The sequence below is a fragment of the Papaver somniferum genome, chromosome 5, assembly GCF_003573695.1.
Source record: "Papaver somniferum cultivar HN1 chromosome 5, ASM357369v1, whole genome shotgun sequence".
NCBI classification, from domain to species: Eukaryota; Viridiplantae; Streptophyta; class Magnoliopsida; order Ranunculales; family Papaveraceae; genus Papaver; species Papaver somniferum.
In genome coordinates, this window is record NC_039362.1 from 108,226,669 (window position 1) to 108,370,847 (window position 144,179).

The following is a 144,179-nucleotide window of genomic DNA, read 5'->3' on the forward strand; positions in this document are numbered from 1 at the left end:
AGCTCACCTGAATCAGCTGGTTAACTCGCCTGAACCGGAATCTAACTGAGTTATGCCTGTTTTTGTGTAGTTTCCCAGCCAATTCTGGCCATTCTTTCACTCATTCCCCATGCACATTCTTTTCCTAACATTCATCTACTCCTGCTCCACCATTTATGTAGCTCCAGTTTCTTCATGTTCTTCAGTTGTGCCTCAAATTCTCCCCTGCAGCATCAATATTACTTCCTCCAAGCCATCTCCTTATTCCCTGTCCCTGTTGTAATCATCTCAACCCATTCGAGGTTTAACTCTGCCAACAACACTGCAATCTCCTCATCCAATGCTTCACCTGCAGGTTCCTGCTCCATATCCAGCAGCACCGCCTACAACATACACTCACCATCTTCAGTTGTATTGGAATCGCCACTTGCAGCTCAGCCGCAATACCGAACACATGCAACTGCTCAGCACAATTCCATTGCACCAATACCAATGACACTCATCAAACCCATTTACACATTCCATCAGTTCACTTCAGTCACAATTCTGCATTTCCCGTTCTCAACTGCATACAGCTCAACTCAAATAACAGCTGCAACATCACTGCCTGCTTCAAATCTCATTGCATCTTCACCTTTTATTCCTGCAATTCCCTACAGCTCACAGCTCCATATCCACTGTCACTGCACAACAACACCACCAACACTTCATTGCAGATGCTGCAATTCTGCACTTCATTGCAATTCCATCTCCATACTCTTAACTAAACTTCCCAGCAGCAGCCAAACCAACTTCTCTGTAATTCCAGCATACACAGTACCACCTGAGACTGCAACCATTCTTGCAGTTCAACCCCTGCAGATCTCGACAGCAACAACTCATACCCTGTGTACTTCCAGTTTCTTCATGTTCTTCAGTTGTGCCTCAAATTCTCCCCTGCAGCATCAATATGACTTCCTCCAAGCCATCTCCTTATTCCCTGTCTCTGTTGTAATCATCTCAACCCATTAGAGGTTTAACTCTGCCAACAACACTGCAATCTCCTCAGCCAATTCTTCACCTGCAGGTTCCTGCTCCATATCCAGCAGCACCAGCTCTGTCGTCATACCAGCATCTCTGCAAACATTGTCATACATTGACCACTGCTACAACTAGCCTCCAGTTGACATTTGCACACCCGAGTCTCCACCATTTAAACAGCATCAACACCAAATGTCAGGCCTTCAAGAGGACTTCAATTCTTGACAAACCTTCTATCACAACTTCCCAGCAGAATCATCTGTTCATTCTCCATTTTTTACAGCACCAACATCAACTCAGTTCATAACTCTCTTAGTCTAGCCTCGCAATTAACAGTAACGAGGCACCACTGATCCACTTCATTGCATATGCAATCTGAGCTCAAGCCATAAACTGGCACCCATTCTGAAGTCATGCACCATTATCAAATACCACCTGCCATGACACTAACAACTACCCTTTACAGTTCCCTGAAGCAGCACCGCCTACAACATACACTCACCATCTTCAGTTGTATTGGAATCGCCACTTGCATCTCAGCCACAATACCGAACACAAGCAACTGCTCAGCTCAATTCCATTGCACCACTACCCATGAAAATCATCAAACCCATTTACACATTCCATCAGTTCACTTCAGCCGCAATTCTACATTTCCCGTTCTCAACTGCATACAACTCAACTCAAATAACAGTTGCAGCATCACTGCCTGCTTCAAATCTCATTGCAGCTTCACCTTTTATTCCAGCAATTCCCTACATCTCACATCTCCATATCCACTGTCACTGCACAACAACACCACCAGCACTTCATTGCAGATGCTGCAATTCTGCATTTCATTGCAATTCCATCTCCATACTCTTGACTAAACTTCCCAGCAGCAGCCAAACCAACTTCCCTGTAATTCAACCATACACAGCACCACCTGAGGCTGTAACCATTCTTGCAGTTCAACCCCTACAGATCTCGACAGCAACAACTCATACCCTGTGTAGCTCCAATTTCTTCATGTTCTTCAGTTGTGCCTCAAATTCTCCCCTGCAGCATCAATATTACTTCCTCCAAGCCATATCCTTATTCCCTGTCTCTGTTGTAATCATCTCAACCCATTAGAGGTTTAACTCTGCCAACATCACTGCAATCTCCTCAGCCAATGCTTCACCTACATGTTCCTACTCCATATCCAGCAGCACCAGCTTTGTCATCATACCAGCATCTCTGCAAACATTGTCATACATTCACCACTGCCACAACTAGCCGCCAGTTAACATCTGCGCACCCGAGTCTCCACCATTTAAACAGCATCAACACCAGATGTCAGGCCTTCAAGAGGACTTCAGTTCTTGACAAACCTTCTATCACAACTTCCCAGCAGAATCATCTGTTCATTCTCCATTTTTTACAGCGCCAAAATCAACTCAGTTCATAACTCTCTTAGTCTAGCCTCGCAATAAACAGCAACACGGCACCACCGATCCACTTCATTGCAGATGCAATCTGAGCTCAAGCCATAAACTGGGACCCATTCTGAAGCCATGCACCATTATCAAATACCACCTGCCATGACACTAACAACTACCCTTTATATTTCCCTGAAGCAGCACCGCCTACGACATACACTCACCATCTTCAGTTGTATTGGAATCGCCACTTGCAGCTCAGCTTCCATACCAAACACCTGCAACTGCTCAGCTCAATTCCGTTGCACCAATACCCTTGACAATCATCAAACCCATTTACACATTCCATCAGTTCACTTAAGCCGCAATTCTGCATTTCTCGTTCTCAACTGCATACAACTCAACTCAAATAACAGCTGCAGCATCACTGCCTGCTTCAAATCTCATTGCAGCTTCACCTTTTATTCCTGCAATTCCCTACATCTCACAGCTCCATATCCACTGTCACTGCACAACAGCACCACCATCACTTCAATGCAGATGCTGCAATTCTGCACTTCATTGCAATTCCATCACCATACTCTTGACTAAACTTCCGAGCAGCAGCCAAACCAACTTCCCTGTAATTCCAGCATACACAGCACCACCTGAGACTACAACCATTCTTGCAGTTCAACCCCTGCAGATCTCGACAGCAGCAACTCATACCCTGTGTAGCTCCAGTTTCTTCATGTTCTTCAGTTGTGCCTCAAATTCTCCCCTGCAGCATCAATATTACTTCCTCCAAGCCATCTCCTTATTCCATGTCTATGTTGTATTCATCTCAACCCATTAGAGATTTAACTCTGCCAACAGCACTGCAATCTTCTCAGCCAATGCTTCACCTGCAAGTTCCTGCTCCATATCCAGCAGGACCAGCTCTGTCGTCATACCAGCATCTCTGCATAAATTACCATACATTCACCATTGCCACAACTATCCTCCAGTTAACATCTGCGCACATGAGTCTCCACCATTTAAACAGCATCAACACCAGATGTCAGGCCTTCAAGAGGACTTCAGTTATTGACAAACCTTCTATCACAACTTCCCAGCAGAATCATCTCTTCATTCTCCATTTTTGACAACACCAACATCAACTCAGTTCATAACTCTCTTAGTCTAGCCTCGCAATCAACAGCAACGCGGCACCGAACACCTGCAACTGCTCAGCTCAATTCCATTTGCACCAATACCCATGACAATCATTAAACCCATTTACACATTCCATCAGTTCACTTCAGCCGCAATTCTGCATTTCCAGTTCTCAACTTCATACAGCTCAACTCAAATAACAACTGCAACATCATTGCCTGCTTCAAATCTCATTGCAACTTCAGCTTTTATTCCTGCAATTCCCTACAGCTCACAACTCCATATCTACTGTCACTGCACAATAGCACCACCAGCACTTCATTGCAGATGCTGCAATTCTGTACTTCATTGCAATTCCATCTCCATACTCTTGACTAAACTTCCCAGCAGCAGCCAAACCAACTTCCCTGTAATTCCAGCATACACATCACCACCTGAGACTGCAACCATTCTTGCAGTTCAACCCCTGCAGATCTCGACAGCAGCAACTCATACCCTGTATTGTTCTTTCTCAAATGCATCTTCTAAACTCTGCATCCAAGACACATAAGCATCACCATTGCAGCAACACAAACTTGTATTGTGCTTCCCTGTAACCAGTCTTCAACTCAGCTGCAACGACAGCTTCTTCTTGACTCTCAGCCTAGCAACAAAAGCTACCAGACCTAACACCACCAATGCCTTACTGCTACTGCTAGTCTCAACCCATCATCCTCTGCAGTCATACATTTTTCAGCATCAACAGATAACAGTAGCGGCTCAGACCAAACCCTTTTCTCTAATATCATTACAACCCTTAACTGCATCTATCTTCATCCCTGCAAATTCGAGCTCACACTGCAAAACCCATCTTCTAATTTCACAAACCCTCAAACATTTCTTCCATGGATCTGTTCTTCACCATCTGTTTCACTAACCCCAAGCACAACCCTAGATGTCAGTAAAAACACCCATCTCTAGCTTGTTCTTCTCGATTGATTCTTTAGCTAACATCAAACAGCATCTCGATCATCATATGGAAGATGACCATACTTACCCCTAGAAGGATAAGGATTATCCGTGAAAATATTTTTACCAAGCGAGTTAAAGCGGCCAACACAATTAAGAGAAGAATTTGAAGAAGAAATTAAAACTGAGTTAGACAAACCAGAATAAGAACGGGAAGAACTGGGCCGAGGAGAAATTTAAAGAGATTTCTTCCTAAGCTGAACAAGAGTCCAAGGACCAAGACCAGTAGCAGAGACCACACTTGAAAAAGAGTCCAAGGGCCGAGAAGAATTTCTTCTTCAAATTCTTCTCTTAATCTTTTACATGAGAGAGAGTTTTTTTCCAAACTGGCTGGCTGCTATCTTTGGGATGTCAAAAGATATCCTTTAGGAAAAATCTTGGTGCAGTTATTCATGAGCTGGAGATGTTGCGGAAATATATCTTTCTATGGAAACCATTTGATACTATGACGAGAATTGGCGTTGGTTTTGGATCATTTTCAAAGTGACGAAAAAGGAATGTGTGGCAATATAAAAAGTGGATTTTGGGAAACGTACGGGGTGGGGGTGGGGGGAGATCTTTGGAGGCCAGTACACCGGAGCCAAGAGCATTATTTCATTCAGAGTTAAGTATTTTCAATTATATTTTCTACTATTTCTAATTATTATTATTTTAGAAAAAGGATTGTACGGTTTATTGTGGGAACTCCAATGGTGATTAATAAAATAAAATTATTTGATCATATTATCGTCTTTGGTATTATCATGAGGAGCTAAACCCCATCTCTGGGACGACGGAGGAAACCAAATATCATGAATGCGGTAATTATATTAATTTTATTATGACTATTTGCACCGTTATTTAATTGATTTATGATTTTCGTTGAATGGTTGTCATTTCAAATGATGGGTTATGCTTGCGTAAATATTTTGATATCCCATGCTTTAGATTTACATCCATTATTTTCGAAATCTACTTTAGGCAATGAATTAGAGTCAATGAATTTTTATCACATGAGCTATAACTGTTTAGAATTGATATTTGAACCGCATAAAATTGTTGTTTGGTGAAATTCTGAGTCCCAGTGTCCCTCCATCTTGTTACTCATATTTTGTATATTTTTGCTAGTTTTATTATTTTCTTTAATTCAGCCTTAAAAATCAATCTCATCAAGTCCGAGTGAACGACAACTCTATTTACCACTGTATAAAATTCGATCATTAAGTCAAAAGGGTTCATCGAAATTCATTCTAGGTTAAGAGATAAATTCGAAACTCTATAGCTGACCAAAAATTCGTTTTTTGTTTTTCACTCCACAATTAACATCCGTGATTATTACAAATTTTAGTGTCTCAAGATTGTTGGGTGCAATAATCAAAAACAAGGAAAAAATAAAATAATCAAAAGTTATTGATACTTATCTCCTTTATAATGGAAGTGATCGATTTGATGAAACAGACAAGCTCCTCAGATCTCCGCAACAGCAACAAGGAAAAACTTTGGAAAAACAGAGAGAGTCACGTGTTCAACACGCTGTCCTTAAGACATTAGCGCCCGAATACACTCAAGAGTGATGCTATAGCCCTCACAGGACGGATATCTCCAGGGTAAAACACCCTACTGCACCTACTACTAGCATATGCTCAACTTGAGCTTGGAAACTCTGAGAAAACCCCTAAGGAAAATCGCGAACACTTAAGAAAACAATATAAAATATTTTCCCTTGGGGGTCTCTCTAAAATATAGAGAAACCCTTTTCCCATTGATTTTTACAAAAGTAGAAAAATTGTTGGAATAATACAATTTAAAAAGAGGAACTCCCCGATGTGGGGCTAAAAAGTTTCATTCACAAAAGAAAACAATAAGTTATTATTTTTCTTAAAAACTTTAAAAAATCAATTTTCTATTAATTATTTTCCAACATTATGTATATTAGTCGGATGAGCACTAGATTGTAATATTTTTCATTCCTATCATCAGGTAAGTAATTTTAGATTATTGTTTTTGGTAATTTTAGCTTTGTTCATATGATTTTTAGTTAAAACTACAAGCTATTAAGTTAATTCTAATTCTAGCTCTTTGGAGTTATGTAGTTTACCTTTAAAGAAGTCTTAGTCTAAGATGAAAACTAGGTAGATGTGATTTCATGAGTACAAGAATCTATGATGAATAACAGAAAAATCATGAACTAGAGGAATGTTCCAAGTAGAGTCCAAGTATAGATGCACCAAGTATAATGTTGGATCAGTCTTGGTGGAGTCTATGTACATCTATACTTGGAACTACATTGCTTATAAGCTTCAACATATGTACACCACTAACAACATCTTGAGGAACCTCGATCACAAGAACTAATGGATGAAACACTTCTTCCTTGGCAGTGCATTTCACGAACTAAGAATGCACATTGATTCTTAAGCACGATACAAACACCTCTTAAGAACTTTCTGTAACAATACAGTTTATGGGTATTTGAGGAAGTTGAAGTGGCACTGATATTAAAAAAACTCTTGCGAAATTACTTATATATAGTAGAAGACATGGATATGTGTTCTGATGTTCTTCTATAAATAATATGTTTATTATTCACTGTCCAGGGTATTCTTCACTGGCCAGAATCTTTCTGCATTAGTAACTATTATAATTTAAATAATATGTTTATTGTGGAAGTGATAATAGAGTGAAATTGATATCGCTGATTTTTATATTTTTAACTCACAAGAGAGTGACTGCCTTAGGATTGTAGCTTTAATGATTGATTGACTACAGTTGATGTTGTCTCCGAAAAAATATGTGCAGTGTCAGGCAAAAGACGTTTACAATTTGGAGCGATGTCTACAGCAGGTTTGAAGTTGTAGCCATGGAACAAACCCAAATTAGATGAAAAGTTGTCATTGGAATTTTCTATATTCACATAATTATATGAAATAAATCCATCTGAATGATTAGTCTCCCAGACTCCCATCAGGTTGTTGTTTCTGCTTACATTTTTGTATCATTGATTTTCTTAGAAGTGGGTCACGTATACCAGTGCACGACAATGAAGTCTTATGATAGAAGCTACCAAGCGGTTGTGTTGTACTTCACCGTATATCAATGCACGAAAATAGAGTTTTATGATGGTACTTGGTATGCACCATATTTTGGTGGATGACTTACTCCAATCATTGCATGGGCATGGTTAAAAGGTTAATTAAGCTCCCAAGTGTGTTATGTTGTAGTTCACCTTTGCAGATGACTGTATGATTTTCTTCAAAGCTAATATGGAAGAATGCATCAACCTAATCAAGATTTTTCAAGATCTTGGTCAATCCTCTGGAAATTTGATCAATTTTGCTAAATCAGGAATTTTCTTCAGCAAGAACACTGCTCCAGACATTGCTGACAACATAAGTGATGTCATGCATGTTCAAAGGATCAACATTACAAATAAATACTTGGGCTCCCCTCTCTTCACCAATAGAAGCAAAGTCCAAGCCTTCATGCCTTGTGTAGATAAATTAAAACACAGACTTGCTGGTTGGAAAACTAATCTATCTACAGCTGGAAAAGTTACTATGATCCAAACTGTCACCTCAACATCCAGCATATAACAAATGAACTGCTTCAAGATCTCAAAGGGCACCTATAAAGAGATAAACGCTATTCAAAGGGACTTCTTCTGGAACAAAAAACAAGATAAATCTAAAGGATTATTCTACATTTCTTGGGATGATGTCAACAAACCAAAGGATCTAGGGGGATTGGGTTTCAAAAAAATGGAATACTTCAGTCTAGCTATGATTTCAAAAATTGCTTGGAGATTAATTGAAGAACCAAACTCTCTATGGAGCAGCACTATGAAGGAATCTCATTTTCCAAACCAGGAAGTCATCAGAATGGACACCAAGCTAAAGAACACTGACTCTTGGATATGCAAAGGAATTCTGGAAGGCATCTCATGCATTCAAAAATATTACATCCGGAAGATAGGGGATGACACTAACATTCATATTTGGGAGGATAAACGGATTGGTAACCTACCTGACATAATTCAAAAAAAACCTCAATGCCCTTCAAGCCTCAAACGGTCAATCAACTTTTCAATACCCAAGCAGAGTGGGAAACAGATATCCTAGCTCTCTGGTTTACTCAGGATATTCAAAACCTTATTATCCAGACACATCATAATCCTAATTCTGAAGACACTATAAGGTGGAGCTTAACTCATACATGGAAATTCACTGTCAAATCCATGTATGACAAACAAATAAGGGATAAATGTCCTAATGATACTCTCATATCTCCTTGGAGGGAAATCTGGAGACTAGACACTACCCCAGCTATTCAACTTTTCATATGGAAATGTGCTCATGGCATTATCCCAACCAATGCCAAGTAAGCTAACATCTTGCACTACATTGATCCCCATATGCACCTTCTGCAAGAATGCTCCTGAAGACATCACTCATGTGCTATTGGCATGCCCAACTGCCTCTGATGTTTGGGCAAAACTCTTTGGGGAGAATCATCAACTTTTTACTGCCTACAGATCCTTCCATGGTTGGTTCAACAACTGGTTTCATTCTAACAATCCCATTGCTAGCTGGAATGCTACATTTGCTACTATTGTTGGTTCATCTGGAAATCTAGATATTAATTGGTTTTCATAAATACAAGATATTTTGCCGCTGCTACTGCTCTGAAAATCACTCAACATCTATGCACCTTTAGTAGAGTAAATCACAACCCAGGGCACATATTAAATAATCTCTACTACCAGGAGAATACCAATGATCAGAATCTAAGAATTAGTAGTCTGACCAGAAACAATAAAAAAAAAATGGAATCACTATTAGCATACACATCTTGGAAGTAAACAATAATATGGATAATAGTGATTTACCATCATATACTAACTTTGCTTTTGTGGCAATGTCTTTCTTAGGTCAATGTATGGGAGCAAGGAACATCAAAGACTCAACAACTGGACTCAGCAGAGCAGGCAGAGCAAGCAGAGCAAGCAAAGGATCTCAATTAGCACTGACTTGGAGCAAGGAAATGCAAAAGATCAACATTAATTTTGCAGCTGAAGAAGAAGAAATATTACGATACATTCAAACATGATACCCACTAAAAGTTCAGGAAAGATTTCAGGGAGATTATATCCAAAGTGATGACAGGACTTTTGAAGCAATTGACTTTGTCTTCGGCAGGCTTATCAAGCTAGCTCCACAACAAAACTCCATTGCCGCCAACTTAACTAGTCTATCTAGTCATTCTCCTTTACTTCAAAACTTTAACTAGAAAGGTCCAAACCTCCATTTACTTTTGAAAACTTTACAGTCTATTCCAAACTCTGTTACTCATGATAACTATAATAACTCTAATCTTATTTTGAGAGGTCATCTTGGTGCTAGACATAGCCCAGATGATCACTTTGTTGTACCTTTGAGTAGGTAGCTCTGTTGAGCTTCTCTTTTCTTTTTCTATATAAAAAAAAACTTTTTTGGTCTTGGTGCATAGCTCTTATGGCACACTGATTATATGATAAATACGCAACGATTATTATTTACTTTTACAGATGTATCATCCCTAATGCTTCCGGGATGTCGTACATCATGCTTTCCCCAAATAAAAGTCTTTTAAACAATGCATACAATAAGGTCGATTATAAGATCAAATTTTCCAATATCCATTAAAAATATTTATTTTGAGGATGTTCTAATGCATCTGGAAAACGGACGCGGGGCGAAGCCCGCCACACCAAATCGACAATTCCTACCAGACCCGGTGCATAGTACGGGTTACATACTAGTTGAGGTAGAGAACCTAACTAATTTCTTCAAAAATCACTCATGGGGTATAATTTACAAACCAATGGGAACTGCTCGCATTGATATGACTGCACAATTTTATGCTAACATTCATGATCCAGACCCAGGCAATTGCATGTTCAAGACTATTGTAGGAGATAAAATTTTCCCTGTGGATCATCATGTTATTGCATACCTATTGAATGTGACTCATATTGGTAGTGACCGATTTCCTCCTCCTGAGAAAGAAAGGTTGACTCCAGAAGTGATGTCAAATCGTCTTCTTAATAGAGATGTCTCTCGGAGAGATGAAAAGATTGATGTTCATGGTGCTGAGTTGTTTCTCAAGGTTGCTGGAAAACTGATTGTGGCCAACATGATGCCGAGCACTATTGACAAAATGCTATGGACCAGGTCTCTTGCTGAATTGGTCTGTTGATTTCTGTGGACTTATTGTTAATCAGATGATAAGTGTGAAACAGACTTCGAGGAAAACTCCAGGCTTTCCTTGTCTCGTTTCAAGGATTTGCAGTCATTTTGGAATCACTCCTTTTGGCTCCGATCTTGGAGGTCCAAAAGTTCTGACCATGTCAAGCATCGAAAAGATGAAGCAACCTTCAACTAGAGCCTCAACAAGTACTTATGCAACTTCAAACTCTGAACTTGTCCGTCTTCAACATGAAGTTGGGTGCATGAGATAGCAGTTGGAGTATGCTGAAGCGGAATATCCTGATCTGATTGAAAAATTTGATGAAATTGCTATCGCTTATTATGAGATGATTGATTAATCTCTGTATTTGCAATTTCTGTTGCTTGATTTGTCTGTTAAACTTCTTATGTTGAACCTTATTTGACTGTTATCGTTTAATAATTGTAATAACTTTAATGGTACTTTAGCCTTGAATGATTTTATCTTTCAATTAAATTGCTAAATGTGTTAAATCCATAAGAAGTACAGATGAAAATGTCAAAAGTTAAGTCTTTCATATGTCAATATTGATAAAAGATTGAATGAACTTTTGACAAACAAAAGTTAAGCCTATTATGTCATTATACAAATATTGATGGAAGATAAGATGAACTTTTGTTTACAAAGATTAAGTCTATTATATGTATCTATGCAAATATTGATGAAAAATAGAATGAATCTTTGAATATTCCGCAGTATTGGTCTTTCCCCGATCCACATCTTTGTGCAAATACTGTGTGACTCCGTAAGTTCTCTTATATGAGCATTTCCGATTAAATTAATCGTGGGTTCTCTTGTGGTTAATTTAATTGAGTATTTTGGGTACAAATTCATGTTTCATGTAATTTGTTAATGTCCAAAGAAATCCTTATTTTCTTGAGAAAGTAGGGTCACTCTTGTTGTTCTTTCGGGAATGATATTTTATGGGGGAGAGTTCTTATTTGAACTTGTGCTTAATTGCCAAATCTTTGTGGGAAGTGCGGCTGTGGAATATTATAGGAGTTATCTTGTATCTTTATAAACTCCTTGATAAATGCATTTAGTTTCGGCTATATGATTGCATCTAAACAAAGTTAATGTATTGTTCTCTTTTGGTCATGAAGTATCTCTATGGAAATTCCATTAGGATCCCACTAGTTTTCATACCTTTGCCAATTTTATTGACAAAAAGGGGGAGAATTAAGTGTAGTTCACACTACAAGAAATACATATGGTTTACGGATCATTATGTAAGGGGGAGTGGTTTTCATGTGAGGTGAAGTATTGACTACGGGGGGGGGGGGGGGGGGGGGGGGGGGGTGATACATATCACCATAGTATTGTTGTCAAAGTTGTGATACAATTAGACTTTGATGCTGTGTAATAATACTATGACACTGTATAACAATGATTGGGAGCAACTGTTTTCTCATTGTTATAACAACGGATCTTCAACAACTATGATGCTGAGTTGAACACCTTTAGAATCATGGAGTACTTGGAAGTGACTAAGATTTCGAGTAATGTTGAAGAACCAAGAAGATCAAGCATTTGGATGAGAAGCTACAAAGTCTATTTGTTTGTAATCTATATGTATTGATAGTTTTGTCACTAAAATTGACAAAGGGGGAGATTGTTAGAGCACTGCTCGGTCGAACTCTAAAGCGTTGCTATCTCAAGCTTGTTTGTCGAGTTTAGTGATCAAAACTATAAGTCTTGATTTCTAGTCTACTTATAGTAATGTCTCGGACTAGGATCGATTGTGTAATTGAGATTTAGCCTTCACGGCGTTCATCGATTGAAGACGGGGAACTACTAAGGAGATCTTGTAGAAATTCATCAACAAAAGGCATGTGGAGACTAAAACTCATCTATCACTCACAAAGTCTATTTCTACTATATCTCCCTTCTTGAGACAAATACACATTTGATATTTCGAGTTGAGTTTAACTCGCTTACATATTTCTCGAAATATGTGTTGGTAAGCTTTCGCTTTAACCAAGTTCATCTTATATTCTTGACGAAAGTCAAAATATGATCATATGAAAATCGCCTGGTAACATCTTACATGATTTGTGTGATACAGTCATTTGATGTAGACTCAGAATGTTTCGTATTGATTATTTCAATAACTTGAAAATCGCTTTGATGCTAATAGTTAGTGAAAAAAACTATTGTCATCCTCTAAGAAGAACACTTAACCATAATTGGATTTAGACATAATATGCGTACTTGCATATATGTTGATCCAAGACCGATATAGTATGCATACCTGTATGCGTACTAGGAAGGTCAGGTAAAGTTCGGGAGCCTTGGTATGCGTACCCATACGCGTACTGGTGAACTCAGTTGAAGTCTGGGAACTTTTGTATGCGTACCCTTATGCTGATCAATTCAACTGTTGTTTTGGATGTGTGATAGTATGCGCACCCGTTCGCATACTATCGGACACAGTCCAAGTCCGGCTACTTAAATATGCGTACCCGTTTGCATACTTCAGTGGGTTAAGTTCTAGAATCGGTTTGTTCATGAACTAATACATTTATATAATAAAGAATGCAATCTTTTGCAAATCGTGGCTATAATGTTCATGACTTGATTCGAGTGAATCAAAATCGATTTTGCTTCAATTGTGTCTTGTATACTTCTATGAGAATATAAACAATTGAACAACTCTATAACTAGTTTCATTTGAGTCATTTGAACTAGTTGTGGTTAAGATGAATAAGGTTGATATGAAAGTTTTCATACGACTAACTTCGATTAACTATTGTTGAGCCAACAAGGTGCACACGTTTAGGTACGGTTACTCATATCTAAATGAAATCACTTTTCATTTGTGTGTAACAAGCTAAGTTCGATCTAACGGTTGAAAGATATTAGCTTAAGTCTAATTAGGTTTTCATCTAACAGTGAATATTGAATGTTTTGTTACCAAGGTAACATTGATTGCAAACCCTGATTTTGAAGACTATATAAAGGAGAACTCTAGCAACTGGGAAACCTAATCCCCACACCTCCTGTGTGATACTAGTTGCGACTTGAGTCGATTCTCCTTTAACTTAGGTTTTTCACAAAACCCTGTAGGTTAATGACTTGAAGACTTCATTGGGATTGTGAAGCCATACCCAACTATTTTCTCTGTAGTACTATCTTCTCTAAGATTTTCTCGGGATTGATTTTCCGATAGGCAAGATAAAAAGTAGTCACAAACATCTTCATCTCATCGTTTGTGATTCCACAATATCTTGTTTCGCTGCCATACGATTAATATTATTGTGAGGTAATTGATATTTCTAGGTTGTTTTTCGAGAATATAAGTCTGGTATATCAATTGGTTCCTGTTCACCTTGATCTATCAAAAGACGGAACAAAACTCATAGGTTTATCTGTGGGAGATAGATTTATCTGTTCTATAGATTTTTCTGTGTGAGACAGATTGGTCTATCAAGTCTTCGACTTTAGGTCGTAGCAACTCTTAGTTGTGGGTGGGATCAGCTAAGGGAATCAAGTGCGCAGAATCTGGCGTGGTTCTAGAGGCGTAAGGAACGCGACTGTTCCTTGATCAGTGTGAGATTGATTAGGGCTCAACTACATTCCAGTCTGAAGTTAACTTGGAGTAGGCTAGTGTATGTAGAGGCTTAATACAGTGGTGTTCAGATGTGGACTATGTCCCGGGTTTTTTCTGCATTTGCGGTTTCCTCGTTAACAAATTTTTTGGTGTCTGTGTTATTTCTTTTCCACATTATATTTTATTATATAATAGAAATACCACATGTTGTGCGTTAAGTTCAATCAGTTCTTGAATCCGGCCTTTGGGTTGTTGATTGAATTGATTGACATTTGGATATTGGTTTGTAATACCGTCCAAGTTATTTCTCTTATTCAATCGGGTTCGCAAATTCCTATTTGTTTGATTGCGTATTGAATTGAGAAATCGAGATACAAACTCTTGGATATATTTCCATTGATTGAGTCTGACTGTCTAGTTGATTCTCTTGAAATTATATTGGAGTTTTCCATACAGATTGCTAAGTGAAATATTGGGTGTGGTTGTTAGACCCCCGCTTTTTCACTATCAATACTCCATCAAGAATTTTTCTTCCTTTAATAAAACTAGATTGAGAAGATGAGATAAGATTAGGAAGGTGTACCTTTAAACGCTCCGCCAAAACCTTTGAGATGATTTTTTACACACTCCCAATAAGGCTAATAGGCCGAAAATCTTTTACTTCCTCTACACCCATCTTTTTAAGGATAAGCGCGATAAAATTATTTTTCAATGACGAATGAAGAACATATTGTTGTCATTAAATTCTTCGAAAACCTTCATCAAATCTTCTTTTAGGAAATCCCAACAAACAATAAAGATCTTCATAGGAAATCTACTGACCCGTAGCACGATCAATTCCCAAATGTTTAATTGCAATCTTAACTTCCTATTTCACTAAAAGATCTCTCCAACCAAATACTTGCATTCATCAATACACTTTAGACATATACTCTTGATTCTTGGACGGTTTTTTGAAATTTTATTTAAAAGCTAATTCAAAATGATTTGCAATACCCGTCTTGATTTCTTCCTTGTTTCCGGTCCAACGTCCATTGATACAAAGGTTATTGATGCTGTTAAACGCTCTATGACCTTTCACTACTCGATGAAAATCTTTGGTGTTACGATCACCATCTCTAATGTATCTGATTCTTGATTTTTGTCTCAACATTAGGTTTTGACGACGATGAGCCACCTCAAAATCCACTTTAGCCTTCACAAGCATGTCTCTTCAACTTCAGTAAGACCCCTATCGTCATCTAAATCGTCCAATTCTTTCAACTTGGTTAGAGCCGTGTTAATAACCCGATCAATGCTCCCAAAGACTTCTCTATTCCACACTTTCAATTTAACCTTTAAAAGATTTAGTTTCTTTGCAAAACGTTCGCCCGTCGTACCTATAAAAGAAAAAGACTCCCACCATTTTTTCACTAAAGGGATTATTTTAGTACCTTCAAGCCAAACTAATTGAAATCGAAAAGCGCAAGCACCCCAATCGGAATCCAATAAGCATAACTCAATAGGAAAGTGATCCGAAAAAGGCCGCTTGAAGATAATATTTGGAAAATGATCTTCCTAATCCGGCGAGAAAAGAAAACAATCATCTTACTCTTCTTGTTATGATTCCAACTACAGACTAACAAGTAAGCACTTTTCCATTTTCCTATATTGTTTGGAGTTTCAATCTTACTCATTAATATAAATACAAAATAGCTAACTTTCCACTGCTATTCGTATATATGTTATCCGAGTAAGATTGAAACTCCAAACTAGGAAAATGGAAAATTCTTTCTTGTTAGTTTGTAGTTGGAATCATACGTACAGAATCAAGTTCATGTTCTGACACACAGTGATAGAACCAATGGAAATGGTCTTGCCACAGAGGCCGGCTGTCGGCTAGATATTATCATATAAACAATCATTGTACCGGATTAACATTATCACGTACTCATCGTTTTCAATTTATGTGCCAATTAATCAATCAAAATGGTGTCACGACAAAAAAAAATAATGGAAAAATTAGACCCAAAACCGAATAAACAGTTAAGTATTCTGTTTTATAATAGTACAATTGTAAAATCTCTTCGGTTTTAACTTATGGTTGTGTCTAGGCAGCAGCATTCAAGAGTTGAGAGGTCAGCTCGAGTTTTAGTTGCCTTCTGTTTATACTGCTCGTCGAAAAGATTAATGGCTCTTAAGGAAAAAAACTTATCGATCTTGCGACTGTTTAGATATGAAGACGGAGTCGACAAATTGTTGATTCAGTTGGGAACTATTGGTAGCATAGGAGATGGAATGATGACGCCTCTCACCATGGTAGTTCTCAGTAGTATAATTAACGAATATGGACCTTCTGATAATGCTTTCTCCAATAGTATCGTGGACAAGGTAATTTATTCGTTTAACGACTAAGATGAGTACTGTGAAAAGATAGATAGTTGGATGCAATATTCTAATCCCAACCAGTTACAGAATTGAATAGTATGTGACATCAATTTGAATTTCTGTTTCAAATTTTGCAGTACTCGATCAGGCTACTATATGTTGCTGTCGGGGTTGGAGGTGCAGCTTTCATGGGTACATTAAGTTGCCTATTTTCTGTATCGCTAGAATGTTAAAGCCGTCATAGTTAGACAGGTTTTAGGTTATAATAGGTTTCTCAACTTGAGAAAACCAAAGATAAAACTTTGTTTATATAGGTTATGTTACATGACTTGCCGTACGGGAAAACAATTCGCCTTAGCTTGGCGTACAATACATAACACAAATAACTAACGCTATAGAGCGTAGAAAAGCGGGTGGTCAGAAACAGTAAGCTTAGAACGTAGAAAAGAGAATCGATCTCTCGAGAGACGTTTAGTGAAGACATCATCAACTTGATCCTTAGAACAAACAAAACGAACATGTAATTGACCACATTGAACTCTTTCTCGAACAAAATGATAATCGATCTCAATATGTTTAGTACGATCATGGAAAAGTGGATTCATAGTAAGACAGGTAGCACCGAGATTATCACACCATAAGACAGCAGGAGTGCAAACTGGAACTTGAAGTTCTTTAAGGAGAGACTCAATTCACATGAGTTCAGCAGTAGCAATGGCAAGTCCCCGGTATTCAGCTTCCGTACTCGACTTAGAGACAGTTTATGCTTTCTAGCACTCCATGAAATGATTTTGGATCCCAAGTAAACACAATAACCACTAGTAGAACGTCTATTAGTTGGATCACCAGGCCAGTCAGCATCTGTATATGCTTGAAAACTCAGTCGCAAACTAGAAGAAGGTTTGAGAGTAATGCCATAAGAGGAAGTACCTTTTAGATAACGCAAGATTCTCTTGACAAGAAGAAGATGCTTGTCGGTAGGATGTTGCATAAATTGACAAACTTTATTGACTGAGAAAGCAAGCTCTGGCCGTGTGATCAACAAATATTGAAGACCACCAACAAGACTCCGATATTCAGTAGGATTTTTCAAAGGAACCCCACCTTGCGGATTTAGTTCAGTAGAAGTAGTAAAAGGAGTATTCACAGGCTTCGCTCTTTGCATATTGGCACGCTCCAATAAATCCTCTATATAACGACCCTGAGAAAGGAATAAACCATCAGTTGTTCTTGTAACTTCAACACCGAGAAAAAGAGACAACTCGCCAAGATCCTTTAGTGCAAATTCCTTGTGTAAAGTGTCAATAAGATGTTGCAAATAAGAAGAAGAGGATCCTGTCAAGATAATGTCGTCAACATATACAAGGAGATAAGTAACATCAGTAGTTGAACGACGAATAAACAAGGAAGAATCTGCTCGGGAAACGACAAAGCCAAGTTGTTGTAAAAACACACTAAGACGAGTGTACCACGCCCTTGGTGCCTGTTTCAGGCCGTATAAGGATTCATGCAATCAACAAACATGATCAGGATAGTTCGGATCAGTATATACAGGAGGTTGCTTCATATATACCTCCTCCGTAAGAACCATTGAGGAATGCATTTTGAATGTCAAGTTGTCGAACATGCCAAGCAGATGTAAGAGCCAAAGTGAGAATAACACGAATCGTACAAGGCTTTATAACTGGACTAAAGGTTTCTCCATAGTCTTTTCCTTCACGTTGATGAAAACCTTGAGCCACTAGACGATATTTACGTCGTTCAATAATTTCATCAGCAAGTCGTTTGACACGAAATACTTATTTACACCCCACTACATTCATATCCGGAGTACGTTTAACATATGACCAAGTGCCATTTTGGACAAGAGCATTATATTGATCATCCATAGACTTACGCCATTTAGGATCTTCCTTTGCTTGCAAATAACAAGTTGGCTCAAAGAAAACATCAGTAATTGTGTCATACTTCGAAGCTAAAAGAGCTTTCGGTTCGAAAATACCATCTTTTCCCCTTGTCACCATAGAATGAGCATTCCTAGTTGGTGATCGAGTAGCGGAGTCAGATTTTTCAGTTAAGGAAGTAGTTTCCGGTGATACAGTAGAAACAATAGTAGGAGGATTCGGCTGGTCTTGGTCTTCATCAAGAATACTGGGTTGGGCAGTAACCGAGACTGGCTGTTGAGCTTCAGAAGGAGCAGAAATAAGTAACAGAGGCTTTCTGCTGTATGTACGACCAAAACGGTGAACAATAGGTGCAAAGGACTCTTCAACTTCCGTATTAATACTAACAACAGGTTGAAAAGACTCTTGAACTTCCGTAGTAATACTAGCAGGTGGGTCAGTAGGTGCTGACAATGAAGACTTCTGAGATTCCGTATTAATACCAACAGGTAGGTTAACATGTGGTGACAATGAAGACCGCCCACAATCCAAAGTGGGAGATATTTCCAACTCCTGACCAGCTGCATGTCGACATTGTGGCAGACCAGCAGCTGTTGTGTGGTTGGTAAATTCAGTCAGCTGAGTATCAATAGGACGTTGTAGTGGTGATAATGACTCTGGCAGGCCAACGGTAGGAGGAATCTTCAATGCATTAGTAGAACTGCAAACAGGAAAAATAGGAGTAGAAAAATTGGCAGGAGGGCTGGATAGAGTAGCGGAAACAGGAAGGGAGGAAAGGGCTGCAGAAACCGGAAAGAAAGGGAAATAAGTAGTTACCTGTGAAGGATCCGGGGAAGACAGTAGTGCCGAGGAGGTGGAATCTGCAAAGGGAAAAGATGACTCGTCGAAAACAACATGACGCGACCAATAAACTCGATTAGAAGGAATGTGCAAATACTTGTAACCCTTGCGAGTTGCGCAATAACCAAGAAAAACACAAGGAGATGACCGAGATTCAAGTTTATTAGATCGATAAGCTCTTAGATGGGGAAAACATAAGCAACCAAAAGTCCGAAGAGATAGTAAATTTGGGACTTTATTAAATAACAATTCATATGGAGATTTAACACCTGTAGGAACGGAGGGAACACGATTCATAAGATAAGTGGAAGTGGAAAAAGCATCATACCAAAAGCGAGGCGGGACGGAAGCCATGGAAAGAAGTGTTAGGCCTATTTCAACTATATGACGATGTTGTCTTTCTGCAGGACCATTCTGAGCAGATGTATGGGGGCAAGTAAAGCGATGTTGAGTACCATTTTGTTGCAAAATTTTAGTGAGCTTCTTATATTCAGTATCGTTATCAGTTTGGAAAACTTTGATTTTTCGACCAAAGAGAGTTTGTACTTGGCGATAAAAAACATCAAAGATACCAATGACATCAGATTTTGTATACATAGGATAAATCCAAGTGAAACGGCTAAAAGCATCAACAAAAATAATATAGTACCTAAAACCTTCATTAGATAAAAGTGGAGCAAGACCCCAAACATCTGAAACAATAAGATCCAAAGGATTGGTACTAGCATTAAAACTAAGTTTGTGACTTTTATTTGCTAAACAAGACTGACACATAGAGAACGTAAAAGCAGAAACAGGTAAGCTGTGCTTAAAGACAATGGCTTTGACAGTTTTGAGCATTGGATGCCCTAACGAGAGTGCCAAGTTTGTAAGGAGGCACGTTCACCAACAAGAGCAGAAACATGTGAAACAGGAAGAAGAGTATAAAGACCCTCCTTATTAAGCATTCCTCGAAGTACCACCTCCCCAGTTTGGCGATCCTTCACAAGGCAAAAGGAGTCATAGAATTCAAAAAAGACATTATTATCAAGGCAGAATTTAGAGACAGACAAGAGATTTTTAGAGAGATGTGGAACATGAAGAACATTAGGGATAAGAAACTTACTAGTAGGAGTGGAAAGAATGCCATCGCCAGTATTAGAAATTGGCAAGGATGAACCACCAGCAATTCGAATATGATCAGGTCCGTTGTACTCATAATGGGTGTGTAAGTTGCTGAGATCATTAGTCATATGATTCGTTGCACCACTATCAGGAAGCCAGTCATAGGCGTAAGCAGAATGTTGAGTAGCATAAGCAGCTGGAGCATTGGATGAGGGCCTTCTTCCTCTAGTAGAATTACTTTTATACGGTGGACGTTTCTCACGAGGAGGATATGTCACAGTATCCAACCTTTTGCGACAATCCCTAGCATTGTGAAAAGGTTTAATGCACATCTGACAAACAACAGCTGGTTTGCGTCTCTTGTAAAAGGAACATCTGCAGGGGTATTCACAAAGGCAATATTTGCAAGTGGTTGAGAGAGAGCAACCTGATTCTGCGCAGTGACACGATGATCATAAAACAGCAACATGGATTCAAAATCATCAGCAGTAATAACACCCATAGTAGTGATTAAAGAGCTAACAATTGATTCATATGATGAATCAAGACCCTTTATAACATAATGACGAAACTCTTTATCAGAAACTTCAACACCACTAGCAGCAAGAGAATCCACAGTATTTTTGACTGATTTGAATGTAATCAGACATAGTGAAGTTTCCCTTCTTGATTGATGAAAGAGACTTTTTAAGGTGGATGAGATGTGCATTAGTTTTAGATGCAAAAAGAGCTTCAAGTTTGGTCCAGATTGCGGAAGAAGAAGGGTGTTTGACAGAAACTATATTTGATTTCGATAATTGAGTGAAATTTATCTCCTGTTGGAAAGGTTGACCAAAAATATATGTATTTTAGTATTTGGACTTTTCAACCCTTTTCTTTTTATTTTATGACGTATTTTATCCCATCCGTACACGACATTTCTATTTTTTATTATTATTATTTTTTACCGTTACCGGTCAGTTACCGGTTATTATTTAACCGTGTCACACGTGGATATTGGGATAGCACCTGTAGACACCGTATAAATGTTGGGGTCATAGGCTTAAAAGTTTTTTTTTGGTTTGTAGACATCGATTTTGTGATGTCCCGACTTTGCATATTTATTTTTGATTATACGATGATTATTAAAAAATTATACGGTGATTAGTGAAACATTTATTACTAATCCTCCTCGATGTCTACTGGATGATTTTTGTTTTTAATCAAACAGAAAATTTCATCTTACTCTTCAATCTTCATCACTGACTTCTTCTGTTCCTCTTCTTTTTCTCATTCTTCTTATCTCTCTTAATTGTTTCCTTCATCTTCTATTCTCGTCATTCAAGGCAACCAGGGAGCTTTATTTTCTGGAAGAGAGCAGGTTTTGCATTTCTTTTCTCTCTCAATTGTTGTGTTAGGGGGGAAAGAAGCATTGAAATCATCGTAGATCCAGGTTATTCAATTCTGTTGATGAATAGGTTTTTATTTCTCTGTCTTATTATCTAGGGTTTTGATTCTCTTACCCTATGGAATAGAATCTATCTATTTCCTTAAAATCTCTTCTTCTTTATGCTTGAGGTAACCAGATTTTGTGGAATTTATACAATAAATAGTGATTAATTTGGATATTTAGGGATTGAAAACGAAAATTGAACTTAGGGGTTGATCTTAATTGAGGATTTTTTGCTGAAAATTTGCGTTTTTTGTTTCTGCATATACGGAGGTTGGTTTTAAATCTGAACGAGAGATGTGTAATTGCTAATAGCTGATCTTGGAAGGAAAATCAAAACCTGGGTTTTGGATTTTGATGTTCAAATGTAGTTCCTTTTTGAGTTATTGGTTGCAGGATTGATGATTTTTGTCACAAGTGATTGTTAGAGAGTTGGGGTTGTTGATTTAAGAAATTATTATCTAATGAAGTGAGAGTAGAGTAGAATAATGTACTCTTTGGAGCAGATTCTGTGTCGGAATCATCGATTGGAGCTGCTACAGATGTAATTTAATTCCAGCAGGTTTCGTTTGGATTAGTGGCTCTTTTACAAGGTGAATTGTCTTAAACTCACATGTTCCAATTTTTAGGATGTTATGGGTGTTCCATTTTTGAATATTTTCGGTGTTACATTGGAACGATGTTCAGGCTAGAAGAGTTCCTGCGACAAAGGTCACCAAGGTGACTCCTGTCCCTGGTGTTTCCTTGAAAATGCAGCAAAGTACAAAGACTGATGCAAGAGGGTGTTTAGCTGATTTATATCTTGAAGAACAGATAACTTGAGACCCGTCACAACAACATCCTACTCCTTGCATGAAAGGTATGTTAAATTGATACCACTAATTAATTTGTAATGGGAAGTAGTTGTTAGTTATATATAATCGGAATCTTAATTTGCTTTGTACGTCTTATTAGATGTGGATATATTAGTGTCTGACTGAATAATCCTAATGAAGACAAGACTGAGGTTGCTGAGAACTACAGCATGGTCCAGTGATTACAGATATTGATTCTGATCAGGAGGATCCTCTGATGTGCAGCCTCTACGCACCAGATATCTACATCAAATCACGTGTCTCAGAGGTTTTGAAGTTCCCAATGCAAATTGGTTTTTCAGCTTATCTGAAGACCTTGTTTCAATTATATGGAAACTTTACAAAACGACATAAGTCAAACCATGCGGGGCATTTTAATCAATTGGCCGGTGGAGGTTAGTTCATAAATTCTTATTCGGGCTTTGGTGACTACTGCTGGATATTGAAGTCTGTTTTCTTATTTCAGGTGTCTGAGGAATATAAGTTAGCTTCAAATACATCTACCTAACTGTATACTTTGTCCATCGGTTTGTATCTCAAAATTTCATTGAAAGGCAAAAACTTCTACTGGCTAGGGTCACTTGCATGCTCATGGCTTCGTAAGGCTCTTATTCTTTACATATAACTTTGTAGTTTTGATTCAGGTCATCTGTTGTTTACATGATTTATGGAATTTCTATTATTTGTTACTGGTTCACAGGAAGTACGAAGAGATTCGTGTCGAAGAGTTCTGCTTCATCACAGATAATACATACTCAGGCGACGAGGTGTGTGCCAATTGCCACCTGAATCTTCAATGCAGTTTTTATTTTCCTGTTCGAATGTTGACTATACTCATGGCTGGTACTGAAAATGGAGGGCGAAGTACTAAACTATCTGTGCTTTCAGTTATCAGCACCTACAGTTAAAACGTTTCTTTAGGTACGTTCATAACATATTCTTCAGTTTCGCTGTTGATGCTGACCTTGGTCAGCTATCTAAAAGTTCGAGCGTTAAGTTAAAATCAGTTAATATAATCTCTTTGTCTGATTCGTCTGAGAAGGCTTGTTGCAATCATGGAGGCTGCAGTGATTCACATGTAGAGAAAACTAATGGCTCCAATTTAGAGGAAGATGCGTGCACTGACTCACAGTTGGCTGACAGTGAACAGGCCACTTATGCTTCTGCCAACAATGACCTAAAGGGTACTAAAGCATATCAGGAAGCTCATGTTCCCGGACTTTATAATCTTGCCATGGCCATAATTGATAACAGGGGTCACAGAGTAGTGGCACAGGTGCAAATTTGCCTGATTTGTTAATTTTTCCGTGACTTGGCTCTTCTGATTGAGTTAATTTTTGGTATTTAATTTTGGTCTTTTTTTTTTTTCAATCCTTAATTCTGGGTTATTGAAACAAATCTTGATTGAGTTAATTGAGTTGACTCAGTCTTCTGAATCTTTTTGATATGATTTATATGAATGTCTTGGATTAGAATTTGTGGAGTGTGGCTAATATCACTATGTAAATTTACTGTTTCAGTGAATAATTCAACATTAGAAATTTGTAGAGTATTGGATATGATATTGATGATTCACCAGTGTTGCTACTTTTGATGTTGTAGGTGCAAATATAGCTATCAATTGATAGATGTTGAGCATATGTGGCCTTTATATGTTAGAAAAATGATATTTACCTCCCTTATGAAACTATTCTTCATTTGCTTATGGATTGATGATACTTAAATTGAATTTTGGTACTGTGTAAAGGTGAAAAGAGTAAACTGCTAGCTACATCTTAGTTAAGATTTTGGATATTTTTTGTTCTGTATCCTTGCCAAGAGCTCCACTGTTGTCTTTCAAAAAGCTTCTACCAGAACTTTAGTAGTTGGCTTGTTTCTTGTCAGTTTGTAAAATTTTCGAACTCCTTTTCTTGCAAATTTTGTCACTTTGTCAGCAGCATGTCTTCAACTTTCTATTATATGATGGCAAAAATGAGAATTTATGTACCTAAAGAAACTAGAATGTCCATAAATCTATGTGTACTGTATGTATAAACCACCAAAGAGTTAATTAGATCAAAATATAGCTACTGACCGCTGGTTTCACATGCCCAGAAGTTTTGTTGTTCATGAAAGGATATAATGTTTCATTGTCGTCATCAAGATCTTGCAATTATGGAGATATTCTTGCTATTAAAACCTAGTTACTAGATTTTCTATTTGTTTCCATCTATACGAGATTTGATGTTTTGTACATATCTTTTAGATGAAATGGTGGATTATTGTAGGTGATATGAATGGTTATGGATATGAAGTGCTGGTGGCGATTGAAGCAACCTGGTGGTAGTGGTTGAAGGCTGTAGAGATGTTGTCGTTGTTTAATGAAGACAGAAGAGATGTTATCGGATGGCTGCCAATGTAAAGCTAAACCTGTAAATGTTGAACATTTGAATGTAAAGCTGTTAACAGAGCTACGTAGCCTACATTTTTCAGACAAAGTCGGGGCTATAGCTCAGTTTGCTTGAAGAAGGTCAGATTCACTCCATTTCCTCTCCAAGAGGTACTATTGCTCTTTCCCACATTTTCATGTGCTGATGTCATTATGATATTTTGTAGAGGTACTAAAAAAGATGTTAGTAGCCTAATGAATTTATCGAACTACAGAAATGGAGCTAGCGATCTCAAATATTCACAATGCAGTGGATGAAAGCTGGGATATCCCAGATTGTATGCCAGAGTTGGACAAACTGTTGCAACAATATATCCAGGAGGTTCAGTTCGCTGTGCATATGGAGTTAATTTGGACTTAAAGCAATACAGGTGAAGGTACTACAAAGACAGCTTATGAATACTGCAGACCTGAAAAGCCAGCTGACACTAACTTGTCGAAATTGTAGGATCCCAGAACGCCTCAGAGAAGAGCCTGGACTGGGTAGAAGTTGTTACATAATCCAGTGCCATTTAGGGCTTTTTTTATACTCTAGTTGAATGTTCGAAAGGATATAGAGGTCTGGGGGCTGATTTAGATTTGTTAGTTTGTGTGTTGTCAGTTTTGCATTGTGATATTGAATTTCTTAATGAAGAGTAGAATGAGTTTGTTAGGTCTGTGATATCCTTAGAATTTTTTGAAAGAGTTGGTAGATTGGTAAAACTTCTCCTTAGAATCTTTTAAAAGAGTTGATAGATTGGTTACTGTTTTTTTTTCTTGATTGTGAAATTCCTAGAAAAGTTAAGTTGAAAAGGTTTTTGAGATTCTGTCAAATTCATTCTGGTATAATATTTAGGGAAACTTAGGTTGCATTCCACCGATAACCTTTTGAAAGTTAAGACATTGTTGAAAAGTACTTGTAAGGTTGCCATAGTAGTTAAGACATTGTTGAAAAGTACTTGTAAGGTTGCCATAGTGGGTGTTGCTGGAGTCATGGAGACATTTGAGTAGTTGAAATGGAACACACAGCTGAAGGTTCTGTACCGAACAACCAACAACCGAGTCTGCAGGGGACAGATTCTGCTACCCTTGTTCAAAGTAACTCAAGCAGTTTTTGGTACATTTGTTCCACCATATTTTGCTTCACTCCCATGTATAGTTAAGGCAGTTTTTGAACCACCAGTGGGATTATTATAGAGAGCATCATATTAAATTTATATACTTTTGGAATTTGAAAACTACTGTCTGTTCTTTTATATTGTTGACATTTGAATGAATGCTGGTATATTTTGAATGCCTTTACCAATATCATTTTTTTTTCCACAAATGAAAAATAACCACAAGCGCTATGAAAAGTTGTAAGTAGATTGTGATACAACAGTAAAAAAGGTTGCAATGGATATTTCTACTAAAGGTAGACCTTAAAGACCTTAGAGATAAGATACAATATGTCCCAAACTGCTCCTAAATTCTTTTATTCTAAAAGAGACAAACTGCTCCTAAATTCTTTTATTCTAAAAGAGACACATACAAATATGTACATAAAATATACTTTGTAAACAGAAGTTGTTCACATGAACAAAACTGACTGCATTTTGTTGTGCAACCTAAGTTGGCTTTTTGCACAACACTTGTTCAGAGACAAATTTTCATCACATTACTCAACAAATAGATCAATGCATTTAATAGTCTGCTCCGACTTAAGTTCCCGTAAGCACTAAGTTCACTTTTCATCCACTATGTTGGTCAAGAAGACCATATGCTTACAGGGGCATAAAAGCTTACATAATCAGTAAATTGGTTGTCTATTATTAAAGGATGTCTTATGGGGACCATGTCTTATCAATATTAGCATCTAAATCTTGTATTTGGATGATTAAAAAAACAACGCATGATTCCCTTATATGAACAGAAAAACAAAGGAATAAAAACTGACATGTTAAGGACACCTCCTCAAAGAAAAAGAAAATTTTTTCCCTGGCAGCGGATTAAGGAGAATCAGAAACATGTATGCAAATCCTCTCTAATACCCTTGTCAACCAAATTAACTGCACCATCGCTGATGGCATTCTAGATTTTAATGCTTTCCCCAGCGACCTGTTTGAAAAGAAAAAAAATTCAACAAGATGTAACAACGTTATTCTTGGGGGGTAGAAGAACAACTAATATTGCACATTTCACATACCATTGAAAGTGCTAACTGGATCACGAAGTTGTAAACTGCTGCTACTTGTGGCTATGATAAGTTCTTCAAATGTCAACAATGAAGGATCAAATGTATAAATATTCAGTCTGGTAGGAAGCACAAACTAAGCATATGCTCACAACAGAAAACAAGATAGAAGAAGGTTTACCTGGCAACCAAGAACTCGGAAAAGGAGCTGTTGTAAAGCTGGCAAGTGCTCAAGCAAATCGATTGTATTCATATCCCTAGTTCTCCGCAGACAACAACCAAAAGTTACATATACTTTTGGTGTCCACAGAGACGCAGTCGGCATTTGCTCAAACTAAAATATTTATTTACAAGCCCATTCTTAACTAATCAGTACCGGAATCCCTCCAGGGAAATCAAACAGAAGGCGAACTAATTTAGGCTATTGCTGAGCAGTTATAAGGTGTTCCAACTCTCATTATTAGCAATAATTTAATTTCTACAACTTAAAACAGAAAAGGTATAATGGCAACAGAGAAGTATTGAACTAGAGACTATTGTATTGATAACTTACCGGAGGATCAGTTTCAACGTCATACTTCACACACGGAAACATTCAAGCCTCTCTTCCAAGTACAACGCCTAGGCGCATACCCAAGCAAAATAATCCCAGGATAAAAACGAGATTAAAGTGTCGAGGTAAGTTTCATGGCTCTTCAAAATCGGAGAAATTCCAGAAGCTTTGGCTGTGTGCTATTAAAAATAGAATAAAACTATGGAGATGCTTAGATTTCTCAAAGCAGTCATACGCTCCCGGGGTTTTTGCCTTGATTTTTCCACAAGTGAAGATCTTTGGAGAGTGGACAGTGCCTTTGTGTATCGTTGTTAAGATACCAACTCACAGAGCTACAGAGAACAACAACCACAAGCTATAGTATGTACCATAAGCATTTTTTCATTATGTACAAAACATTAAAACAACACAACATACAACAGGTATCATCTTTTTACCCCAATTGGGATGTATGTCGGCCTTTTCGGTTTACCCACTTTGATGCATGGGTAATTAGCAGAGTCATGTAACTTGATATTACTAAACTTCGTAACATCATAGTCATACACTGTGACTTCTACAGGTTGCGCATCCGCATCATCCCATTTTCAGTTGATAGCAAAACTGCAATGTAGAAAGGCATAGAGGGCAAGAAATAAAAGTCCCGGATTGTAAGAGTGTGGAGTGTCAAACTAACTTCAGCATTCTACTATCTTCTAAAAAAAAGGAAATTTAAATACAATAAGAATAATTAAAGCTTACGTTTGTTTACGACAAGCCAACTCATTCAGTCCAGTGACCCAACCTTGATCCTTAAATTTTAAGCGTTCGCTTAGCCTGTCAGCAATCAAATCTTTCAATGAGATTACTTATACAACAAAAAACATGTCAACATTTGAAGCAAAATTACTCTTATTTAGTTAGCAACTAAATAGTCAAGTACAGACCCTGGATGTATTGTAATTATAGTAGACACATCTGCAGTATAATCAAAGTGATTAAAATTTGAATCTAAACAAAACAACAAATTTGCAGCACCAAGGGAATATGAAAAGCTTAATTACCAATATTCAGAGATAATCCCCCAGAGTGGTCCTAAAACTAGAATGAAACCCTTTACACCCTAGGACTCCACCGCCCAATTCGACAAAGTTCCATGGCTCATTGTGGAAGAATGACTGAGGAACAAGAAGACAACCCCTACAATTCAACCAAAGCATGTCAGATGAAAGGCATTTATAGCAGGAGCAAAACCTTGTTGCACCAAAAGCAATACGTTCATTTTTCACACGGCAGAATATTTAAAGAGCAATTGTTTTCTAGTTATCAAAATGGGTAAACCACAGGACTGAGTTTACCTCTCCATTCTGCACAAAGTAATAATTGCTTATGACGTACAGTTTTCTCTCAACTAAAACATACTGACCACCAACCCATGGAGTTCTAGATTATACAAAACCCATTCCAACCCATTTGATACTTATAAGCTTAATTATATGAGGTAAGGGGAAAAAGAACAAACGCATTTCAGCGCAAACAGTCTCCTCTCATCACAATTTTGAATCACAGAGATTTCAAATGAAGATCCAATCAGCATATTATGAAGAAATGCAATAAAAAGATGCTTGGGAACTCGTTGCAACCACGTTTTAGTTAACTAAAGCTCCGTAACTTGATCCAAAAAGATGAGTACAAACACAAATATACTAACCGGGACAGCTATATATCTCAACTATCCACAGATCTTACAACTAATTATCCGAAGGTTACTATAGTTAACCTCGTTCGACAATCCCACATTTCTTAGTCACTGTATCAGACAAGGTGAGTGAAAACAGAGATAGCAAAATTAAATGGACAATCTAATAATAAGATGATAATATCACATTTGACTTGAAAGTTTGAGGCAAATAGGGGCTAGCACTAAACCCAACTTACATAGTATATTAATCTAACTAGAGAAGATTTTCAATTATTTTTCCAAGATTGAAGCTTAACAGAATTTTCACATAAATCCGTATTAAAAACAAATGATAGCAGCAACCTCTAGTCATCTTCTTTTACTCTTCTTTGTTAGCCATACCATGTAGAAGAAAAAGAAACTCAGTATATGTTAGTACTAGTCTTATCAGACCCATAACTTAAAAAATGATAACTTCATCATTTCATTAGTTAGCAAAAGACGAATGAACCAAAAACACCAAACCTAAACTACTGACTATTACTAAGTCTATACTTGTTTTAACTTATTGCGGCACTAGTCCCTCAAGGACTAACCAATTAGTGATTGAATGGTTAACATGGCTAATTAACAAGACCATAATTTATCAATTTAACCTTGCATAAGAGATAGTGCAAACGGACCATACACACTACTGTGCACTAGCCCGCGTAAGAACGATGTGAGCTCACATACATATCTGTTAACTTTCACTTAAGAAAATAATACAAAGATACACTCACATACAGAAATCACTCACTGTTTCGCTGCATGCTGTCGTAAAACTATATCCAGAACTCTGAGAGCTTCTTGTGAGTTCTCATTTTCTTGACCACGTAATGCATTTGCCATGACCTGCATTGGGATCTTGGCAGCAAAACTTATATCTACCCTGAAAGTATTTCTATTGCATGGACGCTTCATCCTCTTTCTATCTGTTTCATTACAGTTTGCTATCAAAAGAGAAACATTGTATGGGCACTAGCTTTTTGTTGCATTTACCTGATAAGCAAGCTTGGCTAGAGCTAATTCTGATGGGTAAGTAAACACAACGGCAGTTCCACCAGCTGCAGAGCCCACTAAAAGATCAACAACAGGACCTGTACCCATTGCTCATATATCATGCTGAATATGGAACTAGCATCGTTTCCTCCCAATTAGACCAAAAACAAGGAATCCTTTGAATGAAAAGCTTCATTTTTTCTTTCCGGCAAAAACCAATGTCACAAAAGAACTCATACAGCAAGTAGCATATTATGACTTAATCATAGAATCCAAAGACATCCTCATGCTTCAACAACTTCTCCATAGATTGATACACATCAATTGAATGAAACCCTTCTTTTCTCGTCTATAAATTAAAATCCCCAAAAATTAATAAGAAGATCACAATTTTTTCAAATCAACAATTACACAAAAATTTAATTGACCTGATAACCTGCAAGAGAATCTTAATGCGTTCCATTGGGGCAATAGTGGTTTTAGCAAAGGCACCAGCAACACCAACAACAATCGATTCTTTAAAATAAACAGACAATGAATGAATCAGTGAAATATCTGTTTATACATTCCTCTTCGATGTAGATGAAGAACCCATCTAAAATCAAAATTTTAATCAAAAACCCATCTCGAAAATTGATATGAGATAAAAAAAGTATACCTTGATTTGTTTTCCAGACCAAAATCTCAGATCTCTTCTTCATACATATCGGCGTTAGGTTATGTTATTGCTGATTTTGGGGTTAGGTCATGGCTAGGTTATCTGTTCTTCAGAAGAAGTCTTGAGACAGAGAAATGGTGGATAAATCGTATTTCTATGTATTGCTGAAATTGATGGCTCCGCATCCTCTACACCCAGAATCCTCTACAATTGACTGTGCGCCTACCAATAATAAGAGAACGCCATGTGTTTGCGTTTAAACATACCAAAATCATACATTTTCACGGATATCCTCCTTCAATGATGTTGATGGAGGTTACACTATGGACGAAGTTCAGAAGAATAGAAAAGGCTATTTCACTGCACATTAGGATTGTCGCCATACCAAACGCCTGTGATGCTGATGGTTGCGACGTACACAAGAAATCCGGACCTGCTGCTTAAGCATGGACATAAACTATTCCATTTTCTATCATTAAAATGAAGTATTCTTTTGTGATTCATTGTAAACAGTAAGCCTTTAGCATGCAATATGAACACCTCTCTTTTGTCACGGCATGAACTTTGGATGCTTTATAATGGATATTATGTCAATGACTTTGCATACTGATAAGTAAAATGTTTGATGGCTATTTATATTTTGGTTTTTCAGTCCATAGTATTGGAAAAATGACTTTTAGCAAATATTCGTTCGCAGTATCAGTACAGATGTTCATAGTTACGACTGAAATTGAAAAACGAATACTATGGCATTTATGTAAATCAGAGGTATCAATAACAGACGGAATTTCACATAGGGAAGGAATCAACATAAAATGCAAGAGGAGCAACCCATTCTTACGGAAGTAGGAGGTTTGAAAACATGTTTTAAGATGAACAACAATTGTGACATCAGAGATTCTTGGCCCGTGCACAAAAAAAAAAGATTAACCACCAAATACAAAAATTAGTTAGCTTAAGGACCACGGGATAAGTGAAAAGAGATAATTGAAGGAGGATAAATATTTTCCTTTTTAATCTCCGTGAAAATCTTTCAATTTCAACAACTTTAATATACTAAAAACGTATGATTTTGGTATGTTTAAATGCAAACACATGGCGCTCCCTTATTGGTAGGCGCAGGATTTTGGGTGTAGAGGATCCGGAGCCGAAATTGATTTTAATACATGTATTGAATTTTAAAATTTTAATTACTCATTAATGGCTTTACTAATCAAACCCATGTCTCGACACCCACCGTATAAAGGGCATCTTAGCCATTATTCACACACACATATAGTTTTGGGCAAGTATTTGTATTCGTTATAGAATGGGTCACATATATGGGAATCAATCATATTTTTGGTCATTTCCATGAAGAGAAGAAGCACACGCCTTAACCTTGGCTAATACTGGAGCATTGAGGGGACATAATCCAACCGAGAAGTTTATCAGTGCGCCTCCAAGATAAAAATAACGGATTAGGTATTCCATTAACAAAGGGCTGGTGGACTTTCAAGAGAACCATCGACATATTTTTCCAAATCATAGCCTTGTAAATAAGGCGTGAACTGAGCTTTCCATAGCAAATAGTTATGACCCGTCAGTTTTTCTGAAATCGCACCATGGAGACGTTCAAAAGGTGCTGATCAACAGAGACAGAAGATGTAGCAGAGAAGGTCATTGAGGAAGACATAGACGAAGTAGTTGAAGAAGATTGAGAGGAAGATGAAGTATCCATGTCGAAAGAAGATGAAAAATAAGAAGATTGAGAAGGTTGTAAAAAGAAAACCCTAAACAGGTAGTATAGAATCGACCAGCTGTCTGATACCAAGACAGGTTTTAGGTTATAATAGGTTTCTCAACTTGAGAAAACCAAAGATAAAACTTTGTTTATATAGGTTCTGTTACATGACTTGTCGTACAGGAAAACAATTCGCCTTAGCTTGGCGTACAATACATAACACAAATAACTAACGCTATAAACAGAAAAGCTGTATATCAACAGGAAACAAAATTAAGTTTCCTAATCTGTAACATAGTTCCTTCCCCTCATTTCTGTTCTGTGTTTTTGCAGAAGGAGTTTGTTGGGCAACAACTGCAGAAAGACAGACAACACTTATGAGAAAAGACTATCTCAAATCGGTTCTAAGGCAAGACGTCGGTTATTTTGATACCCAAACAGGGACTTCTGCGACGTACCAAGTTGTCTCCACCATATCGTCAGATGTCAATTCTATCCAAGATGTTCTTAGTGAGAAGGTTTTTCAGCGTCACCAACTTTGTTGTTTTTGATGTCAATTCAATTCAAGGGGTTCCGCCTGAAGGTTTTCCAACTACGATATTTACAAAATTGCAGGTTTGAATTCAAATACTAAGTAGTTTCTCTCTTCATGCAGATACCGAACTTCCTTGCCCACTTGACAAGCTTCGCTGCCTGCCTGATTCTTGCGTTTGTACTGTCATGGAGGCTGGCACTGGCTTCCTTACCATTCACACTCATGTTTATTATCCCTGGTATTGTATTTGGTTCACTCTTGATGAAGCGTGGAGCAAAGATGAAGAGCGCTTATGGAGTTGCAGGTGGAATTGCAGAGCAAGCGGTCTCATCAATTCGAACCGTGTTTTCATACGTTGCAGAGCTTGAAACATTAGAAAGGTTCAGCCATGAACTACAGGAAAGTATGGAAATTGGAATAAAGCAAGGCTTTACCAAGGGATTAATGATCGGCAGTATGGGTATGATATTCGCAACTTGGGCTTTCCTCTCCTGGGTGGGAAGCGTTCTGGTAATCAGAAGGGGCGATAATGGCGGCCCTATTTTTATCGCCGGAATATGCATTATTCTTCGATTTTCCAGGCTTTTGCTTCAAACACTTTTTCCTTAAACTCACTAATTTAACTTTTCAGGTCTATTATGTTTGCGTTGCCAAATATTACATTCTTCGCAACCGCAATGGCTGCTGCTTCTCGAATATTTGAGATGATTAATCATCTTCCTAATATAGACTCCGAAGAAGAAAGTGGCAAGAAATTAGCAACTGTCAGAGGAGAATTAATATTCAAGGACGTAACTTTCAGCTACCCTTCGAGGCCTGGCACGCTTATATTACAAGGATTCAATCTTAACGTTCCGGCTGGTAGGTCAGTAGGACTCCTTGGAAGCAGCGGTTCCGGAAAATCAACAATTATCTCATTGCTTCAAAGATTCTACGACCCACTCAGAGGAGACATTCTCTTGGATGGGAACAGAATTAAGAAACTCCATCTGAAATGGCTGAGATCCCAGATGGGTCTGGTAAATCAAGAGCCAGTTCTCTTCGCGACTTCGATAAGAGAGAATATTTTATTTGGAAAAGGAGCTCCAATGCAGCTTGTCATTGATGCTGCAAAGGATGCTAATGCACATGACTTCATTTGTAACTTACCAGATGGATACGATACTCAAGTAGGCTGATACTCTCTCTTTTAACTATGGTGTCACTATCTAGCTACTGTTGATTCTTCTGATTTAAGTTCGACTGCCCAGGTTGGCCAATTCGGAGTTCAGTTATCTGGTGGTCAGAAACAAAGGATTGCCATTGCCAGAGCTTTGATCAGAGATCCAAAAATATTGTTGTTGGATGAGGCTACTAGTGCACTAGATGCCGAATCAGAAAGAACCGTACAAGACGCACTGGATAAAGCTTCAACAGGGAGAACAACAATCGTAATTGCTCATCGACTCTCAACAATGCGTGGATCCGACTTGATACTGGTTCTTCAGTCTGGGAAAGTAATTGAATCAGGCAGTCATGATGAACTAACTCAAATGAACAACAGGCAAGGTGGAGGAACATACTCAAAGATGGTGGAGTTGCAGCACAAGGCACTGCAAAATGATTCTTTGAATCCCAATATACAAACAGAAAGGAAGCACCAAACGAAGCTAACAAGTTTCCCGAGCCCAATAAGTATGAGATCGAGCGGTCAAAACAGCCCATCTCCGTATTTCACACATGCATTCTCTCCCAGTCCAGCCTATTCGTTCATCCAAAGTACTTGCAATGATGATCTATATGAGAGATGGAAACCTGGTCTCTTCTTATCCTCCAACACCTTCTCAGTGGCGTTTGTTGATGATGAATGCACCCGAGTGGAAGAGAGCCGTGCTTGGGTGTTTGGGGGATATTGGCTTCGGAGCAGTTCAGACAACGCATGCCTTCTCTTTGGGGTCAGTTGTATCAGTTTACTACTTGACAGACGACAATCTTATACGATCAAAGACCAACCTCTACTGCTTCATCTTCTTAGGCTTAACAGTTCTCAGCTTCGTCACAAATCTTCTGCAACATTACAACTTTGCTGTCATGGGAGAGAGATTAACCAAACGGGTACGTGAGAAAATGCTTGAGAAGGTGCTGACTTTTGAGATTGGATGGTTTGATCAAGATGAGAATACTAGTGCAGCAATCTGTGCAAGGTTAGCAACAGAAGAAAACATGGTTCGGTCCCTTGTAGGAGATCGGGTAGCATTGCTACTTCAGGTCTTTACTGGAGCTTCGCTTGCTTCTGTGTTAGCTTTGGTTGTCGCGTGGAGGTTAGCCGCTGTGATGATAGCTATGCAACCTTTTCTCATTTGCTGTTTCTATTCAAGGAGCGTGTTGATGAAGCGAATGCCAGAAAAAGCCCGAATAGCACAGAATGAAGGGAGTCAATTAGCGAGTGAAGCGGTTGTAAATCACACAACTATTACTGCCTTTTCATCTCAAAATAGGATATTGAGTCTCTTTGAAACTACCCAGAGAAGTCCTCACAAGGAGAGTGTCAAACAGTCATGGTTTGCAGGAATAGGATTATTCAGCTCTCAGTTTCTTACAACAGCCTCTATAGCTTTAAGTTTCTGGTACGGAGGGAGACTAATACATCAAAATGTAATAACATCACAGCACATGTTTCAAGCGTTCTTTGTCCTAATGAGCACAGGTAAGAACATAGCTGATGCAGGTAGCATGACTTCTGATTTAGCAAAGGGTGCGGATGCAGTAAGATCAGTGTTTGCCATCCTAGATAGGAAACCTGAGATTGACCCTGATGTTCCTCAAGGAATCAAACCTGAAAAGGAACTCGAGGGGAATATTGTGCTGAAAAATGTTTTCTTTGCATACCCAGCAAGGCCTGACCAGATGGTCTTCAAGGGTTTGAGTCTCAAAATAGAAGCTGGAACGACCGTGGCACTGGTTGGGGAAAGTGGGTCTGGCAAATCCACTATTATTTCGCTGATTGAGAGGTTCTACGATCCGCTGAACGGATCAGTAGAGATAGACAAGAAAGACATCAAGCTCTACAACTTGAGAGCCTTAAGATCACATATCGCCTTGGTTAGTCAGGAACCTACTCTATTTGCAGGAACCATCCGTGAGAACATAGTTTATGGGAAACTCAATGTTGCCGAAGCTGAACTAAGACAGGCAGCACTTCATGCCAATGCTCATGATTTCATAAGGTATGGGAAAATAAACATTAGGCCTGTCAAAAGATAAAAACATCTTCTGTTTGCTTTAATCAAGTATTATCTATTGCAGTTCCATGGAAAACGGGTATAACACTTGCTGCGGAGAGAAAGGGGTTCAGCTGTCGGGAGGTCAAAAGCAAAGAATAGCACTGGCTCGTGCAATTTTGAAGAATCCAGCCATTCTATTGTTGGATGAGGCAACTAGGCACTCGATAGTGTATCAGAAAACTTGGTTCAACAAGCACTGGAGAAAATGATGATTGGTAGAACCTGTGTAGTTGTGGCACACAGATTATCCACGATACAGAAAGCAGACACCATAGCAGTTATAAAAAATGGGAAAGTTGCTGAACAAGGATCACATTCCAGATTACTTGAAATCGGACATGGGGGATCATACTACTCTCTAATAAAATTACAAGGTAGTAACTCACCTTACGGGTAAAGCCTATGCAAGTAACAGAGAAGAAATGGAGGATAAATGTAAGCTGGAAGGAAACTGGAACTGATATGAAATGTAGATCACTATTATTATGAGATTTTGTTTCCCCTTTTTTGACATTTAGAACTACAGTTCTACCTAGATGGCAAAGTATTACATGCTTTAAAGCAAGCATTTTCTTTTTGAATAAATAAAAAATAACACTATAGGATAGCAAACCCTTTTTCATTCCGTGCAACAGAGTTATTAACGGAACTTCCACAACCAAACTCCACAGACCAGAACCATAAATTAAAATGCTAAAATAACTTTTTATTTCATTTTTCACAAACCGAAAATTTGAATCATTATACATTAAGTGAGAAGAATTTTACCCGGCCCATACTCTATCCAATCGGTCGACGCTCTTCCGCGCTCTCTCAACCTGGTGGTCTATACTTTTTCGAGATTTTTCAAGACAATCTACACTTCTTCTAGACCTCTCCATTTGATCAAAAGGCATTCTCAGCTTTTCTAATTGGTATATATTAGGCTTGAAGTCGAGACCTTTCAGTTTCTCAGGCTTGTCAGTGCTCTCTCTTATGTTACTCTCTCTTCGATCAGTGCTCTTCCTTGATGCCTCAAAACAGTCAGTGCTCCGCCTAGTATGTTCTAATCGGTCAACACTCCGTCTACAAGTGCTTCTACGGGAAGCTGGTTTCTCGACACTCTGAACAAACTTCTTGAGGTGCGCAATGTACTCAGGATAGAGCTCCAAATTACAGTGATTTCCTCCTTTAAGCCATAGAGGTTCATACTTCTCTTTACACAACTCCCAAAGTTGCTTCCCATGTGAACAGTCAACAACTTCATCAGCTGTTCCCTGCATAGGGACATGGAAGAGATGCATGTTATGATAGTCTGAGCCACATGATATAAATCCACTTCCACAAATTGTATTGAAGAACTAGGTAATTTGAAAGGTATGAATGGAAAGACTCACATGAATGATCAGCACAGGACAGCTAACTAATGGGATTTTGTCAATGTTCTGCACATAAACAAGTGAAGGTAAAAAGCTCAGACATACAACGGGAATAATTACGCAAGTCACTAGAAAGAAAGAACAATTAAATAGTTTTGAATATATAAATGCAACCTTGTAGATGTCAAACCAGTATGTCCGCTTTACAGGATACATGACTCTTAAGCCTGATAGTATAGGACTGTGGAGAACAGCGGCTCTTAATCGAGGCAAACGAGCTGCTAGATCCAGCGTGGGACCACTTCCAACCGATTGACCGTAAAGAATGATATTTTCCTGTTTTGCGCCATAGCTTTCTTCTAAGCACTTATATACAGCTTCTACATCTGCGTACGTGTTATGCTCACTTGGCTACAAGACAGGACATGGTGAAACTACAAGTTTTCAGATTACTGTCGCTCTGTAATTCACAATGTTTAGGATAGGAAAATTCTGATGGAGACAAACCTTCCCAGATGACTGTCCATATCCTGCATAATCGTACCTGCATGAAATTGGGAATCTCATGGTAAGTAATAAATACATTAGTGATTACATTACTTTGATAATACACTCTACACCAAGCACATTTTCGTTTCAAAATAGAAAACAAACAGAAACATTCATGGAAATTATGAGTTGGCTGGAGATGCATCCAAACACTAATATCCATGATCAGCAAGAAAAATGATAAATCTATCAGGAATCAGGTATAACTCTAGCAGTAAACTGGTAACTAAAAGACCAGACAGACAGACAGACAGACAGACAAAAGATTCAGTTGCAAACATTAAACAAACATATTATGCATCTAAACTTATTCACTGGAGATGAAATTCAAACTGAGCTAAACAATATTTTTGTACAAAAAGAGACAGTTAGACTAGTTAAGTTCAGATCCAAATATAGCCGATGGCAATGAAACATAAATGGTAGATCTGTTCAGTTTCCCAAATTGGAGAGCTCAAGTGACGCACATAGAAAAAATGCACTGTCTGTACCAAATAATTTTCATCAAACCTATTTCATTACTTCCTCAATAAATGAAACACAAATTCTAGCAAAACTCAGATTTTGAACCAACACATAGAGTACCATTAAAAGGATAAAAGCAGTCAAAATCAATTCTATCCAACAAATTATCGAACACTACGTGCGCACCTACGCATTTCACATAAAAACACAAAATTGTGTACTGAATTCAGATGAATATACCTCAAATTATCACCACATATCACTACCCCCAAAGACCCATGACTTTACATAATGAAAAACACCAAGCCGACTCACAAAAATCAAAGGAAAGACAAGTAGAAAGAGATAGAGAGGTGCAGAAGAGTACCCCATGAGATTAACCTTTAAGTGGATACTCAATTCAATGAAAAGCTCATACATCTGACCAAGATCCGCAGCATTTCCATGAGAATATAGAAGAGTAGAAGTAGCCATGGGATGTCTAATATACATAGCAACAATTTCATTTCCTTTACGTGTTGGTAATTTAAGTATCTCAACATTTTCTCTATGTGGATATGTGTTTAGTGTTATGATACCAGTTATTTCATCTGTTACTAGCTTATATGATGCTGGGTTTGGTGGAAAGAATGCTAACTTTGCTGCCATTGATGATGTTACTCCTCCCATGATATCTTCTTCTCTCTAGTAGTTGAGAATCAAAACTAACAAAAACCCAGTATTCAGAACTTGGTTATCCTCATCTCTTTAGAAGAGTAAAGGTAGTGTTATCATCTTATTGCATAGATTATTACACAGAGAAAGTGAAGAAGAAGAAGAAGAAGAAGAAGAAGAAGAAAGGAGAAGGAAAAAACTTTACTTTATTTTTCTTCTCTATCTTTAATGTCGTTTTCATTTCTTTAATTATTATTCTATTTTTCGTTTTGCATTTTAAATTTTTAATGGAGATTTTTGCTAACATACGCTACGTGCGTAGGTTACGTTGATTCAAACTTTATCGACAGCGAAGTTCACACTACTGCTACCAATTTCGCCACTGTTTGAAACCTAAACGGAAGTGAAGAGCTGAAAATGTTCGATTTGGCGCATGCAAATTTATTTTTTTTCCGGGCTCATTGTTCACAGCTGAAAATGTTTGATTTGGCGCATACAAAATTTTATACGGGTTTTGAACTGAGGTTATTGGTCATCACCCAATAATTATACTATTGCACTGTAGTTACACCCGCCACTAGACGTTTTCGTTGATAATTTGTTCATTACTTTGTGCATTTTGTTGATAGCTTGCGTCAACTGGCTATATGTTCTCTATAAACGGGTGTGTAACCTTCCACATGACACTGCGGGTAAGCTAGTTGGTAAGTGTAGCGGCCGGCTCGGGTGTGCTTGTAAACAAAATTTGGTACAGATTAGATTAGCTAGTTATGTTTTCCTTTGGCATCGAGATTCTGCGGTTGGTAAAGATAGAAAAGAAATGGTTCAAGTTCCAAAACAAGGAGATCTTGGAATGCCACATGTTTTTCATTATGTTATTTTATTTGTAATTCACGGCGAATTACTATGTTCTTCGTGTTTGGTTCTTTGTCTTCTTACAGAAGGATTTATTTACTCCTCTCTGATAAATTTTAATTAATAACATTTCAAAGATCTAACAAACCAGGACTTCCATATAACAATTTCAATGTTTTTGAGAAAACAAAAATCTTTATGAGATCGGCAAATCCTGGTCAATAAAAAAAGTGAAGTTCATGGAAGATCTGATTTAAGTTCGAAGAACGATGAATGCAAAAGAGGGGAAAAGCAAGTGGAAGAAAATTAGTGGAGAAAGGATTAAGATTTGAATCTCACTAACAAAGACAAAGGGGTTATAATTGAGAAAACCTCTAAAACTGAAACAGAGGGGGTAATTTTTCGATTCCATAACTCAAATCAACACCCACGAATTTCTGCTCATAAAATGAAGTCCCTAAAATCTACCATTAAAATCGAGGATAACTTTATTCTGGAGTTACAAAATCAGGAGCAAAAGTACGATTGGTAATCCGTCGATTGTTACTTTCAATTTAGGATCAGGAGCAAAAGAACAATTGAAACTATAATTGCCTGGTTTGGGCTTTTATGTTAAATTGATCGGAAGTTTATCATTTTTTACAGGACCGTAATGAGAGGAACTAGATGAACAAAAAATTCAGTAACCGTATCATGACTGATGAGAAAGACGAAGACAACCGTGTAGTTTATCATATTAGACGCCGTTACCTATTAATTATACATTTTTCAGAGTAAAACAGGTGGCGTGTTGTCATTGGTAGGGACAGAAAGAGACAGGAAAAAAGGGGACAGGCGATCCAAATAAGAAAATTTGTTGAGCTCTTGAACGGAGCAAACTTGTTTAGGTAAAGGGGTTCTAAAAGAAACGATTCGCTCACGGAAGAAAAAGAGAAAGGAGTATTAGTAGTAAAAATTTCACTTTTGAAGCAATTGAAATGGAAACAAGGATTTAAAATTGTCGACAAAGTAGAAGCTCTTCGTTCAAGAATGATCGACCAAAAAAAAAAGGGAGATCTCCATCAAAGACATCAAGAAAGAAGACATTATATCTGGAGTCGTCAAAACTCAAACGGTTATTTATATCGTCGTATTATCTTTTCTTAGAGACCTTTTTCGTGTCACCTAAAAGCTTGATTAATTACATGTTAATTGATGACATTAGGTAGCTTTCGTTTTATCTCTTAGTTGTGACTTGTTGTTTTTCTTTTATGGTAACAAGTAACCACAATATCTCACTCACATCACATGCTTGGATGCAAAGAGAGAAGAAAAAGAAATTTGATACCTTACAGGAGTCTCTGCTTTATTGCTAGACTTTTCTTTCATGTAGTAGGAAGACATCTGATGTTGCAGACGAAGATCATATTCATATATGCTCAAGATTTTGGTGAGTATCTAAACAACAACCATTAAGTATGATTTGTGCCATTTCCTCCACGAAATCCAATCGGCAATGAATTTTGTGACTACTAATTTTCCTGATAGTCTACACAATACAATCTTCTCAGGTGATCTTAGGCTACAAAATAAAGATACCTCAGGAGAGACCATATGTAAGTAATAAAAGGTAAGTTCGGTGAACACATAATTAGAATAATAAAGATTGACTAGCTATCATAATAGTAGTAAAGTAAATGGAGCTAAGTTAACAATCAACACGTGAGATTACGTGGTTTGGTTTTCACCTAAGTCTACGGGGTAATGAGTAGTGATTTTTATTAAGGTTTGAGTGTGTTTACAAGCTCTTAAGTGCCAGGTATAAGCTCTTTTTAGTTCTCTCTCTTAGTAATTGTGTGTCCTTTCTTTGGAGATGAGACTGAATATTTATAGCGCCTTCTCAATCAGGGACGTCTTTGATGTAACTCCATCGAGATGTGATGGTCTTTGGTCAATCTTATACCTTAGTTGGCCGCTGACCTCGTCCATTCAAAGGATGCCACGTCATTGACTCCATGTGAGAGAAGAACACATGTCAGTCCTCTTTACCGTTGCATTTAATGCTGAGTCGACCTCTCAGCCGCCTCTGACGTGCAGACTGGTAGACGCATTTAAGTGTCTATTTTGATCTCGATTTTCTATATTGTCAGTACCCATTTTTTTACTTATTTTGGTATTTTATGTGTGTGTAGGTATTTTTGGAGATTTTGCAGAGAAATTGGCTCGAAAAGTGGTATTTGAACCTCTGGAGGAATTACTAAAGGCATCCCCGGAAATATGTTGGAGGTACCCCGAAAAAATGTTATTGGCACCCGGACAAAGTGCTAAACGCACCCAGGAAAAGTATTGAAAACACCCCAGAGAAATTACTAAAGGAACCCCCATTTTAGATAAGGGGCACTTCAGCGATAAGAGGTAACCACCTACTATTCACATCCCAATTGATAACAACACACACATACTGGATAGGGGGCGCCCATCTCCTTCCTCTTTTGAAGAACGAAAATGGAGGGAAACTTTCACTCTCTACTGCCAGATTTTCTGAAACAATTCTGGCTTAGATTTTTGAGGATTTTATTACCAGATTTGATTCGGATTAGCTAATTAGGGAAAAACATGGCTGGTAGTATGTTTTATTACGTAAAGAAAGTAAGATCCCGGTGCATCTCGATAAATCATGGGTGAGTTACTCTCGGGACATTTTTCCTAGTATATATGGAAGTTACGTGAAAATTTGGAGATACTGTTGGATTTTTGGTTGGTTTAATTTGAAGATTAAGACGGTTTTGATCATGAAAGTGGGAAACTATAGTTTCTACTCACTCTCTTTTTCTTTTTGATTAATCTCTCTTCATAATCATTTCTCTCTCTACACATGGTCAATATAAGACCATAGAGATAAGAGGACATGTGGAAATCTATTGTCCGCACAATTCTAATACTACTAATTAACTAATTAATCTAATCACATTACTCAACATTCTCCTCCTTAATGTGATGATCTACAACTCCTAGTAATTATCTAAAATTTTGAAACTTGTCTTTGGGAAGTACCTTGGTGAATATGTCCGCCAATTGGTCTTCCGTCTTGCAACACTTGAGTTCTATTTCACCATCTTCAACCGCTTCTCGAATGAAGTGATACTTGAGTTTGATGTGCCTTGCTCTACAATGCTCAACCGAATTTTTAGACATAGCAATTGCTGATTTATTGTCACAAAAAATTTCGGTGCACCCTTCTTGTTTCTCTTGGATGTCTTCCATGATTCTTCTTAGCCATACAACATGAGATGTAGCTATTGATGCTGAAATGTACTCCGCTTCCGTTGTGGATAGAACTACGCTTGGTTGCTTCTTCGATGCCCAAGAAAATATACCCGAATCAAGAGAAAAAGCATACCCCGATGTACTCTTCATGTCATCAATACATCCTCCCAAGTCGCTATCACAATAGCCAACTAATTTGACATCCAAATTTCTTGAATACATGATTCCAAAATTCATTGTTCCTTGTACGTACCTGAACAACCTCTTTGTCGCGCCAAGATGTAGATGACTAGGTGAACTCATGAACCTAGAAAAAATACTTGAAGCAAACATGATACCGGGTCTTGTATGTGTAAGATACAACAAGTTTCCAATAATACTTCTATAGTAAGTCTCATTAACTTTTCTTCCTCCATCATCTTTATTGAGTTTCCCATTCACTACAAGTGGTGTTGATGTGGGGTTACAACCAAGCATACCAAATTTCTTCAACATCTTTTCGGCATACATGCTTTGAGAAATGAACACTGCATCTTCACTTTGATGAACTTCAATACCAAGAAAGTACTTGAGCAAACCCATGTCACTCATCTCGTATTTCATCATCGTTTCTCTCTTGAATTGTTCAATCATATGAACATCATTACCCGTAAAGATAAGATCATCAACATACAATGCAACAATGAGAATAGACGTACCTTTTTTCTTCACATACAGTGTAGGCTCACTCTTGCTTTTGTTGAAGTTTTGCCTTTTGAAGTATCCATCTATCTCACTATACCAATTTCTTGGTGCTTGCTTGAGGCCATAGAAAGCTTTCTTCAACTTGTATACTTTGTCATCTTCTCATTCAATCACAAAACCTTGTGGTTGTTCTACATAGACCTCTTCATAGAGTTCTCCATTCAAAAATGCCGATTTGACATCAAGTTAATAAAGTAACCAACCTCTTTGGGAAGCCATAGCAATTACGGCTCCAATGGTGTCAAGACGAGCAACCGGTGCAAAAGTCTCATTGTAGTCGATGCCTGGTTGTTGTGAGTATCCCTTTGCCACCAACATTTATTTGTGCCTTTGAACTGATCCATACGCATTATACTTCACCTTGTAGATCCACTTCACACCAATAAATTATTTTTCACTTGGCCTTGCTACTTTCTCTCATGTATCGTTATCATTTATGACAACAACTTCTTCTTCCATAGCTTTTATCCAAACCGGTTCTTTTGATGCTTCTTCAAAATTTTCCGGTTCAACCGTACAATAGTTACATATTTCATACACTTCACTCAACTTTTTCATCTTCTTTGGTGCCGTTGGTGGTGATGTTGATGCACTAGTACTTGGAGACATACTTGGAGATGCTCTAAACCTTGCATTTGGGGGTGTTTGAGATAGTTCTTCACCTTCTTCTTCATCTTCTCCAACTTCATTTGTTGCTGAATTTTCTTGTTCATCATAAACAATAATGGTACTCTTCTCAATTTTACCTTCTTCCCAATTCCATGAAGCGCCTTCATCGAACAAGACATCACGGCTGTGATCATTTTGTTGTTTTTCAAGATAAACAACCTATAACCTTTTGATTGGAGGGTATATCCAAGAAATATACATTTCTCACTTGATTCATCAATCTTTGTTCTCTTCACCTTTGGAATTTGAGAATAACACACACTACCAAAAACTTTGAGATACCTCACCGATGGTCTTCTCCCACTCCATGCTTCAAAAGGAGTTTTGTCCCATACGACTTTTGTTGGATAACTATTCATCAAGTAGATGGCGGTGTTAACGGCTTCGGCCCAAAACTCTTTAGGCATACCCTTCTCATGAAGCATGGACCTCGCCATCTCCATCACGGTTTGGTTCTCTCTCTCGGAAATACAATTTTGTTGAGGAGTATAACTCGCGGTTAATTTCCTATCCAAGCCTTTATCTTCACAAAATTTATCAAACTCTTTGTTGTTGTACTCTTTGCCTCTATCATTTCTCAAAACTTTGATGTAGTGACTACTTTGCTTTTCAACTAGGCTTTTGAACTTCTTGAATATGCCAAAAACTTCGGACTTTTGTTTCATGAATTACACCCAAGTCATTCGAGTAAAGTCATCAATGAATAAAATGAAGTATTTATTACCTCCATAAGTTGGTGTCTTCATTGGTCCACACACATCGGTATGTACTAAACCAAGAAGTTCGTTTGCTCTCCATGCTACACCTTTTGGGAATGGTTGGCGATGTTGTTTCCCAAGTGCACAACCTTCACACACTCCATCCTTGTGGTTGATATGTTGTGGAAGTCCTTGAACCATGCTCTTGTTTAAAAGCACCTTGAGACTATTGAAATTCAAATGCCCAAGTCTTTTATGCCATAACCAAGTTTCATCAATGGTTTCCATCCTCAATATGCAACATTCTTCTCTTTATCAAACACAATTGGAAAGCTTCTATTCTTCTCCATCTTGATACTCTTCATTACATGTCTCTTGTCCTTGTGTTTCTTGCCATAAATGGTGCAATATCCATCTTCAAAATGGACCGGCGTACCCAAGCTCCATAAGTTTCCCAACACTAAATTTTTTTTTTTCCAAGTACGGAACATATAACACATCTCTAATGTATTTTGCTCCTGAAAAAGTGGGGGTCTAACAACCTCACCCAATAATTCGCTTAGCAATCTGTGTGGACTGATTCCAATATACTTTTAAGAGAATCAACTAGACAGCCAGACTCAATCTTAATAAAAAGTATATCAAGGAGTTATATCTCAATTTCTCGATTCAATACTTACTCAAGCAAGTAGAAATCTGCGAGTCTAATTGAATACAAGAGAAATTAACTTGAACGGTACCAAAGACCAATGTTCAAGTATCAATCAATTTCAATCAACAACCAAAGGTTGGATTTACCAATTGATCGATTCAACGGACAACCTGTGATATTTCAATTATATAACAAAATATAATGCGGAAAAGAAATAACACAGAGACCAGAATTTTTGTTAACGAGGAAACCGCAAATGCAGAAAAACCTCGGGACCTAGTCCAGATTGAACACACACTGTATTAAGCCGCTACAGACACTAGCCTACTACAAACTAACTTCAGTCTGGACTGTAGTTGAACCCCAATCAATCTCACATTGATCCAAGGTACAATTGTGCTCCTTACGTCTCTGATCCCAGCAGGATACTACGCACTTGATTCCCTTAGCTGATCTCACCCACAACTAGGAGTTGCTACGACCCAAAGTCGACGACTTTAATAAAAAAATTTGTATCACACAGAAAAGTCTACAGGAATAGATAAATCTATATCCACAGAAATACCTATGAGTTTTTGTTCCGTCTTTTGATAAATCAAGGTGAACAGGAACCAATCGATAACTCGGACTTATATTCCCGAAGAACATCCTAGAATTATCAATCACCTCACAATAATCTTAATCGACTAGCGAAACAAGATATTGCGGAATCACAAACGATGAGACGAAGATTTTTGTGACTACTTTTCTATCTTTCCTATCATAGAAATTAATCTCGAGCCAATTTTACAATTGTACTCAATACGATAGAAACAGTAAGATCAGATCACACAAATATAAAGAAAATAGTTGGGTCTGGCTTCACAATCCCAATGAAGTCTTCAAGTCGTTAACCTTCATGGTCTCTATAGAAACCTAAGGTTAAAGGAGAATCGACTCTAGCTTATACAACTAGTATCACACAGGAGGTGTGGGGATTAGGTTTCCAAGTTGCTAGAGTTCTCCTTTATATAGTCTTCAAATCAGGGTTTGCAATCAATGCTACCTTGGTAACAAAGCATTCAATATTCACCGTCAGATGAAAACCTGATTAGATTCAAGCTAATATCTTTCAACCGTTAGATCGAATCTTAGCTTGTTATACACAAATGAAATGCACGTTCGTTTAGGTTTGTGTAACTGTACCTAAACGTGTACACCTAGTTGGTTCAACAGTAGTTAACCAAATGGTTAGCCATATGAGCACTTTCATATCAACCATATTCATATTCACCATAACTAGTTCAAATGACTTAAAAGAACTAGTTCGATAGTTTTTCAATTGCTTAGATCTTATAGAAGTATACAAGACACAATCGAAGCAAAATCGGTTTTGATTCACTCGAAGCGATTCATGAACATTATAACCTCGGTTTGCAAATTGCATTCCTTATTATATAAATGTTTTAGTTCATGGACAAAAAAATTTTAGAAAGTAACACACTTAAGTATGCGTACGGGTATGCGTACTTAAGTAACCGGATTTGAGTTTGTTTTGGTTTTCAAACTCAGCAGAAATTCACGGACGTGAACTTTCCACTAGTATGCGTACGGGTACGCATACTTAGGTAACCAGATTGAGTTAGTTTTGATTTCCAAACTTAGCAGAAATTCACGGTCATGAACTTCCGCCAGGTCTCCATCAACCATTTAGTACACACACAAGTATGCATACATTTGGTTCCCGGTTTTTGACTTATACACTAATGTGCGAACACACTATATGCTTATATCCAAAGATGGTTACATATTCTAAACTCTCATTTCAATCATTGAAACACTCTTAGAGCATGTTATATAGAGATTATTCACACTCCATTTTTCATCGAAGCGATTTTCAAGAGATTGAAATAATCAACACGACTTTCGTCACTTGTAAAGATGAACTTGGCCAAAGAGAAAGCTTACCAACACATATTTCAAGAAATAGATAAGCGAGATAAACTCAGCTGGAAATAGAAAATGTGTATAATCGAAGTTCATATAGCAATACGAATTTTGTCTCAAGATAGGAGATAGAGTAGATAGACTTTTGAGTGATAGATAAGTTCAAGTCTCCACGTACCTTTTAGTCGATGAAGTTCCACCAGTTCCTTGAGTAGTTCTTCGTCTTTGTATGATGAACGCCGTGGAGTCTAGAGCTCAACTACACTTTCTATCCTAGTCTGAAACTTAGCTATAAGTAGACTAGAAATCAAGACTTATAGTTTTGGAAAATAAAGTTGACAAACAAGCTTGATATAGCAACGCTTGCGAGTTCGACCGAGCAGTGCTCTAACAGCTCCATTAATAGGTTGTACACGAATTGTACCTCTTCCAGTAGCTTGAACCATGTTTCCATCACCCATCTTCACGAGAGAATTGATGGATGTATCCATATCAACAAACAAGCTTTTTTCACCAGACATATGAGTTGTGCAACCACTATCTACAAACCAAGCACTTTGACAAGCATAAAACAAAATTTGTTTGTCTTCTTTTTCTTCAGTTCTACCGTCTTGGTCTTCATCTTCTTTGTATCTACAATCTTTCACCGAATGTTCATATTTCTTGCAATTGTGACATTGGGGATTCCCTTTGTTCCAACAATTCTTCTCTAAATGACCATTCTTCTTGCAAAAGTTGCATCTTGGTACTTGAGACGAATCACTCTTTGTGTATTTGTTGGAGTTAGCTCCTCCTTTCTTCCAGATTCCCTTTCCTTTGAAGTTAGATGAAACATCACCCTTGTACTCATTTTTCTTCATTGCTGAATTTTTTGATTCCAAGTTGAGTTTTGATTGAAGTGCACTCTCAATTGATTTTTCGGAGTGTATTAACAACATTTGCTCATACACCTTCAAGGAAGCCCATAATTCTTGTGACTTTAATGTAGAGGAATCTTTAGTCTCTTCCAAAACCGCCAGAATGGGTTCAAATTTTTCTGGCAAGCATATCAAAATCTTTTCACAAATTCTTCTTTCTTCCATCTTCTCACCACACATCATCATATTATTAACAACTTCAACAACTCTAGATGAAAACTCATTTAAACATTCATTCTCATTCATTCTAAGATTCACAAAATCTCTTCTATATGTATGTAATTTTCACTTTCTTACCTTCTTATTGCCTCCATACTCTTGTTGCAGAAGATCCCAAGCTTCTTTAACTTTATAAGAATGGATTACTCTTGGTAGAATGGTGTCTCCAACTCCTTGTTGGATGTACATGGATGCTTTTGCATTCTTCCTCCTACTCTCCTTAAGTAAATCCCTATGGGGTGGCTCTAGATTTGATGTGTCTTCAATTTCATCATACCCATCTTGAACAATCTCCCGCATTTCTTGAGACATGAACAAGATTTTCATTTTGATTGCCCAAAAATCATAATTTTCTCCATGATAAAGTGGTATTAGAAGGTTGTTGAATGTATTGATTTGAGTAGCTACTACTTGCCATTGATTTGATTGAAGATTGATTGAAGAAATTGGGTTTTTATTTTCTAGATCAGATTTTAAAAACTTTGGATGTTGCTGATTTTTGAGATTTAATGGGTATTGATTGATTTTTTTTCACTCACCAAGATCAAATCTAATAGATCTAAGCTCTTGATACCAATTGTTGGATTTTTGGTTGGTTTAGTTTGAAGATTAAGATTATTTTGATCATGAAGAAGTGGGAAACTTCTACTCACTCTCTTTTTCTTTTTGATTAATCTCTCTCCATAATCATTTCTCTCTCTACACATGGTCAATATAAGACCATAGAGATAAGATGACATGTGGACATCTATTGCCCATACAATTCTAATACTACTAATATTACTAATTAATTAATTAATCTAATCACATTACTCAACCAGTACATTGTATTAGGATGTTGTTTTATCGAGTTGGAGGGTTTGGAATACCAAAGACACATAAACAGAAGAAAACAGGGAAAGAAGTTTTGGCTAGAAAAATAAGAACAAAGCTGCGTGATTTTCAGGTTATGATTTGACCGAGATTTTACCAGAGATTTCCATGGGTTTGGGTTAGTAGTATCCCGTTACGGTGAAACATGCAAGATACATGTCTTGCAATCGAAGAAAAATGAATATTTCCTAAAACAAAATATAAAGAAATTATGAAAATTCTCGCATATTTATTTCTATGAAACACAAGGAGAGGTTTGGTCGGAATTTGACACGGGAATAAAGTCATATCAACCTTTTTCGATAAGACAAGGAAGAGTACGTGTTTGAGAACTTAAAAAAAGGAACCAAATCTTCTTATATTCGACAATTATCCAAAAAGAGGGAAGAATATGTTATTTACGGAAACAGGGAAGTAAACACGACCTTATTTGACTCAATATGGAAGTTATACGAAGTATTAACCCAGGATTTGTTTGTAAAGGAATAATAGGTGAGCTTGGATGAATCCGAAAACGAGTAGGAGAAAAGAAAGGGAAATATTGTTGTGGCTTGAGGAAGAGGAAAAAGAGAGTTATTGAAAAAGAGGGGGTCTAACAACACCACCCAATAATTCGATTAGCAATCTATATGAACTAACTCCAAAATACTTTGCTAGAGAATCAACTAGACAGTCAGACTCAATCTAGATAAAAGTATCTCAAGGAGTTAATATCTCTCTCTTGATTTGATTTTTACTTCAAGCTAAAAACAATAGTGAGTCTTTATCAAATACAAGGAATAACTCGGACGGTACCAAAGACCAATGTCCAAGGATCAATCAATATCAATCAACAACCAAAGGTTGGATTTCCAATTGATGATCACGAACGCACAACCTGTATTATTTCAATTATATAAAATATAATGCGGAAAAGAAATAATACAGACACCAGAAATTTTGTTAACGAGGAAACCGCAAATGCAGAAAAACCCCGGGACCTAGTTCAGATTGAATACACACTGTATTAAGCCGCTACAGACACTATCCAACTCCAAGCTAACTTCGGACTGGACTATAGTTGAACCCCAATCAGTCTCCCACCGATCCAAGGTACAATTGTACTCCTACGCCTCTGATCCCAGCAGGATACTACACACTTTATTCCCTTAGCTGATCTCACCCACAACCAAGAGTTGCTGCAACCCAAAATCACAGACTTGATAATAAACAGATCTGTCTCATACAAAAAAGTCTATCAAAGGATAAATCTGTCTCCCGCAGATAAACCCTAGGTTTTGTTCCGTCTTAAGATATAAAATCAAGGTGCACAGGAACTAATTGATAATCCGGTCTTATATTCCTGAAGAACAGACTAGATTAAACAATCACCTCTCTACAATCCTTCATGACTACACAGGCGGTTTGTCGAGGAATCACAAATAGTGAGACGAAGATGTTTGTGACTTCTTTATCTTGCCTATCGGAGAACTCTCACGATCTCAAGCCAATCAATCGATTGTACTCGTACGATAGAATATGCAAGATCAGATCACACAACTAAGATAAAAGTATTATCGGTCTGGCTTCACAATCCTAATGAAGTCTTTAAGTCGTTAACTTGATTTTAGAGATGAAAATCAAAAGGTAATGGAGATCGACTATGGCGGGCGCACTAGTAGCACACAGACGTGTGGGGATTAGTTTTGCACAATGCTAGATGTCTCCTTTATATAGCCTTCAAATCGGGGTTTTGCCTTAGGTAAAAAGCAATCCATATTCACCGTTAGATGAAAACCTGATTTAGATTCAAGCTAATATTTCTCAACCGTTAGATCGAAAACTTAGCTTGTCACACACACTTGGGTAGACGTTTACTGGGTTCGTGAATACCATGCCCAAACGTGTACGTGTATGTTGGTTCAACATAGTAACCCAAAAGGTTAACCATATGAGCATTTCATATTAACCTTGTTCTTCTTCACCATAACTAGTTCAATTGACTCAAATGAACTAGTTGAAGAGTTGTTCAATTGCTATGAGATCTTACGTAACTACACAAGACACAATTGAAACAAAGATGATTCGATTCGATTGAATCGGCTCATGAACATTATATCCACGGTTTGCATAAAGCATTCCTTAGTAATTCAATTATTCATGTTCAGAGCACATCTTTAGATCATAACCTCTTAAGTTCACAAACAAGTTCGCGGACTTAAGTTAATCGGTTGAGTTTTCCAAACTCAGCAGAAATTCTCGAAAAGAGAACTTCCGCCAGTTCGCGGACTTAGCACACAAACGAGTTTTGGAAAATCCGGCAGAAATTCTCGGTCGAAAACTTCCGACAGTTCGCGGACTTGGCAAGCCAATTCCACAATCCTCCTGATTTCTCTTGATCAACAAAGTTCGAAAACTTCGATTCAAGGAATACATGGTTATGTAATCTAAACTCTCATTTCAATAATTGAGACATTCTCAGAGAACGCTATGTAGCCGTTATTCACAGACCGATTCACGTCAGAGCAATTCTCAAAGTGATTGAAACTTTTCATGACTTTCGTCACTAGGTGAAGATAAACTTGATCAAATCGAAACGCTTTACCAACACATGATTTCGAGATAAAAGATAAGCAATGAATGCTCAGCTCAAAATGTCAAAAGTGTATGATCTAGTCTATATAGCATACGACTTTTGTCTCATAAGAAGTAGGAGATAAAAGAGATAGACTTTTGAGTGATAGATAAGTTCAAGTATCCACATACCTTTTTGTTGATGAAGTTCCACGGTTCCTTGTATAGATCTTCGTCGTTGTATGATGAATCTCCATGAAGTCCTTGAGCTCAACTACACTTTTCTATCATAGTCCGAGACTTATCTATGTAGGCTAGAAATCAAGACTCATAGTTTTGATCAATAACATTGACAAACATGCTTGAGATAACAACGCATGCGAGGTCGAGCGAGCTATGCTCTAACAATCTCCCCCTTTGTCAATTTTAGTGACAAAACTATTAATACATATGGAATACAAAAAAGATAAACTTTAGTGGCTCCTATTCCATAGTCTAATCTTCAACGTTCCCTGAAATCATCGTCCTTCCAAGTACTCCTATGATCCCAAAGGTTGTAAGTTTAGCATCACCGTTGTTGAAGATCCGTAGCTATAACAATGAGAGAAATCGAGATTCTCAATCATTATTATACAGTGTCATAGTATTATTATGTAATATCAAAGTCCAATTGTATCACGACTTTAACAATAATACTACGGTGATATGTATCACTCCCCCTTAGTCAATACTCCATTTCGATCATGGAACCACTCCCGCTTACACAATGATCCGAAAACCATATGTATTTGTAGTGATCACGGTGAACTACATTATTTATCCCCCCTTTTTGTCAATAAAATTGGCAAAGGTACAAGAACGGGATCATAATGAAATTTCCACAAGAGACATTTCATAAACTAAAAGAAAAATACATACCAACTTAATTTAGATGCAATCATAAAGCCGAAGCTAAATGCATTCATCAAGGAGTTTTAAGATACAAGATAACCCCTATAAAATTTCACAGCCGCATACCCCGCAAGATATTACCATTAAGCACAAGTTCAAAAGAACTCTCCCCCATTTGATGTCATTCCCGAAAGAACAACAAGAGCGACCTTAATTTCGAAAGAAAAGAAGGATTTTTTTATTAGACACCAAAAACCATAGGAATGATTTTCTATATCCAAAGCTCAACCAAATCAATCACAAGTAAACCCATGATTAATTCAATTGAAAATGCAACTAAATCAAACCACAAAAGTGATCAATTTAATTGAAAGTGCTCAACATAAGTAAACTTACGGATCTACGACTAAGGTAATCATACGGAGATGACTAACTTAATCATTCACATACTCAACATAAGGAAAACCTTACGGAATATACGACTACATTAACCAATAGAACATGATTAGTATAGCCGTTCATATACTCAACACAAGAATTTGTGGAATATATGAAAACTCAACTAGATTAATTACAAGAGAACTTATAATTAATCTAATTGGAATACAAACAACCAAACTAATCACCGAAGTAATCAATTTAATTATTTTGGGCTCAACATAAGAGAACTTATGGAACCCCGACTAAGTTCATCATAGAATATGACAACCTTAACCGTACATGTACTCGACATAAGAAAAAAAACTTATGGAGTACAAACTAAATAACCAAACTGGTTGATTAATTTAGTTCCTACATATAGCATCTTATGGAGCAACCAACAAGCCAATAAGAATAATCGACTTAGTTGTATCGTGCTCAAAATAAGACGCTCAATGGAGCCTTCACGGTAAAACATAACAAGATGGATCAATGAATATCAATACCGTGGATAACATACAAGGATCTATTCTATTTTCCATCATAACGATATAATAGACTTTATCCTTGTCAAACAAAAGAATCATCCTATTTCCCATCAAATACATGATTGCATAGGCATAACTTTTGTAATTGTCAAAAGTCCATTCGTCCTTTCATCAATACTAATTCATGAACGACTTTACTTTTGACCGCAATATGGGACCTTCAAGTTCACGGACGCAAAAAATACATATCCCATAAACAAATTGCAATATCACAAAATCATAAAGATCAATACTGCAATAACATCATCCTCCAAATATTTTTAGAATTTAATACCAATAAACATAAAAAATAACACAAGAAGATAAAAACAAAAATATCTATGTGTAGTCACAATCATCGCTATTCAACACACTAGTTATTCTTCCAACTAATCCAAAAAGAAGACATCCTAGGCGACAATGCCTTTGAGAAATTCAACATCATTCCCGAACTCCTTGTTGTCAACAGCCATTGGAACATACGGTTCGCGAAGATAGGAGTTTATATCAACGAACTGTCTTGGCTGATTGTGTCGTACCGGGGCTCTCTGAATTTCTAAGGACTTTGACACAAAAGCCTTTATTTCACGAATCTCCTTTCTTACTTCCTTCAACTCATCAAGAACATCATAAAACTTCTGAGAGTTAGAAGGCACAACCCTGGGATTTCTTGTATTCCTTTTTTTTCTTTTCAGGGACTTAAAAAGAGGAGATTTTTCTTTTTCCTTTATTGAAGATTTAATAATCATGTTTATATCCTTTCCATCTGACATGGTGCTTTGAGAACAGTTATAAACAACTGGATTTGTGTAATTGAATCACTTAACTCAACAAGCAATCTTATATGGGATGTCAAAAAGGAAAAAGGAATGTAGGGTTCGAAACCTATTGACAGGTTCGTATACGCCCAACTCTAAAACCCTATAAAGAGTAGAATTGTCGATAATAACCCTTTATTTTATTTGATAGACAGAAAATAACAAATCTAATAAAAGAAGGAAAAACTTTACTGAAGCTTGAATCAACACTCAATCTTGTCTATTTTTGATCAGGCACATGAGACAAGATTTTCCCAACAACACAATCAAGTTGTGTTGCGATGAACAACGATTTGTCCATCTTTTTCCTCAAGGGAGGAATCTTCAGACTTCTGTCTATCAAAACGATTCGACCATACTTTCTTTTCAAATGGTCTTACTCTATCCCTGGAAACCAACTTCTTAGACGAAGATAAGATCCTACATACCTCGGCGGTCTTCTGAGCAAGTTTCAGCTTCCTTGCTAATCGATCTGCTCTTCGTTGAAGTTTGCTGGCGTGTCTTATCTGGTGCTTGTACTTGTAACACCTTGATAGTTCGTGTCCTTTCATCGAACAAAACAAGCACATCAAACTTAGATAGTATTCAGGCATCTGAGATGTGCAAGCAGCTAGACATACAATAGATCCTGAAACATTACTGACAGGGTTTCCGGTTAGAGAATCTTCCAGCTTGATTGGGTTTCCTTCTTCTCCGAACCCATTGAGGTTGATATATGTATTGCTACAAGTATCAAAATAGATGTTTTTACCAAGGAGCCCTACACTTGATTTCCTATCTTCATCGGAATCATAGGTTTCAGACATTTCATCGAGTATTACAGCTAGACCTTTGTTCCCAGTGTATTTTCTACGATTTGGGCATTCGTTAGCAAAATGACAAAAACCCTTACACTTAAAGCACTGAGGCATGTCCTCGTCATCAGCCTCGTCAGCATCCCTGTTTTTAGGAGGTATGCGACCGTGAGGTTTGTCTGATGACCTAGGTTTGTCTCTTGAAAACAGTTTACTTCTCGTCAACAGAAGATCCCTAAACTGTCTTGTGATCAAGGAGACCGACTTGTCAAGGTCTTCATCTGAAAAATCATTCTCAGACTGATCATCCTCAGAGACATGAACACTTTTACCTTTGGCAAGTAATTTAGTGCTCTTCTGTGCTTTAAAGGCAACATCCTTACCGACTTTGGATGTATGCTCATGGTCAAAGGTCTTTAGCTTCCCAACCAAGGTGTTTCTGGAAACATTATTGAGGTTATTCCCCTCAACGATGGCATGCTTCTTAGACTCGTATCTAGATGGAAGCGATCTGAGAATTTTCATCACAATGTCCTTTTCAGGAATAGTCTTACCAAATGCAAAAGATGCATTAACAATTTCAGACACTTTGTGATTAAACTCATCAAATGTTTCTTCATCTTCCATACAAAGGTTCTCCCAATCGGAATTAAGGTTTTGAAGCCTAGCTTCCTTTTCACTGGAGTTTCCTTCAAATACGGTTTCTAAGATATCCCAAGCATCTTTAGACCTAGTGCAATTAGACACATGGTGTTGAAGACTTGGGGAAATGACATGTATGATAGTATTTAACCCTTCAGAATTCTGCTTTGCAGCAAGAATCTCGACAGCATTATATTCACCAATATTCTTGGGAACAGTTCTGTCTCCAGCTGCAACAACCGGCGCATCATAACCATTCACCACATATACCCATGATTGAAAATCACGCGATTGAAGAAAAGCTCGCTTAGCAATTTTCCACCATAAGTAATTGGAGTCATCGAAGACTGGTGGTACGTTAATAGAGATAACACCTCTGTCCATAGAGTCAGATCGCTACAAACACGGACTTGTTAGGTCTTAAACGTGTTTGCCTGCTCTGATACCAATTTAAAAAGTGGGGGTCTAACAACACCACCCAATAATTCGATTAGCAATCTGTATGGACTAACTCTGAAATACGTTGCTAGAGAATCAACTAGACAGTCAGACTCAATCTAGATAAAAGTATCTCAAGGAGTTAATATCTCTCTCTTGATTTGATTTTTACTTCAAGCTAAAAACAATAGCGAGTCTTTATCAAATACAAGGAATAACTTGGACGGTACCAAAGACCAATGTCCAAGGATCAATCAATATCAATCAACAACCAAAGGTTGGATTTCCAATTGATCGATTCAACGCACGACCTGTGATATTTCAATTATATAACAAAATATAATGTGGAAAAAAAATAACACAGACACTAGAATTTTTGTTAACGAGGAAACCGCAAATGCAGAAAAACCTCGGGACCTAGTCCAGATTGAACACACACTGTATTAAGCCGCTACACACTAGCCAACTACAAACTAACTTCAGTCTGGACTGTAGTGAACCCCAATCAATCTCACACTGATCCAAGGTATATTTGTGCTCCTTACGTCTCTGATCCCAACAAGATACTACACACTTGATTCCCTTAGCTGATCTCACCCACAACCAAGAGTTGCTGCAACCCAAAATCACAGGCTTGATAATAAAAAGATCTGACTCACATAGAAAAGTCTATCAAAGGATAAATCTGTCTCCCACAGATAAACCCTAGGTTTTGTTTTGTCTTAAGATATAAAATCAAGGTGAACATGAACCAATTGATAATTCGGTCTTATATTCCCGAAGAACAGCCTAGATTAATTAATCACCTCTCTAAATCCTTCCTGACTACACATGCGGTTTGTCGAGGAACCACAAACAGTGAGACAAAGATGTTCGTGACTTCTTTATCTTGCCTATCGTAGAAATCTCACTATCTCAAGACAATCAATCGATTGTACTCGTACGATAGAATATGCAAGATCAGATCACACAACTACGATAAAAATAGTATCGGTCTAGCTTCACAATCCCAATGAAGTCTTTAAGTCGTTAACCTGATTTTAGAGAATAAAATCAAAGGTTAATGAAGATCGACTCTAGCGAGCGCACTAGTAGCACACAGACGTGTGGGGATTAGTTTTTGCACAATGCTAGATGTCTCCTTTATATAGCCTTCAAATCAGGATTTTTCCTTAGGTACAAAGCAATCCATATTCACCATTAGATGAAAACCTGATTTAGATTCAAGCTAATATTTCTCAACCGTTAGATCGAAAACTTAGCTTGTCACACACACTTGGGTAGACGTTTACTGGGTTCGTGAAAACCATGCCTAAACGTGTACGCGTATGTTGGTTCGACATAGTACCCCAAAAGGTTAACCATATGAGCATTTCATATTAACCTTGTTCTTCTTCACCATAACTAGTTTAATTGACTCAAATGAACTAGTTAAAGAGTTGTTCAATTGCTATGAGATCTTACGTAACTACACAAGACACAATTGAAACAAAGATGATTCGATTCGATTGAATCGGCTCATGAACATTATATCCACGGTTTGCATAAAGCATTCCTTAGTAATTTAATTATTCATGTTCAGAGCACATCTTTAGATCATAACCTCTTAAGTTCACAAACAAGTTCACGGACTTAAGTTAATCGGTTGAGTTTTCCAAACTCAGCAGAAATTCTCGCAAAGAGAACTTCCGCCAGTTCGCGGACTTAGCACACAAACGAGTTTTGGAAAATCCGGCAGAAATTCTCGGTCGAAAACTTCCGACAGTTCGCGGACTTGGCAAGCCAATTCCACAATCCTCCTGATTTCTCTTGATCAACAAAGTTCGAAAACTTCGGTTCAAGGAATACATGGTTATGTAATCTAAACTCTCATTTCAATAATTGAGACATTCTCAGAGAACGCTATGTATCCGTTATTCACAGACCGATTCACGTCAGAGCAATTCTCAAAGTGATTGAAACTTTTCATGACTTTCGTCACTAGGTGAAGATAAACTTGATCAAAGCGAAACGCTTTACCAACGCATGATTTCGAGATAAAAGATAAGCAATGAATACTCAGATCGAAATGTCAAATGTGTATGATGTAGTCTATATAGCATACGACTTTTGTCTCATAAGAAGTAGGAGATAAAATAGATAGACTTTTGAGTGATAGATAAGTTCAAGTCTCTACATACCTTTTTGTTGATGAAGATCCACGGTTCCTTGTATAGATCTTCGTCGTTGTATGATGAATCGCCATGAAGTCCCTGAGCTCAACTACACTTTTCTATCCTAGTCCGAGACTTAGCTATATCGGCTAGAAATCAAGACTCGTAGTTTTGATCACTAACATTGACAAACATGCTTGAGATAGCAACGCATGCGAGGTCGACCGAGCTATGCTCTAACAGTTATACTTAGGATTTCTTGGCTCTGTGGAGTATATAAGAGGTGGTAGGAGTCATAAGAAGGGATAACGAGAGTTGGGGAGAAGGATAGGAAGTTGGAGAGGCAAGAAGAAAGGTTGCAGGCAAGTTCAGGGAGGGAAAAGAAGAAGAAGAATACCAGAAAACTGCACCAGCCAAATGTCGCAGGAACTGTTTTCTCGGCTTCATTTGCAATAGGCTTTTAGCAACTAAGTTCATCTTTCAGCAACTGTTTCTTTATAACAGTGGATCTGCAACACTTATATCCGTTGCGAAGCCGTTGTAATATTGTTATTCTTCAATAAAGACATCTTTTTGAGCCATGAATCAATCTTTTGAGTGTGTTTTGAGCATGATGAGCTAAAACCCAACAATGGGACAACCGAGGAAATCATGTTTCACAAACTTTTGGTAATTATAATGGATTCTTTATGAATTTTTGATTTGATTAATTTGATTTATGATTTTCATTGATCATTTGTGATTTTGTTTGATAGTGTATGCTTAGTATAAGAACTCTTGATGTGCTATGATTATGATTTAAATATAATGCTTTATAAAATCTACCTTGGCAAAGAATAAGAGTCTACAAAAGAGCTAAAATTGTTATGAGTCATTATTTAAACCAATTGATTGTGATTAATGGTGGAATCCTGAGTCTCAGTAATCTCTCGATATTGTGACAATCTTTTGTAAATATTTTATTTATTTTTAGTGTTTTCTATTATTAGGTCTGAAATTAAATCTCATCAAGTCCGAGTTGAACAAATATTTGCTACCACTTTCAAAATTACATCAATTTTTGGCGCCGCCGACGCGGACTTATATTTAGGTTTTAGGTTTTAGATTTTTTTTTCTTCTTTTTGTTCTCTTTTACGCCTTTGGTATTTTCTGTTTTTTTTTTCCAGATTTCGAGCGAAGCTACAAGGAAAGAAAATGTGCTATAAAAGGAAAACATCGCCAACGAAGGAAAGAAAAGAGGAGTCCAAAAGGAGTGAAGAAGATTTTATTTTATTTTATTAGATTTTTATTTATTGTATTAGGGTTTGTTGTATTTATTAATTATATTTTTTCTTTATATTTTTGAACTCTCTTTGTACTTTTTGGGACTTTGGACATTATCATTATTATTTTTAAACCCTAAGGAATGGTTAATTTAAATAAAACTGCTGCAGGGAAGGACGACAGTTACGATACTGTCTCAGCCCCTCGGGTTCGTACACTGACATAGGAGTCGGTGGCCTGAATCGACTACAACTGATTTGTCGCCCGTCTGGTACTGGAGGTAAGACTCCATCCACCAATGAATCCCCTGTCAATGGGTTTATTTTTCTTTGAGACTCTGACACGTTCACACACCAATTACATCGTCGGACTACCGAGTTCAGGAAAACTCGTGGAATAGTAAGTTGAACCCGTGTCGTGGGCCTAATGGGAATTATCAGCTGAAATTTCACAAACCTCAACCTTGTACCTTTGACCAATCTTTGACTGTAGGTATATTTTGCTGTGGTAACCTGAGCTTAACCATTTTAGTCAACCTTGCATTTGCTTGTGCACAAAATATGTCGAACTAGTATTACAACAACCAATACAATGAATATCCGACTGAGTTTCAAAATGGGCGTTACAACTTTGACCATAGTGTGAATAGTGGTTGGGAAGATCAACCTTTTGAAGGTTATGGCCTATACCATGGTGAGCCCAATTACTATCCGCACGCGCACCGGTCATTCGAGCAAGAAAATAAGGAATATTATAGTACCGGTTCCTCGTATTTGGACAATTTAATTAAACAGTTGAAAACCAATCCTTATTATGATCCTTCTGTTCCTATTCTTCCCCTAGAAGAGTCTCTCAAGAAATTGACTGAGATGACAATAAGTTTGTGTAACATTTTTTAGAGGAATCTGTCACGCTAGCTGAGACAAACGAAAGAATTGCTAATCTTAATTTCCAACATAATTAAGATGACGTGGTTAGAATTGGTAACACTGCTTGTTTAGATGAGGTTCAAGCATTTTCATTTTATTATAATGATGATTATGATGAGGATAGTGTTGATGAAGAATCTGACATATGTAGGCATATTGATCAGGAATTTGTTATTCCAATAGAACTTTATAATGATAATGTCATTTTTGGTTCAAATCCTGATAATTTTAATGATTATTCACCTATTCAAAAGGACGGGGATTTGACTAGAGATAACATTTCTTTAGATGATGTAGTATTCCCTTTTGATTACGAAGCCAATGATGGTTTATATGAATGGGTTTATCCTGAGAATACTCTTATCGAGTCCAAGGATTTAGAAACAATAATCTTAGACTAAGAAGATGAACTCATAGAGCTTTTAAATATGAGTGAGGATGCGTCGCATGAGTATAACCTAAAAGAAGCAATTGAGCATTTTCAAGATTCTGATGATCTGGAAATTAGGGAAATTGTAGCTAGTCTATCTAGAGACACCAAAACTCTAAGTTTGGGGGACGATTATCATTCTCCATGTGCCTTACCTTTAGCTCTTACAAAGACCCATCACTCGGAATTTGACATATGTGCCTCAACCATTTTACAAGATCATCTTCAGACACGTTTTCCGGAACCTAATGATGTCCACGAGGAAGTCTAGTCGTTAGAAACGCATCCTCTAGTTGACTTGGTTTACCCAAGCAATAATACCCAAATTGAGTTCCCACGGCCCAGTCCAATAAACAACCACTGGTATCCAATTAGAGAACCATCTCCACTTTCTAAATCCATCGGTTGAAAATTATTGTAGCACCAGCTTCCTGACCTTGTACATATAATTCAGGCCAAGCATGGTCCAACACCGACTATAACCATCTCAGTCAAGTATTATCCCTGAGCATCTAAACACCTAGCTACCACCACCGAATTCAACTCATTACTTCAGCACCATATTCCACCGTAATCGAACACTACTAGTATTCTCCGTCCGTAACCTGCGGCCAACTTTGTTGCATTACCAGCTTCTAAACACACCCCTGAGTCCTTGTTTGACTGAAATCAGCCATACCCAAGCTAGCAAACTTGCAGTTGAGTCATTTCTTGATCGCAACATCATCTATTTCCTGACCTTATCACTTCAATCAAAAATCACCATACAAAATCCTTGAAATCCATATCAGTGAGATTACCAACACCATTCGAACAAGTTGAGCCAACCCATTTCAGAACGAAGCAATTCACCAGCAAATCTGAATCCATCTCCATTAGCTAATACCCATCTTCCTTCGTTACCTGAATTATCAATTTACCCACTCTCGGCAGCGGCGAATCCAGGATTTCAAGATAGGGGGAGAAAATAAAATAATACACAATAAAAGTATTTACACAATTTTTTTTCCATTACAATGCCTAATAACCTTTTATACACCAAAAAAACAGCTTATATGTAGTATAATTACCCCAAAAACTAAAAAAAAAAAAACATCTCTTACTTATTCAGCAATGCTCACGACATGTTTTCGTACCTTGAAATTGTTCTCCCGTCAACGTATGTTATCAGTAAACAATTATTAAAGCCACTCATTACCTAAACATCATTCATGGAGATAGCTAGGTATGTGCCTCTTGTGGTAGAAATTGTAGACTTGTATGTATGTTTTACGGTTGGCAATAGTGCTGGATATGATTTACAGATCAAACGAAGATGGGTGTAAGTTGATGGAGACAATTTGCTATAGACTCCGCCATGGACATGCTTTCTCAAGGTCTCATACATGCTCTCCATCCTTACGGTTATGAGCTACATCCATTTTGCATTCATCTTTACCCACGATATCTTCCTCTCTCTTTTCTTTTTCATCTGTTAGGCATCATGATGAAATCCTGATCCTGCCATGACTTGGGAAGATTTAAACATAGAACAAAAACTGAATTAGCAGTACTTTCTATGTGAAATTTGTACAAACTCTGAACGTATGTAAGGAAGAGAAGATTTTTGAGTTTCTATGTGGTTTTCACGGTATGGAACCGAAAGAGAGAAAGGAATTCATGTTTCTTTAGAAAGTTTAGTCGGCTAGGTTGGAGCGCAAATATTTCTATGGGCTTGGATAACTTAGAGGCTTATTGGAGATTTGTGAAAGCAAGGGGTCGCAACTGCACACCCTTACTTCACGGTGGATCCTCCACTGACTCCCGGTCATAGCTTTTGCTGCAGCAATGTGGCAAGTGATCTGTAATGAATCAATACTCTCGGTCATAGGTTTTGTAAAACAACTAGATTTATATCAATTGTTTATGCTTTCTTTGCGAGTTACTTGTAAATTATGTGGCTTATGTTTGTTTTTGAGTGTTTAGGTATTCTGAAATTATTTGGAGAAAAAGAAGAAGTCTAAAAGGCCAAAATCATCATGAGAAGTTGTTATTGGGAGCGAAGCCGAGCCAAACACAATCATTGCATCTTAGTCTAGAGAAGCAGATGGCGAACATTCTTGGTGGCCAATGGGTGTCTTGAGACATACTTGGTTGGCCCTTATACAGTTCATTTGGGTGGCTGTATCATTTTCCTACACAACACCTGAAAATCAGAGAGAAATCAATTCTCTATCATAGCTTTCTTTTTCTCTTTTTTTACATGAAACTGAGATGGCGGCACCATTACTCAGAAAAATCGAGAGAGGCAGAGATGGAGGCGCTGTTAATGATTTGAATTCAGAGAGCAAAGAGAAGAAACATCTCAGTTGCTGAATCAATCCGAGAATGAAATGGAGTTATGGTTTGAAAAATCAAGGATTATGAAGTTAGGGTTTGGTTTCTGCTGCTCATGGAGAGATCTGAGATGAGTGGAGAAGAAGATGGTGATTCAGAAGGATGTTGAGCTCGAGTATGAGATCACACATGGATGAGAAGAATAACTAAGGGTTTGCTCTGAATCTCAGATTAAGAAGAACAAGGTACTGTGTTGGTGATTTTGGTGATGAATCCGAGCTATGAAGAGAAAAAATGGTGCTATGGCTAAGCAGAAGATGGGGTATTGATTCAACTGTTGATTGCGCTTAGATGGAAATGAATTTTGGGTTTTGTGGTGGAAGGAATCAGGGATCATCTTGTCAAGAAATTTGGGTTTATTCTCAAGTTCGAGATACAGAATGGAGAGGATCTGAAGCAGGATTGAAATGGAAATTGGGGTTTGCTATGATGTCAGTATTAACAAGAAGTTGCAGGAAGAGCAAGTGTTGGTGACTGCAAGCATAACAGCTGAGTTTACAAGGGATTGTGACTGATGGTGAATGTACAGAGTGCCTAGATGTATGTTAGGGTCAAGAAGCTACAGATAGTTTTATTGAGAAGCAGCTGAAGTTGGTGTTACTGCAAGCCAAGTGAACTTGAATTATAGGGAAGCTAGTGATGCAGTTGAGATGGTTAAACAGAGAAGAAGACCTAGATGAATGTTAGGTTTACAATTTACAGGTTATGGGACTGTTGGCTGTGTGCAAAGTGCAGTTGGATGTCACTGCAATGTATGCTTCAGTTCGGCGGTGGAGACAACTGGTGTTGTGGATGTGTTTACATGGGTTGAATCTGCAGAGTTGCAGCTGAGGTTGCGAGTTGTTGTACAGTGAGATCATGGTATCGCAGTTGTTGCAGGAGTCAAGGAAGGAGTCGAGAACAGCTGCAATTGGTAACAATTGCAGGTTGCTGCTATTGGAAATGACAGGCTCTGGTGATGAAGGTGGAGTTTATGAATCTCAAGTTGTTGTTATAACTGCAGATGGATAATGGCTTGTGATGGTGAATTGCAGGTGATAAATTATTGAAGCTGCAGTTCAAGGTGCTGCTGCTCAGCTGATGTTGTGCAGCTGTGATATTAGCTAAGTTTGTAGGAGTTCCAGTATTCGATTGTGTATGAGAATTGCAGATTCGGAGTGGAGGAAATATGTGGTGATGCAACTTAACTGATACTGCAGTTAGTGTTGTTGTGCAGCTGCTCAACTGCAATGGATGTACACAGGTGGTATAACTGAGATGGAAATGAAGATGAATTGCAGGTGGTAGTTCAGTATGGGTTCAGTGTTACAGTGCAGTGATTGGTGGTGGTTACAATGGGTTTTAGCAGTTAATGGCCTAGAAGAGATGGAGTGCTGGAAGTAATATGATGTTGTGTTGGTTCAAGAATCGTGTAGATGAATGTTATCTTTACAGGTGATATTGCAGCTGAGTTGGTGTTGGTACAGCAGGAGATGAAATTGATTCATGGGTTTTGCAGCTCGACTGAAGTTATTGCAGTCCACGCAACTGATTTTGGTGGTTTAAGGAACTGATGGTTGCAGGAATGGCATTGAATAGATGAGCAGTTCTGGAGCTGCAGCTGAGTAACTGGTGATATTGCAGTACATGGATGAAAAGATGGTGGTGTTTATAGCCAAGGAGTTGGTGCTTCGCTAATGGAGTTGATGCTACAGTTGGAGTATGGAATGCTGAGGCCACATGATTGATTTGTTGGGGAGGTACAACCATATTGGTGCAACACAATTTATGGCCTGTGCAAGACTGCAATGGCTCTGGCCTTGACCACTCAGCCCATCCAGCTAAGTAAGATGTTGACTCGGTCCGACCTTGACCGAGTTGACCCAGTTGACTGGTGACCGGTTTGACTTTGCCGGTCACCTAAGCTATTTCCCGGTTACTTCTCCGGCCAAGTTCCGGCCATTGTACCAGTTTTCCGGCGACTACTTATGGAATATATTTTTTTACATGTGTTTTTCTCACTTATGGGCTTGTTGGACCACTTGGACTTTGGGCTTTGAAGACCTAATTTTGGAAAAAGGAAAGGAGACAAAAAGGAAAAGCTTCTTCCTTTGGATTATCACGTATTTTCTACTTGGAGCTTTGGAGAGCGGAGACTAGGGTTTGCTTTCATTTTTGTTTTTCATCTTCTTCATTTTATTATTGAATATGATGAACTCAAAAGCTATGCGTAGCTAAACAACTATTATTGGTTATGGGATAAAGTTGATTTCACAACATGATATTGCTTCAATGAATTAGTTTTGTCTCAACAATTTATTGTTTATGATTCATGGTTTATATTGTCATATGATTTGATTGTTTGTTTGGTTGAGTCCGAAATCAATCCGATTTGCATTCATTTCTAAAGTTATATTAGGGTTTTCAATACGAAAAGTTGTTTATCCCTGATTCTAAGTAGCATAATTGTGGGTAGTGCTTGTAGTGATATATCCTACTAGTCACAAATGAATCATAACCTTGGTTAAATTGAATTAGTGCTTTTACACGTTTGATTGCCTTGATTAGTCTTATTCCATAGAACTTAGTGCTTTTAGGGAGTTAAACTTAATTGTGCTTTTACACTTTAGGTTGCTTTCTATGAAGAATTCACATATGCATCTTTTAATGTGGTTGTGATGAAATCAGAGAATTAGCGGGATATACTTGCGATCAAGGTATCCTACGACTTTTAATAAATTAGAGATTAAAATATCAATTCTAGTCATTGATGAAAATACATGTTTGTAAATGATACTATCCCGTGACCAGTATCTTCTTCTTATTGATCACTTTCATATTTTATTGATTTCAATTATTTTTATTACTTTCCTAAAACAAAAATCCCCCTTGGTTACTAAGAAACTGAAATTTTATAACAACAAAAGCCTCTTTGTGGGAACGAACTATTTCTTACCAAGTACTTCATTTATATTAGTAGAGTGAGAAAGTGAAATTATTTTTGACGCATACGACAGCGATCAAATTTTGGCGCCGCTGCCGGGGAGGCAGCGGTTGTTATTTTGTTCTTATTCTTAATTTGTTTTTAATTTCGTTTTGAGAATTGTGTTTCAGGTACCTTGTTGAAATACAAAACGAGGGAAGCAATGGGTGATGCTAATCGTACACTCAAGGAGCTAGCTTCTCAGAAGTTGGATCAACAACAATGGTGTATTGAAGCAATTTCCACTTTTGATATCAAGCCAGGGTTGATCAGTCAAATACCAAAGTTCCATGGATGTGTATGGGAAGATCCGAACAAGCATCTTATGGAGTTTCAATGGTTGATGACAAACATGATACCTAATGGGGCTAATGCAGATGAAGGAATGTTGCGTGCTTTTCCTTTCTCTTTACTCGATGCAGCTAAAGATTGGGTATATTACTTACCGCCTGGTAGTATTACAACATGAAATGGGTTGAAGAAACTTTTCTTGGAGAGATATTTTCCTGCATCGAAAGCGACTCAAATTCGCAAGGAGATTTGTGGGATGAAACAAAGTGTGGGGGAATCGTTGTATAGATGTTGGGAACGGTACAAGAGATTGGTAGCAAGCTGCCCTCATCACCAATTTAGTGACACAATGATTATCCAATACTTCTATGAAGGTCTCCAAGCAAGTGATAGGAATCTTATTGACGCTGCAAGTGGTGGTGCACTTATGAACAAGAAGGTGACACATGCTAGAGAGTTGATTGAGAGTATGGCAGCAAATTCTCAACAATTTCAAGTCGTGGGTCAGAACCACCTACCAAGGGAGTTAATCAAGTTGACGAGATTATTGAATTACGTCAACAAATGAGCAATATGATGGCAATGATGCAACAAATTGCAGCAGTGGTTGTAAAACCATCACGCCCAGCTTATGAGAACGTAGAGCATGTCAATGCTATATTCTCAACTCAGCCGTATGGTATTTACTCCAACACTTACGAGCAAGTTGCAAGTACAAGTTCTGTTTACAACCATCCGAGTGAGTTCCAACAACAAGTGCAGCAACCGCAACAAGCCCAAAAGTCAGAATTGGCAAAGATGGTTACTTTTGTGGAGGCTCTAATGTCCGTGGTACAGCAAAATCAACAACTAGTGAACTTAAATCAGCAGAAAACGGATAATGCAATTAAGGAGTTGCAATCACAAGTTGGTCAACCACAACAACAACAACCTCAAAATCAAGGGTCCAATATGGAAGAGTTGCTGAAATCTTTTATGCAAAGAACGGAGGGTGCGGTCAAGGACTTGCAAACACAAGTTGGTTCGATGGCCTATGAGATTAATCATTTGCATGCAAAAAATGGTGAGAAACTCCCTTCTCAACCTCTTAACCCAAGAAATGGTGTCAATGCTATTACGTTTGGAAGTGGTACACGACTTGTGCAACCTGAAATTACTGATTCGGGTAAAGAATAAGCCCCAAAGGAACCGGTTTTTGAGGAAAAGGATGTTGATTTCCCCCAAACTTCCGAGGTACCTATTTCCAACTCTAAAAATAATATTCCTACTTATGTTCCTCCTCTACCTTTTCCTGGCAGGTTCGTTAAAGCTAATAGAAACGTGGAGCAAGATAGGGATATTTGGGATGTTTTTAAGAAGGTCCAAGTGAATATTCCACTCATTGAAGTAATTAGACAATCTCCTCGCTATGCAATGTGTGTAAAGGAATTGTGCACTAACCAGCACAAGTTAACTGGTAATGAGGTAATGAGTGTGGGGGGAGAATGCTTCGGCATATCTTCGAAAGAAACTCCCACCTAAATTGAAGGATCCCGGTAGTTTCACAATTTCATGCACAATTGGTAAAACGAGGTTTACAAAAGCTATGTTAGATTTAGGAGCTTCTATTAATTTTATGCCTACTTCTATTTATGATGCTTTAAACCTTGGTCCTCTTAAGAAAACCGGCATAGTTATTCAACTTGCCGATAGATCTAATATTTATCCGAAAGGGATTGTTGAGGATGTTTTGGTGCAGGTAAAAGGACTAATATTTCAAGTGGATTTCTACGTTTTAGACATGAGTGATGTGAATTCATCCTCGTCTACACCTTTACTGTTGGGTGGACCTTTTTGAGTACCGCTAGAACGAAGATTGATGTCCACAATGGCACCTTGACTATGGAGTTTGATGAAGAAGTCATACACTTCAACATCTTTGAGGCGACGAAACACCCAAGTACCATTCAATCATATTTCCATAATGTGTTGGAAGCCGTCTAAGGCGCAGAAAGCAAGGAGATAGTCGGGCTGATGACTTTAAACCAAGCGCTAAATGGGAGGCAACCCATAGGATGAGTATTTCTTGTATTATTTTTATTTTCTTGTCTTATTTTTAGTTTTTTCTTGTCTTGCATTTATTTTTTATGATTTCTTGTCATATTATCATGTAGAATTTCCCACCTTGACTTCCTTTGGATGACTCGATTTACATTGAGGACAATGTAACGTTTAAGTGTGGGGGAGTGGTTAAGCATTTGCATTGTAAAATTTTCAAAATTTTCAACTTTTGTGTAAATTAGTGAATAGAAAACTCCAACTTGTGGTTAGTTTAGAGTCACATAGTATACTTGTCGCTAAGATTACATCGAGATTCTCATAAGAGTGACTGAACTTAGAGATGACAGAGAACATGATCGGGTTTCTTACTTGTATGAGAGTTAAAGTTGGATTTAACCATGCCAGTGGCAAATAAGGTGCAGACTGAATTTGGTATTAGAGTTGTGGTCCCCTATAGTGGAGACTACCCATGTTACATCATGAGAGGCACCGACCTTCACTTCTTTGTACGTGTCTAAAAATGTTCTTTTAGAGTGTGTGTCACCGTACGTAAACTCCGGGTAGAATGGTGAGCTACCCAACCTCCCACCAATAAAAGCACTATTTTGATCTCTTGAGTGCTATTTTATCAATCATGATGGTGACATCGAATTGCTAACTTACATACCACTTGTAATCTTGTTCGCAGTTAGCACCATCCACTTTATTTCTCTCTACACCAACAGGTCCATAGAAACACCATCATCATCAACAAGAGGAGCATCATAAATTCGAAGGAAAGTTGAAGACGTTCAAGGTATACAAGCAACGGTACAGAAATGAGCAGATTTCAAATTCAAGTAAAGCAACAAGACAATGAGCAGAATTCTTACGAGTTGAAGACTTATGTACAAGAGCGAAGATTATCAAGATGAGAGTTCAAGAAGTTTATGATATCGAGACAATACACGTTGTGAAGAATCAAGTGGTAAAGTACTTACACCATGGCCTTTGTACTTGCATTTTTATTTTATCTTTATTCTTATTTGTTAGTTTGTATTTTATTTTCTCTTGTCTAAAAAAAATAAAAAACTTGGGACAAAGTTATCACTATGTTAGGTCCCTTGTTAAAAAAAATGAGTAAAGAAAAAATGAAAGAGAAAAAAAAAGACAAGAGAAATTTTCATTAGGTTCATTATTAGTTTTAATTTTTTTGTTGTGTTGTGTTTTATTTTGTTTTTTGTTTTGTATTTATTTTATTTTTCTTGTCTCACATCAAAAAAAAAAGAAAAAGAAAAAGAGACAAGAAAAATCTTTTGCATCATATTTTTGTTTGTTTAGTTCGTTTTTTGTTTTGTATTAATTCAATAAAGCCAATGGAAGAAGAAATATCCATAGTGAAGTTTCAAGCAACAAGGAATTAGAGGAAAGAATCACATTGTCAAGATTCTACGAAGTTCAAGAGTTATAATCAAGAGTTGAAGACCGAAGACGAAGATGAAGACAAGGATTGAGACCGAAGGCGTTTCTATGGATACTGTGAGAGTGGTGCTAACTGCACGTCGAACGGATATCGAGGTAAGTAAGCATATTCCCACCTTCGTTAAGTGGTTGGTTTCCTTTCTTAGAGATCGTCAGAAAAAAGGGTTTTCAAAATGAATAAAATATGTGGGTTTTCAAAACAATTCTGAGGGTTTTACCTTCCTACCATTCAACGTGTCGCAGGATTCTCTTCATTCCTACCTGGACACATGTGTGACCCATAAAAAGCTATTTATTATTGAGAGCAACTTCATAAAACCCTTTCTTGTGAGGCAGAGTCGAGACTTTCTATCACACCGAACCCGAATTTCTTTCGATAAGGGATGGTTATTTCTCTCTCAACTTTTAAGGATGAAATTGTGTTCATACATGTGTCTAACTTCTTATGACTAGTGTGCAGAATCTCTATGTCTTCTTAGCGCGTTGGATGCTATCATTACGCAGAACTAGTAAGTTGGAAAAGTAGGTTTTGTGGGTATATCTCTAGTAAACCCTCACTAGAGTTTTCTGTATGTTTTAGAATTGTTTTGTTTGATTTGCTCGAGGACTAGCAAAGTCTAAGTGTGGGGGAATTTGATAGGTGTTGTAAAACACCTAGATTTATATCAATTGTTTATGCTTTCTTTGCGAGTTTCTTGTAAATTATGTGGCTTATGTTTGCTTTTGAGTGTTTAGGTATTCTGGAGTCATTTGGAGAAAAAGAAGAAGAAGCATCGTCTAAAAGGCCAAAAACATCATGAGAAATTGTTATTGGGAGCGAAGCCGAGCGAAACACAACCATTGCAGCTTAGTCTAGAGAAGCAGAGGGCGAACATTCTTGGTGGCCACTGGGTGTCTTGAGACATACTTGGTTGGCCCTTATCCAGTTCATTTGGGTGGCTGTATCATTTTCCTACACAACACCTGAAAATCAGAGAGAAATCAATTCTCTATCATAGCTTTCTTTTTCTCCTTTTTTACATGAAACTGAGATGGCGGCACCATTACTCAGAAAAATCGAGAGAGGCAGAGATGGAGGCGCTGTTAATGATTTGAATTCAGAGAGAAAAGAGAAGAAACATCTCAGTTTCTGAATCAATCCGAGAATGAAATGGAGTTATGGTTTGAAAAATCAAGGATTATGAAGTTAGGGTTTGGTTTCTGCTGCTCATGGAGAGATCTGAGATGAGTGGAGAAGAAGATGGTGATTCAGAAGGATGTTGAGCTCGAGTATGAGATCACACATGGATGAGAAGAATAACTAAGGGTTTGCTCTGAATCTCAGATTAAGAAGAACAAGGTACTGTGTTGGTGATTTTGGTGATGAATCCGAGCTATGAAGAGAAGAAATGGTGCTATGGCTAAGCAGAAGATGGGGTATTGATTCAACTGTTGATTGGGCTTAGATGGAAATGAATTTTGGGTTTTGTTGTGGAAGGAATCAGGGATCATCTTGTCAAGAAATTTGGGTTTATTCTCAAGTTCGAGATGCAGAATGGAGAGGATCTGAAGCAGGATTGAAATGGAAATTGGGGTTTGCTATGATGTCAGTATTAACAAGAAGTTGCAGGAAGAGCAAGTATTGGTGACTGCAAGCATAACAGCTGAGTTTACAAGGGATTGTGACTGATGGTGAATGTATAGAGTGCCTAGATGTATGTTAGGGTCAAGAAGCTACATATGGTTTTATTGAGAAGCAGCTGAAGTTGGTGTTACTGCAAGCCAAGTGAACTTGAATTATAGGGAAGCTAGTGATGCAGCTGAGATGGTTAAACAGAGAAGAAGACCTAGATGAATGTTAGGTTTACAATTTACAGGTTATGGGATTGTTGGCTGTGTGCAAAGTGCAATCGGATGTCACTGCAATGTATGGTTCAGTTCTGTGGTGGAGACAAATGGTGCTGTGGATGTATTTACATGGGTTGACTCTGCAGAGTTGCAGCTGAGGTTGCGAGTTGTTGTACAGTGAGATCATGGTATCGCAGCTGTTGCAGGAGCCAAAGAAGGAGTCGAAAACAGCTGCAATTGGTAACAATTGCAGGTTGCTGCTAGTGGAAATGACAGGCTCTGGTGATGAAGGTGGAGTTTATGAATCTCAAGTTGCTGTTATAACTGCAGATGGATAATGGCTTGTGATGGTGAATTGCAGGTGATGAATTATTGAAGCTGCGGTTCAAGGTGGTGCTGCTCAGCTGATGTTGTGCAGCTGTGATATTAGCTAGGTTTGTAGGAATTCCAGTATTCGATTGTGTATGAGAATTGCAGATTCGGAGTGGAGGAAATATGTGGTGATGCAACTTAACTGATACTGCAGTTAGTGATGCATGTAGTGTTGTTGTGCATCTGCTCAACTGCAATGGATGTACACAGGTGGTATGACTGAGATGGAAATGAAGATGAATTGCAGGTGGTAGTTCAGTATGGGTTCAGTGTTACAGTGCAGTGATTGGTGGTGGTTACAATGGGTTTTAGCAGTTAATGGCCTAGAAGAGATGGAGTGCTGGAATTAATATGATGCTGTGTTGGTTCAAGAATCGCGTAGATGAATGTTAGATTTACAGGTGATATTGCAGCTGAGTTGGTGTTGGTACAACAGGAGATGAAATTGTTTCATGGGTTTTGCAGCTCGACTGAAGTTATTGCAGTCCACGCAACTGATTTTGGTGGTTTAAGGAACTGATGGTTGCAGGAATGGCATTGAATAGATGAGCAGTTCTGGAGCTACAGCTGAGTAACTAGTGATGTTGCAGTACATGGATGAGAAGATGGTGGTGTTTATAGCCAAGGAGTTGGTGGTTCGCTAATGGAGTTGATGCTGCAGTTGGAGTATGGAATGCTGAGGCCACAGGATTGATTTGTTGGGGAGGTACATCCATGTTGGTGCAACAAAATTTATGGCCTGTGCAAGATTGCAATGGCTCTGGCCTTGACCACTCAGCCCATCCAGCTGAGTAAGATGCTGACTCGGTCTGACCTTGACCGAGTTGACCCAATTGACTGGTGACCGGTTTGACTTTGCCGGTCACCTGAGTTATTTCCCGGTTACTTCTCCGGCCAAGTTCCGGCCATTGTACCAGTTTTCCGGCGACTACTTATGGGACATATTTTTCTACATGGGTTTTTCTCACTTATGGGCTTGTTGGACCACTTGGACTTTGGTCTTTGAAGACCTAATTTTGGAAAGAGGAAAGGCGACAAAAAGGAAAAGCTTCTTCTTTTGGATTATCACGTATTTTCTACTTGGAGCTTTGGATAGCGGCGACTAGGGTTTGCTTTCATTTTTTTTCATCTTCTTCATTTTATTATTGAATATGATGAACTCAAAAGCTATGAGTAGCTAAACAACTATTATTGGTTATGGGATAAAGTTGATTTCACAACATGATATTGCTTCAATGAATTAGTTTTGTCTCAATAATTTATTATTTATGATTCATGGTTTATATTGTCATATGATTTGATTGTTTGTTTGGTTGAGTCTGGAATCAATCCGATTTGCATTCATTTCTAAAGCTATATTAGGGTTTTCAATACGAAAAAGTTGTTTATCCCTGATTCTAAGTAGCATAATTGTGGGTAGTGCTTGTAGTGATATATCCTACTAGTCACAAATGAATCATAACCTTGGTTAAATTGAATTAGTGCTTTTACACGTTTGATTTCCTTGATTAGTCTTATTCCATAGAACTTAGTGCTTTTAGGGAGTTAAACTTAATTGTGCTTTTACACTTTAGGTTGCTTTCTAGGAAGAATTCACATATGCATCTTTTAATGTAGTTGTGCTGAAATTAGAGAATTAGCGGGATATACTTGCGATCAAGGTATCCTAGGACTTTTAATAAATGAGAGATTAAAATATCAATTCTAATCATTGATGAAAATACATGTTTGTGAATGATACTATCCCGTGACCAATATCTTCTTATTATTGATTACTTTCATATTTTATTACTTTCCTAAAACAAAAATCCCCCCTTGGTTACTAAGAAACTGAAATTTTATAACAACAAAAGCCTCTCTATGGGAATGAACTCTTTATTACCAAATACTTAATTTATATTAGTAGAGTGAGAAAGTGAAATTATTTTTGACGCATACGACAGCGATCAATGGTGGATCCGCCACTGACTCTCGGTCATAGCTTTTGCTGCAACAATGTGGCAATTAAATCTGTAATCAATCAATGCTCGGAAAAATAACATTCCTTACAATTCAGTAACCCAAATGATGGCAGCAGCTGCTAGAGGTGTAAATTGGGTTGTGCCAGCATGCTAAAATCCGAACCCACTCCAGCCCAACACGTGATCTAGCCCAGCACGACCCAGCATGTTAGTTTTGTGGGCTGTGCTGGGTAAGCCTAATCGGCACAGTAGCACAACGCAGCACGCGGCACGGATAAGCACGTAGCCCAGCCCGGCATAGCACGTTAAGAAAGCACATCATAGCTTGCACAAGTACGCCATATAACAAGGCATAATACATCACATTTTGTGTATATTTCACAAAAGAGTCACTATTCTAGCTAGTATTTGATATTTTATGCTGGCTTATTTTTAGAATAACACATATAATACCTAAATTTTTGGAAAAAATATTTTTCAATATCGTTGTTATAATGTCGTTACCTATATTTGACTAGAACATTAATTTACATGACAATGATCCAATTTTATATTTGATGAGCTATTTTTTTTTATTAAATAAATTTGTTAATTTTACTTGAAATAATTTCAAATGATATATTGTCTATTTAGATTCTCGTGATAATGTTCGACTTAATGTATACCATTAAGTGATTTCAAATTTTTTATAACACGTGTGCCAACACGGAACATCACGACACAACATGTTTATTCGTGTGATATGCCCTTGGTCTGTGTTGTGCCTAGCTTTTGACTAGTAAAACACAACACGACACAACGCGTTTAAATCGTTGGCACAACACAGCACGACACATGGCACGTGAAGCACGCGACTTCGTGTGCCGGGCTGTGCCGGGCGGCACGTTTTACACCTCTAGCAGCTGCATCTATCTCAGCTGGTTTCCGTCTTGAAAACGTCCAGAACCCCCAAATTTGTCACTGTAAAAGCTTGAATCACCACTGCCACAGCTGAAGCTCAATCAGTAGCTCATCAACCTCAGATTTATGTGGGTTTGCTACCATCTTCCACTCACAACTCAGCTCTGAATACCTAGTGCCACCACCGAGATACAAGAGCCTCCAATCTGAATTCACTCGTCCAAGTTACTGCTCCACTAATCAAGCCCTTTCTTCCACTGCCTTCAATTTCACTGTTGCTACAATTTCAGTGTTTTTCCAATTCTAGCCGAGAGAGACGAAACAAATACAAGGAAATGAGGCACGTGTTTGCATCCTGAAAAGAAACGAGATGCGGTGGAGGAGCTGGCCACGTCACTTATCATTTCTTTAACCTTTCATCTCTTTGTTCCTTCACCAACGCCTAACATCACTTGCCCACATTGACTACTTGAAACAATAAAGTTTTTTTTTTTGTAAGTTAAAAATGCATTCCAAACCAATTAACTTAGGGAGTTAGTAACCCTTACAACATTGATAGTAGAGCCATCTAATGTTGGACAAAGGGTCTCAACCCTAACAATAGATTTATCTACTTTTAAGGCTTGCACAATACAAGACGGAGGTACATTCCTCCAATTAACAAGAGTACAAAATTGTTTAGCCTCTTTAGCCTGAATATCGGCGACATTGTTTACTAATCTAGGAACATTAAAAAAATCCAATTTTTTTTGACAGAGATTAAATTTTCTTTTTACTTCATCCATGATCTTCTGATTTTTCCAAGTGATTTGAGATGGTTTCCCATTCAGGTAATCAAAGAGGTTCTTACAGTCTCCTTCAACACTGAAATCTGTTATTCCTTCCTCCACTGCCCAAGCTGCTGCTTGTAAGAGTCCTAGAGCTTCTGCTTCTTCTGGGGTTGTGGCTGAGATAGGTCCTGCTCTGCCCTGTTCGAAGTTCCCTGCATCATTTCTGAGAATTAAAGAGAAGACTACTGGTGCATTCATTGAAGTCCAGGCTGCATCCAGGTTAAGCTTTTTTGGAGAAGATCTAGGAGCTGACCACTAGGTTTTTCCTTTAAACTAATAAGGGTATCTTTAGTCATATAGTTGTCTTCATAACAGAAACTCAAATGTCTTTGTATTTCTAGTGCTAATTGAGTACGAGTTTGCTGCTTCTTTTCAAATGACCTGTTACATCTTTCTTTCCAAATGAACCAGACTTTTGTCAAAATAATTTCTAGAGGAACAATTGGGTTGTCATTTCCTAACCAATCTTTGCAAATATCTAAGAACTTTTTGGATCTATCATAGTTTATATCTACCGAGGAAGGCTCAGATGCCCAAATAAATTTGGCATAAGGACAGTGAAATAAAAGATGCTCTATGGATTCATGTTCTACATAACCAAAAGTACCGTTAGGAGAAACATCCTCCATGAATCTAGATAACTTAAGGTTAGTAAAAACTGCATTTTGGAGGCACTTCCAAATAAATATTTTAATTCTTTGAGAGGTATTTAAGTTCCATAAACCTTTCCAGAAAGAATCAGGTTGCCCTAAGTTATAGTGATTCACAATTCTTTCATTTAGCTTGTTATACATTGATTTAACTGTGAATTTACCTGAGTTAGTAAGAAGCCATCTAAGGGTATCTGATTTAGCATTTAAGCTGTTATCTAAGGTAATTCTAATGTTGCATATCTGACTAGCAATATGTCTAGGAAACAAATCATGGATTAAAGAAGAATTCCACTTTTTTGAGATAGGATCAATTAGATCCTTCACAAGGGTTAAAAAAGAGTTAGCAGGAGTTTTGAAAATACTGAGATTTTCTTCCTATTGGGGAATCCAATTATCATCCCAAATATTGATCTTGTTACCATATCCAACTTCCCAGATAGAGTTTTGTTCTACTAACTTGACACCCTTACTTATGCATTTCCAAATCCAAGCACTATTAGTTGGGACTTTGGCTTTAAAGGCTGGGGACTTCTTGAATTACCTAGGTTTGAGCTGAGACACCCATAAAGCTTCAGGATCATTTAGGAGTCTCCAAGCTAGTTTGGTAATCATAGCAAGATTAAATTTGTGGGCATTTCTGAAACCTAGAACTCCCTTACTTAGAGGTTTACAGAGACAAGAATAGGATCTAGGGTAGTAACCTTTGTAGTTTGTTTATTTACCCCACCAGAAATCTCTTTAAAGAGTATCCATTTTCTTTGTTATTTTTTTAGGAAGAATAAAATAGCTCATTTGATATCTAGCCATACTTGCTAAAGTAGCTTTATTTAGGATCATTTTACTAGCTTGGGCTAAGGTTATTCCTATCAAACCTTGAACTTTATGTTCCATCTTCTCTATTATTCCTTCAAAGAGTTTAATTTTGGCCTTATCTATGAAGAGAGGTGTTCCTAGATAAGAGTCTTTTAAATCAATCTTCTTGATTTTAAGCAATTTGCTAATCATTCTTTGGTGCTTAGGTTGAACTTTTTTACTAAAGAATATTTCTGATTTCTCAAAGTTAATAACTTGCCCTGATGCTTTACTAAATATTTCAATAAGTTGCAAGATATTATGACATTCTTTAATGTCTGCCCTAATGAAAAAAGACAATCATCAACAAAGAAAATGTGGGAAATTTGGATATTTTTTGGGGTTATCTTGATACCATTTATTAACTCCTCTTATTTACTAGATAAAAGTAATCTAGAAAAAATCTCCATACAGATGATGAATAGGTAAGGGGACAGAGGGTCCCCTTGTCTAAGACATCTGGTTGATTTAAAGAAGTTCCCTGAACTACCATTAAGTAAGACTGCTATTGAGGAGGTAGAAATACATTAGTGAATTAAGTTACAAAATTTGTTGTCAAAGCCAAAAGCCTTCATGGCTGAGAATAAAAAATCCCAGTTTACTCTGTCAAAAGCCTTGGACATATCTATCTTTATTCCTAATCCAGCATGTTTCACTTTTTTCTTCTTGAAAGAGTGAATAAGTTCTTGAGATATAACTATAACTATATTGTCAGAAATCTGCCTTTTAGAAAGAAAGGCAGCCTGGAAAGGAGATATAAAGGAATTTATGAAGGGTTTCATTCTGTTGGCTAGAATTTTAGCTGTTATCTTATAAATGGTGTTACAAAGCCCTATTGGTCTAAAATTATTAGGATCTTTAGGGTGTTTACTTTTAGGAATAAGAAAGAGAAAGGTTTTGCTAAATTCTGGGTGAAGTTCGCCTGTTTTAAAAAACAATTGAATTACAGCTGTAACTTGATCCCCTACTGTTTCCCAATTCAATTTAAAGAAGCTAGCATGAAAACCATCTGATCCTGAAGACTTATTAGGTTTTAGATTCTTGATAACTGTCCAAATTTCTTCAACTGAAGGGATATAACTTGGAATGTCATTTTCTTCTAAGGATATACTAGGCTGTATGTGTTGAAAAAGGAAAGAATTATGAGAATAAGTTTCAGCAGGGGCTGAGAAAAGATCAAGAAAAAAATCATAGAGAGTTTTCTGTATTTCAGTTCTCTTAAAAGTAATTTCATTGTTATTCATTTTTAAACATTCTACGTTATTCCATTTCCTTCTTTTTAAGGTTTTTGTATGGAAAAATTTTGTATTCTTTTCCCCTAATCGGACCAAGTTGTCTCTAGATTGCTGTTTTGCTATTGCTTCTTGGATATCATAAAGTTTTTCCAGCTGCACTAGCTTTTCCTTTATTTTGTCTTCTTTCTTATAGATATAGCTAGAATTATTCAAATTATCTATTTGGGAAAGGATCTTCTTAATATGTTTAGACGGTAGTCCAAATATATATTTTTTTTCCAGAAATCTAAATTAGTTTTAAGGGTTTTGAGATTGGGAATCATAGAGGATGCAGGATTTTCCCTAATATCATGGGACCATGAGTCTCTTATAGTTTGAACACAAGAGGTTTCTTTTTTCCGAGTATCATAAAATTTAAAGGTATATTCTAGTTTGATGAAGCTAGAGTCTAATTTTAGATCTATGGGGCTATGATCTGATCCTACTGCAACTAAGTGAATAAGCTCTGCACTAGGAAATTTCCATTCAGTATTTGCAAATGATATATCTAATCTTTCTTGAATATTAGCTGATCCCTCCCTATGGTTATTCCAAGTGTATTCATAGCCTTTAAATCCTAAGTCTGAAAGTCTTGAATTACTTAAGATATTTTTTTAATATTCATTATCAGAATTTTTAAAGGGTAGACCCCTATTTTGTCCTCCTGACTAAAAATCATATTTAGATCCCCTAAAAGTACCCAAAGGCATAGATTGTTTATCTACTTGTTCAGAAATTTCAGACAGAAAGTCCCAAGCTATATTTCTAGTAGAGGGATAAGGACTCCCATAGAAACAAGTAAGAAGTCATTTCTTCGATTCATATCTAGTTTGGACTAAGATATTTATCATGTTAACATTCCATTGCACTATTTCAAAAGAAAAGCCATCCACCCAAGCCAAAGCTAATCCTCCTGCTAAACCTATTGGGTCCACTATATGGATATTAGGATAATCTTTAAGAAGAGGTTTAACTACATGTTTTTGGGACTTTGTTTCAGAGAGAAATAATATTTCAGGTTTGTCAACTGAAATATGTTGTTTTAGGTGATTTTGTGTGAAGGGATTACCACACCCCTGCACATTCCATGCTATTATTTTCATTAGAATTTTTTTTAGAAGGGTCTTAAAATTCTAGTGAGGAAGTGCTACTCATATTAATATGGGACTAATAGACAATTGACAAAGACAATTAAACAAAAAATGCAGAGTTCAAGAAATGAATAAAATTAAACAAGGAGAAATTCAGACCAGCAATTGGGAAATGGACAGAAAGCTAATAGCTCTAAATTACTCATAATATGTAAAGTTCTAAGGGTTGTGATACATTGTTTTATCTAAAAGATGAATGAATTAAAAAAACTGTTATCAGATCATATATTGAGAAAAATATTAAGGTTTAGGTATACCTGAATTTCGTCCTGATGGTCAGATGGGGAATCCAATAAGAAAGGGGCTGGGAGAATATCATCTTTTGCCTGCATTTATTCCTTAAGGTTTGATCCATACTGGTCGATTTGGAGATCATAAGCTATAATGCAAAGACCATTTGATGAGGAGGAGGAATACAAATCCGGAACTGATATTTTGAATGCAGACTTAGGTTGAGTTTTAGGGGATGCTAATAATGCAGAATTGATATGCAAACTAGGATGATTAGGAATATCATGAGAATGATAAAATGCAGATGAAATATAATCAGAAGATAAAGGCGAGCTCAAACTGTTTTTAGCATCTTCAAATGGAGAGTAAGATGAGAAAGAGAGCCTCTTATTAACCAAAGGAACCAAAGACTCAGTTTTAGGACAAAACGGGTTTACAACGTCTTGTAGCAATTCATTAGCCAGTTCAGGATTAGATGGAATCAGTTCCATGGAATCAAGAACACGGTGAGTTGCCGAGTTAACTGATCTAAATGAGTCAGAGCTCGAGCCATTCAAAAGAATGCAATTTTCAGGAAGATTGTAGGGAAATGTTCTTTTACCCAGAATGGAACTAGAAGCTAAAGGCATATCTTCATCATAAGTAACTGGACCTAGTACTACATAAGATTGATTATCAGAAGTTCTCAATGGAACTAACGTGCTTGAGTGGAACAAATGAATTTGTATAACTCTCGTGATATGGCAAGGTGGTGCTCCATAGAAAATTAAGTGTCATCCACATTTAATTTCGCTCTTCCTATACTTTGGTGTGTATTAGTCGCAAACTCCATATTGCTTCTAATTTATCCATTATTGTACTGGTTATCAGATTCGCTAGTACTTTTTGTAAAAGCACTAAAATAATATTATTAGCCAAAATATCAAGTTTTAGCTCATGTAATTATGGGTATAAAATGTTACACTTAAGTGCTTATCAGTGACCGGAAATCTTACTTCCCAAATTATGTTGTGATCGGTTACACCTTGCTTCCCAATGTAGATTGTGATCGGTTCCACCTTGCTTCCCAAAGTTAGTTAGGATCGGTTACACCTTGTCATCTTGCATTGGTCATCCAAATATTATTCAATGAAGAAACCGACCAACACGCTTATGATTTCCCTTTCGATTGTGAAACAAGTTCATACAACTACTTCCTTAAACCAATGTAATAATACATAGTTTCCTATGATGAAATCACATCTATATCCTACACATAATCAAGTAACTAAATACATAGATTATGTTGATGTTGTATTTACGAAGTTCAAAAGATAGGCGTCATACTTCGTAATTCAGTATACTTCCTTGATACTTTGATCATAATGCTATGACCAATTCTAATCACTAGAGTGTCATAATATATCTCTGCATGTTATGTTTTCAACATAAAGCGACTTGAAAGGTACATTAGGAGTGGAAACAAGTCAAGTCAGTATTACTAACCTCAAGTGGAAGGATGATGTCTTCTTCAGGTCTTCAGAGTAATACTTGTAAGTCTCAACATTCCTATACTTTCTACTCTAACCTAAACAAAGTTGACTTTAGTAATTAATCAAGCGACTCTAGATGAGTTTTGATACTAAGGTATGACAACCAAACTTAACATACCAACACTTAGTGGGTTCAACCGATCTATGCTCTAACAATCTCCCTCTTTGTCAATTTCAGTGACAAAACTCTATGACATATGGAGATAAACAATTACAAAATAACTCATTCTTCATACGCTTGATTCCAAGTTTCAACGGCACAATATCCTGCATGTATTCAAAAAAACAAATGCCGATGTTGGCATTTGGATAAAAGCTTTACTCCCTATAAAGGAAACCTAGGTAAATATTCAATCCGAACATCTTTGTTATTCCCCTTTTGTAGTATGAAATACTACACATCAAGATGATATGTCACCCCCCTAGTCTATGCTTTACTCTTTTATTAGATATAACGTTTAAGCACATATATCCTTTCCTAATGATTATAAATCACTTGTTTAATCCATATATTCTCCCCCTTTCTGTCACAAAAATGACAAAGAAACGAAAAAAACAAAAGCGCAAACCAAATGGATCTTACAAATCCATAAAACTTGTACAACCTATAAGAGTTAAGCACGAAGGTTTCACATACCATTTTAGATAACCAATACTAAAACCGGAACTACATGAGTAATCTTGTTTTAGTATGTTATCAAGGAAACAATTGCCCGAAGTAATTCCCTTGGTCCAATAAATCAACTAAGATAACTTAGTTTTTAACCGAACTTATTGTGTATGTATAATCGCTTACTTCGATAAGACATAGATAGAGATCAAAATTAACTCAATTTATCTTACCAGGTTCTAATTATTCATAAAATAACTTATACCTTCCTTTAGACAAGACAAACACTAGGTTAGTTAACTAGTTTTTCTTGTCAAGGACTTCGATTAGACTTGAATAACTGAATCCTATATTTGCTAAGCCTAAACTAAGATCAGAATTAACTAATTTTTTCTCATTCGGAATCAAAATGGACTAAATAAATGATCCCATATTTTTGTTAAGCAAAAACAATAGATACAAATCAAATCATTGAATTGTCACAGTTTTTCTCAACCTGAAGCAATTGAAACAAAGATAATCCAATGTAAACACAAAAATTGCACCGAATTTCGTTAAGCAAAAACAATTGATACCAAACAATAAAGAAAATACCAAATCAATAGAATTGACACAGTTTTTCTTAACCGAAAACAATTGAATCACAATAATCAATCCATACAACATAATGGAAAATATCAATTGTACCGAAATTTTGTTAAGCAAAAGCAAAATATATGCAATAAAATTAAGCTTTTCTTAAACGGGAAAAACGATTAACTAACAAATAAGAATCATTACCTCGATTTCCGTAGCCACTTCTCCCCAGAAAGATATATCTTTTAAGCACCGATTCAATAAGAACTCTCCTCATTTTTGCTGTCATCCTCTTGCAAGAACAAAAGAACAACAACAAGAGCAACCTTTACCAGAGAAAGGTTGAATCAGTTTTAACCATTGCGTGCCAATAGCAATAGTTTAAACCCAAAACTCATATGTTATGCTAAACACAACTTATGTAAACATAAATTTATATCAACATCATATCGACTTTCACACATGAGTTTTAATCATATCTCCTTATGATCCTTTGATAAAGTCTACCTAAAAAGGCTAGAACTTAATCCTGCTAAATCAAAAAGTCACAAAAACCATAAGGGATAACACAATATGAGATCGAAAATTAGGTTAACAAAAACCGAAACTAACATCTCATAAACCGAAAGAAATAACACAAAAATATAACCATTCATCACAGGTTTTATGCAATCAGAACTATCAAATAATGAAACAAAAATTATAAAATAAAATTTATTCATAATAATTGATAGTTTATTCGAATAGAATTTATAAAAAATATTGAACTAAATAAAAAATTTGATTAGTTTATTCCAAAATAAGAACCTAATCTTATTTTTCTTTACGTGCCTTTTCTGTGATGTCCTTCAGTATGATAGTCATCAACTTCTTTGCATGTTCTTGGCCACCGAAGATGGATTAACATATACTCATAACAATATATTCCATGTTTAGTATCAACAATATGATCCTTGAGGAAATACCTTCTTCTAATGAGTTTCAGTATTCATTCGAACAAGTTAGATGCATTTGAAAAGGCGAGGGTACCCAAATATACCTCAAGCTAAAACTTTTCCTACCTATAAGTACTTTCTCCGAAAGTGATTGTTTATGGACTGAGTCGAGACAATACAACTAATCGGTTCACACTTTGTGTGATCGTCTATGGATACGAGATCGAGACAATACAACAACGAAGTATGTTTACTTGATAAGAGGTTCAGACTTAACGAAACACAATAGGATTACTATCAAGTAAAATAGGAATTAACGTTTGTATAATTTACTTTAAATTATAATAACAAACAATTATAATTGCGGAAAATAAAAGTAAATGACACAACAAGATTTTGTTAACGAGGAAACCGCCAATGCAGAAAAACCCCGGGACCTTGTCCAAAATTGAATACTCTCAGGATTAAGCCGTTATACAAAATCAAACCAACTTTGTATAGTTGAGACCAAGCAACTAAACCTATAGTTCACCTAGTTCTGTCTGTATTCCCACGCCTCCAACTTATGAATAAGTCACGTACTTGGAACAATTCCTTTGGTTCTGTTGATGGTGGTTTTTAGTTTAAGGTTAAAATCATAAAACCTTAGTCAAACAGTTGTCAAACATGAGTAATAATGTCGCCACTAGCACATTTATTAAACCATTCAACATGTCTGCGTAAAATTATCGGGGTACCTTTTTTTTTATTAACTAGCATCATCTTTACACATTCCGTCCCCGCATGCTAGGCAAACGTGCCAATCACGCGTGCCACATATTTTAAACTAGGGTTTCGACACGCTAAACCCTAACAGCCATATCTCCGCGCCAAAGGCATTCCAGCCATGCCAGCCGCACCACCGTGCCAATGGCATGCCATGCCAGCCACATCTCCACGCTAAAGGCATGCCAACCGCACCACCGTGCCAATGGCATGCCATGCCAGCCACATCTCCGCGCCAAAGACATGCCAACCATGCCAGCCGCACCACCGTGCCAATGGCATGCCATGCCAGCCACAACTCCGCGCCAAAGGCATGCCAACCATGCCAGCCGCACCACCGTGCCAATGGCATGCCATGCCATCCACAAATCCGCGCCGAAGGCATGCCAACCATGCTAGCCGCACCACCATACCAATGGCATGCCATGCCAAAGGCATACCAACCATGCCAGCCGCACCATAGTGCCAATGACATGCCATGCCAGCCACAAATCCGCGCCAAAGGCATGCCAACCATGCCAGCCGCACCACCGTGTCAATGGCATGCCGTGCCAGCCACAACTCCGCGCCAAAGGCATGCCAACCATGCCAGCCGCACCACCGTGCCAATGGCATGCCATGCCAGCCACAACACCGCGCCAAAGGCATGCCAACCATGCCAGCCGCACCACCGTGCCAATGGCATGCCATGCCATCCACAACTCCGCGCCAAAGGCATTCCAACCATGCTAGCCGCACCACCTTGCCAATGGTATGCCATGCCAGCCACACTTCCGCACCAAACCACGCCGGCCATGCCTCCATGTCGTTGGCTGCCAAACGAAGGGTTGCAACAATCAACGGCCACCCTTCCTTCTGAGATGCAAATCTCAGCCGTCCAAGTTCGCCACCAAACGCGTGGCAACTTTTGGCCCAATACCAAACCCTAATTTTGGCCGCGCCTAAACTATGCCAAAACCCTAATTTTGGCCGCGCCTAAAACTATGCCCAAATCCTAGCTTGGTCGCGCCTAAACCATGCCAAAGCCACACCGGCCATGCCTCCATGCCGCAGGCTGCCAAACGAAGGGTTGTAACAATCAACGACCACCCTTTCTTATGAGATTAAAATCTCAGCCGTCCAAGTTCGTCACCAAACGTGTGTCAATTTTTGGCCCAATGCCAAGCCCTGATTTTGGTCGCGCCTAAACTATGCCAAAACCCTAATTTCGGCCGCACCCTAAACTATGCCAAAATCCTAGCTTGATCGCGCCTAAACCACGCCAAAGCCATGCCGACCATGCCTCCATGCCACTGGCTTCCAAACGAAGGGTTGCAACAGCCAACGACCACCCTTCCTTCTGAGATGCAAATCTCAGCCGTCCAAGTTCGCCACCAAACGCGTGGCAACTTTTGGCCCAATGCCAAGCCCTAATTTTGGTTGCGCCGAAAACTATGCCAAAATCCTAGCTTGGACGCGCCTAAACCATGCCAAAGCCACGCTGGCCATGCCTCCATGTCGCTGGCTACCAAACGGAGAGTTGCAACAATCAACGACTACCCTTCCCTCTGAGATGTAAATCTCAGCCGTACAAACTTGCCACCAAACGACTTGTGGAAATCTCTTGGCTACGGTGCCAACTCTTGGCCATGGTGCCAAAAACCCTAATTTGGCCACGATGCCAAAGCCCTAATTTGGCCACGCCAAAGCCATGCCGGCTATGCCTCCATGCCGCTGGCTGCCAAACGGAAGGTTGCAACAATCAACGACTATCCTTCCTTCTGAGATGCAAATCTTAGCCGTACAAGCTCGCCACTAAACCAAACGACTTGTGGAAACCTTTGGCTACGCTGCCAACTCTTTGGCCACGGCGCACGCTTAGCTATGTCAATCCTATAGTCACGGGGCCAAAACCTAATTATCCACGCCAAGAGCATGCGCAAGACATGCCAGCACCGTGGCCACGCGAATGGCTACCAACGGAAGGTAACCACAATCAACGACTAACCTCCCTCTCAAGATGCAAAATCTCGACCGTCGAAGGTCACCACCGAGCCGACAAGCCTCCCAAGCTCAACTTGCCAAACAATAACAACATGCTACACAAAACACACGAGACATCAAAACATGTCACAAACTAGGGGATACTCATCAGGGTATTGGTCTGGCGGTTTACAGAGTGCGGCGTACACTACGCCCGTTACAAGAAAGTGTCATAAGAGTGAGGCGATTAGTAAATACAAGAAGTAATGATGAAACGTTTCCTTCATTATGGAAACATCAATTCCATGCGTTACCCATTACCTCTTTCTTCCATTTACTCAACCGTTTCCATTTCTTACGAGACCAGGGTACATTTCATTGCGACTTGTATAAATAGGTCTCACCTATTTCCACCAAAGGGGGTTTTTTGGTCAGGAGAATACAACACTCAGAAATCACTTGTTAGCTTTCCCGTATGTTAGCTTTCCACTTTCTGATACAATTCGTCAAACAACTACTCTTCCCGAATCAACTATTCTGGTCTCAACACTCTCTTCGCTTCCCTCCCTATACCAACCCTTCTCCTTCACTTTGTGACCGAAGCAAGTCTGGAACGACCATTTCTTGGTTTAGGACGGATTTATACAGATTGATCTCTCGAATCAAAGTACTCCCTTGTAGTACATTGTTTAGGGTTTAGACTCGTTTCTCACCCACACACTCGAAATTACAAAATCAGCAGAAACTGTTTTCACCCTCAAACAGGTTCATATTGCAAACAGTAAAGGAACAACAAATCTGTTTGGTAGCAACTCTGTTCAACCAAGTGATGTGACTTTTACATAGACTCTTCTGTTTATCTCAATAAACTCATTCGTCAGGTTCTTATATCTATCTTATTCTCAACTACCAAAGGTAATTGTTAAGATTTTGCAATCAATACTTTTAATTACAAAGAATTGTATTGATGCCGATCTACACAACTAATCAATATAATCTACCACAAGGATAAACCGATTATAGTTGGATCCTTTATACCGAAACAAGTATTATGCACACCAAAGATTATGAACCCCAAATCAGAAATCTTCAATATCTTCTTTGTCTTCAAATCTTCTTAGATCTTCAATAAACGCCTGCACACAACAACTTGAATCTCTTGTGATCAATCACGTACAGAACAGAGTCTGTTAACAATGGATTATCACAAGACGTCTTTAGATCTACAAACAGTCTAAAGATCCTTGTCGAAACTTCGATCTAGTTTAGTGAATCTTATATCAGAAGAGAAGATTCTCAAGCATAAAAAACTAGGTGCAATCAAAGTTCAACCACCGTTAGTCAATCAAATCAACCAAAAAAACAAGATAAACCACAATTATCTAGTTTCCCACCGACGGTACTAATAGAGCTTCTCAATCCCAAAGAAGACTTTAAACTGAGCGGCCGTAAGAGATTTTGCCTAATTAGGTTACTCTCCTCTCCGAATAGGTTGCTTCACCAGTAACAACACAACCGAGGAAGTTTGCTGTCACGAAGGATTAGTTTCCTAGAAATGCAAACTTCAAGTATTTATAGACAAGGAAGTTTGGACACGAGGAAATTTCCAAAAACTGAAAATATTCTCAAGATATGCAATATATTCCAAATTCGGTTTTCATAATTCCTGGAAATGCTCTGTCCAAAATAATGACCGAAAATCTCTTTGAAAAATCTTCAACTAGTAAATGCACATTACTAATTCTCATTTTCCTAAAATAAAATTAAAAACCTTAAATAAAAGATTCTTAACTTATTTATGTTTCTATCCTGGGATTTTCTTCCTTTATCTATTAAGGAATAACTTTGAACAATTAAAGATAAGCGTTACTGCACATGTTCAAAGTATGTCGACATCTTTACTCTGTAAGTCCTCTTTCATACTTACAATCTTGAAACCGATTTTCCACACTTCCAAACAAGTTTAGAATTGGTTCATCTGACTTTCAAGAACTATGTGATTGATCAAGAACACTCAATCACGAATCACGGGTTTCACGGTTCTACCAAAACCAGTTTCGATTCTACCTCCATGTGAGTATTGTGCATAGTCACACTAGCTTTCCAAAATTCGGTTCACTAGGTACTAGGATCGGTTCCCCACATATATATGGTATCTAACTTGAATGTGTTGTACATGTCCATAGGATCGGTTCCCCTTTCTGCTAAAACATGTTGCACCTCATACAAGGATTGATTCCCCTTTGTGATGTGTTGCACCTCTTACTAGGATCGGTTCCCCTTTACCCAGAGTCAGTCTTACACAAAATCATAAACTCGATCATACCATCTCAGATTATTACTTAAGATCGGTTTCACTAATAAAAGTCATACCAATACAAAAGTCAGGCCTTTGTGAATACTTTACCAAGAACACAAACAAGTCATGAGCGGTTATACTAATCACACATATTGGTTGTTCACAAGATATGCAATGAATAACAACACCAATAACGCCTGGCGATTTCCTTTTCGATTCACAAAACAAGTTCATGAATTTACTTCCTTAGAACACATGTAAAACATTGTTTCCTAGGATAAATCCTCACCTCATACCCATACATAATCACAATAGCATTTAAACAATTATGTCGATGTCTTATCTACAAAGTTTAATGCTTAAGCAATAAACCTCGTATTGTATTCCTTAATACTATGTCTATCTAGAGTGTTCATGCTTCGCAGTTTTGTTTTCAGTATGCACGACTTGAAAGATACGTTAGGGAATGAAACAATTCAAGTCAAATATCACTAACCTCAAGTGGAAGGATGATGTTGTCGTTGTAGCTTCTTACTTCTTCACTTCTTCAAGTCTTCGCAATACTTGTAATGTCTCATATCCTAATACTTTCAAGCTAACCTATACGAAGTTGACTCTAGTACATAATCAAGCGACTCTTTAAATGAGTTTTGATTCACTAAAATATGACAACCAAACTCGACATACCAACGCTTGGTGGGTTCAACCGAGCTATGCTCTAACAATCTCCTCTTTTGTCAATTTTAGTGACAAAACTCTTACATCATATGGATAAACAAATTACAAGAATTCATTACACATACGCTTGATTCCCGATTTCAACAGCACAATAACCTGTATATTCAATCCTTAAATGTCTCTATTGACATCATAATAACAAAGAATATTACTCCCCCTAAAGGTAAATTAGGTAGATTTTATCAATCCGCAAATTCCTTGTTGCTTGGAACTTCTTTATATATTTTTCTTCCCCATGGCCTTATTGAACAAATAACATCCTAATGCAAATCTTTTTGTATTTTCTCTTTTTTTTTTTTTTCGATTAAAAGATTGCAACTACAAAAATAATAACGGAATTAAAATGACATGGCCATGAAAGAAGTACTTTACCACTTTGATCTTCACAACTTGTATTGTCTTTGTATCATAAACTTCAATAACTCTTATCTTTTGATAATCTTCGCTCTTGTAAATAAGTCTTCAACTTGGATATAGAATTCCACTCCTTATATGTAAGTCTTCAACATGTATATAAAAATATGCTCATTGTATGTTGCTTTACTTGGATATGAAATTTTCTCTTCCTTGTATTGTTGCTTGTAAACCTCAAACGTCTTCAACTTTCCTTGTAGATTTTGATGTCGCTCCACTTGTTGATGATGATGTGTTTCTATGGACCTGTTGTTGGCGAGAGAGAGAATGGTGCTAACTGCAAATCAAACTACAAGAAGGTGGTTTTCATCTATAGACGTCACCCTCATGATTGACAAAATTAACACTCAAGAGATCAAAAATAGTGTTTCTATTAGTGGGAGGTTGGGTAGCTCACCATTCTACCCGGAATTAACGTATGGTGACACACTCAAAAGAAAGCTCTTTAGTCATCTACAAAGAAATTTGGTCTGGTGCCTCTGTTGATTTGAAAATAGGTTGTCTCCACTAATGATTGATCAACACCTCTAATAATGCATTTCTCCCTGCTCCTAATTTGCATCACCGACATGATTAAATCCATTATTTAATACTCTAACAAGTAAGAAATCCGAACATAGTTCCCTAACACTTCCAAGTTCAGTTATGTCGGTCATAAATCTCTATGTAAACATACCTAGAAGTACGCTAGTGACTCTAAAATCTCTACAAGTTGGAGGTCTTATTCAAATATATACAAAAATTTGAAATTTTTGACTCAAAAAGGCTAAAAACTCTATATGCAAAAGTTGGTCGCATACGTATTTTCTACAAAGTGTCAAAAGGGCACAGTGTTTAGATAAACGTTCTGACAGTTATGGTCTTTGGACTGAACTACGTGCAGTCTGAATTTATCCGACGAAAAGGTATTCGTCTTAATTTTCTTCTAAAATAGATTATAGACTCAATGAAATTAAACATAGGGATGCAAATATGATATCAAAAATATAAAAAGTAAAAATAAAAGGGTTTAAAATACAAAACCTATGGGTTGCCTCCCATTTAGCGCTTGGTGGTAGGTTCGGAAACCTACAATAAAATACTGCAAGTGCACAGTGTCTCACTAGTGGAATAATGGAAAGTACAGGTCGTTCCTACTAGGAGTGTGAAAATACTACTTCTAACTAATACCAAGACCAAATAATCAAATAGATAATGTTTAATGAGTTTTCAGAAATTTGAAACAAAATGAAACAATAAATAATTTTAACGAAAAAACAGAATGATAGAAGGTTGTTAGGATTTTCGGTTTCCACCAATTAATTATGCAAACTTTACTAATCTTTAAAAATCTATTCCATGCATTTTCAAATATTGTTTCTCCGCTCTAGTTTTCTTCGCTAAATGAGTAGTGATTCTAAAGCATTACCTATCTATCCTTGCATACCAGGTCTAGGGATTTAACCGAAGCACAAAATATCAATTCAAAAGCATAAATAATCAAGAAAATCACATGAACAATAAAATACCAAGCTATATGAAGAAAAACTACTAGTCATTTAAATCATTATTGAGCATACAAATGTAGAGTTTACACAATTAAATGGTTTCTACCCAAACCCTAACATAACTCTAACTAGCCATGGCTTTCTCAAAAACCATAAACATATTAAAATCAAACTTTAGCTAAAGATAAACGAAGAATCGAAAACAAAACTCCAAAATCCCTCTCCTGTTTCTCTTCCAGCTCTGTGGTCGGGCGCCCCCCTCGTATATTTTGAAACAACACATAAATATAGCTCACAAATGAATTCACATTTTTCTTCTTTGTCACCACATCACCTCCCAATACAAGTCTGCCATATGTCATGAAAATATAAATTCACCCAATGATGTTGTGCCGCGTATCATAATATGACGAGACATTGTAAAGTATCACTGAATCTCCACTTTCCATAGTATATGAATTTCATTTAGAAAGCATGATATTTTCTTGCATGTGTTGGGTCCCACCTTAACTGTATTTGCAAAATGACGTCAGTTGGCTTCAAATATTCCTTCAGATTCTTTATACAAATGTAGCAAGAGAACTTATGTAAGGACAAGATATATTAATCTTTCCTTTTTCTTCATTTGCACGTGGTCATGGAGGTGATATTCTTCCATTCTTATGCTAACAATAATAAAGTCACTCTTGACCAATCTTAGATGGCATTAGTGTGCTGACATCGACTCGCTTCACCATTAAGTCTCACATTTTGATGTTTATTCGCTGGATGATCGAATTCACTTGTACTTTCTGCAAAAGCACTAAAATAGTGTCATTAGTCAAAATATTGAGTCTTAGCTAATATAAATATGGGTATAAAATGCAGCACTTTCGTGCTTATCAACACCCCCACACTTATATTTTGCTAGTCCTCGAGCAAAACAAAGAATTGACCCGCTACACAGCTGGTCATATGAATATAGAGACCCGCTACACAACTGGTCATATCATTTTTTTTCTTGTTTTTTTTAGACCCGCTACACAGCTGGTCAAATAATAAGATAAAGAGAGAGAGACCCGCTACACAGTTGGTCATAGAAAATACCATACAAAAGACCCGCTACACAGCTGGTCATGACCCAAAAAAGCATAACGATAATAAATATTTTTTTTAGACCCGCTACACAGCTGGTCATAATTTTGTTTTTTTTAAATCCTAACCAAAGTGCCACTCCCCCACACTTAAATATTACATTGTCCTCAATGTAATTGAGTCATCCAACGTAGAAATCAAGGTGGGAAATTATAAATTGCAAAAAAAATAAAAAAAAAAGATAGAGAAAAGGGAACAAATCTGATGGGTTGACTCCCACGAAGCGAAATGTATTGTTTCCCTGCTTTCAATAGCACATAATCTCAAACAAAATGAGGTTGATACCCCAAAGTAAGCTGCCAATCATATATATAGAGTCTGAAAAGTTGGGGATCAACCCAACCAATCTGGTCAGCTGAAAATATGCACCTGCAAAAACTATAATCATCCAAAGATATATGTGAATCCATTCCCCATAAATAACAATCCTTAGTAATCAATCCCCGGCAGCGGCGCCAAAAACTTGGTAGGTTCGGAAACCTACAATAAAATACTGTAAGTGCACAATGTCTCACTAGTAGAACAATGGCAAGTACAGGTCGTTCCCACGAGGAGTGTGAAAATACTACTTCTAACTAATACCAAGACCAAATAATCAAATAGACAATGTTTAATGAGTTTTCAGAAATTTGAAACAAAATGAAACAATAAATAATTTTAACGAAAAAACAGAATGATAGAAGGTTGTTAGGATTTTCGGTTTCCACCAATTAATTATGCAAACTATACTAATCTTTAAAAATCTATTCCATGCATTTTCAAATATTGTTTATCCTCTCTAGTTTTCTTCGCTTCATGAGTAATGATTCTAAAGCATTACCTATCTATCCTTGCATTGTCAGGATATGTAAATCATTCACACAAAGAGGTATAAATTTTTCAATAGCTTCTAGTTGAGGTGCACAACCTAACTAAATCAGCGGAAATAACTTTTATGGCTGATATTGGTTCCAGTTGAGCAAAATAGGGCACACGAACATATGTTGGCTCAAATGGAGCAATAATATCATGACTCATAGACCCGTTATCATCTAAAACGGTTTCATTATCAATATCATCAAGACAAAAAAATTCTGAACTTAATGGCTTAAAGGTCATGGTCGAAACTTTCTCGACTGATGGAACTAGTCGAGACTCGAACAAAACTAGAGGTTCTAGTTTGGATTTCCATTTATTAGTGTCTAACAGCGGTGTGGAGTCTAACAAGGCATTGACTTCACAAATAACACTATCGTCATCAAAATCATACCCAAAATGAGCTAAGCAAACCTCTAATGGATCTCCCAAGTGGCTCTTGCAAATATCTTGCGACTGCATACTTTCTTTTCGCCCGCACTTCAGACTAAAGTACCTAAAAAAAATAATCAAACAAACTGCGTAAAAAGAACTAAAAGAACAATAAAAATAAATTATTTACACAAATTAAAAATAAGCTATATACAATGATATCAACTAGCGAGTATTTTGCTACCACTCCCCGGAAGAGGCGCCAAAAACTTGGTAGGTTCGGAAACCTACAATAAAATACTGCAAGTGCACAGTGTCTCACTAGTAGAACAATGGCAAGTAAAGGTCGTTCCCACGAGGAGTGTGAAAATACTACTTCTAACTAATACCAAGACCAAATAATCAAATAGATAATGTTTAATGAGTTTTCACAAATTTGAAACAAAATGAAACAATAAATAATTTTAATGAAAAAACAGAATGATAGAAGGTTGTTAGGATTTTCGGTTTCCACCAATTAATTATGCAAACTATACTAATCTTTAAAAATCTATTCCATGCATTTTCAAATATTGTTTCTCCGCTCTAGTTTTCTTCGCTTCATGAGTAGTGATTCTAAAGCATTACCTATTTATCCTTGCATACCACGTCTAGGGATTTAACCGAAGCACGAAATATCAATTCAAAAGCACAAATAATCAATAAAATCACATGAACAATAAAAATACCAAGCCATATGAAGAAAAACTACTAGTCATTTAAATCATTATTGAGCATATAAATGTAGAGTTTACACAATTAAATGGTTTCTACCCAAACCCTAACATAACTCTAACTAGCCATGGCTTTCTCAAAAACCATAGACATATTAAAATCCAACTTTAGATAAAGATAAACGAAGAATCGAAAACAAAACTCCAAAATACCTCTCCTGTTTCTCTTCCAGCTCTGTGGCCGGGCGCCCCCTCGTATATTTTGAAACAACACATAAATATAGCTCACAAATGAATTCACGTTTTTCTTCTTCGTCGCCACATCACCTCCCAATAGAAGTCTTCCACATGACATGAAAATATAAATTCACCCAATGATGTTGTGCCACGTGTCATAATATGACGAGACATTGTAAAGTATCACCGAATCTCCACTTTCCATAGTATATGAATTTCATTTAGAAAGCATGATATTTTCTTGCATGTGCTGGGTCCCACCTTAACTGTATTTGCAAAATGACGTCAGTTGGATTCAAATAATCCTTCAGATTCTTTATATAAATATAGCAAGAGAACTTATGTAAGGACAGGATATATTAATCTTTCCTTTTTCTTCATTTGAACGTGGTCATGGAGGTGATATTCTTCCATTCTTATGATAACAATAATAAAGTCACTCTTGACCAATCTTAGGTGGCATTAGTGTGCTGACATCGACTCGCTTCACCATTAAGTCTCACATTTTGATGTTTATTCGCTGGACTATCGAATTCACTTGTACTTTCTGCAAAAGCACTAAAATAGTGTCATTAGTCAAAATATTGAGTCCTAGCTAATATAAATATGGGTATAAAATGCAGCACATTCGTGCTTATCACTTGGTTTAAAGTCGTCATCCCGACTCTCTTGTTATCGTCCATATACCAACAATCTGAAAATCTGGTAGTCTGCCCACAAAATAATCTGCAACTCTAGTAACAACTTCACACAATGATTAACATAACATATGAATAATGAAATTGTTATATCTTGAAAGCTTCCCCCAAACTTAGTCCTTTCTACACTTGAAAGTGGATAGAGAACATAACATATGGGAACTTCTTCGGGTTCCTCTCGATGAACCTGCATAATGCTAGAATCAAACACATCAAGTGGTGGATACTTCACACAATGATTAGCATAACATATGAATAATGAAATTGTTATAGCTTGAAAGTTTCCCCCACACTTAGTCCTTTCTACACTTGAAAGTGGATAGAGAACATAACATATGGGAACTTCTTCGGGTTCCTCTCGATAAACCTGCATGATGCTAGAATAAAATACATCAAGTGGTGGATACTTAGAAGAAAAATAATCCTTTAAAACTGTAGAAGCACATAACTCCAATCCTAAGTGATGTCAATCAAAAGATTTAGAAATATGCAAAGGATTAGAAAAACCTTCCACAATCTCTTTTATTACAAGATCCTCATCATTCTTAAAGAATTGCAATGAATTATTTACCTCATATGTATCGTGGTCCTCTATCAAACTATTTACCCATTCTTCGTCAGTTTTTGCTTCAATCAAAATCTCATCATCATTATAATCCTTGGCTAGCTCAATTGGGTCTTCCACAACTTCAACCAATTTGGTTTGATTCTTAATCTCTATCTCTTCAACAACCTCTTCATCGGAATCGGAATCATCTCCTAGAAATTCTAGTTCCTTGGTGCAAATCTTAAAATCATTGTTTGAGTACGCTACATCATTTATAACAACGGTTATGTCATATCCATTCTCCTCCTTTTGAATAGGCGAGTGACCGTTACAATGATCCTGAGTTGAAATAACATTACCATTATTGCAAGGATTTTCCAAAGGCATAGATTGTTTATCTACTTGTTCAGAAACTTCAGACAGAAAGTCCTGAAAAAGCGGTGGTATAACAACCACACCCAATATTTCGCTTAGCAATCTGTATGGACAAACTCCAATATACTTTCAAGAGAATCAATAAGACTCAATCTTAATAAAGTATATCAAAGAGTTATATCTCTCTTTCTCGATTCAATTCTTACTCAAGCAAATAGAAATCTGCGAGTCTAATTGAATACAAGAGAAATCACTTGAACGGTACCAAAGACCAATGTTCAAGGATCAATCAATTTCAATCAACAACCAAAGGTAGGATTTCCAATGGATTGATTCAAACGCACAACCTGTGATATTTCAATTATACAACAAAATATAATGCGGAATAGAAATAACACAGACACCAGAATTTTGTTAACGAAGAAACCGCAAATGCAGAAAAACCCTGGGACCTAGTCCAGATTGAACACCATACTGTATTAAGCTGCTACAGACACTAGCCTACTACAAACTAACTTCGGTCTGGACTGTAGTTGAACCCCAATCAATCTCACACTGATTCAAGGTACAGTTGCGCTCCTTACGTCTCTGATCCCAGCAGGATACTACGCACTTGATTCCCTTAGCTGATCTCACCCACAACTAAGAGTTGCTACGACCCAAAGTCGAATACTTTAATAAACAAATTTGTATCACATAGAAAAGTCTACATAATAGATAAATCTGTCTCCCACAGATAAACCTATAAGTTTTTGTTTTGTCTTTTGATAAATCAAGGTGAACAGGAACTAATTGATAACCCGGACTTATATTCCCGAAGAACAACCTAGTATTATCAATCACCTCACAATAATCTTAATCGAAGCGGCGAAAGAAGATATTGTGGAATCACAAACGATGAGACGAAGATGTTTGTGATTACTTTTCTATCTTGCCTATCGGAGATAAAGATATCAAGCCAATCGTTACGATTGTACTCAACACGATAGAATCCGCAAGATCAGATCACACAACTGCGAGAAAGTAGTATCGGTCTGGCTTCACAATCCCAATGAAGTCTTTAAGTCGTTAGCCTGGTTTTTAAGAAGAAACCAAAGGTTAAAGGAGAATCGACTCTAACTAATACAACTAGTATCACACAGGAGGTGTGGGGATTAGGTTTCCCAGTTGCTAGAGTTCTCCCTTATATAGTCTTTCAAATCAGGGTTTGCAATCAATGTTAGCTTGGTAACAAAGCATTCAATATTCACCGTTATATGAAAACCTGATTAGATTCAAGCTAATATCTTTCAACCGTTAGATCGAAAACTCAGCTTGTTACACACAAATGAAATGTACTATTTTGGGTTTATGTAACCGTACCCAAACATGAACATTTGTTGGTTCAACAATAGTTAACCAATGGTTAACCATATGAGCACTTTCATATCAACCATGTTCTTCTTCACCATAACTAGTTCAAATGACTCAAATGAACTAGTTAGAGAGTTGTTCAATTGCAAGCAAATGTTATGTAACTAACAAGACACAATCGAAGCAAAAACGATTTGATTCACTCGAATCGGTTCATGAACTATATAGCCACGGTTTGCATTTAGCATTCCTTAGTTAATATGAATAAGTTCATAAACAATCGTTTTTAGATATAACCAACTCAAGTTCGCAAACTTAGTTCGCAGACTTAAGTTCCCGGAAGGAGTTCACAAACTCCAGCAGATATTCTCGGGTTGAGAACTTCCGCCAGTTCGCGGACTGGGTTCGCGGACTGAGTTCGCGGACTTAGCTCACGCCACTATTCCGGTTCTCTTGATCAACAAAGTTCGCAAACTTTGGTTCAAGGAAAAAGGACTTATACATATATGTGTTACCACACAATGCTTATATCCATCATTGGTTATATAATCCAAACTCTCATTTCAATCATATAAACATTCTTAGAGGACGTTATTATATAGTTGTTATTCACAAACTATTTTTCGTCAAAGTAAGCAATTTTCAAAGTGATTGAAACGTATCATGACTTTCGTCACTAGTTAAAGATCAACTTGGCCAAAGTAAAATCTTACCAACACATATTTCGAGAAATAGATAGGCGAGATAAACTCGGCTCGAAATAACAAATATGTATAATCAAAGTCTATATATCAAAACGACTTTTGTCTCAAGATAGGAGATAGAGTAGATATACTTTTGAGTGATAGATAAGTTCAAGTCTCTATATACCTTTTAGTCGATGAAGATCCACCAGTTCCTTGAGTAGTCCTTCGTCTTGTATGATGATCGCCATGGAGTTCTTGAGCTCAACTACACTTTCTATCCTAGTCCGAGACTTAGCTATAGTAGACTATAAATCAAGACTTACAAACATTGACAAACATTGACAAACATGCTTGAGATAGCAACGCATGCGAGTTCGACCGAGCAATGCTCTAACAATCTACCCCTTTGTTAATTTTAGTGAAAAAACTATCAATACATATGGAATACAAAAATAAATGGAATAACTTTTGTAGCTCCTATTCCACATGCCTAACCTTCAACATTACTCTAAATCTTCGTCACTTCCAAGTACTCCAATGATCCCAAAGGTTGTAAGTTCAACATCATCGTTGTTGAAAATCTGTAGATATAACAACGAGAAAACAAGAGTTCTTAATCATTGTTATACAGTGTCATAGTATCAGTATATAGTATCAAAGTTCAATTTTATCACAACTTCGACAACAATACTATGGTGATATGTATCACTCCCCCTTAGTCAATACTCCATCTCACATGGAAATCACTCCCCTTACATAATGATCCGAAAACCATAAGTATTTGAAGTGTGAACTACATATTAATTCTCCCCCTTTTTGTCAATACAATTGGCAAATGTACGAAAACGGGATCCTAATGAAATTTCCAAAAGAGACATTTCATGACCAAAAGAAAGCACATATCATCTTATTTAGATGCAATCATATAGCTGAAGCTAAATGCATTCATCAAGGAGTTTATAAAGATACAAGATAACCCATATAATATTCCACAACCTCACTCCCCACAAAGATTTGGCAATTAAGCACAAGTTCAATTAAGAACTCTCCCCCATAATATGTCATTCCCGAAAGAAAAACAAGAGCGACCTTAATTTCAAAAGAAAAGAAGGATTTCTTTGGACATAACACACTAGAGTAGAACCTGACAGAAAATCAACCTACTAAAACAAATGCAGAATTTAAGTAAAACACTTACTGCAGTTCCAAACTCAATTGCCCAAAAGATCGAGATAAGCTTAGGGGCAAGAGTTACGGAAACAACTAATGAACCAAAACAATACCAATAGACTGTCGTAAGTGTTGAAATGTAGCAGTGTCTAATGGTTTGGTGAGAATATCAGCCAACTATTGTTCGGAAGGCACAAATTCCATGTTGATGATACCATTTTCATAGAGATCTCGAATAAAATGGTACCTTATATCAATGTGCTTTGTTCTTGAGTGCTCAACAGGATTCTCAGTGATTCGAATCGCACTAGAGTTATCACAAAAGATCTTCATTATTCCAGTATCAATTTCATAATCAGCCAGCATTTGTTTCATCCATAGAAGTTGAGTACAGAACGACCCAACAACAATATACTCTTCTTTGCATGTAGACATGGATTGTGAATTTTATTTTTTTCTACGACAAGCCACAAGATTCAGTACTACATAGTAGAATCCCCATGATGTACTTTTTCTGTCTTCTACACACACTGCCCAATCAACATCTGAATAAGCAGAAAGATCAGTGTTAGTATCAAAAGTGTAGGATAGACCATACCCGACTGTGTGGTTAACATATCGTATGATCCTTTTTGCAGCTGCAAGATGAGATTCCTTTGGATTAGCCTGAAATCTAGCAAAACAACCAACACTAAAATAAATATTAGGTCTAGTGGCTGTAAGATATAAAAGGCTACCAATAATAGATCGATATTATTTTTGATATACTTTTACTCCTTTCTCATCTCTGTGTAGTTTACCAGTAGTGGGCATAGGTGTCCGTTTTGGAGTTGACTTATCCAGACCGAATCTTGAAACAAGATCATTTGCATATTTTTATTTAGATAAGTAAATTCCATCCTTATGTTGTTGAATTTGTAATCCTAAAAAGAACTTTAATTCACCAACATTGCTCATTTCAAATTCTTTAGCAAGTGACACTTGGAAATCCTTTGCACGTTTCTCAGAAGTTGAGCCATAGATGATATCATCTACATAAACTTGAGCAATGACAACATATTTCCCATTCCATTTGGTAAACAATGTTTTATCAGCTCCGCCTCTTGAAAAACCTTTCCTAATAAGAGAAGTGGTAGGTTTTTCAAACCAGGCTCTAGGTGCTTGTTTTAACCCATATAATGCCTTTTTGAGCTTAAGAACATGATCTGGGAACTCAAGGTTTTCAAATGCTTTAGGTTGAGCAACATAGACTTCCTCCTTTAGAATTCCGTTTAGGAATGCGGATTTTATATCCATTTGGAAAAGCTTAACCTTGAGAAAACAAGCATGAGCTAATAAAAGTATAATGGACTCAAGGCATGCCACGGGTGCAAAGGTTTCGTCAAAGTCGATACCTTCAATTTGTGAATATCCTTGAGCAACAAGTTTGGCTTTATTTCTGACTATTGTGCCAAATTCATCAGACTTGTTCTTGAATATTCATTTCGTACCAACAATATTGATATTGGAGGGACAAGGTACAAGTTCCCATACGTCTTGTCTTTGAGATTGATTTAATTCTTCATGCATTGCATTCACCCAGAAGGGATCGCTAAGAGCTTCATCAATATTTCTTGGTTCTACTTGTGACAGATAACAACCAAAATTACAGATATTTTGAAATTGTCCTCTAGTCTTAGATGTAGAATCTTTTCCCCAAATAATACTGTTGGGATCATGATTCCTTTGAACCCAGAGGTGTCGTGGAGGGACACGTTCTTGTTCGTCGGGAGAAGCCTGATCACTGCACTTCTTCTCGTCACTAGAAATATCAGGATCATCAACAGTTGGGATAACTTCAACTGATTCTGGTATTTCTTTGACTTTATCAAATGTCTCGGTTGGAGGTAATTCAGCAGGAGGATTATCATGATGAAAATTACTAATATCATCGATAATATCATTAGCAGATTCCATCATGACATGGGTTCTGAGATTAAGCACTCGAAAACCACGACTATCAGAAGCATAGCCAAGGAAGATACCTTCATCACTTTTGGTATCAAATTTCCCTCTCTGTTATCGATCTTTTAGAATGTAGCACTTACTACCAAACACTCTGAGATAGTGCAAGTTGGGTTTTCTACCGTACCACAACTCATAAGGAGTGTTTAGGGTTTTATATCGTAGGTAGACACGGTTGATCAAATAACATGCTGTAAAGACAGCTTCTCCCCAAAACCTTAGAGGTAAGTTTTTGTTATGGAGCATTACCCTGGCCATTTCCTGAATGTTCCTGTTTTTTCTTTCTGCAACTCCATTAGCTTGAGGAGTAATGGGTGGATAATATTGGTGAATAATTCCCAGTTCATCACAAAATTCAAACACCTTAGTGTCCTTGAATTCAGTTCCACGTTCACTCCTAATTTTCATTAGTTTGCGACCTTGTTCGTTCTGGATTCTATTAACAATAATCTTGAATTCATCAAGGGTTTCATTTTTGTGAGACAGAAACGCCACCCAAGTGAATCTGGTGTAATCATCTACCATAACCAAAGCATACTTCTTACCAGCAACCATGGGTTTTTGAATTGGTCCGAAGAGATCCATATGAATTAAATCAAGTGGAGCTTTAGTGAGAATATCTCGAGATGATTTATGGTGAACTTTCGTTTGTTTACCCTTTTGACAGGTACCACATACACCTTCAATCTTTGCATTGATTTTGGGAACGCCTCTAACAAGTTCTTTATTAATGATCTTAGTTAAAAGATGATAGTTGATGTGACCAAAATGCTCTTGCCAAAGATGTGTAGATTCCACCTTAGTCAAATTGCAACAATTGCTGAACTGAGTATCCAGAAGATAAAAGTTGTTTTTACCACAAGTTCCCTGAAAAATTACTTTCCCAGTTTTATCTACAATGTCACATCCATTTGCATTGAAGACAACTTGATGGCCTTTGTCACAAATTTGACTAATAGAAAGAAGATTTGCAGTCATACCTTTAACGTATACTACGTCATGGATTTCAGGTACGCCGGTGTTAATGGTGGTTTTTAGTTTAGGGTTAAAATCGTAAAACCTTAGTCAAACAGTGACGTCACACTTGATTAATAATGTCACCACTAGCACATTTATTAAACCATTCAACATGTATGCGTAAAATTACCGTGGTACCTTTTTTTATATAAATGCCATGCTCCACGGCAGAGCTCTCGGTACTGACTGGCATCATCTCTACACATGCCGCGCATGCTAGCCAAACGTTCCAATCACGGGTGCCACATATTATAAACTGGGGTTTCGACACGCTAAACCCTAACATCCATAAATCTGCGCCAAAGGCATGCCAGCCGCACCACCGTGCCAAAGGCATGCCATTCCAGCCACATTTCCGCGCCAAAGGCATGCCAACCCTTCCAGCCGCACCACCGTGCCAATGGCATGCCATGCCAGCCACATCTCCGAACCAAAGGCATGCCAACCATGCCAGCCGCACCACCGTGCCAATGGCATCCCATGCCAGCCACAACTCAGCGCCAAAGGCATGCCAACCATGACAGCCGCACCACCGTGCAAATGGCATGCCATGCCAGCCACATCTCTGCGCCAAAGGCATGCCAACCATGCCAGCCGCACCACCGTGCCAATGGCATGCCATTCCAGCCACATCTCCGCGCCAAAGGCATGCCAACCATGCCAGACGCACCACCGTGCCAATGGAATGCCATGCCATCCACATCTCCGCGCCAAAGGCATGTCAACCATGACAGCCGCACCACCGTGCCAATGGCATGCCATGGCAGCCACAACTCCGCGCCAAAGGCATGTCAACCATGCCAGCCGCACCACCGTGCCAATGGCATGCCATGCCAGCCACATCTCCGCGCCAAAGGCATTTCAACCATGCCAGCCGCACCACCGTGCCAATGGCATGCCATGCCAACCACATATCCGCGCCAAAGCCATACCAACCATGCCAGCCGCACCGTAGTGCCAATGGCATGCCATGCCAGCCACACCTCCGCACCAAAGCCGGCGCCTCCATGCCGCTGGCTGCCAAACGAAGCCTTGCAACAATCAACAGCCACCCTTCCTTCTGGGATGGAAATCTTAGCCTTCCAAGTTCGACCCCAAACGCGTGGTAACTTTTGGACCAATACCGAGCCCTAATTTTGGCCGCGCCTAAACTATGCCAAAACCCTAATTTTGGCCGCGCCTAAAACTATACCAAAATCCTAGCTTGGCCGCGCCTAAACCATGCCAAAGCCACGCCAGCCATGCCTCTATGCCGCTGGCTGCCAAACGAAGGGTTGCAATAATCAACGACCACCCTTCCTTCTGAGATGCAAATCTCAGCTGTAAAAGTTCGCCACCAAACGCGTGTCAACTTTTGGCCCAATGCCAAGCCCTAATTTTAGCCGCGCCTAAACTATGCGAAATCCCTAATTTTGGCCGCGCCTAAAACTATGCCAAAATCCTAGCTTGGCCGCGCCTAAACTACGCCAAAGCCATGCCTCTATGCGGCTGGCTGCCAAACGGATGGTTGCAACAATCAACGGCTATCCTTCTTTCTGAGATGCAAATCTCAGCCGTACAAGCTCGCCACTAACCAAACGACTTGTGGAAACCTTTGGCTACGTTGCCAACTCTTTGGCCACGACGCACACTTAGCTATGCCAATTCTATGGTCACGGCACCAAACCCTAATTAGCCACGCAAAGAGCATGCGCAAGCCATGCCAGCACCGTGGCCACGCCACTGGCTACCAACGGAAGGTAACCAAAATCAACGGCTAACCTCCCTCTCAAGATGCAAAATCTCGACCGTCGAAGGTCACCACCGAGCCGACAAGCCTCCCAATCTCAACTTTCCAAACAATAGCAACATGTTACACAAAACACACGAGAGATCAAAACATGTCACAAACTGGGGGATACTCATCAGGGTATTGGTCTGGCGGTTTACAGCGTGCGGCGTACACTACGCCCGTTACAAGAAAGTGTCATAAGAGTGAGGCGGTTAGTAAATACAAGAAGTAATGGTGAAACGTTTCCTTCATTATGGAAACATCAATTCCAGGCATTACCCGTTACCACTTTCTTCCATTTATTCAACCGTTTCCACTTCTTACGAGACCAGGGTAGGTTTCATTGCGACTTGTATAAATATGTCTCACCTATTTCCACCAAAGGACAGGTTTATGGTCAGGGGAATACAACACTGAGAAATTACTTGTTAGCTTTCCCGTCTGTTAGCTTTCAACTTTCTGATACAAGTCGTCAAACAACTACTCTTCCCAAATCAACTATTCTAGTCTCAACACTTTCTTCACTTCCCTCCCTATACCAATCCTTCTCCTTCACTTTGTGACCGAAGCAAGTCTGGAACGACCATTTCTTGGTTTAGGCTGGTTTTGTAAAGATTTATCTCTCGAATCAAAGTACTCCCTTGCAGTATATTGTTTAGGGTTTAGACTCGTTTCTCACCCACACACTCGAAATTACCAAAATCAGCAGAAATTGTTTTCACCCTCAAACAATTGGCAACCACAGTGGAAGATTAATCTATCGGTCACAATATCATTTCCCGGTTTCTGATTCCATTTTTTCAACCCAGACATCGAGATGATGGAAGCAGACTAGCCGCCACCTCGGTTATCAGACGACTCTGGAACGACTGGGGACTTAGGAATGATTGGGGACTTTTCACAGGAACGGCGCCGCCGCCCAAAAAAATTCAGATTTACATCCGGGAGATCCATTTTGTTGGGAGACTCTAAAAAGAAAGTAAGTCTCGTCAGACGAGTTGCATGTTCTACTACCTTGAATTTTCACATAGATAGTAGAAACCGACAGCCATGTTATCCCCATGTTTCATCCCATACTTTCTACTGACAACACAACATTCACAACTCCATGACTCTCCTGGGGTATTTATTCCACATATAGTCATAACCAAAAACAACATTATTCTAAAAAAAAACAATTCATTCCAAAAGAATAATCCAAAACCCTCATAGGAGACGATTATCTATCAATTCAAATCGAACCATGAACCAGGCGCTCTGTTCGCCTTTCAAGAAAAAAGAAGCCTAAATAAAGAAGTTCAGAAGATAGGAGTACATTCAAGGAAAACCATCTAGTAATGGCTTTCTCTTATTGGAGAAAGCCTCCTTCGTGCTTTCGAGAGCCGCCCGTTTCAACTTCAGCTCCGTGGACAACCTTTTGATCTCCGCCTCCTGCTGTGGGACCTCATCCGCGGAAGGGCCTTCAGCCGCCGTGGTCTGCAAATTTTCAATCTCAGAGAAACCTTCAACAAACCAGGGAACGTTGAACCCGTGGTCTACGCACACATCACGATGGAACTTCCAGCTTGAGACCACGTCCTCAGAAACGGTATGGCCAGTCACTTTGGACATGCCGTCAATCGAAGATAAAGCTTCCTTCACACGCTTGACCAGCACAAACTGACTAGTAACCTTTTTGGTTGTGGCGATGTGTCCATACCTTTCCCATATCTTGGTATATAACGTCTCGTATTTGGATGGCACGCTGAAGCCGCCGATCAACACATGATCTGGATAAGGAACTAAGTATGGAAGAGCGAAAACGGCACCCGCAACCGAACCGACAACTGGCAAGGGATTCCTAAATACAATGGCGCCAGCGGTCGCTGGAGCACTCTCCGCTACTTGAGCCGCAATAACATCTTCATTTTGATCGACCTTCATTTCCGGGTCGCCAGGCGCAACTGCCACGGTTGGAGACAAAGCTGTATCTTCACGGTTTTCCGCCTCGGGGCCATCTTCAGGAGCGGGTTCTCCCTGCGATATCGTGGTTTAGAAATTTTTCAAAAAAAAAAAAAGAGAAAGGAAGAAGAAGAATGCGTGGAAGAATCATTGATTCACTTTCAGACTTACTAGAAGAAGACTCGGCGCTGCTGTTGGAAGAGCTATTTTCATCATCATTAGATTCCGAGATTTCCTCCTTTTCGAGCTCTTCTTCACCGCAAGAAGGCTCGGCATTGTCACCCTCTGCCGCGAGAGCCTCCGTTCTCTGAGGCTCAGCATTGCCACCCTCTACTGCGAGAGCCGCCGTTTTCTGACTACGTGCAAGCTGGGAAAAGGCGTTCACGCCTTGGTTAAGGAATAAGGAAATATTTCCAATAACGAAAGAACTGTACAATCCGACTGAGTGGGCAAGAAAAAGAATACATACCCGAACGTTGGAAGAACTGAAAGTCACAAGGGCCGATGAATCTGATCGAAAACCACCCGCGCGATCTGTCGACCTTCGCTCCTTCTTTTGGGGACTGTTCGTGTCCGTGTTAGGAGATTTTCGTTTGGGAGAGGAAGGATCCCTTAACAATGGATGTCTTTCTAAAGTTGCAGCAGAAGGCTTACCACAGGTATTCTTCACTACGTCATTCACGAATCTATGAATGGCAAGGAACTCGTCCTGCCAGACTATGTTATACTTAGAAGTTGTTGTCGGATTTCGTGCCGAGAGAAAGAAGGGAAGACTTATACCCGGCGCAAGAGCACTAGCATCAAGAGCAGCTGGCAACAAGTTTTCTGGAACGACCGACTGACGAGAAAGCGGGACCCCTTGGTCAAATCCCATATGTCGAGCCGCCCTGTCGATGTTTTAAGAGACAGCCTGACAAGATCCTCGAAAGAAAGACGGTTCATAACCAGGCGTGCAATTTCGCATGAACACAACCTCCCCAATGCTCGTATTCTTTTCAGAAAGCAAATATGTATTCGGAACAGAGGAAAAAGTGTCTATTTGAACTATGGAGCCATGCACCGGAGCCCATGGACGAAAGTTGATTGTGTAGGAGTTGTCAAGGAGTCAACCATGTTCGAGCCAGATCTTGGGCGCCTGTTCACCCAGCAAAGTATCCTAGAACCACCCCAAGACTCGGGAAGTAAATCCAGTTGTTTGGGAGCGCACTTCTCGAAATGCTCCACAACCACGCTTGAAGAAAAGCAACATAAACGTACGAGTCCACTTTCATGTAGCCGTTTGAAGCGCGTATGTCCGCAACCAGATGATCCAAACGTATGTACAGAGAACCGAGAAACAAGCCGCCAATGGGGAAAACAACACCTTTCACTAATCTGATGGAAAACTTAATGATACCCTGTCTTATTTCCTTCTTACCAGAGCCTTCGTCAAAAATGTCCCTGGATAACCAAAGAACCAAGAATGCCGCGACATGAAACGTACTATTCTTTTGATCTGGCTCCGACTCATCTGGGAACCATTGAGACACCCACCAGCTGTAGAAACACCTCGTCTCGTTTTCCTTCCGGACAAAGCCTTTTGACTTCGCAACGAGAGCAGCGTGCATTTGTTCTTCATCTTAAGACAAGGTGATATCAATATTCCCTGTTATGGGAAGGTTCAGCAAGACATCCACACTTTCCAAAGAGACAGTCATTTCACCCCACCTGCATATGGTCGTGTGAGTGTCTGGACAACATCGGGAGATGAAAGCAACTAAGCTCGGGATATCTTTCCTGACTTGAAGCGCCGCAGAAGCTGTGACAGCGCCAATGATTTGCGCTTTGATCAAATTTGCTCTTACACAATCCTGACTTATCATGAATTACATCCACTTGTCGAAAGAACGCAACGGACTCTGACATATTCTGAAGTCAATGGAAGAAGCAGGATACTCTTGCCTCGAAGGAAAAATCGTATTATACAACCTGGTCGAACCGACTGGGTGTCTCCTTCACCCTCTGAACCGGTCAGAAGGACGAGCAAAAACTTAGGATGATTTCTTCTAGCTGTGGCGGACGTTGTGAAAAATTCATCATCCATGTTTGGCTTAGAGCTGCCAATACTTTTCAAAGCCGCGGCAAGGATTTTCTCAGGTAACATCCTAATGAAACCTTCTTAAGATGCTTACGCTTTCAACTACAACAAAGAAAGGGGTACGAATAAAAGTTACTACAAAGTGCATGAAAACTATTTTATCAACAACGGAGAATCCATTTTGGACGCGGACCAATTTGTTTTAAGTTGCAAGCCATAACGGTCATAACCGAAGAAATGGGGACTGGAAAACCCCACGTTGCCGCGGAAAGCACGCCCCTTGCCAAAGTCGTACCTTGCAGGGGAAAGTGTGCACCCGGCCAAGAAAGCACGCCCCACCGCGGAAACTATGCACACAATCACCCCAAGGAAAAGGAGGAAACCCTAAAACCTAGGTTTTCGTGGGAAAGGAATTGGTGGCAGTCACCTTCCCGTGCACGACTATTTTGCATAATCATTGAGGTGGCTAATATTACTGCAGTGTTCACGCTGAAATATTCTACAAGTTCATGGAAGATACACCTATGGCTAGGGTTTGCACCAATACAAAAAAAAAGATTGAAAGAGAAACGCTGGAATACATACCTGGAATATTGATAGACACATTTTTGTGTCTAATTTGTCCTAAATGTTTTGTATTGTTAGACTCGATTAAATACTTATTGTGTTATTTTATGTTTTTGTAGATGTTTTTGGAAAAATAAGTTCTTGCGGCGAAATTGTCTCGAAAAGTGGTGTTTTACACCCCATGATAGAGACTAAAAACACCCCAGAAATGCGTCGGAGGAACCCATAAAAAATGCTGGAAACACCCCAGAAAAATTACTTAAGGCACCCCAAAGGACACGTGTTATTCGGACTCCAACAACGGATAAGGGGCGACCACTGGATAAGGGGTGACCTTCTTCACAAATTCAAAAAAAAAAAATTGGCGGGAAGATATTTCTTTTCACAGACAGATTTTTCGATCGGATTTTGGAGGAGTTTTTGTGCAATTCAATCGCTGAAACTTCATGGGTAGATGTGATATGTCATAGAAAATCTGGTATGGGTGTTTGTTTCGATCAAATTTGGCTGGATAACTTGGTTTAATCCAAACAGTGAGTTGGAGGATAAACACAAACTTACACGAGTTTAAACGTGTACTGCTCGTGATTGGAAGACTTAATCAATATTCTGGAGCGTGAAGAAGGTATAAAAGGAAAGAAACACAACTGAGAACGCGTGAAAATCATAAAACAGGGAAGAAAATCTTCCCGAAAATATTTTTTTATCACCCGAGTAAAGAGAGGATTATCTCTAGTTATGGAGGAGATTTCTTGTGTTGTAGGTGTATAAAAAGGGTCCTGAGGTATCATAGAAGGCGTGTCGAGAGTCTGGGGGGCTGAGGAGAGCCAGAGAAGGAGAAATTCGAGTTTTCCCAAACTCGGTTTCTGCTGCTGCTGCTGCTGCTGATGAACATGAAGAACACGAAGAACGGACCTGCAGAGACAGTCGTTTTTTAACAGTGTCAGCGACACAGAGGCGAGGGTCGCAGCACAGTGTTTACAACACTTTCTGTCTGTCGTTTTCTGTAACAGCTGGTTTGTAACACTTATAACTGTTACAAACCCGGTTTTATTGTATTTCTCATATTCTCATCATTTGTAAACCATTTTTGAGCATCAATGAAATTCTTTGAGAGGTTTTCCAACATGATGAGCGGCTAATTCTCTCATAACCAAGGCAATGAGGAAGCTATTTACGCATGAATAATTGGTAATTATTTATTCTCTCTAATTTATAATTTATAATTCACTCAATCACTGCTTTTGCAGAGTTTTTAATTGTTTGCAAAAAATTTCTTCATTAGTTGTGATTCAATTAGATAGGTTATGCTTTGTTTAGATAATCTATGCTTAGGGGATACAATTAATTTTTGAGAATTTTCCAGATTATTTGTGAATTAAGAAATAAGAGTCCTAAAAGATAATTAGAGTTTTGAAATATGTATCATTCAATTTTGCGTCATAGTGGTATCTAGTGTCTTGGTTACCTCTCGCCCACTTTGTTAATATTTTTGTATATAATTTTATTAAATCTTTAAATTTAATCTTCACAAGTCCGAGAGTTTGAACCTCATTACTACAACATCATTCAAAAAAATATTATCAAATATGCTTGCCCGCTTTATTGCTACCACTCTACCGCTAGCGCAAGGACGTGAGAACAAAGATGCGAGATAAAAAAGAGATCAAACCCTTTTATAGGCGTGACACTTTTGGAATTTGAATAAGGAAAGGATTTCCTATTTGAGCTATGTATGGAAAAAGGCAATTGGGCCCGCAAGAACAAGCTTCACGGTGCCAACAATCCGCGCCACGCCAAGCCAACGCGCGCCATGCTAGCGCCCACACTGTGTCGTGCCAGCACTCACGCCACGCCAATCCAGCGCCGTGCCAGGCCAACGCCGCGCTATGCCATCGCCCACACCGTGTCATGCCAGCACCCACGCCACATCAATCCAGCAGCTCCGTTTTAAGCCACACTATGCCAATGACTTGCCAAGCCAAGCCAGCAACGCCAACCACTCCACGGCCTAGCTAGCAGTATCACGAGCGAAATCTACATAAAGCCATCAACACAGGAATCGCGAATTCTCCTTACCTCTCGAAAAGGTTAGACGGATCTTCCTGACCATCTTTTCATGACTTGCCATTTCGTTTTGTCCTTGTTCGTCACCATCTTATGCTTACCTCGCAACAATGCCCCTGTTCCGAGCTAAGCAGGGGACTTAATATTGATGGTGGTTTTTAGTTTAGGGTTAAAATCGTAAAACCTTAGTCAAATAGTGATGTCAAACTTGAATAATAATGTCGCCACTAGCACATTTATTAAACCATTCAACATGTCTGCGTAAAATTACCGGGGTACCTTTTTTTATGTAAATGCCATGCTCCACGGCAGAGCTTTCGGTACTGACTGGCATCATCTATACACATGCCAGCCGCGCATACTAGCCAAGTGTGCCAATCACGCGTGCCACATATTCGAAACTAGGGTTTCGACACGCTAAACCCTAACAACCATAACTCCGCGCCAAAGGCATCCCAACCATGCCAGCCGTACCACCGTGCCAATGGCATGCCATGCCAGCCACAACTCCGCGCCAAAGGCATGCCAACCATGCCAGCCGCACCACTGTGCCAATGGCATGCCATGCCAGCCACATCTCAGCGCCAAAGGAATGCCAACCATGCCAGCCGCACTACCGTGCCAATGGCATGCCATTCCATCCACATCTCCACGCCAAAAGCATGCCAACCATGCCAGCTGCACCACCGTGCCAATGACATGCCATGCGAGCCACATCTCCGCGCCAAAGGCATGCCAACCATGCCATCCACACCACCGTACCAATGACATGCCATGCCAGCCACATCTCCGCGCCAAAGGCATGCCAACCATTCCAGCCGCACCACCGTGCCAATGGCATGCCATGGAAGCCACATCCCCGCGCCAAAAGCATGCCAACCATGCCAGCCGAACCACCGTGCCAATGACATGCCATGCCAACCACATCTCTGCGCCAAAGGCATACCAACCATGCCAGCCGCACCATAGTGCCAATGGCATGCCATGCCAGCCACACCTCCGCACCAAAGCCACGCCGGCCATGCCTCCATGCCACTGGCTGCCAAACGAAGGGTTGCAACAATCAACAACCACCCTTCCTTCTGAGATGCAAATCTCATCCGTCCAAGTGCATATTTCTATATATTTTTCTTGGCATTTAACTCATCTTTTGTGCATTAATTCTACATTTTATCCCATATTCTGTATTTTCATTGTTTTCAAGAATAAATATTTTTCTTACTTAATTTTGCATTTTTAGGTAATAAATAAAGTTTGGATGAATAGCAGAGCGGAAAAGAGCAGAAAAGTAGTGAAAAGCCGGGAGGAATTACACAAGGAAGCCGCGAAGAATGTTGTGCACAAGACCAAAAGGCTAGAAGTGGGCTTGAAGAAGAAGAATTGTCCTTAAAGAATATATGGGCTTGGCATACCCAAGGCCCAAAACCCTTACTCAAACACATTTACACTATCCAAGCCCGTCTCGGATTTCAGCCGTCAGATCGAAGCATTTCAGCATCCTACGGTCGCTCCATCATCGCACATCAAACTCCGAAGCCCCCGCTTTACATCGCAACGCCCATCTCCATCTTGGGTCATCCGTTTTGCTACATCCCTTCATCCGACGGTCGCTCCACGCTTACCTCCGTATCGCCGTTGGATCCACCTACCATCTTCCCATCCATCGCTCCTTGTCGCAGATCATCAAAGTTCGCTACACCCGCTCAACACCCTAGCATCCAAAACTATCGACTTCACCCAAACAAGTTCTTCTTCCCCAAATATTTTTTCCCCAAAATCTTTCTTCTTCCCCCGACAGTTGCAGTCGAGCTCTGCTCCTGCCTCTCTTCCATGTCCACTGCCACCCTCTGCCTCACTACCATCTCCATACCCCGACACCACCTCAAACCCATCTCCCTAGCCTAGTTATTTTCCCCATCTCACAACCACTGAAACCCTAGGTTTTGGGGTGAGTAAAATAACTCGAACTAGGGAACAATTAGAGCAGCAGAGGCGTCAATTGAAGCATGAGAGAGGAGCAGGAAGGTCAGAAGAAGCATGGGTCGAGTCTATTTGCATCAGAGGGTGAGTTAATTTTAGTTATTCTCGAAACCCTAATCCTGCTGATTTGGGGATTTTCAAATTAGGGTTTGTAGAAATTTAGGGTTTTGTTGTAAGCTATAAAAGGGAAGTGATGTAGGATGTTAAAGGTTGTTCTTGGTTAGCCGAGAAACCCCCTAATTGGGTTAATTTAATTCTCAATGTTAATTTAATTTCACTGTTAATTTTTAGGGTTCTTCTTTTGCAATTTTCATTCACTGTTTAGTAGTTTAAATGATCATGTTTAGTTCCATTGTAGTGTTAATTATGTTCTGAGTCACTGCTGAGGCTCAGATGAAACCTTAGTTCTATTGAATGATGAATTGATAGGAAGGCCTGTTTTGCTTGAGTAATGGGAAGAAGTTGGTGCTCTGATATGCCTGTGATTGATTGTTCTGTCAAAAGACAGTCAATGCTAGGGGAAAATCAGTGAGCAAGCTGATTCTCTTCCCATTCTAGTTGGATGCTTAAGTTTTTAAATCTAGAATTGCATTGTTTAGCTAGGACACAAGGTGGATTCTAAGCCTTAGCATAGCCACAGCTGCAAACTCCTCCCTGCCCTTGGCTAACAGCCTTGGTTTATTTGGCTTTGTTTCCTGTTAACTGCCACTGTTACCTTTGCTTCACTGTCACATTTACTTCACTGCCTTGGTCTTTCTCTTTGCTTCATTTCCATTGTCTCATTATTTCACTACCATCTTCATTGCTTTGTAAATATCACAGTTTCACTGCCACTATTTGCTCTTTCTTCTCTTTTGTTTCTCCTGTTCTTGTTACTGCATTCACTGCCTAGTGCTCTGCTGCCTTGTTCTCCCCCAGCTGCTACTACTTGCTACTGCTTTTGCTGCTGCTGTGCACTGCTTCTGCTGCTGCTGAAGCCACCACTGCTGCTGCTGCTTCTTCTCCAGCCCAGCCTTGTCTGCTGCTGCTCCAAACAGTTAGCTTAGAACCAAAGGCTAAAAGCCCAGGTTCAAAGTCCAGGTTAAGGCCTAAAGCCTAGTTCATAGCTCAGAAGCCTAGCTAATCTAAAGGCCCAGCCAACTGAGCCCAAGGCTCAGTTCATTCCAAAAACCTAAGGCCCAGTTCACTGTTACCAAGCCCAGTTCACATCAAAAGACCAAAAGCCCACTGAGCCCAAAACCATTGTTACAAAAACCCACTAAGCCCAAAGCACAATTAGAAGCCCAATAGCAACTTAGAGCCCAAATAGCTAGATATTCCAAACACCCCCAGTCTCTGTGGATCGACCCGTACTTGCACGAGCTACAACCGATGACCGTGCACTTGCGGTATTACTGTAGGCCCGTTTTCATTTCACTTCAATTTTATACGCTTTCCCGGGTCCACCAAGTTTTTGGCGCCGCTGCCGGGGATTGGTGCTGTGTTTTTCTTGTAGTTTTATTAGCTATTTTTGCATTTCACTGCATAGCATTTGCATCTGCATCTGCTTCACTTCATTTGCTGTTGGTCCTGCTGTTCTGAACCAGTTTTTCCTCTGCTGGGACGCCACCAAGGAAAAGAACCAAATCCCAACTGGGTTTTTGCAACAATATCAGAGCAGCTGGCCTGTGCTTAAAAGGTAACCCATTTAAGAGAACCCGAATTGTGGGCTTCCAATTTTTAATTGTGGGCTTGTAATATTAAAGCCAATTTTTGGGCTTTTTATTTTCTGTTGGGTTTGTAATTAATTTCTGTGGGCTTGTTTGTTTAATTTGTGGGCTTGTATTTAATTTTTGTGAGCTTGTTTAATTTGGACTGGTATTTTGTATTCTGGGTTTTTAAACCCAGCTGAGCTTGTAACCGATCACGCTAGGTTAACTCGTTAGTGGGCCGAGTACCCAAATTCTAGGCCGAGATTTTGGACTCAGTTTCACCAAACGTTTTCAAACCAGCTGAGCCAAAGCAAACACAAAACCAAACAGTGGGCTTGCTCCCATTCAAAAACCAAATTTTATTTTCTTTTTTTAAAAAAAAAAAAAAACCAAAAAAAAAAAACCAAACTTTTTACTTTTCTCCCATTCAAAAACCAAATTTTACTTGCTCCCATTTTAACAACCAATTTTTTTCTTCTTTATCCCATTAAAACCAAACTTGCTCCCAAATTTTAAAAAACCAAAAAAATGTCTCCCACCAAAACCAAATTTTTCCCAAAGATCCAAACCCTTTAAAAAACCAAATTTTGAGCTTTGTAAACTCTTTACTTAGCCTTTGAGCCCCATCATGAATAGATCTTTTTCTACAGTTGGGGAGTACAACAAATCCCTTAGAGAACTTGCATATGGACAAACTTCACGTTATGAACCTTCCACGGACCATGATGTCAATAGTCATAGGAATTATTATGGACATTTTCAAAGTCCCGAGCCGCAATACATGAACCCTAATGACTATTCATACGTGCATCATTCATCGCAACGTGAAAATGAACATTCTGCTAGAGCCTCACTCACACAATCATCACTTATGGATCAAATAGAAGCTCGAATCACAGCTTTAGAAATGCAATCACATGAGGAATCTGTCACATCTAATTTTCTTAGGCAACCTGAAATCTATGCATGTCCCGCATGTGGTAGTTTAGACCACCCTGTTGAGAATTGTCATATTTTGCATAATTTTAGGCAATCTAGAGAAAATCCAAGGTATGAAATGCCCATAAATTGTGAGAATGGTAGTCATTGGGACCATAATCAATCCTTTGAGGGTTGCGATCAATATTTTGTAAACCCTAATGACCATGCACACATGTACCATTCACCACAATTTGAACATGAAGAATTTGGTACTCCCATGAATTTAGACTCCACACAGAATCTTTAAGACTCTGCAAGCAAGACTATGATAGATCTACATCACGAATTCATGCATATATAGATCAGATTTTGCTTCACCTACAAAAGGAGGAAATTCATGAGGAAATGTATGTTGTCCCTAATGAAGTGTCTAGTCACATTCATGTAAATAATGTTGAATATGAACCTAATTTAGAGGAACATGAATCGACTAATGACACCACCACTGTTAATGAGGACCAATATGCATGCTACCATGATGATGATTATAATGATTATGATGATATGTTAGAAGAACATGAAAATATTGTGGAACCTGTTGGTTCAAAAACATATGGCTTCTCGCCCTCGACCTTCATGCATGTTGTTCTTTCTAATACTCATTGTAATTCATATGATTTTGATATTGACATGGGATTCGTACAATTATTCTGTGAAGATGAGCATGACATAGGAATAGTTGAATCTTCTGTAGACACTAATATGCATGAAAATATATTTGATGTGTCTGATTCTCTACCTAGGTCACATTGTGATATTTCTCCTGATTTGCCGATGCATGAGAATAAATTTGTTGATGATGTTGATGACTCTGATTGTGATCTTGCCGATTTGTTTAATGATTGTGAGCATGTTATGACACTTGTAAAAGACTTAGGAGATGTTGATGTGATTAATAATGATGTGCCTATCGTCCTACATAAGTCACAATCTGATGGCCTTCCACCCAACCTAGATTTGGTTTGTACCCATATTGTCAAACCGACTTTTCTGAGAGTCCCTAATCTAGGTTTGGAACTGTGTGCTTCCCAAGTCCTCTTGGACTATTTTGCTTCTAAGTATAATACATTTGAGGAACCACAGTTGGAATTAGCATGTTTGCCCGTCCCTAGCACAGTTCACTTTGAGTTAGACCTTGTGCATGATGAACCCCCGAAACTGCGCGATTTTGTTTTCAAAATTATATCTTCTGTAAAATCCAGGTTTGGGGGTAGCTCATTTTGTTTCACAGCTTCACTTGCATGCCTATCATATTATATTTGTGTGAAGCTGTTGAAACCTCTACACTTTGTCTTTTGGGTTGATCCTCAACTCTTTAGATTGTTAGTGTATGGTGAATTTTTGTATATAATCCAGTAGATAAAATTTCTTAAAAACCTTTTTGTTCCTTTTGTATAAATTTTGCTAATCCAATATGATCTCGGCTGACATATGTTGGATTCTTGCCTTGAATAACGGAGTTCTAATATTGCTTTCGCCGAAATCGGGTATTCTCTTTCCTTTTTCTCTACTCAACATGATCCTCTTCATATGTTGTATTATAATTTTGTTCATATTTTGAAACATTGAGGACAATGTTTAGTTTAGGTTTGGGGGTGAAAAGTAGATACTTTGATAATATGCCATCATTGAAAACAAGAACTCCTTCTTTTTGAAAAAAAAATGAAAAATGAAAATAAAAAATGAAAAATTGAAAAAAAAACATAAAAATGGAGCTCATTTACCTTGAAATGTTGACTCTTGTGCAAATATGTAATTATTAGGAGTCTTAGTCTAGATATTTAGGCACCCTGATTCTAGCACAATTCACATAGTGATAAGAAATTTGCACGCGCACGATCTACCAATACATGTATAGCCTCGATCTTCAAGGTGTTTGATAGGAAGTCACGATTGCCAATCACTTTAGAATACTGAACGAAACTTGACTAGCTTGTTCTTTGGTTGGTTGGGATAGAAGGTGGAGGTTACATTAAGAAAGACAACCATCGAATTTAACTGGGTGCATCAAAAAGGGCTACCTCTTGCAAAGTGTCATGTAATCTTTTGTTTCCTTTTGTATATGTATCAAAAGTGTTTCCTTATCAAAAAAAAAATAAAAAAATAAAAAAAATAAAAATAAAAATAAAAATAAAGTATTTATCAATTCCATCCTCTCTTGTTCCAAAAATAAAAGAGAGTAGTCAATGTAAATAAGAGTCATGTAAATAGTCATTTTGTTGTTTCATTGTAATAAGCAAGGAGGGTGTATGCCATTGATGTACAACGCGAGTAATTGTGAAATACCTCCAACTCATTCACAATTATCGTAAAGTCCGGACAGCTAGCTAGATTTCGACCTTGGTTCTTAGCCTGAGAAACTATCTCTTGGTGATTAGTAGTCATAACTTCAGATCTTTCTTTACACATGTGTAGATACACTTTACACTCTTATCACATGTCTTTATTTGTTATCAGTGCTAGGATTGTGCCTTTGATAGCTAGATTGACATCTCCATTTTGCTGTGAGCTTAAACTGACTTGCACATGTCACATTTGATGGAATCTGAGCTTATATTTTGACCTAGAACTTTGTAGGTACGTTCTAAGCAAACCTTCACGAGACTTCACTCGTCCACTAGGGACACTTAGTGGTTTAAAAGGCTTAGTGCATACGCTAAATTCATTCGAGAGACCAGCGACAGTGGTATAGGTAGGATTTCCTTAGTTTTGTTTTACTTGAGGACAAGTAAAATTCAGGTTTGGGGGTATTTGATGAGTCCTAAAAAGTGCATATTTCTATATCTTTTTGTTGGCATTTAACTCATCTTTTGTGCATTAATTCTACATTTTATCCCATATTCTGTATTTTCTTTGTTTTCAAGAATAAATATTTTTATTAACTAATTTTGCATTTTTAGGTAATAAATAAAGTTTGGATGAATAGCGGAGCAAAAAGAGCAGAAAAGTGGTGGAAGCCAAGAGGAATCACACAAGGAAGCCGCGAAGAATGTTGTGCGCAAGACCAAAAGGCTAGAAATGGGCTTGAAGAGGAAGAATTGTTCTTAAAGAAGATATAGGCTTGGCATACCCAAGGCCCAAAACCCTCACCCAAACCCATTTCCAATATCCATACTCGCCTTCATATTCATCCGTCGGATTGGATCATCTCAGCATCGTACGGTCGCTTCATCATAGTGCATCAAAATCTGAAGATCCTGAAAAACACTATAGCACCTAACTCCATCTTGAGCCGTCAGTTTCGTTGTACTTCCGCATCCAACGGTCGCTCCTCGCTTCCTTCCATCTCGTCGTTAGATCGATCCATCATCTCCACATCCCACGGCTCATCCTCGCTGTTCATCCAATTTGCTACAACCGCCCAACACCCGAGCACCTAACACCTATACCCGTCAGCCAAACAGACCTTACCCAATTTTCCATCGACCACCTTCTTCTCCATCTTCTCCCCCATCCCTCTGCAAAAGATCCACCTACTCCCTGCCACCACCTTCTCCGCCCCTACCAGCCACCACAGCCACCCTACAACGCTAACAACTAAAACCCATCATCACCACTGACCTCCCCTACTAGCTATCAGTCGAGTTCGTCGATTTCACGCCCCTCTTCTCACTGTTGGCGTGTGAAAGTGACGAACTAGGTTGATGGCTATGAAGCTAGAAACGTAGCAGGAGCAGGAGGAAGAGAAGATAAAGCATGGGTCGACATCAAAATCGCGAGAACAGTAAGGAATTTTTTTCAATTAAAAATTTAGGTTTTCGAATTTTAGGGTTTCACAAAATTAGGGCTTTTTGAAAAGCTATAAAAGGCAAGTTGCAGGGAATGTAAAAGGGTGTTCTTGGTTAGCCGAGAAACCCCCTAATTGGGTTAATTTAATTCTCAATGTTAATTTAATTTCACTGTTAATTTTTAGGGTTCTTCTTTTGCAATTTTCATTCACTGTTTAGTAGTTTAAATGATCATGTTTAGTTCCATTGTAGTGTTAATTATGTTCTGAGTCACTGCTGAGGCTCAGATGAAACCTTAGTTCTATTGAATGATGAATTGCTAGGAAGGCCTGTTTTGCTTGAGTAATGGGAAGAAGTTGGTGCTCTGATATGCCTGTGATTGATTGTTCTGTCAAAAGACAGTCAATGCTAGGGGCAAATCAGTGAGCAAGCTGATTCTCTTCCCATTCTAGTTGGATGCTTAAGTTTTTAAATCTAGAATTGCATTGTTTAGCTAGGACACAAGGTGGATTCTAAGCCTTAGCTTAGCCACATATGCAAACTCCTCCCTGCCCTTGGCTAACAGCCTTGGTTTATTTGGCTTTGTTTCCTGTTAACTGCCACTGTTACCTTTGCTTCACTGTCACATTTACTTCACTGCCTTGGTCTTTCTCTTTGCTTCATTTCCATTGTCTCATTATTTCACTACCATCTTCATTGCTTTGTAAATATCACAGTTTCACTGCCACTATTTGCTCTTTCTTATCTTTTGTTTCTCCTGTTCTTGTTACTGCATTCACTGCCTAGTGCTCTGCTGCCTTGTTCTCCCCCAGCTGCTACTACTTGCTACTGCTTTTGCTGCTGCTGTGCACTGCTTCTGCTGCTCCTGAAGCCACCACTGCTGCTGCTGCTTCTTCTCCAGCCCAGCCTTGTCTGCTGCTGCTCCAAACAGTTAGTTTAGAACCAAAGGCTAAAAGCCCAGGTTCAAAGTCCAGGTTAAGGCCTAAAGCCTAGTTCATAGCTCAGAAGCCTAGCTAATCTAAAGGCCCAGCCAACTGAGCCCAAGGCTCAGTTCATTCCAAAAACCTAAGGGCCAGTTCACTGTTACCAAGCCCAGTTCACATCAAAAGACCAAAAGCCCACTGAGCCCAAAACCATTGTTACAAAAACCCACTAAGCCCAAAGCACAATTAGAAGCCCAATAGCAACTTAGAGCCCAAATAGCTAGAAACTCCAAACACCCCCAGTCTCTGTGGATCGACCCGTACTTGCACGAGCTACAACCGACGACCGTGCACTTGCGGTATTACTGTAGGCCCGTTTTCATTTCACTTCAATTTTATACGCTTTCCCGGGTCCACCAACGTCGTCCATGCCTCCGTGCCGCTGGCTGACAAACAAAGGGTTGCAACAATCAACGACCACCCTTCCTTTTGAGATGCAAATCTTAGCCGTCCAAGTTCGCCACCAAACGCGTGGCAACTTTTGGCCCAATGCCAAGCCCTAATTTTGGCCGCGCCTAAACTTTACCAAAACCCTAATTTTGACCGCGGCTAAAACTATGCCAAAATCCTAGCTTGGCCGCGCCTAAACCACGTCAAAGCCATGCCGGCCATGCCTCCATGCCGATGGCTGCCAAACGAAGGGTTGCAACAAGCAAGTCCACCCTTTCTTCTGAGATGCAAATCTCAGCCGTCCAAGTTCGCCACCAAACGCGTGGAAACTTTTGGCCCAATGCCAAGACCTAATTTTGGCCGCGCCTAATCTATGCCAAAACCCTAATTTTGGCCACGCCTAAAACTATGCCAAAATCCTAGCTTGGCCGCGCCTAAACCACGCCAAGCCATGCCGGACATGCCTCCATGCGGCTGGCTGCCAAACACAAGGTTGCAAAAATCAACGACTATCCTTCCTTCTGAGGTGCAAATCTCAGCCGTACAAGCTCGCCACTAAACCAAACGACTTGCGGCAACCTTTGGCTACGCTGCCAACTCTTTGGCCACGACGCACACTTAGCTATGCCAATTCTATGGCCACGACACTAAACACTAATTATCCACGCCAAGAGGATGCGCAAGCCATGCCAGCACCGTGGCCATGCCACTGGCTACCAACGGAAGGTAACCACAATCAACGTCTAACCTCCCTCTCAAGATGCAAAATCTTGACCGTCGAAGGTCACCACCAAGCCGGCAAGCCTCCCAAGCTCAACTTGCCAAACAATAGAAACATGCTACACAAAACACACGAGACATCAAAACATGTCACAAACTAGGGGATACTCATCAGGGTATTGGTCTGGCGGTTTACAGCGTGCGGCGTACACTACGCCCATTACAAGAAAGTGTCATAAGAGTGAGGCGGTTAGTAAATACAAGAAGTAATGGTGAAACGTTTTCTTCATTATGGAAACATCAATTCCAGGAATTACCCGTTACCACTTTCTTCCATTTACTCAATTGTTTCCACTTCTTACGAGACCAGGTTACGTTTCGTTGCGACTTGTATAAATAGGTCTCACCTATTTCCACCAAAGGACAGGTTTTTGTTCAGGGGAATACAACACTCAGAAATAACTTGTTAGCTTTCCCGTCTGTTAGCTTTCCACTTTCTGATACAAGTCGTCAAACAACTACTCTTCCCGAATCAACTATTCTGGTCTCAACACTCTCTTCGCTTCCCTCCCAAGACCAACCCTTCTCCTTCACTTTGTGACCGAAGCAAGTCTGGGACGGCCATTTATTGGTTTAGGCCGGATTGGTACAGATTGATCTCTCGAATCAAAGTACTCCCTTGCAGTACATTATTTAGGGTTTAGACTCATTTCTCACCCACACACTCGAAATTACCAAAATCAGCCGAAACTGTTTTCAGCCTCAAACAGCCAGGTAGTTTGATCGTCCCCTTCTTGCTTGTGTAGAAACAACTCCCATCTCCAAATGTTACTGGTCCTCCTTCATAGTCGTTTGAAGAAACAAACCATGTGAGATCACCTGTCATATGTCTGCTACATCCACTGTCAAGAAACCATTGAAAGGGTGATGTTGATTTTAAAGTAAAAGCTCCCATACTACTAGTGCTTTCCTGTTTAGGGTTTCCTGATAGTTTTAGAGAAGCACTAAGTTGTTTAGTTTTCGTGTGAAGATTACTTGCAACTTTCAGGCCTTTTGGAAGGACATACAAGTATGTTGAAAGTGATTAGAGGAATCACAAAAAAAAACATGGGCCAACACCTTTAAATTCGTCAGAAAAGTTCTGAGTCATATCAATTTTCACAACATGCGAACGTTATTTATTATCTGACTTACGACTGTTCTTCAGAGAGGAACAACTGGAGTTATTCACATCCATTAAAGGAATTTTGACAGATTTCAAATCCTTAAGCATTGCGATTTATGCTATGAGATCAGAGTTGATCCGGATTTGTTCATCCAACTTTTTCTAGAGAATAACCAGTTTATTAGAACTTCTTCTACGATTGGTTTTTAATCCTGGTGAAGCATTTCTAGAGACTTTCCTGTCCATAGATTCAGAGCGCTTACAAACACAGACTTGTAAGGTCTTAAACGTGTTTGCCTGCTCTGACACCAATTGAAAAAGCGGGGGTATAACAACCATACCCAATATTTTACTTAACAATCTGTATAGACAAACTCCAATATACTTTCAAGAGAATCAATAAGACTCAATCTTAATAAAGTATATCAAAGAGTTATATATCTCTTTCTCGATTCAATTCTTACTCAAGCAAATAGAAATCTGCGAGTCTAATTGAATATAAGAGAAATCACTTGAACGGTACCAAAAACCAATGTTCAAGGATGAATCAATTTCAATCAACAACCAAAGGTCGAATTTCCAATTGATTGATTCAAACGCACAACCTGTGATATTTCAATTATATAACAAAATATAATGTGGAATAAAAATAACACAGACACCAGAATTTTGTTAACGAGGAAACCGCAAATGCAGAAAAACCCCGGGACCTAGTCCAGATTGAACACCACACTGTATTAAGACGCTACAGACACTAGCCTACTACAAACTAACTTCGGTATGGACTGTAGTTGAACCCCAATCAATCTCACATTGATTCAAGGTACAGTTGCGCTCCTTATGTCTCTGATCCTAGCAGGATACTACGCACTTGATTCCCTTAGATGATCTCACCTACAACTAAGAGTTGCTACGACCCAAAGTCGAAGACTTTAATAAACAAATCTGTATCACACAGAAAAGTATACAGAATAGATAAATCTGTCTCCCACAGATAAACCTACAAGTTTTTGTTCCATCTTTTGATAAATCAAGGTAAACAGAAACTAATTGATAACCCAGACTTATATTCCCGAAGAACAACCTAGTATTATCAATCACCTCATAATAATCTTAATCGACGCGGGGAAAGAAGATATTGTGGAATCACAAACGATGAGACGAAGATGTTTGTGATTACTTTTCTATCTTGCCTATCGGAGATAAAGATCTCAAGCCAATCGTTACGATTGTACTCAACACGATAGAATCAGCAATATCAGATCACACAACTACGAGAAAGTAGTATCGGTCTGGCTTCACAATCCCAATGAAGTCTTTAAGTCGTTAACCTGGTTTTTAAGAAGAAACCAAAGGTTAAAGGAGAATCGACTCTAGCTAATACAATTAGTATCACACAGGACGTGTGGGGATTAGGTTTCCCAGTTGCTAGAGTTCTCCCTTAAATAGTCTTTCAAATCAGGGTTTGCAATCAATGTTAGCTTGGTAATAAAGCATTCAATATTCACCGTTAGATGAAAACCTGATTAGATTCAAGCTAATATCTTTCAACCGTTAGATCGAAAACTTAGCTTGTTACACACAAATGAAATGTATTATTTTGGGTTTGTAGGATCAGAATCTCGCAACAACGACATGCTTGCGAAATTACTAGCAGTACATCACGAAGACATCGCAGTATGATTTCAGAAATGACATAACAGATGACATCAGCTTAAATGTGAGAAAAGTATGATGATCGTGCGAAATTTAGGATGTTTGCGAAGTTAACATTTGTAAGTTTGCGAAAATACCGCAAGCCAGATCCGAAATTAGGGGAAATGTTAGTTGTACCCCATATGAGCTGTCATCCATTATGTAAATACCTATATAAAGAGAAAGGCAAGAGAGATAAAGGAGGATAATCAAAAACAAAAAAGGAGAGAGACACTTTAGGGAGGACACATTTGTAGAGAGAGAGAGAGCAGAATTTGTATTATTATCTTCTTCTTCCTTCTTCAACCAAGAGCTCCAAATACTCATTAATGGAGTCTCAATTGTAATTCATATGTAATTACAAACAATCATAGTATAACCTAACCCCGTGGATATAGATCAACTTGATCGAACCACGTAAATCTTGTGTCTTATTTTCTATTTTCATTATTTTTATCTTTATTTTCATATCAAATAAGTTTAGATCTAGAAATTATAGTCATGATAATACAAGGGGTGTGTTGTGGGATTTCCTGCAACTACATTTTTGGCGCTAGAAACAGGGAAAAAATGGAGAGACAAAATTAGTTGTTGTGGTGAAATTTAAGGAAAAAATGGAAGTTTCAATGGAAGATTTTCATGTTCAGGAGAAGAAACAAGGGAAAGACGAAGATAAGATAAGAGGAAGGCGCTGTAATTTCTGTCACAAACAGAAATTCGCACAGATGGTTTAAGGTTGAGCGAACAACAAATAGGTCACGGGTTCGAATTCGCAGAGACACATATTTTTCATTTTTTTCTCATTTGCATGGGAGAATAAAAGAACAAGGAAAAAAGTTATGCGGAGAGGTTTTTGCACAATTGGTCCAGAGAGCAGTATGTGTGTTCGTGGTCGCAAGTTCGAATTCGCCTGCGAACATAGTTTTCTTTTTTACAGAGAGCGAAAAAATGAATAATTTCGCAATATTGTTTCATTATTTCGCAAACAAGAGGCAGCACAATTGGTCATCTGCGAAATTAATGAGTTCATGGTCGTGTGATCAAGTCCCAACACATGCGTATTTTTCGCACAGATATTTCTTTGATTATTTCACACAAAAGAGAGTTGATGATAATTTCGCAGAGATATTTCGCAAAGAAGAATCTTGCACAGTTGGTCAAGAGGCATGAATGCAAGCAACAGGTCGCCGGATCAATTCTTTCTTCTCGCATGTTTATTTTTGTTACGCAAAATTTATACAGAAGTGCCTCTCACACAGTTGGAATTTGATTACTTCGCAAGAACTTTGATTACTTCGCAAGAGAGGTTTAGCACAGTTGGTATGGTGCGAGAAAATCCAAGAAGCAGGTCAAGGGTTCAAGTCTCACTTCTCACACTTCTTTTTGCTGCGCGAAATTCATACATTTCAAGGCATTTATTCACTTCTTTGACAACAACAACGACTCACATGAAAGATAAGTACCACTTCCTTGAACATTTTACTTTATACTAAGAACGAATAAAAAGATTTTTGATTTGATTTACAAAAAGCGATTCAATCGCACGATTACAAAGATTTCAAGATCTCAAAGATTATAAAGATTACTAAGATTTCAAGATTACAAAGACTTCAAAATTACAAAGATTGCGAGATTTCAAAATTACAGAAAACTGAGAAAATTCAATTTATATGTTTCTCTAGAATATTTCTTTTGCATAGAATAAAAAGATTTTTGATTTGATTTACAAAATGCGAAACAATCGCAGAATTACAAAGATTTCACAATTACAAAGATTTCAGAATTATAATGTATTAGAATTTCTCTTGAATATTTACTTTGCTTCAAATGATATGATATTATGAGAATGAAAGAATGGATGAAAGAAATGACTGAAATGAAAGAATGAATGAAAGAGTAAAGAAACGCGAAAATTTCGCAAGAGACAATCTAAGATCCATAAAAATCTAAGATTAGAATGGGGCGAACCTTTATGGCGTACACCCTAGTTCGCTAATAAAATTTTACAAGAGGCAAATGTAAGACCTAAAGTACGTCATAGAAGGGGGTACCTGTTGCATGACTCAGCGAAAAGGTTACACCTCCCCTGGAACCCGAGTCATGGAGATTTTGGGTCAATAAAGCCCATCCAGTAGAGGTACCTTGGATTTTCAACCTAAGCTTTCGCTTTAGGTTGGACGACTAGGGGTCTCTTCTAAGGAGTGCAGAATCTGATCAAGGCGCCGAGGTACACGGTTGAGTCAAGAGTGCCAGGGGCGTCTGGAGCGTACCTTGGCATTCTTTACAATTCTTGGCTTATACTGCACTCGGCCCGAAGAAAACCCCACTTAGGGTGCAGTCTCGTAACCATAAGCCCTATAGGTAAAAGGGATAAGAGGCTGCGAAAACAACTGGTTGTTGTTAAGACCGGATGGGAGGAGCTAAACTTGTATGGTAGAAGTACGCCTCCTTGAAGGGGCAACCATGGGGGAGATAAGGGCGACACCCTCCATTAGGGAGCTGATAAGTGTCTTAAGACATAAATGTCATGAGGCTTTTTACTCGCGAGGGTATTAAGGCTTGTCATATTTGTGCGACAATCTTGAAGAGGCAATAATACTAGAGAAAAAGATAAGACGAGATCAATGGGTCATTACATGAAAGTGTGAAGACGTCCTGTGATTTCGTCGCAAGACGGCAATGTCATGGGGCTTTATTTTCGCAAGAATATTTAGGCCTGTCATATTGTCGCAACAATCCTGAAGAGGCAATAATACAAAAGAAAAAGTTAAGGCAAGATCAATGGGTTTTTACATGAAAGTGCAAAAACGTCCTGCGATTTTGTCGCAATGACAAGAGGTGGCAAAATAATACCTTTAACTAGGAAGGCAAAATAAGACCACATAAGAAGATGAGTAAGCAAATAAGCTTGCGAAAATGATTATATGTAAGCAAATAAGCTTGCGAATATGTATATGGAAATGAAACTGAGGCAGTGAAAATGCTGCAGACTTGATACTATGATCATACTGTTATGAGATACTAATAGTGCAGGAAAGAGGAAAGATGAAACACAAGTAAGAACTTGTGAGGAAAAATAACTACACGAAGAGGAATGCATACACTAAAGAAAAATCCAGAGAAATGGAGAATGGAGGCAATTTAAAGCTACATCAATTTTAGTGTGCAAAATGAGCTAAGTAACACAAACATTAGCTATACATTGCAATAGATAAGCAATCTCATCATACAAGCATCATACTCGCATCATAAAAGCATTGCATAAGCATTTCATAGCATAAACATCGCATACACATTTCATAACATAATCATCACATAAGCATTATATTCGCACAAGTACTTTACAAAACTGTACGGAATAATTTTGCAGAATTTCACAATAATATCGTAGAATTTAGCAGAATTATTCAGGATTATTCAGAATTTCACAGGATTATTCAGAATTTCGCAAGATTATTCAGAACTTCATAGAATGATTCAGAACTTCGCAGAATGATTCGAAATTTCGTAGAATGTGTCAGAATTTCGCAGAATATGATTATTTCGAATGATGTGATTATCTCGCTCAATTATTTCGCACAATTATAAGCAACTTGAAGAGATTATACTATCGCATGAGCACAAAACATGAGATAGAGGCAAGATAATAATGAAGAAACAATTCGCACATTCAACATTTTCTCAAGGATTCTACCATCATAGATAAAGAACAGAGGAAACTATGGATTACCAAGAAAACATTTTATGTTCTTTATCTTCTCGACAAGAATCACCAAAAATGGAGTAATAATTTCGCATGAATAGAGGCAATACTTATTATTCTCATTCAAGGACGGATACTTCTTATATTTAGAGGATTGAATACTTCTTATACTTCATCAAGGATACTTCATGCTTCTTATACTTCATCAAGGATACTTCATGCTTCTTATACTTCTTCAAGGATACTTCATACTTCGCATACTTTAAAAGACGATACTTCTTATTTACTTCGCAACATTCCGGAACTTCACAAAAGAATAGAGGCAAGTACGTACTTTTCAAGTCCAGTATTCTTTCGCTCATTCCTTCATCAACAAAGATCAAAGACTACTCCAACAACGCATATCTCTCTCCAACAATTACAACAACGGATTTTTTCCTGAAGATCGCTCTTCAAGCAATATTCAAGAAAAAAGAGGTAAGATGTAGGATCAGAATCTCGCAAAAACGACATGCTTGTGAAATTACTAGCAATACATCACGAAGACATCGCAGTATGATATCAGAAATGACATAACAGATGACATCAGCTTAAACGTGAGAAAAGTATGATGATCGTGCGAAATTTAGGATGTTTGAGAAGTTAACATTTGTAAGTTTGCGAAAATACCGCAAGCCAGATCCGAAATTAGGGGAAATGTTAGCTGTACCCCACCATATATGAGATGTCATCCATTATGTAAATACCTATATAAAGAGAAAGGAAAGAGAGAGAAAGGAGGATAATCAAAAAGAAAAAGGAGAGAGACACTTTAGGGAGGACACATTTGTAGAGAGAGAGAGAGCAGAATTTGTATTATTATCTTATTCTTCCTTCTTCAACCAAGAGCTCCAAATACTCATTAATGGAGTCTCAATTGTAATTCATATGTAATTACAAACAATCATAGTGAAACCTAACCCCGTGGATGTAGATCAAATTGATCGAACCACGTAAATCTTGTGTCTTATTTTATATTTTCATTATTTTTATCTTTATTTTCATATCAAATAAGTTTAGATCTAGAAATTATAGTCATGATAATACAAGGGGTGTGTTGTAGGATTTCCTTCAACTACAGGGTTTATGTAACCGTACCCAAACATGATCATTTGTTGGTTCAACAATAGTTAACCAATGGTTAGCCATATGAGCAATTTCATATCAACCATGTTCTTCTTCAGCATAACTAGTTCAAATGACTCAAATGAACTATTTAGAGAGTTTTTCAATTGCAAGGAAATCTTATGTAACTACATAAGACACAATCGAAGCAAAAACGATTTGATTCACTCGAATCGGTTCATGAACTATATAGCCACGGTTTGCATTTAGCATTCCTTAGTTAATATGAATAAGTTCACAAACAATCGTTTTTAGATATAACCAACTCAAGTTCGCAAACTTAGTTCGCGGACTTAAGTTCCCGGAAGGAGTTCACAAACTCCAGCAGATATTCTTGGGTTGAGAACTTCCGCCACTTCGCGGACTGGGTTCGTGGACTAAGTTCGCGGACTTAGTTCACACCACTATTCCGGTTCTCTTGATAAACAAAGTTCGCAAACTTTGGTTCAAGAAAAAAGGACTTATACATATATGTGTTACCACAAAATGCTTATATCCATCACTGGTTATATAATCTAAACTCTCATTTCAATTATAGAAACATTCTTAGAGGACGTTATTATATAGTTGTTATTCACAAACTATTTTTCGTCAAAGTAAACAATTTTCAAAGTGATTGAAACGTATCATGACTTTTGTCACTAGGTAAAGATGAACTTGGCCAAAACAAAAGCTTACCAACACATATTTCGAGATATAGATAGGCGAGATAAACTCGGCTCGAAATAGCAAATGTGTATAATCAAAGTCTATATATCAAAACGAATTTTGTCTCAAGATAGGAGATAGAGTAGATAGACTTTTGAGTGATAGATAAGTTCAAGTCTCTGCATACCTTTTAGTCGATGAAGATCCACCAGTTCCTTGAGTAGTCCTTCGTCTTGTATGATGATGGCCGTGGAGTTCTTGAGCTCAACTACACTTTCTATCTTAGTCCGAGACTTAGCTATAGTAGACTAGAAATCAAGACTTATAGTTTTGATCACTAACATTGACAAACATGCTTGAGATAGCAACGCATGCGAGTTCGACCGAGCAATGCTCTAACAATCTCCCCCTTTGTAAATTTTAGTGACAAAATTATCAATACACATGGAATACAAAAATAAATGAAATAACTTTTGTAGCTCCTATTCCACATGCCTAATCTTCAACATTACTCGAAATCTTCGTCACTTCCAAGTACTCCAAGCTATATTTCTAGTAGAGGGATAAGGACTTCCATATAAACAAGTAAGAAGCCATTTCTTCGATTCAGAGCTAGTTTGAACTAAGATATTTATCATGTTAACATTCTATTGCACTATTTCAAAAGAAAAGCCATCCACCCAAGCCAAAGCTAATCCTCCTGCTAAACCTATTGGGTCCACTATATGGATATTAGGATAATCTTTAAGAAGAGGTTTAACTACATGTTTTTGGGACTTTGTTTCAGAGAGAAATAATATTTCAGGTTTGTCAACTGAAATAAGTTGTTTTAGGTGATTTTGTGTGAATGGATTACCACACCACTGCACATTCCATGCTATTATTTTCATTAGAAAACTTTTTAGAAATGGTCTTAAAATTCTAGTGAGGAATTGCTACTCATATTAATATGGGACTAATAGACAATTGACAAAGAAAATTAAAGAAACAATGCAAAGTTCAAGAAATGAATAAAATTAAACAAGGAGAAATTCAGACCAGCAATTGAGAAATGGACATAAATCTAATAACTCTAAATTACTCCTAATATGTAAAGTTCTAAGGATTGTGATAAACTGTTTTATATAAAAGACGAATAAATTAAAAAAACTTTTATCAGATCATAAATTGAGAAAAAGATTAAGGTTTAGGTATACCTGAATTTCGTCCTGAAGCTCAGATGGGGAATCCAATAAGAAAGGGACTGGGAGAATATCATATTTTGCCTGTATTTGTTCCTTAAGGTTTGATCCATACTGGTTGATTTGGCGATCACAAGCTATAATGCAAAGACCATTTGATGAGGAGGAGGAATGCAAATCCGGAACTAAGATTTTGAACGCATACTTAGGTTGAGTTTTAGGGGATGTTAATAATGCAAAATTGAGATGCAAACTAGGATGATTAGGAATATCATGAGAAGGATCAAATGCAGATGAAACAGAATCAGAAGATAAAAGCGAGCTCAAACTGTTTTTAACATCTTTAAATGGAGAAGAAGATGAGAATGAGAGCCTCTTATTAACCAAAGGAACCAAAGACTCAGTTTTAGGACAAAACGGGTTTACAACGTCTTGTAGCAATTCATTAGCCAGTTCAGGATTAGATGGAATCAGTTCCATGGAATCAAGAACACGGTGAGTTTCCGAGTTAACTGATCTAAATGAGTCAGAGCTCGAGCCATTCAAAAGAATGCAATTTTTCAGGAAGATTGTAGGGAAAGGTTCTTTTACCCAGAATGGAACTAGAAGCTAAAGGCATATCTTCATCATAAGTAACTGGACCTAGTACTACATAAGATTGTTTATCAGAAGTTCTCAATGGAACTAACGTGCTTGAGTGGAACAAATGAATTTGTATAACTCTCGTGATATGGCAAGGTGGTGCTCCATAGAAAATTAAGTGTCATCCACATTTAATTTCTCTCTTCCTATACTTTGGTGTGTATTAGTCGCAAACTCCATATTGCTTCTAATTTAGCCATTACTGGTTATCGGATTCACTAGTACTTTTTGTAAAAGCACAAAATAATATTATTAGCCAAAATATCAAGTTTTAGCTCATGTAATTATGGGTATAAAATGTTACACTTAAGTGCTTATCAGTGACCGGAAATATTGCTTCCCAAATTAGGTTGTGATCGGTTACACCTTGCTTCCCAATGTATATTGTGATCGGTTCCACCTTGCTTCCCAAAGTTAGTTAGGATCGGTTACACCTTGTCATCTTGCATTGGTCATCCAAATATTATTCAATGAAGAAACCGACCAACACGCTTATGATTTCCCTTTCGATTGTGAAACAAGTTCATACATCTACCTCCTTAAACCAATGTAATAATACATAGTTTCCTATAATGAAATCACATCTATATCCTACACACAATAAAGTAACTAAATACATAGATTATGTTGATGTTGTATTTACGAAGTTCAAAAGATAGGCGTTATACTTCGTAATTCAATATACTTCCTTGATACTTTGATCATAATGCTATGACCAAGTCTAATCACTAGAGTGTCATAATATAGCTTCGCATGTTATGTTTTCAACGTAAAACGACTTGAAAAGTACGTTAGGAGCGGAAACAAGTCAAGTCAGTATTACTAACCTCAAGTGGAAGGATGATGTCTTCGTTGCATTCGTTACTTCTTCAAATTCTTCAGGTCTTCAGAGTAATACTTGTAAGTCTCAACATTCCTATACTTTCTACTCTAACCTAAAAAAAGTTGACTTTAGTAATTAATCAAGCGACTCTAGATGAGTTTTGATACTAAAGTATGACAACCAAACTTAACATACCAACACTTGGTGGGTTCAACCGAGCTATTCTCTAACAATATCCCCCTTTGTCAATTTCAGTGACAAAACTCTATTACATATGGAGATAAACAATTACAAAATAACTCATTCTTCATAAGCTTGATTCCAAGTTTCAACAACACAATATCCTGCATGTATTCAAAAAAAAAATGTCGATGTTGACATTTGGATAAAAGCTTTACTCCCTATAAAGGAAACCTAGGTAAATATTCAATCCGAACATCTTTTTTATTCCCCTTTTGTAGTATGAAATACTACACATCAAGATGATATGTCCCCCCCCTAATCTATGCTTTACTCTTTCTTTAGATATAACGTTTAAGCACATATATCCTTTCCTAGTGATTATAAATCACTTGTTTACTCCATATATTCTCCCCCTTTCTGTCAAAAAAATGACAAAGAAACGAAAAAACAAAAGGGAAAACCAAATGGATCTTACAAATCCATAAAACTTGTACAACCTATAAGAGTTAAGCATGAAGGTTTCACATACCATTTTAGATAACCAATACTAAAACCGAAACTACATGAGCAATCTTGTTTTAGTATGTTATCAAGGAAACAATTTCCCGAAGTAATTCCCTTAGTCCAATAAATTAACTAAGATAACTTAGTTTTTAACCGAACTAATTGTGTATGTATAGTCGCTTACTTCGATAAGACATAGATAAAGATCAAAATTAACTCAATTTATCTTACCAGGTTCTAATTATTCATAAAATAACTTATACCTTCCTTTAGACAAGACAAACACTAGGTTAGTTAACTAGTTTTTCTTGTCAAGGACATCGATTAGACTTGAATACACTAGTACAGAAATGGCCTTTAGCCACGCCAAATATAAATTTTCCTGTCACGCCTTTTTGGTTTTGGCGTGTCTATAGGGTATACTTCTACCCTATAGACACGCAATGTTCAATGGGCGTGTTCATATAAGTGCTTTCAGCCACGCCAGGGCTACTAGCGTGTCAAAATTTCAACCGTTTAGTCACGTTAACTTAAAATTTTTGATTGGGCGTGTTTATAGACCAGTCTATGGCCACATTAGGTATTGGGCGTGTTATAGACCAGTTTATGGCCACATTAGGGAGTTGTGGCGTGTCCAAAAGGTTAGTCACGCCATTTAAGGTGTGGTTTTAAAGTTGGTTCATTAGACACGCCAGTATATGCGTGTCCATAGTGTACGATTGATTGACACGCCAAATTTAAAGTGTGGCCAAAAAGTTCTTCTTTGGACACGTCGGTATATGTGTGTCCATAGTGTACGATTTATAGACACGCCGGTATATCGTGTCCATAGTGTAGGATATATATACACGCCAAGTTGAAAGTGTGGCCAAAAAGTTCTTCTTTGGACACGCTAGTATATGTGTGTCCATAGTGTGCGTTCTAAAGACACACCGTTTTATAGCATGGCTAAAAAGTTCGTTTTGAAAAAATTAATAAAAATCTTTCGTGCATATTCGAACGCATGACCTCGAAGATTTAAATAACGTACCAATCCACCAAGCTGGCCATCTTTAGATGTTTATGATTAGTGTTTTGAAAATACTAGATTGGTTGAATTACTCAACATTTAAATAAACACGCCAAGTTGAAAGTGTGGCCAAAAAGTTCTTCTTTGGACACACTAGTATATGTGTGTCCATAGTGTGCGTTCTATAGACACGCCGGTTTTATAGCGTGGCTAAAAAGTTCGTTTTGAAAAAATTAATAAAAATCTTTCGCCCATATTCGAACGCATGACCTCGAAGGATTTAGATAACGTACCAATCCACCAAGCTGCCTATCTTTAGATGTTTTTGATTAGTGTTTTGAAAATACTAGATTGGTTGAACTACTCAACATTTAAATAAACACGCAAAGTTGAAAGTGTGCCCAAAACGTACACCCAAAACCCTCAAGACTAATTCCCTAGCTTTCTCTGGAATAGATTCTGACTTGCATGTTCTGCAAGTTATTGGGTTCTCCAAAACTATTTCTGCAAATCTTCTAAACACCTATAATCAAAGGTTCTTTGGTAATCCGTTGCATTGGAATGCTATAAATAACTTGGGAGTCTGCAATTTGGTTTCTAAAAGATCCTACTCCTGGACTATGTATGCTATCAAAATTTCCTCTCAGCTACCACACTGCATTTCTGGTAAGATTTTTCATTGCTCTCTCAAGCATTCCTGTACTAATATTTTATTCTATCTCTATAACTTCAAAGTTTCCTATGCTACCAGTTGGAGTAGTTCATATGAATGCCCAAATAAAACTATTAACCCCATAAAACAATTTCAAACCTTCATGATAACGAGAAAATTTCCAAAGGTGTCTAGTTTTCTTTAGTTATTCCCAAAAATGTTTGAATATGTACCCATTGCTTGATATTGTGTACACAATATCAAGAATCCACACCTATAGTGTGTACACATTATACCTTTTTCGGAATTTTTAAAAAACTAGACATTTTTAGTAAATAACTTTCTGTAGAAAACACTTTTGGGCATAAACCCCTTTCAAATTCCCCCTGCTATTTACTATAGTCACCATATCAAGCTCAAAACCAAAATTAAACACAACAGCCACTCAACCAAGCATAATACAATAACCCAAAACCACATATACATTCAATTGAACATCATTGTCTTTAAAACCAACACTATCAAATCCAAAATCAGCACCACTAGCATTAACTGTTTATCCATGAGAAACATATGCAATATTCACCCAAAAAACATTTACAGGAATACTTACTTTACCATCTGGAAGGGGATGGTTGAATACTGGTCAAGCTCCTGGTGCAACCCCAGAGGTCCCCACACCACTTCCAACAACCTTCTTGTTAGCTCCACTCCCTTCTGGTGCAGCCCTCCTCCTTGGAACAGAATAGTTTCCCCTAGGAGGAGGCATAGGCACTACTACATCCTCAGGAATCTCATTAGAATCAGTTATCTCCCCTGGTCCGAAGATTGCAATATCATAAGCATCCTCTGCCAACTGTCGCATCACTGGTGCCAGCATGAAGATATTGGGGAAGAATACCACATCATTGGGGAGACCATGAATGTCATTCTCCCGAATCTTAGCTTTGCATGCAACTGGAACTGGTGCAGAATAGACCTGTCTAGCACCACCACAAACCACTTGCTTCTCCCCTACAAGCACCACACCTTCATTAATCACAAACTGGCCTTTGTCAGGATGAACGACATACACCACCCACCCTTCATCATCCCCTTGGAGTTGAGGAAGTTGAGGATCCAACGGATAAGTACTGGCACTATCATGCATAACAACCCTATCCTCTTTGACTTCTCCAACACCTCCAGTACCAACTTGCGTGTTTGGCTTTGGTTCATCACTGCTGCTACTGCTTATCTCTACTACCTGTCAAATTGGAGAAATGGGGGAATCCCAATCAATAACACCATCACAGTTACTAATAAAGCCAATTACAACTATGAAATTCACTTTCAACACCTTGAACCCAACAATTCTTCCATGATTATCAAAAATCAATACCTGGTTTTCTTGCATATTCATCTTAGCCTTCTTTTCCTCTGGTCTACCCATGGATTCCTGATTTGTAGACATGGCTGGGTGATTATTCAGATTTAGATATGCATTATAACCTCGCTTAGAAATAGCTTCAACAATTGGAACACTGAAGGGATTTTGCGGAGATGGAATGTGGAAGTTACAGAGTTACAGAATTGGAAATTAAAACTGATTTCTTCAAAACAGGCCTTATGGACAAGAAGACCAACATTTAACATATCTCACCCATCATTTTTCAATCCTCGAGATCAATTAGTTGAGATATCTTGGAGGCACATGCCTACTAAGTGCATGCAAAGACCTATTGAACGCCACCCCAACTTATTGGCCGTTAAGAGGCGGCAGCAAACACTTGGCAGCTATTTGGCAAGCGGACTCTCTAATCGGGCTACCCGTGACCCGAAGTCGAAACCCAGTACCGAACCACAGCTGCCCTCAACTATTTTCGTCAGAGACGGGCATGAAGTGGCAAGTGGAAGCCCAATTACCTTAAAACTTCTAGAAGAAGACGCTGTCATCCTTCTGAACAAGCCCATCCTTCTGAAAAAATTAATAAAAATCTTTCGAACGCAATATTCGAACGCATGACCTTAAAGAAGTTAGGTAACGTATCAATCCACCAAGCTGCCCATCTTTAGACGTGTCTATAGGGTGTTTTGAAAAAACTAAACTGGTTCAACTACTCAATATTTTAATAAACACGCCAAATCAAAGTGTGGCATGTTATAATATGCATGGGATATGGATTCTATCCACTTAGCACCATTAGTTACACCAAGCACCTTGTATAAGCAACTTGTATAAGCTACTTAAGCAATAGTAAGCTACTTTGTTGGATGAGATTAACACCTAAAGCTAGTGGGTGTTGAATTGCATGGTTTGCAAGCTAGAGGTGTTATTGCTACATAACATCCTACATGTAGTGTGACATGTAATACTAGGTGGTGTATACAATCTAACACCTTAAGACTTGTATAAATAGCTCCCATAGGCTATTGTATTTTTTATCCCAATTTCTTAAGTGAATAAGAAATTCTCCCTTCTCCCTTATTACTTCTCTTAATATCCATTTTGAGTTTAGTGGTTAATTAGTATTTGCTTTAATTATTGTTAATATTACTTTGGAAACGTAATATGGCCAAAATTTTCTTTTTTTGGACACGCTATTATATGAAGGACTGTTCTAGCAGGAAGAACATTTTTAGCAGGTTGCAATGAAGCCTCCCAACTGGTGCTGCCATCTCCTAGTATGCATAAAACATAAAGAGTTAATTAGACCCCAAAGATAAACATCAAAGTTTGGTGACCCACCAGATACTCCCTTAATGGCAGTTTCAAAGAGGGTAAAAGTCTTAGTGGGAATTAGTTTTTGAAAATAGGTCTTGATAGGGTAATGATGGTTATTAGAGTGAAGGGGACACAGATGGCTTTGAATGGGCGTAGTTAACAAAGTGACATGACGGCTAACTAAGCGCCATAAATGGAATTGAATTGGCACAATGGGGTATTTGAGGGTGTAAATGGGGAAAAACGATTTGCTGGCTTTTACGGAATTGAAGAGTCGACCGTGTGGAGACTCCTTGAACTGGGAGAAATGTTGAACCTCACACAGATACACTGCAGGAAGGGAGTTCTTTAAGTTCGAGAGATCAATCTGTAAGACCCCGGCCTAAACCAAGAACAATGGCAGTTCCAGAGTCAATTCGATCACAAGAGAGGATGGGTTGATCTGTAGGAGGGAAGCTGAGAAATGCGTGAGATCAATGGTGATCTGAAATTGTAGGTGTGTTGTGAATTCAGCGTGAAAATGCTCTGAATTATTGAATTTTTCTCAATCGAGAGTAATTTCTGTGAGTTCGTGTAGACGAAAGATTGTCTGTATGAACTTTGATGAGAAATTGCTCGTTTTGGCGAATGTTGTTCGATTGTTCGAAAAACCTCTTTTCTTCAATCAGGATTCAGAGACATTTTATAATGTCGGAGTTGAAAACACCATGATCCCATGAAGTGTGACAGTTGCTGGAATCAGAGAGTGAGAAATGGGGAAATCGTGTTAAAACCAATTACTCATCGTGCGAAGACTTGGTTAACTTTCCACCCACTACTTTGCTGACTCTTCCAACTGATTGCACGACTTGCTCACATTCTCGTTGTGGGTGAACACACGTACCGTAGACCGCCAGACCAAAACCCTAGTTAATATCCCCCCATGTGACACGATTGAAATCTCGTGATTCTGGAGTCAGTTGCTGACTTTATGGGACGATGAGTCCATGTAGCGCTGAGTTGAACATGATTAGAAAATGTTTCGAAACTCATGAATTTATGAATTTAATGTGTCTGCTGAGACGAGGTATCATTATAACCTAAGACGAGCAAAACTGTGTTGCTAAATTGTTGAATATTGGTAGTTGAACCAATATTCTTTGATCTGAGCAAATATTTCTAGTCTGAGCGAATATTTCTTATTGAATAAATATTGCCGGTTCGAGCGAATATTACTAGTTCGAGCAAATATTGTTCTTTTAATGAATTGTTGGTAGCTGGACCAAATAAAATATTAATTTATGTTACTGACTGCTGGGTCGAGCAAAATAAATATGAATATCAATCATGGAATCAACATAAAATTATCAGAGTGTTCGAATCTGCACAGAATCACGTTTCTGCAGAGCTCTGGATTCAAAACCCTAATTTTACCGAAATGATGATTTATTGCAAATCAACACAGGACCGGCTACATGGGATGACGGGTTCACCATATAACGCACAGATGCTCGAATGAGCAAAAAATACCAAAGTCTCTTGAGGACCAGTTGGTGAAAGAATGATTAAATGCTGGTTTAATTATTTACTGAAATAATGCTCGTGTGAGCAACAAATCATAAAACCTGATGTAGAAAATATGAGGGGCCAACCAAGAGGTCATGAGACCGGCTCTTGATGGTCGTGGGACCAGTAGATGGTCGTTTGAGCGAAGTTCCAATTGTTTGGAAAGAGTTCGAACCTAATATGAACAACTGAGCAAATTAGGTTAAAATCATTAAAACATGCGGGACCAGCTGTTTGCAAGCCTCAGGGTCACCCTTGGTCAGTCAAGGGGATGTGCCCGTGTCACCATAGTGTCCGTGCTTCAGTCCTGAGAATTTTGATATTTTTTGATGCACGTTTGAGCAACATTTGGAGAAAATATGCAAAATCCATGGTTTTGCTGAAACCGGCAAAAATACATGAGATGTATAAAATTGGGCGCGGGATCACGGCATGACTGGCCAGTTGGTGAGCCTAGTCCCCTGGCGCTTTTGTTTAATATTTTATTATTATTATTTTCCCTTCCTATTTTGCATAGGTTCCTCGTTCGTTTGTATTTTCAAAATGCTTGTTCGTGTATTCAAAATGCTGTATTATCTGCTAATTACACTTGCACCATTTTGTCAGGGCTTATTCGAAGCCCAGATGCCTGTTTCGTTGAATATTTATTACTAACCTGTGGAATTCTGCTGGGAAGAACCATAGATTGAAGTAACGAAATATAACGAGGAATCGTAGAATATTGCTGAATATTCAGGCGATTAATTGACGAATCGTAGAATATTGCTGGATGTTCAGACGATGGCTCGTAGAATATTGCTGGATATTCAGACGATTTAAGATAATTAATTGCTGGCTCTGTACTAGAAGGGATTCCTGTCTAGGAGCACTAATTATCTGAGGGTTGAGCAATATGAACTTGCTGGAGTGTCATATTCCTCTTGGATAGTCGGGGAAAATCTGGTTACATACCGAAGACGTTGTCGCTCTATACTAGCAGGCATGCTGTCTAGGAGCCGCACAATCTTTCGATTCTATACAGTGTGAGATGTGCCATGGCCTCAGCTGAGAGAATGCACATTTTCATCTTCTCTGAGAGACTTTCTCCATCAGAGGTGGCATGAGATTTCATGCACAGAGACATGAGTCTCGATACTCATCTGATTGCCCGATCCGGAGTAATTACTGAAATTGCTCAGTATTCATGAGATGTTCCGTGGCCTCAGCTAAGAGACTACACATCTACACGTACTCTGAGAGACAACCTTCTCAGTCAGAGATTTATGACATGAGCTTTCATGCTTTAATGAGAGACATGAGTCTCAATACTCATCCGGTTGCCGAATCTGGAGTATAGTTTTATAATTCTACCCTTTGTCGAAAATCCACCATCTACATTAAGTCCCCTGCTTAGTGAGGAACAGTCATGTTCCTCAGTCAGCATTTAATGGTGATTTTCCAGGTATAAATAAAAATAAGTAATTGAACTTAGTCATAAGATAAGATATTACCGGATTTTAACTGAATGAGCAAACCATGGTTTGAGCGAAAACCTCTGTGGCATAATAGAGCGTCATCCAGTGAACATAAAACTGTGTAGAACCGCTGGTTCGATGGTGGAACCTTGGTTGGTTTAGGATTCACGGGTCGGGCCCAAAAGGGAAATCCTTATGTAATTAGGTTTTGGAAATAAAATTAGGTATAAAAGGGATTAATTCTCTCTTTTTTTTTATTCTCCTTCCCACGACCACCATCCTCTTCATCACCTTCACGTCCGAGCTTGACAGGAGAAGGAAGGATTTTCGCCGGAGCGTCACCGTCCGTCCGACCGGAGCTAGCACCGTCCGCTCAACTTCCGGCCGACGCCGACCAGGTGCGTCCAATTTTTTTTTTTATTTTAGATGTTTGATGATTCCATGAGTATTTCATGCTTTCACCATATCAAAATCCTATACATGTGTATATGTTGATGTGGGTTTTGTAGAAAACCCTTGTTTTATCAAACGTATATTCGTTCAATCGTTAGTTTTGAAAACTAATAAAAATCCCTGATTTATGAGAGATTTTTTTTATATATGTGGACTTAGGTACAGTGATAAAACTTAGTATATGAGCTTTCATGTGAACCAATATTTTACCTTAATAGATGTGAGCTTTCACAAAACCGAAATAAATTCCGTTTTAAAGGATAATGTTTATTCGAGGAAAATATACATATATATTTTATGTATGTAAACTTATGTCCAGTGATAAAACTTTATTTATGAGATTTCATGAGAATTAGTATTTTATCACAATGGGTGTGAGCTTTCACAAAACTAGCATAAACCTTCGTTTTTAATAAAACGCTAATACGAAGGAAAATAGATTTTTTTTATATATATATATGTAGCCGTGACATATTTTATGTGAAACATGATGACATATTTTATTCACATGGATTTGTTCTTATTAGATAAATTCTGAAAATTTATATGAACAAATTGCATTAATTATTGTTTTGTAAAATCAAGACATGGGTTTTGAGTAACCTTTAAACTATACAACTTATTTGTGATGAAGTCATGTCTTATTGTAAATATCCTAGTTCAGTTGTGTGAATGTTCACATTATGAAAATTATGTATATGATTTTATGAGAAAATCATTTTTTATGCACTAATGAAGCGTTGTTCGTTATTGCAGATTTCAAGGAACGATTTGATTTCGTGTGTTAACTCTTGTATTGCAACCACTATTATTAGTGAAATTGAAAGAGGTAAGATTCAAGAATTACCATTTTGTGGATGAATTTATCTGCATGTTGATAACTCCATGCTCCTGGTTTCATAAAATGCCGGCTTCCAGCAGTCGTAGTTATTCCTCCAGTTCTGACGAAGATCCCAAAGCTCCCATAGCTAAGTCGAGAGCCAAGGTAATTCTCGATGAGGGAGCAAAGCCCAGCGTACCCTCAAATGAGCGGAGATTTACTTTCTCCGAACTCATGAAAACAAAAGCCGAAGACAATGATAAAGATGCTCGTCAGCGCACAAAGGATCGAATCCGGCGCAAAATACAGAGAGCTGAGGAAAAACGCCAATTCTTGGACGGGGTACCCTCTGATTCTGATGCTGATGCTTCTGAAGAAGAAACCGCCTGGGGTTTTCCTGATCAGTGTGCCAGAGAATTCGAAAGTCCCATGAACATTGCAGCTGAAGCGGAAGAAGATTCAGATTCAGATGATGATTTTTATGCTCATCCAGACGTCACCAATAGTCATGACAGTGATTCCGAAGAAGAGGATTCCGAGAAGGATAGTGATGAATACTCTGAGAAAGACAGTGATGACGAATCTGACAACTCAGATGGATCTGACGAGTAGCTTTACTTTCGATCCCTTTTTTCTTTTTTAGTATTTGAATACTATCAATCTTCATAGTAGATGTCTTCATTCGAACAAATTTATTGAAGTATTTAGGTCTTCCTTTTGAACGAGAGATTTTATTAATGAAAGTTCTTC

General features: G+C 38.2%; 3 protein-coding genes, 2 long non-coding RNA genes and 1 pseudogene across 20 annotated transcripts; 3 read left to right on the forward strand and 3 right to left on the reverse strand.

Annotated features, from left to right (window-relative positions):
• Nucleotides 1-10,379: 10,379 nt before the first annotated feature.
• On the forward strand, nt 10,380-37,242 carry LOC113279431 (annotated as a pseudogene).
• Nucleotides 21,627-26,480, forward strand: LOC113282381. Of its 6 annotated transcripts, none has more exons than XR_003326867.1 (9): nt 21,627-22,571; nt 22,666-22,837; nt 22,933-23,227; nt 23,299-23,431; nt 23,533-23,753; nt 23,875-24,108; nt 25,100-25,371; nt 25,476-26,163; nt 26,206-26,480. It is a non-coding gene; the product is annotated as an uncharacterized LOC113282381 (long non-coding RNA). The 6 variants fall into 6 exon arrangements; XR_003326868.1 differs by lacking the exon at nt 26,206-26,480 and having other exon boundaries at nt 25,476-25,631; nt 25,709-26,016; XR_003326872.1 differs by lacking the exon at nt 26,206-26,480 and having other exon boundaries at nt 25,100-25,341; nt 25,476-25,631; nt 25,709-26,016.
• Nucleotides 27,029-31,866, reverse strand: LOC113282383. Of its 11 annotated transcripts, XR_003326880.1 has the most exons (9): nt 31,325-31,866; nt 30,425-31,182; nt 29,009-29,144; nt 28,707-28,781; nt 28,403-28,568; nt 27,966-28,320; nt 27,594-27,746; nt 27,425-27,487; nt 27,029-27,336 (listed from the first exon to the last, which is right to left on the reverse strand). It is a non-coding gene; the product is annotated as an uncharacterized LOC113282383 (long non-coding RNA). The 11 variants fall into 11 exon arrangements; XR_003326876.1 differs by having other exon boundaries at nt 27,594-28,568; nt 30,425-31,015; nt 31,103-31,182; XR_003326874.1 differs by having other exon boundaries at nt 27,594-28,568; nt 30,425-31,015; nt 31,095-31,182.
• A 205-nt stretch (nt 37,243-37,447) lies between the features above and the next one.
• On the reverse strand, nt 37,448-40,086 carry LOC113282384 (alpha/beta hydrolase domain-containing protein 17B-like). Its single transcript, XM_026531370.1, has 5 exons — nt 39,585-40,086; nt 38,711-38,747; nt 38,378-38,614; nt 38,222-38,269; nt 37,448-38,101 (listed from the first exon to the last, which is right to left on the reverse strand). The coding sequence occupies exons 1-5, from the start codon at nt 39,884-39,886 to the stop codon at nt 37,610-37,612; spliced, it is 1,116 nt and encodes a 371-aa protein (XP_026387155.1). The 5' UTR covers nt 39,887-40,086; the 3' UTR covers nt 37,448-37,609.
• Nucleotides 40,087-45,133: 5,047 nt separating this feature from the next.
• On the reverse strand, nt 45,134-50,097 carry LOC113279432. The gene is made up of 4 exons (XM_026528128.1): nt 49,876-50,097; nt 49,054-49,743; nt 45,328-45,544; nt 45,134-45,207 (listed from the first exon to the last, which is right to left on the reverse strand). The coding sequence occupies exons 1-4, from the start codon at nt 50,095-50,097 to the stop codon at nt 45,134-45,136; spliced, it is 1,203 nt and encodes a 400-aa protein (XP_026383913.1).
• An 18,084-nt stretch (nt 50,098-68,181) lies between these two features.
• LOC113277703 lies at nt 68,182-70,161 on the forward strand. Its single transcript, XM_026526729.1, has 2 exons — nt 68,182-69,220; nt 69,456-70,161. Exons 1-2 carry the CDS (start codon nt 68,722-68,724, stop codon nt 69,524-69,526), a joined length of 570 nt encoding a protein of 189 aa, XP_026382514.1. The 5' UTR covers nt 68,182-68,721; the 3' UTR covers nt 69,527-70,161.
• The last annotated feature ends 74,018 nt before the right edge of the window (nt 70,162-144,179 follow it).

Bases quoted from the DNA above. Each gene is read 5' to 3' on its own strand.
- LOC113282384 (XM_026531370.1), bottom strand. From the start codon at position 39,886: ATGGGAGGAGTAACATCATCAATGGCAGCAAAGTTAGCATTCTTTCCA. The intron at 38,748-39,584 runs GTACTCTTCTGC...AATTTCATGCAG, and splicing joins TTAAAGGTTAATCTCATGGG to GTACGATTATGCAGGATATG. The intron at 38,615-38,710 runs GTTTGTCTCCAT...CCTGTCTTGTAG, and splicing joins ATGGACAGTCATCTGGGAAG to CCAAGTGAGCATAACACGTA.
- LOC113277703 (XM_026526729.1), top strand. From the start codon at position 68,722: ATGAGCAATATGATGGCAATGATGCAACAAATTGCAGCAGTGGTTGTA. The intron at 69,221-69,455 runs GTGAGAAACTCC...TTTTCCTGGCAG, and splicing joins TCATTTGCATGCAAAAAATG to GTTCGTTAAAGCTAATAGAA.
- LOC113279432 (XM_026528128.1), bottom strand. From the start codon at position 50,097: ATGCGGGAGATTGTTCAAGATGGGTATGATGAAATTGAAGACACATCA. The intron at 49,744-49,875 runs GTAAGAAAGTGA...TGTGGTGAGAAG, and splicing joins AGTATGGAGGCAATAAGAAG to ATGGAAGAAAGAAGAATTTG. The intron at 45,545-49,053 runs GTTAGAGCACTG...AAAAGGTTATAG, and splicing joins TACAACCTATTAATGGAGCT to GTTGTTTATCTTGAAAAACA.